The sequence below is a fragment of the Trachurus japonicus genome, chromosome 7 (assembly GCF_045865225.1).
Source record: "Trachurus japonicus isolate A0001 chromosome 7, Traja_1.0".
Classification (NCBI taxonomy): domain Eukaryota; kingdom Metazoa; phylum Chordata; class Actinopteri; order Carangiformes; family Carangidae; genus Trachurus; species Trachurus japonicus.
The window spans coordinates 28,670,485-28,792,380 of NC_140913.1; the positions used below are offsets into that span (position 1 = coordinate 28,670,485).

General features: G+C 43.4%; 1 protein-coding gene across 2 annotated transcripts; it reads left to right on the top strand.

The window, feature by feature from the left end:
- Window positions 1–6,705: 6,705 nt before the first annotated feature.
- Window positions 6,706–116,830, top strand: hspg2 (heparan sulfate proteoglycan 2). Of its 2 annotated transcripts, XM_085782712.1 has the most exons (90): window positions 6,706–7,020; window positions 36,443–36,572; window positions 37,204–37,263; window positions 50,506–50,568; window positions 55,429–55,538; window positions 55,727–55,785; window positions 56,546–56,718; window positions 56,855–56,893; window positions 58,070–58,195; window positions 58,351–58,554; window positions 58,654–58,773; window positions 59,386–59,517; window positions 59,974–60,118; window positions 60,660–60,817; window positions 60,921–61,061; window positions 61,205–61,368; window positions 61,473–61,652; window positions 62,740–62,936; window positions 63,329–63,476; window positions 64,677–64,804; window positions 65,027–65,113; window positions 65,232–65,290; window positions 66,117–66,187; window positions 66,317–66,457; window positions 66,650–66,823; window positions 67,127–67,306; window positions 68,370–68,488; window positions 68,583–68,694; window positions 69,144–69,257; window positions 69,511–69,638; window positions 70,340–70,426; window positions 76,524–76,594; window positions 76,713–76,777; window positions 76,887–77,027; window positions 77,957–78,148; window positions 78,361–78,399; window positions 78,852–78,956; window positions 80,182–80,454; window positions 80,565–80,633; window positions 81,209–81,292; window positions 82,718–82,810; window positions 82,926–83,018; window positions 83,110–83,340; window positions 84,476–84,589; window positions 84,676–84,803; window positions 85,189–85,275; window positions 85,412–85,470; window positions 86,157–86,321; window positions 86,439–86,549; window positions 86,770–86,870; window positions 87,421–87,601; window positions 90,122–90,181; window positions 92,719–92,841; window positions 92,968–93,120; window positions 94,169–94,329; window positions 94,633–94,710; window positions 97,276–97,411; window positions 97,532–97,683; window positions 98,860–99,004; window positions 99,614–99,757; window positions 100,970–101,104; window positions 101,238–101,419; window positions 101,517–101,712; window positions 101,871–102,050; window positions 103,242–103,502; window positions 103,589–103,751; window positions 105,127–105,224; window positions 105,315–105,581; window positions 105,675–105,787; window positions 106,425–106,572; window positions 106,664–106,780; window positions 106,951–106,968; window positions 108,712–108,796; window positions 109,122–109,266; window positions 109,358–109,460; window positions 109,564–109,673; window positions 109,765–109,873; window positions 109,973–110,071; window positions 110,158–110,379; window positions 110,646–110,890; window positions 110,985–111,156; window positions 112,049–112,171; window positions 112,488–112,544; window positions 113,827–113,902; window positions 113,994–114,072; window positions 114,473–114,520; window positions 114,793–114,863; window positions 114,965–115,048; window positions 115,551–115,654; window positions 116,468–116,830. In XM_085782712.1, the coding sequence occupies exons 1-90, from the start codon at window positions 6,952–6,954 to the stop codon at window positions 116,638–116,640; spliced, it is 11,355 nt and encodes a 3,784-aa protein (XP_085638838.1). In that variant the 5' UTR covers window positions 6,706–6,951; the 3' UTR covers window positions 116,641–116,830. The 2 variants fall into 2 exon arrangements, with proteins under 2 accessions (XP_085638838.1, XP_085638839.1); XM_085782713.1 differs by lacking the exons at window positions 50,506–50,568; window positions 56,855–56,893; window positions 78,361–78,399; ... (2 more) ...; window positions 80,565–80,633; window positions 81,209–81,292.
- Window positions 116,831–121,896: the final 5,066 nt, after the last annotated feature.

Sequence of the window (121,896 nt, forward strand, 5' to 3'; positions counted from 1 at the left end):
CAGGGATTGAAAGTCTGTTGTTCCAGATTCTGTGACAGGAGTTGTGTTTAGAATAGTGCTGGGCCGTTAACGGCGTTAACGTGCTGCGTTAACGTGAGACTCTTATCGCGCGATAAGAAAATTATAGCCGTTAATCTATTCTCAAAGTTGTCTGGGGGCTGGGTCAACATGCACCTTGTACAAAGCAGGTCGTGGAGCTGTGCACCGTGGACGTGCACGAAAAAAACAAGAGTCACACCGAATTTCCCTCTGCTGTATTTTTTATTTCAATTAAATGACAGGTAGACCGCTCGGTTCATTGTAAAACATTAATTTATTGACGTAACGTGGTGATTTCTGTACAGAGCCCTGAGGCTGCGCTGCTCTTCTGTCCAGTAAGTTTCACCTTTCATTCAAACTGCGGCTTCCACAGTTGTTAGGTTTCATCAATGAGACCAACATTTATATATTTAAAAAGAATTAAACCACCGGCGGAAAACCTCTAAAAACCTGCGGGTAAGTTACTCTGCTCGTTTTCTCCCCGAGGGATGCCGACGGCGACGCAGGCTGACCGCCACGTCAGCTGACCGGTGTCACCGGAGGCAGCTGCGTCTGTGACGAGCTGCTGCTGCTGCTGCTCCCGGTCTGCTGCTCTCACAACGTCGGAGCAAACAGGCGTTATTTGGATAAACTAACCACAAAGTGGGGATCTACACGGTTAGATTCCATCTGAAAAAATATTAAAACGTAATAAAGTGACATATTAACAGCTCCACAGCGGGAATTAAAACAGCTGCTTTACCACTGTCGCTTGGAGCGAATCACACATGTACAGTAGCCTACATAGTAGGAGTCGTTACATCCGCGCATGTTGGAAAAAGAAGAGCGTCAGGTGCTGCACAGCGTCAGGTAGCCTATAACTTCATATGAACGCAGCTCAAAGCGACCCGGTGCCTCTCGCGGTGACCAAGCTCAGATAAATACATTGGATCAGCTGTAGCACTGAGTGTCCTCCCGCATAAAGCCGCAATATACCGCTCCTATAAAAAAAATAAAAAAAAGATGCACGTCGCGGCGGAGCTGACCAGATGAACAGCTGACATGTGGTCAAGACGTACAGAGACCTGTCACAGTGTCACCTGTGCATTGATATAAACTTCAACCTCTGACTGTCTGCTTCCCAGATGATCACACAGGGAGATCATGAAGCTGCTTGTGTGATGAGTGTGTTACAGAGTTCTGTATCAATGTTTAGGTTTATTCGTCAGTGCTATGTTGTCATGATAATTAATATATGCTGAGAAACAAGCTTGTAAATCAAACAAATCCTACAGGAAAGACCAATTTATGTTTAATGAATCAAATATTGTTTTGGTCATAGTAATTGATAATAAATAGGCTATGTTTAATTCTTTTTTTTTTGGAGGGGGGGGCGCACAGCTGTTTATTTTTCAATAAGGGGGGCTCACTCTCTCACACTTTGAAAACCCCTGGGTTAGAGCCTATTATGTTATATATACAAATATGAATTTATCGGTATCGGCAATGAGAACCAGGAAATTATGGGTTATTGGTAGAAATTTTTCATATCGTGCATCACTTGAATGCCTTCATCAGAATTCAAATGAGCCATTTTAATCTAGATTAATCTAGATTAACTCCAAGATTGCAGTGAGATTAATCTAGATTAAAAAAATTAATCTATGCCCAGCACTAGTTTAGAAGCTTCACAACTGTATGGATGTATAATAGACTGTTATCACAGGACACAAGTTACTACTCTATGTCTGTGAAATAGTAGTTGGTCCATTGAGCTGCTCAAGTTCTACATTACTGTATATTACTGGTGCATGCTCATAGTCTGTAGGGGACAAGTGCAAACCCCAGTCACATCCCTGTCGTCCCGTTTTCACTCAGGCCCCTCATTAAAAAGACTTTTGGATTAAATTACGAAACAGTTTGTGTCCTGCTGCTGGATGCTAGATTGGACTGGACAAAAGAGTGACACATTTAAGTTCTGCTGTCTGTTCTTCTCCATGTGTTTGGCGTTTGAACGTGTGTGTGTGTGTGTGTTTGCAGATTGTAGATTGCATTCACATGAGTGTTTATTTTAGTTAATGATAATGACCCAGGCTGTCAGATGCAGGTCAGAGCTATAGATAGCCTGGAGTTGCTGTGTATGTCTTCATAATGCTTGTTGTGACTGTGACAGAGGAGACGCTCAGTCTGGCGCCGGGTACATCCAGACACTTCACAGACTATATTCATAAAGGACGTTGTGTCCCACTCCTGTGAACATGATCGGTAACACCTCAAGGGATTCTCATCTAATTTGGCACAAACATTGGGTTGGACTCAAAGATGAAATTATTACATTTTGGGGGCAAAAGGTGAAATGTCAAGGTTGCAGTGACCTCATAAATCATGGTTTTGACCTTGTGAACGCTACATCTCAGTGAATGCCTTGAGGGGTTTTCTTCAAATTTGGCATAAATGTCCACCTGGACTCAACAATGTGCTGATTTAGATTTGGTAGGTCAAATGTCAAAGTCACAGTGACCTCACTAAAGCCATTTAAGGCTGATGATGAATGTGGAATTTCAAGATTTTGGTGGTCAAGGTGGTGGTGACCTCACAAAATCAATACCTCAAAAAATGACTGAAATTGGTGGTTGAAGGTCAAAAGTCACCATGACACATTTTGTGTTTTTGACCATATAACTGACATAACCCTTTATATCCAAAAGGTCAAATATCAACTTCACCATGACATCACATTGTTCTGCAGAAACACTTCTGGCCATTATTCAGCGCTGTAACTCAGGAAAAGGGAGAGATTGTGACCATGCTTCCTGCTTGGCGGAGGCGCACGACGGTCAGACGGTCATTCTAATTATTTTATGCTTTGACACATCTGATTATTGACTTCGCTTGTTTCCAGGGCAGTGATGAAGTCAGCCAAAATAATCAGCCAGCAAATACCTCGTTCATTTCACTTCCTCCTTCCTTCCTCTTTTTCAACACTGTAGGTCCTTACAGTGATTTCTTGTTGTATTAATTATATTTTCTTATATTTTTTATATAATTTTATAAATGTTTTAATGGTTTTAGATATATTTTTCCACAATATTAAACTTTTTTTTAGTCACTTTCAGTTCTTGTAGTATCTATTTCTAAGAGGAGATAATGAACATAATGCTCAGTTGAAGACACATCCTTTTGATGACTGACTACTTCAAGCATCTTTAATATCTTGTTAACATCGTGAGTAATATCTTGAGATATTGAGTGAGAATGAGTGTAGGAGGGAGTGAGGAAAGACATGACCCATATATCAGAGTTGAATGAAACAAATGGGAAATTCCTGTGTGTTCTCCTCTCCAGTAAAAGTCAAACGTCCCCACTGAGAGCGGAAGTATCTCCTCCTCGGGCCGACATGGAGTTCGTCGTCACAGCTGTTTTCTGCAGCTGCACGGTCCAGTTCCATTTGGCAACACACACATACACACGCTGTGCTGCAGTTTGCTCTAATGTAATCATGTAATACACAAGAGACGGACGGCCTCACATCTTCACCACCACCACCATGCCTCATGCTCTACATCTAATAGTGTGTACAGAGTGCAAACAGCAGCAGCAGCAACAACACAGATCAGATTTGGCTCCAGATTGAACACCGCCCCCTTAAACGGAGTGTTTTGAAGGAGCCGCTGCAGCCTGATTGAGTTGTCGTCTCTCAGTAATGACATAAAGGCATTAAATCAGCCTGAAGCTGAACTCCTGGGTGTGGATATTTTGCTTTTACACTTCCCCTCCAGTAGAACATCCATTTCTCAGCTGTGTTAGCACTTCAGAGAAAAATTAGATTCACTTCTGTGTTACGTTATCGTTGTTAACATTGATTCAGTGGCTTTAGGCGCATGTAGTAGAAGCTGTAAAGATCTTTGAAGTCCAGACACCAGCGTGTAGCTGCGGTTAGTGAGTCACAGGGTGTTTGGGTCAGACAAGGCGACGCACAAGTCGAGGACACCGAAGTATCCTCAACAGTTTGTTGAAGGTTACGTTGGTTTCTAAAGCTATAATAATGGGCTGAGACTGTTTTTGTACCGAACATGTTTGACATGTTTTTTCCAGTAGTTACTTTTCTCTTTCTGCAAGGGAGGAGTCCCTGAACACATCAGCTGTGGTCAGTGAGATACTTCCAGTCTGCATCACAGTCACAGAGCAGAACTGAGGCGTCTCTCTTTAAGAGTCTGAAGAAGAGCACAATTACTTTAAAGGTCCAGTGTGTAATAATTGTCAAGGTTTATTGGCAAAATCTGATTAAACTACCCATGAATATATTTGTATAAGTGTGTAATCGCTATAAAATAAAATTTGTTTGGTTTTCGTAGCCTTATAATTCAGTACATATAGCAAGGATCTTGCTTTTAGAGAGTGTCGCCATCTCGCCAAACAGCAGACATATCGTGAAATGGTTTAGATCTTCAGCTCATCGCTCTCCTGAAATACTCCCAGTCGTGGTAAACAAGTTTTTTTGTCTTCGGAGGCCACCGTCACTTTGCCGATGGGAGGGGTGAGCGCGAACGAGCGAGTGAGTGCTGCATCCTAGAATCTGAACGCTGGATGTCACGGTTTTACCTCCATTTTACACACTGGACCTTTAAGGTTTTTATTATTCATGTGTGATGTTATCCACACACACTTGTCCCCTTACATTTTTTATTATTATTAACTCACTGGGGTGTTTGAGCTTCATTGTGCAGGATGAAGTGAGTGCAGAGTCTGACAGTGGATGATCATCATCATCTTCATCAGGTGGTTAAATTCAACACACATATTGTCATAAAGACTTCACAGTTAATCTGGAGGCTGGTCTTGGTCCAGTGTACAACATGCATAAATGTAATGTGGAAACTGGTGCACATAGACCTTTTGTAACATTATGGAATATTTAATACAGGGAAAGAAAATCACAAACAATCATTCAAAGTTACTTAGTAATTGGTCTGTAAAAGCAGAAGTTTTATAAGCATGATAAACTCCTCTGTTCATCTTCCTAGAGCAGCTCATCTCCTTTTCTATTCATGGTTCATGTTTTAATGGGCAGCAGCTGTTCTCTCACCACTCTCAGTGATACACTATGGTCTTTACACTATAGTTACATGAATGCCCACAAACATGACAACTTACTGACTTCGACCCCCGACAGCAACAACTACTTCCCATGTGCTTGTGTGTTATATTTAAACCGGGGCCTCTAATGGGACAGTAACACGGGACTCTTGAATTTTGTCTCTATTTTTACTTGATGCTTTGACTTGGTCCTTTGTCTCCTCACACTGAACAGAGAAGTCGCCTCAGTCTCTGCTGTAGTTCCTCCTCTGCCTCCAGCAGAGGGCGCTTAATGTTCAAGTATACAGTGTTAAACAAGCCTGCAACAGTCATTCTGTTTTCTTACCTATTAAACTATTAATCTCAAACGTTTTAGTGATCACAAACAGTATATGATCACAGCCCATTGCTTTTAGTTTATAAAATGTATACAATGCTAAGTGAGGGGAATAGTTCTAGAGAACACTGAGGCACCGTGAAAAACATGTCCTGAGGGTGTAAAAAGTTCACTACAGGTGTGGAGCAGGTTTAGGCTATTGCTCAGAGATGACTAATCTCTTTAGATTGAATCTGTTTTTTTCCATTTAACTCGGTTTCATACTTAATAAAACATCAGATTTTGTCATATATATATATATATATATATATATATATATATATATATATAGTAAAAAGCTGATAATCCTGTGATGATTTAAATATTTCTGCAATAAAAACCGTGTGGGAAAGGTTGTTATAGGAATATGCATTTGCTCCCACACTGTAGACAGTTGATATGTAAAGAGTATTATAGTTAAACTCCATCACTTCTGCGCTGAAAACATGGAGCATCTCAACTCTGTGCTACTTTATCCTTTTTATATGTGCACTGGACATCTGGTTATAGTCTGACTGTGCAGTTTTTTAAATTTATTTATTATTATTTTCATTACAAACAAAAACACAAGTTTATTACATCTGAACTACCAAACAGAATAAAGTATTAAAAGCATCTTCACCTGCACCAGCAGGGACTTTAAAATACTACATCTGCAGCACCTTATCTAATAAGATTAGGCAAAAGTGCTATTATCACATTAGGGTGTTATTTCTCTCACCAGTGGAAAGTAAACACTAGGACTATATGACTTTCTTTCACTTCAGCTTCCAATGCACTATATGTAATATAATGTAATGTAATGTAATAAGAGTGCAGCAGCAGCCTTGTCCTCAGGAGTGGACACACATGGTCTCCTAGGTGGCGTCCCAACACACAGGGATTAACTGTCTTCTCTTTCAACACTCCCTGAATTCCACTCCGCCTTTTCGGCAGCTCTCTCTCTCTCTCTCTCTCTCTCTCTCTCTCTCTCTCTCTCTCTCTCTCTCTCTCTCTCTCTCTCTCTCTCTCTCTGTGCACAGGACTTCCCAGTGACTTTGCGAGGCTGCATTTAGCCCCACAACCGAGTCCCAAGTTTCAGCAGCGCACGGGCAGAAGAAACAAGTCTGGATCCGCTGCGAGTCGATATTTTTGCGTCTCCTTCAATAGAAAAAACACAAGAACACGCGCAACAAATAGAAAGGAAAACGCGCGCGGGAAAGGATCCGTGGTTTGGTTTTGGTGTTTTTTTTTTGTTTTTTTCCTCCTTTTTACCTGTTGATGAAGTCCCACCGGGTGTGGGACGCAGAGGAGCAGTCGGGTTTCTCCAGCACGCACAGAAGAAAAGTGTGAAAAAGGTGCAGGCGACACAGCGCTACGGTGGCCAGGAGGAGTGAAGGAAGGAAGGAACCTCGGGGTTTTTCCGTTTTTCTTTTTTTTTCTTTTCTCTTTTTTTTTGGTTTCCCCCAGCATTTTGCAGCCTGTGCTGGGGTTGGTGGAAAATGGGCACTCCGACCACTTCGATCTGTGGACTTACCCTCGCCTTGATACTCACATGCCAGCTGGTCACTGTAAGTCTGCTCTAACTTTTCTTTTTTTACTTTCCTCTGTCTTTTCACTCTCTCTCCTGAGGAATTCACATTCCCTTCACACACACACATACACACACACACTGAGCTGAGCTGAACTATAAAACCCTTTTATTCCCAGAGGTCAAGTCAAAGTTGCAAACCACTGCCTTTATGTCCTATTAAAGGAAGAAGAAGTAAAAAATACACACACACAACACACAGGCATGTGTTGATGTGGCTATTTATGTTCAGTAAATATGTCCAGTGTGGTGTCTGCTGGTGTAGGGCTGCTCACTTTGCAGGTGGGCTGTGGAGGAGATTCCAGTTCCCCACAGTCATCATCATATCAGACAGTGTGAACCGTAAAGATGCTTTTTAAAGTAGTAATATGACAAACTAGAAGCTCCTGTTCTATGTTTGTCCATAGAAACAAGCTATTCATAGTCTCTTCCCTGAGGTCCTCCGCTCCTAAACCTCCTCAAACTTTGTCAGGCTGCACTCTGGCATTAGACTTTACCTCCACTCACTGTCTGCCTGTTGGGACATGAAGGGAGGCTGACTCCATATCTCCAGCCTTTAGATCTAGATCTTTGTCGTCTTTATGAATGAATGACTCTGAAACTCCAATCAGGATCAAAGTTGGGTTCATATGCACATTTATTTTTTAAAAGAGAAATCAAACTTTGACTCCACTTGTCCGGAGCTTTTCTCCACCATCCAGAGGCTTTTTTTAAGTTGCATCCTCTGGTTTTATTCAATCAGTTTTTCTGTCTCACTTCTCGGAATGAACTTCTTCTTCCTTTCAGCACTGATTATTTTCTAAATTATTTACTAAATAATCCTCTTGTCTGTAAATAGTCCCAGAAAACTTCCTGGGGTTCATGATTGTGACTTGAAATTGCTCTTTTTTTTTTTTGTTATCCCAAAACCCAAATATATATTCTATTTAAAGATAGAACGAGCTGCAAATCCTCCTATCTGAGAAGCTGGAGTTGGAGAATGTTTGGTATTTTGTGCCTGATAAATGACTCTGTTGATTAATAGTTGATTAACTTATCAGTTTATGAGCACCCCCCCATGTAATGTCGGGTGTAGAACTATTTCATGATGTGTGACTCTTACAGTAAGTTGTCTTTACTTTGCTATATCTGTAATGTGAATCATATAGAGGATGACCAAAGCTCTGCTGCTGAGAATAGACCACCCCCCCACTCCAACACCTCCACCCCCTGCGCCCCCCACCCTCTAGAAACCCTGTCTGGTGGCTCACCTTTATGCCCTCCAATAAACAGAGCTGTCACGGTTGAGATATCTGTGACTCCTCAGTGTTGATTTGATCTGAAGCCGATGGGATGGACGACACACACAGATTCCCTTTTTTTTTTCACCTGCTGGATGTATAGATTATATGAGCAGCGGTATCTCTGACGTTTAAAAAAAAAAAAAAATCCATAGCTTCCATGACTTCAAAGTGTATTTACCATCATGCTATCGAACGCTCTCATCATCATCTATCACTTTGTGTCAGTGTCACACAAAGTCCAGACAAAACTTTCATTACCTGCATCTTCAAAGCAGCACAGACTTTATACTACATCTTCAGAGTGATCGATCCCCCCGTCCCCCGCGGCCACCCTCCGTCCCCTCCCTGGGGGGCTGTTATAGCCTGTTGTTGCTCTGACACTGGAACTGTAAGAGGAGACGGCCTCTACACTTTCACCACAGCTCTTGATTGACTACCAGGGCCCGACAATACCAACATAATTCAATTATGCGGAACCACAAGCATCTGTTTCTTGCATTATGACTTTGAACTGCAGCAGGGCCCCGACGGCCCACTGCCTCTTGATTCAATTAAGCACGCGTACTGGTGTTACTACGGGCCCTCCGTCCTCCCCGCAGGAATGTCAGGGTCATGCGCATCAACTCCAGACAATCAAAGTCAATAAAAAACTCTGGATTGGGTACGAGCTCGCCGCTGCCGCCGCAAATGAGCGCCCACGTCCTCCTCCTGCTGTGATTCCACCGGCAGCGCTGGCTGCAGTGTGAGGAATCATCCAGGTCGAGCAGTGGCGGCGTTAGTGGTTTAATACTCGCTCAGTATAAACAGTTTCTGAGTCATGCATAAAAAGGATTGATAAGATCAGTGCTCTTTGATTCTGCTGGTGTTTAATCGTGTAAAACCAAAGGGAGGCCACTTTGTGTGGGTGTGTGACATCAGATCAGCTGCACAGTGTGTGAGCATGTAGATGTCTCCCAGTATAGACTGGGGCAAGTGTCTCCTTGGCTTGGTTGGTAGGGGTCTGACTGGTGTTGGGGGAAGGGGGGAGGAGGGGAGGGCCGGCCTGGATTCCTATGACTTTAGCCTGTAGAGCGTGTGACACTGGCGTAAATTGTTCTCCCGTCTCAGCTGTGCGAAGCTCAGCCCCATCATTCCTCTTGCTGCTAAATTACTGTACACACACCTAATACACACACACATATACACACACACGGTGGTTTAATCTAAACAGTTTGTTTATATTGTTCTGGGTTAGTCAGGTATTGCCCGGGCGAGGCGGCCGCTCTCTGATTGGTGCTTCACGGCCTCGTCAGATACCTGGGGTTTAATTTCCATTCAGAGTCGATGAAGACTCTGTGGAGCTGCAAAGCACAGCAGAGCAAACAGCAGCTCCACTCCATAGTTTGAACAGGGAGGGGAGGTCTGCTGCCCCCCACCACCACCCCTCACCACCCCTCAAGACCCATTCACATAATTGCTTGAAGACTGGGTTCAGTAAACATTGCATTGTTGAATTATAGCCCCAGCGAGGGAGGTTAGGAGGAGGAGGAGGAGGAGGAGGTGGTGGGGGGCATCCTGGGATGATGGGACAATGTACCCCCACACCACCCCCCCCCCCCCCCCCCCCCTCCTTGGCACATATGGAGTCCAGGCCGCTCAGACTGGCATTTGTTGACTCTGCAGTGAGGTGTGACTTTGGGCCGGTCCAGAGGTCAGAGAGGTGAGGACTCTGAACCTGACTCTGTGGACTTCCTCATGATTTAGTCACAGGCCCAAGATTAACTCCCACAATGCACTTCCCTCATTTAAAACAAAAAACAAAAAACTGTCTTTTACTCACTGTGTTTACAGTAACAACAGCTCCATTGAATGCAGATGCTGGAAATATTCCTTACCCCCCCTGCAGAGAAATGAGCTGCTTTTGATTTAGCCTGTAGTTTGGTGTGTGTGTCTGACTCTGACCATACATCACTGATGGTGCTGTAGTAGTATTTCATGTCGTGTTTCCTCCTTGTTTTGTCATTGGTTTCAATCCATTTAAAGGTCCAGTGTGTAATATTTGTCAAGGTTTATTGACAAAATCTGAACAGACTACCCAAGTGTATAATATAAAATAAAATCCTTTTGGTTTTCGTTGCCATATATATATATATATACATAGAGCAAAGGGCTTTAGATCACCATCTTGCACCACCATGTTTGTTCACGAGTTTAAGCCAATGAAGAAGAAGGAGTAGAAACGGCAGGCATATCGTAAATTGGTTTAGATCTTCACCTCATCGCTCCATGCTCCCAGTTGTCCCAGTTGTGGTAAACAAGTTTTGTCCTCGGAGGCCGCCGTCACTTTGCCGACGAGAGGGGTGGACTAAAATCTGAATGCTGGATATCACGGTTTTACCTCCATTTTAAACACTGGACCTTTAACTAAAGTGTTACAATGAACTGGCATCCATCTAGCATTGTCATTAATGTTACATTACTGTACCACACAGATGCTGTGCAGACCTTCTAGATAAATATGGATTTACATCTTCATTACAACATTACTATAAGCTTGAATATACTTTTTCTTTTTCTTAATCATCTGAGTCAGTTAGTTTTTTTGCAGGTAATCCCAGTTCACGTTAGAATAAAATCAAATCATGCATTTTCTTGAAAGAACCACGTTTTCCTCAATCGCAGAGATCCGTGTGATATCTGCGCTGCGATGCAAGTTAGGAATTACAGATTACAGAGGAGCATCAAAGCTTTTACAGATGCATGGAGTATATTTGGGTTTTCCCCCCCTTCTGTCTGGGAAACAACCCCCCACACAACCACACACACACACACACACACACACACAAACCAACGTCTCCTCATCCTGAACTCTGCTTTGTAGTCTTGGGTAGCGTTGCGCTGTCATGCCCAAAGTTGCGTCTGCGTCGGACATGAAGAGTCGACTCCAAACACAGCTGCGCCTCAGCTGGTGCAGCAGCAGCAGCAGCGATGCCGTGCATGTGCTGACATGAGCGCACATTCTCCTGAGTACCGCCTATTGTAACCGGAGTCCCACTCTTTCCATTCGCACTTCTTCACACATTTACATTGTCCACATTTAACATGAAGCGAGTAGCTACCCCCCCTCTCTCTCTTTCTTTCTCTCTCTGCGGATGGCTTTTGTTTCAAACCACAGCTCATCACACTTTAAAAGTTATGTATCCTCTTCCTCAGATCAGAGTGAAGCTTCTGTCAGGCTCTGAAATGAAATCCTTAAAGGTTTATGTGGGGGAAAGTTTAAGGTGGCCCGTTAAAAGGCATCATTCCCGTGCTATGGAGCTACAGGTGCAATAAAAAACGGCCCAGAGTGGTCATGGAGAGGTCACAGGATTTCCTGAGGACACACCAGTCTAAACCATGAGCAATAAAAAAAGCAGCTAATGGTCAGGGAGCAGTTTGAGAGCAACAAATCACACACAACTGCTTTTCTCTTTGAGAAAAAGGGTTAACACAACGGAGCAAACTCCAGTCCTTTACGTTTCTGTTACACAAGTGACAAGCAGCTCTTTAACTTGATGTACTTTAACGCCAATGGTCACGCCGCTCCTCCTGGAAATATTGAGCCTTAAATCTAACACGAGTCATCGAGCCTGATAAAAAAGAACAAAAGGCCGTAATGGACTGGTACAGACTCTGACTCACTCCTCCATCTTAAATAGCCTGCTTCAGTCCTCTAACATTGTGTTTTCCCGGGACCGTACCCCAGGCTCGCTCCTATTAGAGATTCATTGAAATGCTAAGTTAACTGTATTGCACTTTTCCCTTTTGAAGGTGCTCTATAGCTGCCTGCACCCTATTGAATCTGCCATTGTCTCTGCCAGCGCCACTGATGTGAAGTCACTTGGGTATTCTCCTTTTTTTTTTCCTCAAGGGAGCTGCTGCATTGTCTCCGATGGTCCCTCCCAGCTCATACAGCTCCTCTAATGGGGGTTGCTGCCCTTTTTCACCATAGGCGTTTTTGTGTTTTGTGAGCAGAATAGATTTCTCTTTTTTTCCCCGGGTACTTAAAGTTTGCTAAAGGAGTGCTATCAGTCTTGTATGTTTTTTTCCTCCATTGTCTTTTAAACGCAGGTTTCGACCCTGACATCCTGTGAAGTGTTTATTAAAAAAATCCCACCCTGGTGTCTTATCAGCGCTGATGATTTCTCACTCCCTGAGACAGATTAGTATTGTGCCCTCCTTCCTCCACTTCCTCCTACTGTACAAGTCTGTACCTGTGAAATAAAAAGCCCGACATCTCTGCGAGACTTTATTGTTGTAAGATGCAACTTTTGCCCTAAGCTGCTGTTAAGCCCCCGTAATGTTCGCAGAGGGAGGTCGGAAACGTGGTATTTGCAGACTTTTAGTGTGCAGAGGCTCAGAGAAAATTAAATACAGAAGGGGGGGAAAGAAATAAGTAAACACGCCCAAGTCCCCATCTTCCCCTTCTTGCACACATTTAATTCAGATTAGCCTGTTTTAGGAAGTTTTAGGAAGTCATACAAGTCTGCAGCTGCTCTGCAGGAGTCTAATCAGCCAATGACTTCACAAATCGTTTTGAACAGCAGAGCTGATTGAGTTTTTTGTTTCAAATATCAAACTACAGCAAATCTGAAGACTGCGGAAAACTAAAAAACCTGCTTTACTCAAGAAATCAACTCAATTATTGTTTATGTAATAATATAACGATTATATGCAGTTAACCGAATCTCATAATAACAGGAAACTTTGCTTTCCTGCGATCCAGATTTGAAACAGTATTACATTTTCCAAACCCATCAGTGACTCATTAATATAATAGCCTTGTTTGCTGTTACATTACAAGTGAAAACACAATGTTTGGAAGAAGAAGAAAAAAACAGCACTAATTATTTTGACTGCAGCACAAGAGCGAAGCTGTTTCTGTTATTTCCATGTCTTGAACACGGATCATCAAGCAGTGATGATATTGACTTGTATAATGATATCATGTACGTAGTCGTTCGAGGGCACCGGCCGTTTAAATCCCACTTTCATCCATTGTTACAACATTCATCATGTCACTTCTGGTTTACAGAAGAGCTCACGTCTTTGGGCCCCTCACTGGGGCCCGCCGAGGCCCTCAGGAGGGACGGCAGGCGAGCGGCACCTAGTCTGGTCTGTGTTATCATGTCAGCTGTCGTCCCACAAGACATAACAACTCCTTCTTTTGTTATACTCCACATCTGCACACGCACATTCGCACATGTACCCACTTTTCCTTGGAAGAACTTCCCCTGGGTCGTTTTTTACCCGCCGTCCTCTTCTCCGTCTCTGTCTCTTCGGTCCTCATAGCTCTCACCCTGCCCATTGTAAACAAGTGGTAAACCAGTATTTACATTACACTTGTTGAAGATGACTCACTTCTTACCCTTCTAACCACCTTTTTGCTTCAGTAGTGAAGAGATTTGCTCCCTGATGAGATATCTTTAGAGGCTTCGGGAGGCACATTGGTTTGTGGGTTAAGAGGTTGCCAGCAGCCCATTGTTTTGGTGCAGTGGTTTGTGATGGTCTGAAACTTTTGTCCCTTGCTGAGTCGCCATCCTGTTGGGGAAATGAAACCTGGAATTATCTGCAGGACAAGAGAACCCCACATGCCCCGAAGCAAAGTTTATTCAGGCTTTCCTGTGCACAGTTCAGATGCCCTGCTCTATAAATGCTGAAAGACGCAACCCAGCGCATTTGTTGTTTTTCTAAAACCCTGTACACATTTTTTCCCCCCAACTTTAAATCTATTTTCTCTCTGAAGTGTGTTTATGTTTGAAAATCCCCCTAATCTTTACTCATATCGCAACCAGCAAGTCTTATTTAAACATCTCCCCTGCATCTCAGCTGCTGTTTTTTTTTATTCCTCTGTGAAATTGACTTCATTTTGAGTCTCACAGAGTGTAGCTGCAAAAGTACACAGAAGTTTTTATTACTTTGGCACTCTAAAGCTTAAAGATTAATGAATTCCCCTGGACCTAATTAGTTATGTCAAAGTATAAGCCCTTGTTTGTATTTTTCTCTCTAAGCTTGAATGTGATTCTTGAATTTCCATCACAGTGTGTTTCAGCGCTTGGTGGGAAGTATTTTCCGTCCAGGTTTGCTGCTTCTGAAGATGCATGTTCCACGACATGAGCCAAACTGTGTCGTAATGGAAAAAGGTCTTTGATTAAAACACACAAAACGCCCATTCACATACTATATTTTTTAATTAAAAGTGAACTAATCACAACAGATTTAGACCTGATCTCAGACTGTGTAAGCTGTAAAAACACAAATCTTACAGAAAACATCCAGGCTGCTTATTCTGAGTTGATATAGCTATGACATAAAAGTTAGCCTGGTACAGCAAATTAAAAGACGTGGCCTGTTGTCACTATTGTCACTATTGTCACTATAGTTTACTATGACAATGTCTATTTGAAGTTGTAAGCCATTAAAAATTGTTTCTTATTTTGTCATTTTGAAATGTGAAGTATGATAATGAAACGTGAGAGGCCAGGGTATTAGGTATGTAATTCCAATATGCCACTATTATTTTAAGTCAACAATAAAGGGACAACGAGGAGTTTTGGAAAAGCGAAGTGTTTCACACTACATTTATGAGCCTCCGCGCGCACTGTGAAATTCTTTGACCGGCGCAAGACAGACTCATGTTTTCATTCATCAAGAATTAAATTCAGAGGTTTGAAGACGATCAGATACCGTCGTAGTTCCGACCATAAACGGTGATTCGGCGGCGTTATTCTCATGACTCGCCGGGCAGCGCCCATGAAAGCGAAAGTAAGGATACGCTGGTCGGCTCGCCCAGCATTTCCGCCACCACTAATAACAAAATAACGATAGAGACAAAATGATATATTTATCAAAAATGGGCCCATTAACAAGTGTGGGTAACGTAGATTCATCCACATTAATATGAGACTTTTCTATTGTCGCAGAATTTTTCGTTCTGCCGATGGAGAAGCTCCTCATTGTCCCTTTAAGGCCTTGTAGTCAGGCCAGTAGTCGACCATTTGTTGTTGTTAGGCAACATGACGTCCATAGCAGTGGTGTGGCTCAGGTTAAAGGTGAGAGCGATGGAGGTAAGATCAGTTTTTGGTGTCTACACGAAAACGCTGGGGTGGCGTTTTGAGATTTTCCCACTCTGGGACCTGCCCACTCCCATCCAAAAAATGTTGTTTCAGTCGAAACGATAAAAATGCGGATTCACTGAAACCCGTATCCTTGTGGACGGGCTCTAAGTTTGCTATGATTAAAAGTAAGCCAGTTAGCCAGACATGCTAATGATTACAGCTCACGTTGGAGCACACACAGACACAGTTGTCCTCTAATTTACACTTGTGCTTGTGTGCTTTTGGTTTCTTAGAAGCTTTTAAAAAAAGACACCACCTCCAAACTTGCTCTCGCTGCAGCCACATGCACACTCCCCTCAGTGTGTTGGACTAATCTTAAGCTTGACAGGCCTGCTACAGTTGCTAAGCTATGAGTGGCCTGTGGCTACATGAGGAAGCTATTTCCAAACCACCACACAACATTTACACTTTTTTTTTTTTAAACTGGATGTGTCTTTCAGCTGATATGGTTTCCATGACAGTCTCGCTACCGAGATATGTGTGTTTTTTGTTAACCAGGCTTCCCACCAGACAGCTGCTTCTTTGTGAGAAATGAAAGTTAAAGGCACTGATAAGAGAGGAATGTGTGTTTCCCTTGATTGAAATCACGCTTTTCCCCTTCTGATTATTTTAAAATATGCTCTTCTTATATTATTATTTTATATTTCATTTAATCTTAGTGCTGCAAACTAAATACCAAGAACCTAAAGCCCCACGCTGACTTAAGTAGCTTAGCATCCAGAAGCTCGACAGTGTGCGACTCTACCCTGGTACCTGGCAGGACTATTGAAGCTGAAGGTTGGCCTTGTAGCACAGTGGGTAAGGCAAAGGGAATTTCTGTGGTTTTAGACTAAAGTGGCTGTGTATAATTTTCTCTCCACCCAAACCATCTGTTGATTCCACAGGATGAGGAGTCATCGACATACTTAGCTTAAAACCCCTGTTGATGCGCTCTCGAATGTTTTTGTGTAATGTTTGATCAGAGGCGATGCAAGAGACACATGATGGAGAGGAGGAAATCTGTTGAAAAGCCTCTTTTAATTGGTCTGTTTCTGTCACATGTTTTACCATAGAAGTGTTTAATTTCAGTTGGGGGCGTGAGTCAGCCGACATCCTCAGTTGGGGTATAAAGTTTACAGTAAGTAGCTGGTGACCACCAACAGTGTCTTTACAACACCACACCACTCCGGGACGGGAGTTATGGGAACAGCAGCTGTTAAATGTTGCACAGACTTTTTCTTTCTCTTACACCAGTGCACAGCTGGCGTGATATGTGATTTAATGTGACATCCAGAAGTCAATTTCAGATTTTCTTTTCTTCATCGCTCTTTGTTTTTTTTTTTTACAACCATGCATTGGTTGGAGCTAATCTAAATGACAGATCCTTTGGTCGTCCGTCCTTGATGTCCTTCCAGTCGTCATCAGAAACAGTGAAGGCCTCACTTTTCTGTTAGTCTTCACGCAGGCTGCACCATCAGCCAAGTCAGGCAATTATTGCTTTAAAAGGGGTAATTAAATGGTTCTTCCACTGAACTGTGTGATTTATGTGGACTGCGAGCACATAGAGAAGACTCTTTCAGCTGTGCCAGGATGAAGAGGCCCTGTCTTTCCCCTCACCAGGCTCCACCTGCTGAGGCTCCTTTATGACCCTGTCATGGGTACAAGGGGTGGAGATGGTGGCACACGGGGGGCTAAAAGTTGGCACAAACTCCAGACTGAAGGCTGCAGTCAGATTCTCTGGCACAGACATCAGCCTTGCCTGTGGGCACATGGTTAACTTCTCTCTCGTCTGTTGTTTCATCAGGGCTTTCCCCATGCAGGAGTAATGGAAAACAAGATTTGAGGGAGATAATAGAAGAACAAGAACAGAGTTGTTTTTGTGCCTATTTGTTTTGTAAAACAGGCCGGCCAGACGGGCAGAGATTAGGGTCCGATCAGCCCTGGGTGCTGCGTCTCTTGAGGGCGAGTCAGCATTCTTGCTGCAGCCCAGAGGTGGAGCCACTCCTCCTGGTGTCCTACATCCACCTGAACCACAGTGAAGTTCACTGTCCTGCTGCAGACCTGTCTCTGGTAGCTGTAGACCCATCTTCAAAAGAGAAAAACTTCATTTTTCACTCCCCTGTTCAGAATCTACAGTGTTTAAACTGAATGTAAAATGTGTGTTGCTGTAAATTGACACAGATTGGCACTTCAAGCCGTTTTGCAGATTTGCGCACACACCATGAAAAATAAACAGTAACTAATGATACCATTGATTTCAAATAACATAATTTATTTCATGTCAAACATACACATGAAGCGGGTGGGGGCAGTAAGCATTGTCAGTCGTGGCTCATCCTGCCCTGATTCAGCCCCCGTGGGCAGAAATGCTTGGATCTGAGCTGAGGAATGTGTGTTTACTGACATAGAATAGTTTGAGGATCACCTGAAAAATGCAAGCAAAAGAACTTATTTTATTAAGACTTGGTTTTGTTTTTTTAAAATAAGTATTTATGTAAAATTGCAGCTATGTCATTGTCAGGAGTGACATTTACTGTAAAGGACTGTTATCAAAGTCGGAAGAAGTGATGTAACCTGACTGGTGAAAGCCAAGTCTTAAATTATCCCCTTTTTTTCCTGGGAAGGTCATGAACTGGCTTGTGCAGGCTTGTTCATTAGCACTGTGATAAATCACACACGGAGCAGACTGCAGTTAGTTTCACTGTCTCCTCTTGTACACCTAACGGGAGTTCACTACGTTGATTAACCACCGCAACCAGTTGTATTTTCACACGGACATGCAGGGCCTCTTGCCTATAATTACCTCTTATTATAGCAGGAAATGGATCCCTCACATCTGCTTCCAATGAATGGGCAGGTTAGTCCTTCTGCTTTCTTAAATTATTGCATAAACTCCTCACAAACAGATGTCTTTGTAGGTGCGAGCACGCCTTCAAATTAAGGCCTGTTGTTGAATTACGAGGACAGGTGAAATCCGTCTGTCAACTGCCGAGAGGAGGATACTCCCTGACTTTTGTTTATGGTTATCAGACGTCTGCCCTTGGGTTTGTTGTGTAGTTGATGCAAAGTCAAACACATCCTCCAAAAGTTTCTGAAGGAATTGAGACCAGAGTGTATTTAAAGTGAATAGTTTGGTTTGGTGACCTTTGTAGGTGTTTTTAAAAGTGCTCCCGTTTTAGAAAGAATCAAATCACTAAAAATCCTTCCAGTAAAAGGTGAGTTAGTGAAGAGTCCACATGGTCCTGATTACAATCTTTGGCCCCAGTGTTTAATCTAGAAACATGGGTTGAAACAGGATTGGCAGATGATGCAGAAGGCCTCAGTAATGACTGTTTTTATACTTCGCTGTATAAGAATTCCTTACATGATGAGTCAGGAATGCTTTCCTCAGGTATCACATTTACATTTAACAGAGATCTAAGACACCATCTAAAAAAAACAACCTACGAGTGATGATTGATGCCTGAGGCTTCGATAACTACAAACCTAGGTAGGTCTATGTATTAAGAGCTACCTGCCTAATGAACCCAGACGAACCTGCCACCAATTTCATTTCTTTTTGCAGATCCATTGAGAAGCCATTGAGGCCGACTTCCAGTTCCCTGAAAACTGGGGAACCAATCACAAACTGTCGAAGTGACGTCTGGTAGTTTTTGTACATGCAACATGTCGGCCACCGAAGAGCCGCTATTGTTCGATTTGGCTGATACTTGTAATTTTCCTTTTGTTACTAAGCATACAAAACATAGCATTAGCATTACATCACCCTGCAGACATCATCTGGATCATTGCTCTGATTGGTTTGATGTCTGTCCAGTTGCGTACAGAGGCAGTTTTTTGATCTACGTCCGTTGGTCACGCCTCTTGGAAGTCAGAGGTTAATGCACCTTCTCCAGACCGGTCTGACATTAACTAGGCTGGCAGGTTATGGTATGAGCTCTGCTAGGTGAGGTGTTCTCAGAGGAGTTGAGTCTATGAACGTCTTGAAGGTAGAGAGGAATCATCTCTTTGGTAGAATTTGGTCAGATGAGAAGTCTGGACGGTACCGCTGGACGACATTCCTCAGAGTACCCGAGAAGTGCTGAAACAAACCAAATGTGAAAACAGTAAACTGAATGGAATCAGAGCTCCTGTTCAGCTGGCCCACCTTTTTTAGGTTAAGTGCTGACTTTTATGTCCTGCTCCTGGCTAATTGTAATGGGAGCTTTTTACAAAGCGCAGGGTCGTTAAAAAAGCCTCCACTTCCAAGGTAACACGTCTGCAATGAATGGCCTTGGTAATGGTTTTTGGTTCCAATTAGCTACCCAATGGCGGGATTATTACTCATTAGCTCGCCTCAGACAAAAGAATATTATGGTGTGTTTCTATGTTAGCCACTTGGAGAAAACTTAATTTAATTGCAAACTTTTTTGTTGTTGTTGTTGTTGTTGTTAAGGTTACAGTTCACTCAGCAGCCTTGTTGCAGAATATGTGGATGCAGGGTTTTTGCTACAAATAGAAACTTAAAAGTGATAGTGCAAGTTATTTGACATGGGTTCTCATCCATAAGATGCATTCACATTAGCCATTTCCAGCTACAAACTGAATTCACTGATTGCTGCAGAACCATAAAACCTTTCGTTGTTTTTAGCAAAGTAACTGATGTGCCATATTTGCTGACTGTACAGTAAACTCACAATTATTCATAGTGACCCACTTTGTTTTTGCATTGTGGTGAATGTTATGTCTGTATCTCAGTATTGTTCAGCTCTGAACGTGCAGGCAGTATATTTTTGGGACTATCTTGTGTTGGGGGAAGGGTAAGTGGAAAGGAAGTGTTTAATTTAGCTTTGGGATTTTATCTGGTTCTCAAAGCGTAAGATCCAGCAGGCGTGGTCCTGTCTGGGGGAATTCCTCCCCCTCAGTTCATCAGTAAAAAGTCAAAGCTGTACTGCCACTGTAGTGCCCAGATTTCTGTTATTTTATACCTGTTTCCAGTTGTCAGTTGTGAGCCTATATGACGAGTTTGATATGCTTGGTTTGCTTCATTTTGCTGTCTTCAATCAATACGTGAATCATTGCAATTTGGAATTGAAACCATATCACAACCTATTAGATCTATGCGATAGGCTGGTGAATGATCCCTGTGGGGAAACAGTCTAGACAGGAAGATTCCCAAGTGGAGGTGAGTTAATAAACTGCAGGTTATTCTGCTGATGCAGTCGTTTTCTAAATGGAGAAAAAGTCACAGCTTTTAAGCATGACTCATACACCGAGACATTTTATCTGAAGTTAAGCAGGATGTTATTGCTGTTAAAAAGCAATAACGGGGCAGCGCGTTCATTTCGTCAAGCCGTTGCGTTTAATGGGACTGCAGGGGATATACGTTATAAAATTAAGAAATACCTGTGACATTGTTGATATAGTTGGATAGTTTGACTTGAAACTGTGCAAGACGTCAGACCTTTAAAAGTGTAAATGATGCAGGAAAAGTCGGAGACGTCTCGAGAGGCCTGTGCAAAGCCCCTTGTTGACCTTGGACAAAAGTAATGAGGGGACTACTGTTTATCTCCCATCCAACAGCTTTTCCCCCGACCCTCATTCATAACCATATCTTCATCCTGCACTCTCTGTTTGCTTATCCAAAGTCTGCTTGGAGACTGACTTAGGTTTTGGCTGGCTCTGATTTCCATACTTGTTTCTAAAGTTGGAGACTTTGCAGCAGTATAAGAACAGAAACTTCTTGTCTAAGTGTTGAGCTGTTGAAACAAAAGCTGCCAAAACCTTTTAAGAGTTTAAGGCCAAGTGTTTTTTCTTCATAAATTCTTCCCATTAACAACTGCCCCTGTCCGACCAAATTAGGATGAAATAGAGACGGCACATGATGTTTGAGCTCGTGAGGAGAAGAAGCTGAGTCTAATGGAAGCACTGTGAGTATTACAGGTAAACTAATCCCATCTATAGTGTTTGGTTTGTCTGACCAGCCAAAACAAAAGCGCTTCACACCTGGAGAAATCCAACCTTCGTATCACTCTGCTTCCCAAGATCGTGCTCCTTGAACCAGCCTCCAGAAGATAATCCGGTTCTTTGGAAGTGTCCCTGCCCCTTGATCCTTTGTTGAGGGGTGACAGAGGGAGTCTGATGCAGGGGTTTAAGGCTGTGACGGGAGAAGACGAGAGCCAATCAGAGCGAAGGCATGTCATGCCGACAAAGTGGGTACCTGATCCCCTCTCACATGCTGAACCCAATAATTGGCCTCAGGAATGTTCACGTTTCTGTGCTTTAGGGTATCGTTAAAGAAGTGACGCTCGCTGGGTTTGGTTTTCTTTTTCTTTTTCTTTTTTTTTTCTTGGGAGGGTTAAGAGTTTCCTTGATCCTTGGATTGAGGTTGGGGGAGGAGGGGGGGGTAAATGGCTTCCTTCACCAAACAGAGAAGACAACGTGCAGGAAAGCCCCTTGTTAGGCTGCAGCTTAAGGTCACATCTCTGCTAACCGGAGAGACTTCAAAACATTCTTGTCTATTTTTGGTCATTAAGAATTGCACACTGTCATAACAAAACTGCAAAATCGCTCACTTCCAAACGTCCAAAAACAACAAAAAGCACAAGGTGCAATGGAGAACGAAGAGCAAACTGCTGATGAGTGGCCGTGAGGTGCCACATTTCTGCTGTCCGGGCCTCATCACCAGTGTGATGTTTCTTGTGCTGCACAGATGTGGGTGTGCCAGTTTACTGGGCAGCAGTTGGCTGTGCTTTGCTACCACTCGGAGCGTTCTCTGAAAACATGGCTTTCTTCAGTGTTTATTGGTTCTTGTCCAGGCTTAACCACAAATGGGGAGGTGAGGCCAACCACAGCAGCAGACTGCCTACTGTGCTGCAGCTCTCTTAACGACAACTCTTGGAAAGTGCATGTATGGAGTTTTACATTAGGGGAGAAGCTTGTGCTCAAAAGCATCGTTGAAAATGCCGTCCAAATATAAGTCTGATTACATTAAACTGTTTTGAAGGTAATATCTAGAAGCTCTGGGGAACATGCAGTGATTTAGCAAATGTCTTTGCAGGTGATGCCCCCTCAGTGGACCTGATGCACCCCGATCTGTTCAGCAGGTCGGGGCCTCCGGACGAGGGTGTAATAACACCAGCAGCTCCTCCAGATATTTTTATCCCAGCAGGGTATTGCTCTCTTCTACCTCTGCTCTGTCCTCCTCCTGTCTGAATGCGTGGGAACTTGACATAGGGTGGATGTCACCTGCTTCGGAGCAATTCCTTCACTCTGTGGAAATGCAGTGTTAACAAGCATGCACACCACTTTCCATTATGGAAGTGACTCAAGTGAGAGCAGCGTTTTGTATCAAGCATGACGTAAGCCACCAGCAGCTGTGGAAACCTGCCTCTGGATCAGTATTTTTCAGTCCCTTCACTATCGTCGTCCCACCAGGCAACAGGCAGTGAACTCTCTCTCGCTCCGTCTTTCCCGGCCTTGTTCTGAATTAAATCCAACAAAACAAGTGCAGATGACTTGGAAAATATGCTGGCATTTGGAACAGAAAGGCAGTGATGCAAATTCAAAAGTGTCTTTGTGTTTGTTGCTCTGGAATCGGTTTATTGGTATGTTCTGCCAAAACATACTGTATGTAATGTGACAACAGCTGAGGGCATTTATAATACTGTTATTTATAATGACCCATAACTGTGACTGCTTCAAATGAGGGTTCAGCCATCGTACATTCCCATGTCTGTGCTGCGAGTAAATATAAAATCTGAGATCTGCAAGAGAAACACGAGCCAGTTTACCAGGGGTAAGAAAAGTTGAGGCACAGATGACTCAACTGTCCTTGAAAACTTCCTCCCTATTGATTCTCATTATAACGTTATGCATTATTTGCATTTATGTTTGCTGTAAGTGAGTAAACATTTATGCGACAGATCGATTTGACAAGTTTTGTTCACTGATTTAATGCATAATTGTGGAGCAGGGGGAACTTTCCGAGTGTTATTAGGATGCAAGAAAGAAAAAAAACCCTCAGTACAGCAGCCGTGAATGATGTTGTTTATGCCCGGAGACAAAAGGAGGAATCCATCATGTGTAATTTAGTATCAGATGATCCTCCAGTGCAAAAGTATTCATTGTCAATGACTTTGCATACGGTGTAAATCTGTTTCAGCTTTCCTCTTATAATTGTTGAGTTAGGGCAGTGAGCCTGTGATGCTCACATGGATTCACATTTTTATCTGGTTGTTTCAGATTGTTTAAAGATTAGAAGACCATTTTCATGCATGTCCGTGTGGGCTGGGATGAAAGTTTGACCTTCTTCTTCTTCTCGTTGCCCGTGGAAATTATGTGCTGTTCCGAGGCCAGATCGGATTTTTTTCCCTCCCACTCTCCCGGTCTCTTGTCTAACTCCCACTTTTCGGCGCTCTCGTTGGTGCACAGGTTCACAGAAACAGCTGTCAGGTAATTTCCAACGGGGAGGACTGAGGCGGATCTTAAAAGACCAGGATAACCTCTGAATACCATCTCTCCTCCTTCCTCCCTTTGATTCTTTTTTGTCAACATCAGACCGCAGAGTCGTGTTTGCAGAACATCTGGAGAGGAGCGCAGCCGTGTCTTCTGCTACAACCTTATTATGTTTATATTAATGGCCCGTACAGCTGAGGAAGAATATTTTTACTCTCACAGTCCGTCACCTCTTTTTAAATCTTGGCAGTGCGAACAGAGTGTTATTGAAATAGCAGAGGAGAAGAGAAGGAAAAAAAAACACACACACACAAAAAAAAAGCAAAGCCACTTTGATGTGCAGTCGGCGCCCAACAAAGAGTTCAGTTTAGTTAACAGCAGGTTTTGTTGTGATGTTATAAGCTCAGAGTGCATCTTGGGTTACCAAACAAAGACGGTTTAAAAAAAAAAAAAGTCAAACATGTTGGGAGTGCTTCGCGTTCCAGCAGCCTCACCATGGTATCCTGCCAAAACCCCAGTTAATTGTGAAATCGCCATCCCGAATAGCATGACCTTGGGAACTGGTGCAAAGTGGCTTTACCAACATGAAATTTATTCCCTCCGGCCGGGACGCCTGTTGGGTATTCTCCTCCTCCTGGCCAAAGAGAACTGGAGGCCATTCTTCTCGCACAAAGTCGGCCTTCATGAGCAGCGCTGTATTATTGGAAAGATGAAAATGTTTCACCTCGATGAAAAGCTTTACATACAGTACCACACTGCTGCTGCCGCTGCTGCTCCGAAAGGCTCGGTTTGTTCCATATAAACGGTTGCATAAGCCGCATACTTGCAAAGATTTGGTCGACTTAGCCCACTTTTCCCACACAGTGTAATGATGAACTAATCGAGAATGATACTCATGGGGGGGTTGGGAGTGTTGAGATGACAGACTGAGCGAGTTCTGGCCTGTGATTATGTGGGACAATGCGAGCGTGGCCAAGTCAACAGGTGGTGTCAGATTAGTTGGTCCTGAGGCGAGAATGAGTGAGAGAGGAAGAGAGGGGAGAGGAGGAGGAGAGGAGGAGGGGGGAGAGAGGGTAAATCTAACACTACCACCACCATGAGAGAAGAGAAACCAGAGTATAATCACAGAGCCATCAAACAGCTGCTGCTACTTCCTCTCTAAAGCTGAGCTGGCCCACAGACCTTTGGATCATCTCAGAGGAATCTGTCCTTCTGTAAAAAAAGACTCATCATTATTTAGTCATACAGTCAGAGTGTGGCTGTAGGGACGGGGAAGTCTCTGTCTGTCTGTTGATACATGACCAGAAAATTAATCTGGATGAATACTCCTGATCCCCAGAGGAGAAACCCTAACCACTTGAGAAGTCAAGTTGACATTTTGTGGTTTTTACTGTAATTTGTCGACAGCTGTTGGTTGAGTTATGTACAGACAGAATGAGGTGCAGAGATTCCTGATCCCCAGAGGATGAATCATAATATTTTTGGTAATCCCCTGATTTTGGTTTTAAGTGAAACGACTACAGGATATATGAAACCATGAAATCTGCTTCAGACATTCAGTACGTTTACATAGCACTTGAAAAAAAGGAGTTTTTGCCTTAATCCGACTATAACTGGACAACTGAAGTGTATGCAAACGCGTTAGTACCAGTGGACCGACCCAACCCAAAAGCTACAGCCTATTTTCAGCCCAAAACCCAGCCCGGACCGGCGCATCCGGTCAGGAACTGAAGTTGAGAACTCTTAAGTTATTTATTTCCATTTTTTACTCGGTGACAGAAAAGAGTCAAATCGAGCTATGAGCATAGCTCAGTTTAGCTGTGCATGTAGGCTAAACGTACTGATTGATAACCCCATTAGGATGAACCTCAATAACCAGTCATCATTAAACTTTTACTGTGTAGCTTCAAAACGAAGCCACGGCTGTCATGTGTTATGCTAATTAGGAAATGTTAGGATGCTGACATGCTAAGTTAAGATGTTGAACATGGTAAACATTATACCTGCCAAGCACCAGTATCATCGGTGGGAACAGATTAGCATTCAGAATTAGCATTTAGCTCAGACTCACAGAGCTGCCTGTAGATGCTGAGATAGTAATCAATATACTGTATATTTTGTCATTAGATTTTTTTGATATGATTGGAGTATGTGCATCTGAATATGAAGTTTTGAAGAATTATGAGTTTTTTTGCTTCAGTGCTGGGAGCTCTGTCTGTCCAGTTGTGTGTTTTGATTCCCTCTGCAGAAAGTAAATAACTCTCCTTGTAGAAGGAAATCCACAGTTCTTTATGCATCAGTTTCCTGCAGCCGAAGCTCAAGTCGGTCTTTGTCCTGAGGTGCTGCTGTGCTCGCAGCGTCAGCTCAGAGTTAGGACACCTCAGATCCCTGATCCCTCTGCGTTCTCCAGTGGGAGGGAAAGAAGACATCTTAAATGACACAGCAGCGCGTTCAAAGAGACTCTTTCTGTTATAAATAAACAGGCCCGGGCCGGCCAAGGCGGAGCTGCTGCTGCTGCTCTTCCCCTTGGCCTCAGCACCTCGGCCCACTGTCAGCTGTCGTCTGGGGAGGGGGGGGGGACTGGAGCTGGAGCTGGAGCTGGCCCCCTTGGTCCCCTCCACCCGGCAGGTCACTCTCTCAGAAATGTTACCGGAAACACACGCTATTTATAGACGGCATGAATTACTCCCACGCTGTTTATGTTTGATGTCACATATAGTTCAGGTGAGATAGGATATCACTGTGTTTTATTTATTTTTTTGGTCTATACTAGTTTTTTTTTGTATTTTACTGGAAGTTACACATATTATCTGTTCTCTGAGACCAAGTTTGGGCACAGAAAGTAACTGGAATATGTTTCTCCAGTAGTTTTAACAGCTAAACCTACAATCCAATAAATGGCCTTCCCCACAAACCACAGAGCCTTATTAAAAACAGAATAGGTTCACTCCTAGCTGATAACTGTTAGCAGCCTGTTAACAAGCTCTATTAGCAGTGTGTGTGCGTGTTCTTAATACCTGCATGTGTGAATAAAGGGTGTGGCTTCCGGGCTTTTGTTCATTGACAGTCGGGGGCCTTCAGGTTGCACCGCTGCAGGAACGGTGGAGGTGCTGGTTCCTGGTGGTCTGTTGATGCAGGGGTCCCTGCTGGGGGGCTCCTGCTGGGGTTATAATTGAAAAAGACAGGGCTTTCTGAAGGTGTCAACTGGGCCTTCACGCCTTGGGACGTTTTGGGCTGGAATGCGTTAAAGCTCTCTCCTCCCACCCACAGTGAAAACGCAATACAGTACAGCTTTAAAAAGATATACTTTCTAAAGTAGCCTGAAGAATAATAACTCCTCTGCTCTCTCGCTCTGTTTTTTTTTTTTACTTTCAAATTCCCAAAATCTCAGGAGGAACACAAACAACAAACGAGGAGGCTTGTCAGGCTTTATGTACACAACTGCTCTTAGCACAAGTCTTGTGATCGTGCTATCACTGAGGCTGAAAAAAGCCCCATCACAGATAGTATTTTGGTTATTGCGTTAGGCCCCGGTGGCGGAGGGGGGGGGTGTCTGGTTTCACACCGTGCTTTACGATCTCTACTCTGTCTGGTCGTGGTGTCGCCAGGCTGTGACCTTTGGCCTAAAATACATGGTGGCGGTGGTGACTCACCCCAGTTTGCAATTTCAATTTGAGCCGTTTGGAGCTGATTCAGACACACGTAGAGCAAGTTGTGGTGAATCCAGTAGAGGGTTATAAATGCAGCCATCTGATGTCAGCTGCAGAAATGCATGCTTGTGATTTTAAGACATTCAAAAAAGTAACCCATCAATGATGTCACCAGCACAGCAAGGCTGGCAACAGTAAAACCTAAGGCTCGTCTGAAATTAGGCGTGATTTGCAAGCATGTACACGTGCAACTGTTTCAGCCTCCTGCTTCTTTGATCTCAGCAAAGCAAAGAAGAAAAAAAAAGTCATCGACAGATTTTTTTTCTAACTTTAATTCTAGCTCTGCAGACATCCTCTCCCCCCGACCTCCTCAGTGTTGCTGCACAAGTCCAAACAGGCTGGATGCTTATTTTGTGATGCATCCCCCAAAACAATGAATGTTCGTGTAAAGAGCGGTGTGTGTGTGTGTGTGTGTGTGTGTGTGTGTGTGGTGACTACAGCTGCAAGCGGTGCTCACTCACCACAGAGAGAACATTTTCAGTCTGGTCGTACCTCACACATGAAGAGATGACACAGATATGAAAACAACCAAACGCTATCTTATATTTTCTTGCTGAATATGATTTGATCATATCAAAATGTCAAAGGTCTGATTTCTCTTCCATGCATTTCTAGGATGTTTGCATCCTGAAAGAAATAAGCGATTTGCATCTTCCACGTTTTCAACTCATCAGATGTCAGAACTACTGGTCTTCGGGAGCAGTGCTGCTGCTGCTGCTGCTGCAGATGTGGGAAGAAAAACTTGAATAAATCCTTGTGTGGCTCCAGAGGAAGCAGGCGAGGCGAGTGATGTCATTTGAAGTAGCGTTGGTTTGGGCTGAAGACTACAAGTTTATAAATGAGAGAAAATATCTGGGAGTGTAGTTAGAAAAAAAAAAAAGAAGCTTCCCAGATGTCTTGCAGCCAGCTCTGTGGCTTCAACAAGCTGGTACAGTTGCATTGTGGGAAGCGTAGGCGCAGGAGGAATGTGTTATTCTCTATATCATAAATTTGACAGTGTTAATGTTCTGCAGTGCCAACCCCGGTGGAAAAAAAACTCTCTGTGCAGCCCATTGCTCTCTGCTGCATCACCTCGCAAATACCAACATATATCTGAAAGGGCATCATGCGTGCAGGGGAAGCGCCAGCTCCAGTGCGTATTTCCAGTGGGAGACCGAGCTTATTGTAAAATGCATGGCATGGCTGTTGTGTGGGAGAGAGAATAAATGACCTGGGGGAAGATGGCCAGGCGAGGCACTCCAAGCATTTGTTGAAAAAATGCAGCCTTATCCTTCACTTTTTTTTCTTTTTTTTTTTTACACTCGGGGCCCCTTCCCTCCTCCTGCAAAAGTCTCTTTTCTGAGAAAATCCGGTGTGTTTGTTGCACCCACATTATTCGTCATGGAACACTTTTTGCGCATGTTGTCAAAGAGTGTTTGTCTGTTGAATGAAGAGCCTCCTCTCCTCCACTTCCTCCCCGGGCCCTCCGATCACTTCGGATTAAAAACCCCTGTGGAAATGTCAAAAGAGCTGCAGAGAGGTGGAGGGGCCTCACTCATCGGGCCCCCTTTATGCAGCAGGGGCCCAGGCGGAGGTTTTAGTGTCAGAAGTGGCAGTTTTGTCAGTTCAGTCACCTCACTCCACGCAACATGTGGAAAACTTGTCTTCTGTTTCTCAAAGCTGCTCTGTCGCCACGCAGGGGTCGTGTCCAGACGCCTGTGTTTCTTACACCTGGGGAAAAAAATAGGAACATTTCTCCTCAGCGGATCCCTCCTTCCGTTTTTTTCCACCTCTTATATTGTTCTTTCAACAACACAAGTGTGTCGCAGAAAAACCTGAATATAGGTGTGTTTCTACCAAGAAAGTTCCTGGTAAAGACTCACTGGTTCCTCTAGGCCGGTGTCAATGTCAATGTAAATTTATTCATATAGCACATTTCATATGGCGAGCATAAACTCAATGTGCTTCAGGATAAAAGCAAGATGCAATACATGTGAGTACATATTAAAACAAAAGCCAGTGTGTTAAGACAGACAAACAAACAAGCAACAAAAAGCTAATTAAAAGCTTGTGAGAACAGATATGTTTTGTGTCTCTACTGCAGAGTAGGACCCGCCGGACTTTTTAGGCAACATAATGTGCAAAGTGCTTTGTTGTACAAACATTGTGCAGCTTTTTTAATAATACTAGGTTTTTAAAATGCTGCTTATTTTGGGGCTTTCTCTTGGCGTCACATCCCACTCCAAGTATGCCCAATCAGCATCAAGTAAACCTCAAGACTCATTTAGCCCCCCTAAAAGTTCTGAGAGATGGTCCTTTGGGGCGATCCCTGCAGTGGAGACACGCGCCAACGGCCCCTGAAGTTCCTACGGTGGAAACACCTCCCTAATGTGCAGCTTGAAGTATAATGCAGCTTTATCCTGGTGTGAAGCTGCGAGGTGATTGAAATCTCTCCGTGTGCATGCACACCCATCATTTATTTCTGCCTTATCAAGGTGCTGTAATGGAGCTGATTTATTGAAACCCATGCTATTACTCCCGCACTCACTCCACAGATAGCAGGCGGGGTCAAGCAGAGGGAGAGCTGGAGCTGGAGCTGGAGCTGCTCAGCTCAGCTCGGCTCGGTGCTGCTGCTGCTGCTGGTGGTGCCTGGCGGTGCTTGGTGGGCTCCTTGTTTGCAGCCGACTCTACCTAAAGAGAAGAGTATGTGTCGAGCTTTCATCCACTTAATGCCCTCTGCAGTTTACATTCCATTCCTGTTTAGTACACGCCGCTACTTCAAGTCTAAGCAGATATTGTTGGTGTTAGAGAGGGAGAGTGAAAAGAGAGCGAGAGAGAGATGGAAGGTCAAGGGGGGTTGGGGAATTCATCTGTTGGAGGTTTTTTTTTTTTCCTCTGAGTGCCTGCCCATTACGTGCATGAAAGGTCGCTCGCCATTTGAATCAATTGATTTGGCATGAGCAATACGGTGTGCTGCCTTTTTTTGGCTTTCACCCTTTTTTTTTCTTTTATGTGGGCCTATCACACACTCTGCGAACAGGTGGTGAGATGCTTTAAAGAGATAGTTCAACATTTTGGCAAATTGGCCCATTGCCATAATCGCTATAGTTATAGCAGTAGGTTTGTTACCTTTATTTGTCGGTGTAAGCTATTTTTAGAACGGAGGAGCAGAGTCGCATCAGCAGTTTTGCATGAATTTACCTCTAAAACGACTCTGTCTCGTAACGTTCTGTTATTATCTCATAGTGTGGTGAATGTGCAGGTCACAACTTGTCCACCAGTTGTTGGACTGTGTATTTGATGAGTTTGATGAGGGAAACCAAGAAATCCCATTAGGCTCTGTAGCGTAGCTCTGAGCAGCTCGCTGCTCTGCTCGACCGTACCTAAAAATAGCTTGCACCGACAAATAAAGGTAACAAACCTACTGCTATAACTATAGCGATTATGGCAATGGGCCAATTTGCCAAAATGTTGAACTATCCCTTTAAGTGGTGATAAACCTGTGCTGCTGCTGCTGCTGCTGCTTTAGCTGCAGGAAATGAGTGAGGCCCCCCCACACACACACGTCCAGGTTGAACTGGCTCCAGTGTCCCGGTTCCTCTCCGTCCACACTGTCCGATGTTTCTCACAGATCCTCCTGCAGCTGCATCAGTGGGTTTATTAACCGAGTGGGCGAATCACGTCCCCTCCTCCCCAGAAGAATTCTTCTCACGCTGCTTCTGACAGGCTCTGGCTGTCACTCACATGTAACTGGGACGGGAATGTCGAAGTGGGGGTGTATACGATGGTGTCCGTCTGTTTGTGCACAGTGTGGGTGGGTGGGTGGATGTTTGCAGCCGTTACCACACAGTCAGTGAATCTGTGGTTTGGGGGTGTTTTTTATTGCGTTACCAGTAAATCTGTGAACAAGTTCCAGTTGTTGTGGTTTCATCGACTTCCAGTAACTCGCTTTACTCAGCTACCTCGATCCTGATTAGTGAAGGATCACTTTACTTCTCGGAGTCATGCACTTCTCATATTCAGAAATCTGATGGTAATCCAACTGATAAAACAGATTGATGGTGTTTTGGTCCCTGTCCATGTTACATTCATCACGGTTTGTTAGAAGATAAAGTCTGTGAGAGGTTGAAAAGTTGTTTTTGATACTTTTACAACTAAATCTTTAATGTGGCAACGCAGTTGCAAGAAACAAAAAGTCTTGAAAGTCTTTGAACGTTACAGTAGTTCCTGATGTTTGAGAATCTGTTACCGAAACTACCAAACTCTTCTGAATCTAATTTCCTGACAAAGTTGTTTATGAACTCTGTTCAGTAGCTGAATCAAATTTTTCTCTGCCCTCGTGTGATTCTGTCGTTTACAGATGGATTTATGATCATTGGGTAATAATTTAACTGAGTTTGATGAGGTAATTGGCCTAATTGGCTCATTATGTGATCCATTATGGATCATCTGGACCACACAAAGGCTCTTCAAATGTGGTGCCAGCATTAACCATCTGAAAATCAATGAGGCAAAGACAAAAGATTGAACTGTTCTTTTTAAATTTGTACCTCGCTGCAGCTTCTCTGGAAACACAGCTCGCAGTGGCTCAGAGGAACCAGCAACCTCCGTCTTAGTAAGCACATTTTTAGAGTTAGCGTAAAGGCCCGGTTTGGTCAGTTAAATTGTAGGTTGAAAAATAAACTCTCCAGGATTGTCCCAGTGACTGGTGGTTGGTAAACCCCAGAAGTGGTCACGGGAAGAAGGAGCAAGCACTAAAGCAAAGTAGTGATCTCAGTATCCTACTAGACAGAGCTCCCACTCTGCTCGGCCTGTTGGAGCGTTTTTAAGGACAGGAAGTTATAGAGCGTCTTTGGCAGCAAAAAATGTCATTTTCTTGAGTTCTCAAGTGTTACAGATGAGAGTTAAGCTACAGACAGGAACTGGTTTTTAAGGTGGGACTTAACCTTGTCCTTGACTGCTTCATCGGTCATGTGACTTCATTTTTTCTGATCATTTTATTCCAGACAGTAAACATCTATTCATTAAAATACATCCAAGTAATGTTTTAGGAAACTATCTCATCTTATTTTTCATTACATATTAGAATTTAATACTCATAACTAATAAAAGATCTTCAGTAGGCTGAGTTGATTGACACAGACGGACCGGGATAGTCATAAAGTTTTGTGAGACTGATTTATCGACGATCACTGAAAAACATCAGATTGAACCAGCCTGGCCTTTCAAATTAAAAGCACCACCATGGCATAAGTTCTCCAAACTTAATTACCATGCTACGACGTTCACCGTGATTGATGACAAACGTCAAACAGATCGTCAAAGTGTTTTTAATAAGACACAGACATGAATGAAAATTAATGGCACTCTGAGAAAGTGAGTGATGCAAGAAGTTGGATTGTGTAATGATGAACTAATCTCAACATATAGAAGGAATAACCTAACAAGTAAACATGGAAAAGTGAATGCCACACTCCATCTATGTTTAGATTTAAATCCCCTCGTTCAAACTTTTAACTTTGTTTTCTCCCCTCGAGTCAGATTAGAGGGGGAAAAGAAAAAAAAATACACAAGACATTTGTTCTTGTGGTCTTCAAAATAAAAGCAGTGAATAATCAGGAGGCTTTGAACGGCTGCACTTAGCTCGTTATCCATTTTGCGGAAAACGAAGGAGCATGAAAATCTGATTAGCTGTTAATAGCCCAGTGAAAAAATGTACATGTCGAAGAGCCAGGACTTGTTTGGGAGAGAGGAGCTGACAGCGGGTCTCCAGCTGCAGGGCTCAACGACAGCTGACGATACGCTGTCTTGAAAAGGATGCTGGCTCGGCCATCAATCTTTTTCCAAAATGTTCTGCTTCCTGTTCTCTTGCTTATCTACTGTTCCTGAACCAAAATGATGTCGCTGTTCCAAACAAAAACAGCTGCGCAAACTGAAAGACTCATTCTGAAGGTTTCTGTAACATATCACCTGTCTCTCATTATCGATGGATTCTGTTGTTCCCCCTCTATCTATCTTTTTTTTTTTTTTGGAGCTGCCATCGCTCCATCTTGCAGGACAAACACTGTGCATTGTGTGCAGAGTAATTCATAAGTAAACAGTTGAATTCCTCTTGGCTGGAATGTGTGTGTCGGTGTGTGTTGCATGTGTGCACAACACCGATGCGTATGTGCCGTGCCTGCTCGTTTTTTTTTTTTTTCCTCTCCCCCCCCCCAGTGTATACCTGGTAGCCATATGACCCGCTGGAAATTGCAACAAGTCACTGAAGCGTAGAGTGAGAAGAACCTCTGAGCTTCTGAGGCCGGCGTCCTCGTAGGTTCATGGTGGAGTTCAAAGAATTACAGAGCGGGTCAAGACCTTTATCTCGAGGGAGCGATAACTTCAACAGAACAGACGTGTCTCAACTCCTGGGGAGAGTAAAGGTCGTGCGAGCTTTGCGAACTGGAACGTGGTAGCACAGTGAGAAAAGCTAATTCATATGTAGTTTCCAAACCCCCTCAAACAAGTGCAGCTTCTTCACATGTCGGCTTTAAAATCAGGTGCGAATAATATGGCGCTCATCATCCATCAAAAGGTTAATTATCTGTATACGTTTGTGGAGGTCATTATTTTTGCCCAGATGGCATTCGGCGTGGTCAGATGATACCTCATCCCAAGGGAGTGGGAAGCAGGAGATGATCACACCGATGGTTGGCTGGTCGGCACGACTGAAAAGAATCTGGTTAGTCAGCAGTTTCCTTTTGAAAATGGCCCGGGATTGTTGTTGTAAGGGTGTTCAGTCAGGGGAGGAGAGGATTTAGAGGGGATAGATCGAGTTATTTATTAGCTGGAGCCATTTAAATGGGAAAACTACCATGACAGAGATCGGTGGAAATAGGAACTGGCGGGCCATGCCAACTGGAAATGCCAGGCGTGGCACCCGGCCAGGGCCGTAACTAAACTTTTACAGCCGGAGTTCCTGGTCCAGTGTCTGGACAGTGCCGAGATGAGACGAGGTGAGAGCAGAGACGATAAAAAACCAGCACTGTGCTCCACTTGGGCTGGCACTGTGAACTTTATCAAGATGATCAGATAGGAGAATGGCTGGCTGAGCTCTGTGTCTCCTCATGGAGAGAGTGTGTGTGTGTGTGTGTGTGAGGGTCAATGAGGAGGCAGATCTGTCTTTGTCTTTATGTCACACTGAGTAGTTTTTGCCTCAGGCTGCTGAAGAATACAGTCTCTACAAACCCCCCCTCCCTTTTTTAACCCCACACTCCCACCATTGATCTGATGGTGATGTCTGCACGTACTATGTCTGGACAAGAACTTCTAGTTTTAGTTTAACCCTCACACATGACGTTTTCAAAGTGATTTGAAACTCTCTCCCAGTTTGTGTTTGACCTTAATAGACTATGTGAAACAGAGGGGTTACTAGGATGTCATCTTTGGGGGGGCATTTGGATTATTTGGGGTGGCCAACAACAAATATGTTGGAGGCAGGGGCGACTTTAAAGAAACACACAGCTTGCAAAATGTACAAACTTGACTGTGAAGCCAATACAGCTAATGAAAACCAGACAAATGAACGGACAAGAATCAATGGTATTGACAGTTTGAATTGGATCACTGAGGGTGTTACAATTCCCTAAACTGTGTCTGTACCACATGTGTGAATAAGTGCTGTGATTTGGGGATAATGTAAAGGAGGAGCACACCCACAAAATGGCCAATAGGAAAGCAGAACATTTCTTGATGACAAATGACAAAATTACAGAAAACTATGAATGCTCAGAAGAGCTATAATTTTCATTGGATGGGCAGATGATTCCTGTGGGTGGGTAATGCCCACCCCAGCCCACCCCTGGACACGCCCCTGGTGTAAAATTGGAGATGGATTTGATTAAATATTTATCAGAGCCGAGCGTTATAGTGGGATGAGATGGCGTTGCATTTCTTTCCATATATTCATCACTTTTTTGGCATTTGACAAAACATGGTCGGATCTGCTGATACAACTTTACATGATAAATATATTAATAAAGTCGATAAAGATGAAAAAATAATGGTCAGAGTCAGATCATTAAGGTAAAGTTGTGTGGGGGAAAAAAGATACCTCTATACCTGATATATAAAGGCAAAATCTAAAGTATTTAAAACCCCCTAAAGTGTCTGATTAAAGAATAAAGTCCGTCAGGATCCAGTGCTTTTTGATTGATACCAGGAAAGTGTTTCCTGCTCTGTTTATCTGTAGCCTGAGGCCGAGTGCTGCATCTCCAGTCTTCAGTTACACTCCTGCTATTGTTCCATTCCATTCATGAATGAAGGATTTTGAAGCAACCTGCCCTTCAAGGTGTTGCATTTATCTCAGGTGTTTTTACTGCTGCTGCTGCTCCAGGTGACATCATGTTTCCGTGACAGATTCCTTCCTGAGGAGCTCGTCGTAAAGAACAGGTCGTGGTATGCTGGTCGGGGGGGGGCAAAGTTTAAAGCATACTTTAGACAGATTTGTGTCAATCTGCTCTGAATGTCAGCTGCTTTCCCAGGATTTGTGTGTGAGAGTGTGTCATCACGGCCAGCTGCGAATATCTGTTGCCAACTTTCGATTTAGATTAGAAATAGAATATACACAAACAGGAAATGCTAATAGTTTCTTGTGTTGTGTGTGTGTTGTGTGAAAAAAAAAAAAAAAAAAAAACTCCAGACCTCGACATGCAAACTCCTGAGAAGCCCTGTAAGAGATAGTGAATGGTAAAAGTAAACACATCACAATGCCCTATTTCCCGTCTGGGCCTTTGTTTTCCCTCCACCCTTCCAGGGTCCATGTATAGCGCTGGGTGTAACCGCTCTGTGTGTGTGCAGAGACTTCAACCCCTATAAATCTCCTTTGTGTTTTTCCGCAGGTGACTCAGGCCTCCAAGGTGTGGGGGGAGGTCCCTCTGCCAGAGGACCTGGAGGCGGAGAAAGACGTCAAGGCGTCTCAGAGCTTGCTGGACGACGATGAGGACTTTGCTGCCGATGAAGCTTCAGGAGGTACGAGACCCCCCACCACCCCTACCCCACCTCAAACAAAAAACAAAAAACACAGCAACAGCTGCCGTCAATCCTCGGCGGTTCTGTTTTTCATGATGCATTCCTCAGCCTGTTAACCCGGCCCCCCAAAAAACTTGCAACAAATTATGTGAATGAACACACATTTGCAGGATTCATCATTTGCAGATTTTTATTGTTACATAAGTGAACAAAGCTCGTTGTCCTGTCCTTGAACCTGCACACTCACCCAATCTCTTCTTCCTCTGCTTCTTCTTTAATTCTATTCATAGGTAAATCTGTATTTTCTTTGGGTACTGTAGCCCTTTAAAGGGATAGTTCAACATTTTGGTGAATGTGCAGGTCACAACCTATCCACCAGAGTGTTTTGGAGTTGTTGGATTGTGTATTTGATGAGTTTGATTAGGGACAGTGGACCTGTACCGTTCACCTCCATTGTGTTCACTGAGCAGCTCACGTCTCGTAATGAACCTACTGCTATGACTATAGGGATTATGGCAATAGGTGAATTTGCCAAAATGTTAAACTATTCCTTTAACAACGTGGCTTTTACCTGGTAGAAATGTAAATAAAGTGTGTTCGTAAAAATTAAAATCTTCCTCTCCTCCACCAGACCTGCCCAGCGGAGAGGATGACGGCAGCACACCGTGGCCCCCGGCCCCCGACAGAACAAGTAAGCGCCCAGAAAATCGAGTGAATCTAACGGTTCTGTGTGACAGCTTTTATTTATGTGTGGAAGATCATTCAGCCCTCTAAAGCTCCCCCATCTGTGACTCTAGTGGCTGCACGAAGCAGCAGCAGCAGTGTGTGTGTGTGTGTGTGTGTGTGTGTGTGTGTGTGTGTGTGTGTGTGTATTTGTGCAAGATGTCTGTCTGTGCCTGAATGATGATGCCTTCACATCCTGCTGCACCCTCTCCTCCTCACTCCTCGCCAACTTGCCAGCGCCCGGTCATAACACAGGGGCTTCGGCTTTTGTCTTCCGAGACATAAACATCTCCTCTCCTCTTTCATCCTTTTAACCGGTGGCAGAGGTGACAGCGCTGTAAGATACATGAAAGCTCGATGAACAATAAAAAGCTGCAGCAGAGCATCTCTGTTTTGCATTCCATTCACAAGTGCACTTTGGACTTTTTTTTTTTTTTTCACTTTTTATGTGGACTTGAAAAGTATTTATACGCAGAGACCCCACTATATCACATGGCAGCGTGGCAGCGGAAAGTAAATAACGTATTAAACTTTGCATGATGGGTCCCACTCTTTAATCATTCCTGCGGTTCGCTGCTGCTCGTTACGCTTCTGTTGTTGGTGCATTTTTCTTGTTTATGCCATCTCTTAAATTTCTCCTCATTGCAGACGGCAAAATAAAAAACAAGTTTTAACAGTTGACTTTTTCGATGAATACTGTATATCTGCACGGTGCTCGACCTCAGCCACTCAGAAGAAGGACTTAAAAAACATCAACTGGAAATGCGTCATTAGGATGATAAAATCAAACTCCTGGACTCGCATGCACCTGGTTCCTTGGTCCAACCCTGTGTCTCAGCTCAGATACATAGTACACTAACTTGTAGTATACTTGTATGTTCATGTACTTACTAATGTATTGCGCAAATTTGGACAGGGTAGTGTTGCCTCAAATGGAATACGATCGTTGTGCACTTACCAGAAATGACGATCGCAACATTTGCCCATTGAATAGAGTTCCTGGAAGCTATCACCAGCTGATGAACCGTAGCTGCTGCATTTATAGTAGCTTGTTATGGCGTATGTTTGTTGTTCATGTGTGTTAAATTGTGTACTATGTAGAAGATTTCAGCATTAGATGTGTGATCAGAGGCTTAACAAGTTGTAAAGTTTTCCCAGTCATGCACCCACCAACCATAAATTCAAACATTAGCTCACTATCCTGCAATCTTTTTAGTGTTGTGTCTTAACATTGTGATGTTATTCTTGCTGTTGTGTTGTGTTGTATTGTGTTTTAAGCGTGTGAAACTTTGTTATTGTTGTTGTTTGAAAGGCTGCTTTTGTGATGTTTTTGTATTTGTGTGTGCTTGTCTGTGTTAGATTCATGTTATCTGTTCCTGCTCAGGGACTACAGATGAAATTGAGCTAGTAGCCGTGCACTGTCACGTCTCATAAACAAATAAATAACATATTAAATAAATAGTAAATATACGTGTAATGCAACAACTAGCGTTAGCGCTGTGGGTAACTTTAAGCTGGTGATAGTCAGCCACAGACACCACACATCTTATGAACAGTAATTCAGTTCAGATGGCCAAATTAACCCAATAATGGCTTCTATTCTGTCCTACACATTTGTACAGTACGACGTAGTCCATAGACTAGAATAGAGTGCAACCACCATCCAGGTACAAACAGTACACTGCATTTTGACATATTTGTCAGTGTGAACGCGTGTGTGAATTGAGACACAGCACAAGTTTGGCCAACATCTGGCCTGTTATTTTCCAGTGTTGTGTGAGTGCGTTTGACAGCTGGATAATTTTCTTACTGTGCAACAAGAATTAGTCCAGATGTGGAAGTCGTATCGTGACAATCATTCTCTACATAGTCCAGATTCAGTCCAGGGACCGGGGGTGTGCGCTGAGTCAGATTACTGGAGGCCAGATACTGGTTTCCCTTTAGTGTCATTATTTTTTCTACATTTTTTAGACTAACGTGAAAAAAATGTGAATAATTATATTCCCTGTAGGATTTTTTTTTTTTTTGCACTTTAATTGACTTGGTGTTGAAAACAGGAGTGGGCTGCACATACAGTTTTTTCTGCCACTCACTTTAATGGAAAGCAGCGAGTGCCGTGTCTAAAGTCTTGTCCTCGCTGTGTGTCAGACTTTATGATATCAGGTTGAGACATGTCGGAGCGTGGAGAAGAGAGCGGGGCTTTATGAAGGGTTGGGGTTAACAGAAAGAGTCTGTATGAAAGCTGCGGTTCGTTTGTTCATTCATCAGCATGTGTCATCCATCTGTGCTGAAAACGCAGCTCTGAAAGTCTTTTTTTTTGTTGTTTGTTTCTGTCTTTGCCAAAGTTGCACAAACTTATTATTTTTCCATTCGTTGTGTAAAGTTTCTATGCAAACATGGCACATTTGTGTCAGTAGCAGTGGTGGCTGTATATTCATTGTTACTTTTTCTACATGGGTCTTTGCAGGAGATTGACAACCACAGATTTGACCATGTTTCTCCGTCATCTTATATCACAGACAGCCCAGAATAGACCTTTAGTCTCCATAGGATCCTTCTGCAGTTTTTGTTTTTTGAGGAAGCACAGTAGAGCTACTGACATAACTTCTGTGGCTATTTCATAACTATGCATGTCCCACCTCTATTTATTACATAATTACTATTATTACTCAGCTTCTCGTTCTAAAGTTAATATCCTATCAGATCAGATCGCTTCCCTCCTGATCCAGGACAAAGGCCTGGTAGCTGCTGCTCCGTCTTACTTTCGTCCTTGGTGCCAGACGCTGGCACTCGACCGGTTGGCTGACTGAGCTGATGACATCATGGCAAAGTAATTGTTTTGGTTGCTATTGCGAGCTGACATCAGAGCTGAGGCATATAGCATGTGCCTCGCTCGCACACCGAAATAGCAACTGTTGTGAGGCCTCGCTGCATTTGTGTTGGTTGGTTAAAAAGAAAAGCCAGAGGAGACGTGATGTGATGTGTTGGTGTGAGCTGGTTGGTGTTGACAGAATGTGATTGTGATGAATTAGGTCAGGGAGGTTTAACCTGAGGTCTGATTTCTGTTTTTAGCAGCGCCACCACCAAGTGAAAAGTAAATACAGCAAGTTTGCAGATCGTTTCAGTTGCTGAATGTTTTTATTTCAGCCTCCTGCAGCTAATCTGAGGTTGTTTATTGCGACGCTGGCACCTCAGTCCTTCAGGTCACAGTCAGCTGGGCAGACACACGTGCAGCAGTGGCGGCTGCTGGACTTTCAAAGAGGGGAAGCTGATTTTCGGCCTACATCATAAAATTTGTCCCTTTTTATTTAGCCTATACGGAAATTCTGTCCATATCAAGAAAGCGATCTGCGACAGTATGAATGAATGATCGAACTAACGATTAAACTTGAACAAAAAAACGTGAGGATTATGTCAAACTGAAACAAGGAAATGCTTTAATAGTGTTTTATTTACAGCGTTAGATATGTTCAATGGAAATGTCGACTTCCACAGTCGGGCTGAACTAAGCAACAATCCTCTGGTGCCAGTGTAGGCCTATGTTTCTAAATAGCTGTCAATCAAAAAGGGATTCAGCCTCTAGACAGATCCTCCAAGCATCCAGGCCCCGCCCACTGCTCAATTCACTTCCTGAGACACTGACAACATCGCAGCATTTATCCAATGACCATCTAGTTTCTCTGCCGCCCCATTGAAGTCCATTGGACGCTGAGCTTGAACAGGTTTAATGCACTGAGACGCTGCAGGAACGTATGAGAAGAAAATCGAATCGGTCGACCGAGGGATAAGAAGCTGAATCTGAACAAACCTAAACCTGTCTGTTCTAACGCATAGTCAATGAAATGTAAACACAGCAGTTCATATTTGGCCATTTATTTTTCAGACCAATGGCTCCAGATGTACACAAAAGTATAAAAACTACATAATTTAAAGCCGGCCTTGCTGTGTTGACAGCACAAGGTAGGAGAAATATATTCTGTCAGATTTCGTAGCGTGACACGAGCCGACAACCATCGCCCCATTACTTTGGTTTAATGCTTCTGTTTCCATAAACTTCCCTTCCTTCTGACAATGCTCCTTTAATGTGGCAATTAAACAGGAGGCTGAGATCGAGCAGGTCTTTTCTTTAATATATCGTCTTATCTCCAGAGGCGGAGGTGGGGGCGGGACATTTGCATTCTTCTCAGTTTGATCACAGCGCTGCTGCTCCTACTCCTACGATTGGAAGCGGCGGCGGCAGTGAGCGCTATTTCCATATATAGATCTGAGCATGATAGCAATGGGAAGGAAATTCGGTTTCCTGTGCTGAATGCTGAGTACTTTTGCCGAGTGTCTCTGTCCTGTTGGCTGTCCGAACCATTCAGCCAAGCCTCTGCCTTCCTTCCCTCGCTCCTCTGTAAAGTCAAAGATGTCGGTGCCACAATTTCCTTCATCATGCCCTGTATCCTGTTGTTACTATTCGCAGCAGGTTAAAGGAATTCCCATTTCCCAGTGTCCCAGCATCATATGCTGATGATGTGAAAAAGGAAAAAGAACAAACATCTGGTGTCTAAACACTTGCTGAGATCAGGCTATTTTGAACCTCTTTTGTCCATTGTTGTTCTTTGTTCCCGTCTAATCTCAGTCTGGGATCTCCTCTGGAGATACGGAGGTTGCATCCCATGTCCTCCTGACCTCTCGTCTCGACCTCCACACTAAGAGCCCCGAAGAGATTTCTGGGAGACAAAATCTAGTTTATCTCATCTCTCCAGTGCAACGTGCACATCGGCCACTTTGTTTAGAAATCAGAAAAGACACAGAGATTACCACGTCCCTCGTTGCACTGGTGACGGAGGCTGGCGAGGGTCAAGTCTCTCCCAGTTACTAATTTTGGATGGAAAGCTTGAGAATTCAAATCTCCAGACTGATGTCCTGCTGACCCACGAGTGAACCTCGGCCAGTGTGTTTAACTTCATTTGTAGAACATACAGGGCTGAAAGTAAAAAAAAAAAAAACACAGTAAGGAAGGTTATTTTTAATGGGATTGGGAATCTTTTTATTTTCACTGAGAAATATTGAAGTTTTTGTGTGAAACGTTTGTGATATTGTGCCATATTTTCATGTATTAAAAACTGGTGATTGGAATTTTCACATAATAATGTGATTAATTGTTCAGACATGTTCAGTATCATATCAGCTGAAAAATGGCGAGAAATGACAATTTTTTGCTGTCGCATTTAAAGCTGAAATGATAGATTTTTTTCCTTTTTTTTGTCCAATACTGCATTTGCATCACTTTTCAAGTTCATATGGCGAACACATAGGAAAACAGCAACACCAGTGTGAACTCATGGCAACCAGTTAGCCAAAGCCCAATTCATCAGCACCTTTATGGAAGTTGTATTCAAGGGACAATGAGGAGTTTTGGAAAGCCACTTTGTTTAGAAATCAGAAAAGACAGAGATTGCCACGTCCCTCATTGCACTGGTGACGGTGGCTGGCGAGGGTCAAGTCTCTCCCAGTTACTAATTTTGGATGGAAAGCTTGAGAATTCAAATCTCCAGACTGATGTCCTGCTGACCCACGAGTGAACCTCGGCCAGTGTGTTTAGCTAATATTCATTCGTAGAACATACTGTAAATCAGGGCTGAAAGTAAAAAAAAAACATAATAAAAGTTATTTTGAGTGGGAATGGGAATCTTTTTTATTTTCACTGAGAAATATTTAGGTTTTTGTGTGAAACATTTGTGATGTTGTGCCATATTTTCATGTATTAAAAACTGGTGTTTTGAATTTTCACATGATAATTTGATTAACTTTCAGTTCAGTATGAAAAATGGCAATACATGTTTTTGCTGTTGCATTTAAAGCTGCAGTGATAGAAGTTCATATGGTGAACACATTGGAAAACAGCGACACCAGTGTAAACTCCTGTCTGATGTTAGCATGCTAACCAGTTAGCCACAGCCCAGTTCATCAGCGCCTTTATGGGAGTTGTATTAAAAAAATTCCTCTGAACATGAGTCATGGTTTAGAAAAGGCAGCAGAAAAAAGTGCTAATGCACATTTGGCCCGAACCTGAACTAGACTAAATGTTTAAATTGTGATCATATGCAACAGAGAAGAGACGATTAATGAAGCCTCATAGTTTTATAAACTGTCACTGATTTACTCTGTGCTGTGTGACATGTTGACTTGAGATTATTAAACATGCAGCTTAGAGACTTTACTAACTTTATAACCACACAGACTCTCAGACAGACAGGTTGCTGCATTCCTGTGAAGCCTCAGCTGTTTTTTTTTTTTTTTTTACTTCTTAATCACATCAATTACTAGCGGCTGCTTGCTGACAAAACACAATCCAGGTTCAGATTCTTCCGTTATCTCTGGAGGAGAACAGATGTTGCGGCGTAAGTGGACAATACATCAGGGTAATGTAGCCTGTCTGTCAGATGGGCCCGGGCAGGGGGACAGAGGATGGGGGGGGGGGGGGCATGGCCACGGCTTGGGCCACGGCTTGGGCCACCCATGTGTGTATGAGTGGCACTGCCCCTGTGTGTGTGTGTGTGTGTGTGTGTGTGTGTACTAAGTTGCACAGAAGGACAAACTCTGGCAGCTGCAGTTATTTTGGATGAGGTCTTTGTTGTTGCACTGCTGGGGGGCCCTCAAGGTGGTCACACACATACTGACGCAGTTCTTCTCCCATTTGTGGGCAAAGGCGGTTGTAACACAGCAGACAAAACACACAAACGTTTTAAAGGACACGTCTGGTTTCACCTGCGTGAACCTCGTCTCCATTCACAAACAGTGTGTGAGTCGGTGTGTGTGTGTCTGTGTGTGACCATGCGAGCTCAGGGGTGGCCACCGTTCTGAAACGCCACCTCTGAATGGTCGTCTAGTCACTGACCGACTGCAGCCTCATTACTGCTGCCTGCCCCATGATGCTGCACTCTGTTGTACCAATAACAAGTGTGTTGCCGTGGAGAGCTGGCCGCTGCCGCTCCTCTTTAGGAAAGAGATATTGTGGCTTTGGTAGGGAGGGAGGGTTGAATGATGTCTTTTTCCTCACGCTGGCGGCTTCTAACTGATGCATCTTGTTTGTTTTGATGCTCCTCATAATAACGCACGCTGCACTGAGAGGAGATAGAGTACCTTTAAATCGAAGCTACATGTAAGATAATAGTTTAGTTCTGTTCCAAAACAAACACGACATCAGATCTTGTTGTTATTGGCAGGAGATTTAATTGTCCCGTGGTTTTTCCCCCAGATCTGAGAGTTTATTTGGACAAAGCTGGGTTGATCAGTGGCTTCCTGGTTGAACACTAGAGAGTATCCATATCAAATAATACCTCTCGTGGGATTTGTTAAACTCTTTAACGGTTTTATTTTCTGCTGGGATAATTCACCCAGTATATTCCGACTGAATGCATCACAAACCTTGCTGTTTTTTTTCTTCTTCTTCTTTTTTTACTCTCTCGGTTTCTTACATTTCTTTTTACTCTGATGTTTTTTCCTGTGCAGTTTTACAGTGATTGCTTTGTTTCAGTCGGTGATCACGGTCCGATCTACACACGTCGGCCTCTCACTCCGACAAGGATCTCAACATATCTGCAGGCTTTGAAGTAGCGGATGCTTCATTAGCTTTAATTAGTTTGGGTCACTATTCTCGAGGGAGACCTTAGATCATTTGGGTGGTGTGTGTGTGTGTATGTGTGGGTGTGGGGGGGGGGCGGGGGGGGGGGGGGGGGGGGGTTGTTCTGTCATCTGTTTCCTGCTGGACTTTGTAGACTTTAAATCGTTTCACAGAAACTCCTGCCGACTCTGCACTTTCCTAACCTCATTTACCTGCTGCTCACCTGGCTGCAGCAGTTACAGGCAAATCGAAAAGCAAATAACACCGACTCCTTCCCCAATCCACTCTCCTCTGAAAGACATGCCTCAGCTACAATAATAGGAGAATGAGAAGGAATAAGTTGCTTTTTTTTTGTTTCTTTGAATGTGCAGCTGTAAAACAGCTGGATCCAACACACTCACTTGATTATGAGGGAGCTGTTGTTCAAAAGTGTCTGTTGAAGTTTATGGAGTGGATTCATACAGAATCTGGATCAGAGCAGAGAAGCCTGTCTGACCAGCACAGCTCACGTGGAAGGAAAAATGTATTATTCAGTATTATTCCAGAAAAATGCTGAGTTTTGTTGTGATTGTCGCGGCAAATATCCTTGATTATGCGGTCTTTTCTTAAAAAATATGACGGAAGGTGCAGCGTTGTATTGATGCAATTTTATGCGATGAAATTGCAGTAACGTGATTTCGATGACGCGTGAAGTTCAGATTGGGGGCAAGAAGCAGAGAACAGTGATTGGAAATGACAAACACAATGAGTACACAAAAAGTGACAGTTTAGATCCCCAATATGTCAGTTTGTCCAAGTAACACCTTTTTGGAAACTTACTCCGACGTTTTCGGAAATATGAAGACCATCGGCTGGTCAAACTCTGTCGTCATCCCGGGGAGAAAGTGAGCCGATGAATTTCCCTGCTTAATGACTGTAGGAGCCAATATTGTGTTAAAGACAGTTAAGATTTTTGTTGTAGATTATGGTGTGTTTTATACTTTGGTATTTTTGTGTGATGCCATTACTGCCTTTTCTGCCTAGTTTCCGCACCTGGACTAGGCACTGTAACACATTGGAGGGCATATGGAGGTTATTTTCTATCATAAATCAAGAGCATATTATGTTGATTTGAGAGCATTACTTTTTGATTTGACGTTCAGAAAACTCTGCTCTCATATTCAAATTTACTCTGCTTGCGCTCAAACTATGTGCTCGATGTTTAAACCTGTGCTCTCGGATTCAAAGTTGCCCTGCTCGTGCTCAAACTGTGTGCTCGCACTTGGTCACAGCTGCCTGCGCAGAGTGTTTCCTCTTGCGCGGAGGAAAGTCCTGCTCTCGGATCTCTGCTCTGCTCACGGAGTTTCTGTCAACTGTCAACCAATAGAAGACCGGCTACTGTTGACCAATCAGATCATCCCTACTTCTATGCTTCTTTGTGGGTGCGTTCACTGTAATTCAAGGAGCGTCACATACGGGCGGGCACTCTTTCTACCGGGTTTATCTATTTCCGCCCCACAGGCTGTTAAATGTGGCGGCTCCCTTTATGTTTTGACAACTTTTGGAATAAAATATCAGTTAATTAATACACAAGCGCCCGTGCTTTTCATTACAATAGGTAGCTATATAAACATAAACTAGCAGTAGTAGCGGATGGGTGCCTTATGTATGTTTTTTTTTTTTTATCCACGTTCATCGGTATATATGTCTTATAGTCTAAATGCCAAGAGTCACTTGTAAGTGCTGTGATGGAACAGTGGTTAAGGCAGATGACAGTAGCTCTTATTGTTGATCATGGGACCGCTGGTTCGAATCCCGGCCCTGCCGGCACCCTCATGTTATGCTATTTGATTTTTATGATTTTTTTTTTTTCATTGAAACGCTTAACAAGAGATGGTGGGTTACCATGCGTGATTAAAAACATGATGAAATGAAAATTAAAAAAATATGCCATGATGATAATAATTTTGGTGCGTGACACCCGGGGGTCAAAGCCAGGGGGCGCACTACTTTGGATCAGTGCAACGCAAGTGTGTGTTTTGAAAGCGAGGCTGATTTATGCATGGCCACATTAGGCTTAGCATTAGCTTCCCTGACACTACAAATTGTAGCCTATATTGAAACGATATGGAAGCATAGACTGTAAAAAGATGAAAGAGGTACAATATAGTAGGTATCTGGCAACATGAAACAATAAACTTACTTGAGTACTTCGGTCGGCCATGGTGACTGTCTCCCCGCTCACTCAGTCTCTTTCTTCTTGGGAAAGCACTGATTATTACTATTATCATCATGGCATATTTGGCATACCCACCATCTCTTGTTAAGCGTTTCAATGAAAAAAAAAAATCATAAAAATCAAATAGCATAACATGAGGGTGCCGGCAGGGCCGGGATTCGAACCAGCGGTCCCATGATCAACAAAAAGAGCTACTGTCATCTGCCTTAACCACTGTTCCATCACAGCACTTACAAGTGACTCTTGGCATTTAGACTATAAAACATATATACCGATGAAAGTGGATAAAAAAAAAAAACATACATAAGGCACCCATCCGCTACTACTGCTAGTTTATGTTTATATAGCTACCTATTGTAATGAAAAGCACGGGCGCTCGTGTATTAATTAACTGATATTTTATTCCAAAAGTTGTCAAAACATAAAGGGAGCCGCCACATTGTGGGGCGGAAATAGGCGGAAATAGATAAACCTGGTAGAAAGAGTGCCCGCCCGTATGTGACGCTCCTTGAATTACAGTGAACGCACCCACAAAGAAGCATAGAAGTAGGGATGATCTGATTGGTCAACAGTAGCCGGTCTTCTATTGGTTGACAGTTGACAGAAACTCCGTGAGCAGAGCAGAGATCCGAGAGCAGGACTTTCCTCCGCGCAAGAGGAAACACTCTGCGCAGGCAGCTGTGACCAAGTGCGAGCACACAGTTTGAGCACGAGCAGGGCAAACTTGAATGCGAAAGCAAAGTTTGAGCACGAGCAGGGCAACTTTGAATCCGAGAGCACAGGTTTAAACATCGAGCACATAGTTTGAGCGCGAGCAGAGTAAATTTGAATATGAGAGCAGAGTTTTCTGAACGTCAAATCAAAAAGTAATGCTCTCAAATCAACATAATATGCTCTTGATTTATGATAGAAAATAACCTCCATAAGGGCAGTTTAGAGGTGGATTAGCAGCAGTGCTCGGGACAGAGCAAAAAGGTTTTTTGACTGTTATATTTTACGTTATGTTACTGTGTTAGGATCTTGTTACAGCTGTTGAAGCGTCACCTGTGGACCTTTTGTGGAATATCTTCATGTGTGAGGAATCTAAGAGAAGCTTGGATGTATACTGATGGAGATATTATACCTGGATGTACAGCAACGTGAAATAAAACTGCAAAATGACGACGTGAGGAATAAAAAATGGTAACGAGTCAAGCCAATTGGACCTACTTGTAATAACTTGAGTGTCTTTGAAAGTAAATTTAATGTTTGCCACTACAATGATTGTAGCCGAGCAGTGTCCAACTCTGCTCCCTCTGAGTTTTTTAATCCACGTCTGCCGCCATTTTGGGGGAGCTTTTTTTTTTTTTTAATTGTCCCCTTGTGTGTGATTATTTTCAGAACTCAAAAGTAGTTCTTGTATTTTTCTCGATTTGACCAGTTGTTACAGTCGTAGACTTCATAAAACTCATTCAACCAACCCTGTCTCCAATACAGTTATGATGAATCAAACCCTCACCCACTGGATGCAAACTGTTAGGATAGCGTTTAGTTTCTTCCGTGATCTCGGGTCTACAGCTGCTCTGGGCGAGTTTGATACGTCAAACGGAGCAAAACCATATCGGAACAGAGCGCAGGAATTCCGGGTTGGTATAGCTTTTCTTCCTATCGGCAAATCACATCCTGACCGTGATCTGCAGTCGTGAACTTTCCACGTGATGTCTCCTTTATTGTAGCAGCTGGCAAAAAGTAAAATTTGATGGGGGAAAAAAAGCGATTCAACCCCCTACAACCACGTTTCTCTAAAGGGACCGGTTAATTTATGAGATAATAAAAGTTCCTTTTTTGGAACATAAGTCTAGAAAATCTGTTGTATCTACAGAAGCGTCTCTGTGTTGAAACCCACCCATGTCTCGGAGCGAGCGAGCTGACATTTCAGAGCGTGTCCCATGGTGTAGCCATCCAAGGCAGTGGAAGAATGAATGAGTCACCACAAAACAGAACATGGTCGTTGTTGCCGGTGCCAGGGCAGAGGGCATTACTTTTGGTTTAAAAAAAAAAAAGGTTTTAATGGCACTTAGTTCTTTCCATTTAGGAGGGAAAACAGGAAACAGCTCCTCCCTATGTCTGTGCAAAAGTCCCAGGGTGGATGTGTCTGTGTGTGTGTGTGTGTCGGACAACAGAGATGTGAAGTGTGTGTTTAGTTTTGTAGGATATCCTCTTTGTTTGGTTGCGCCAAAGACGACTCACTTCTAAAGAGGCGCCCTCTGACCTTCTCTCCTTCACACTGCCGTGCAAACACACTTCCTTGCGCGCCTGCAGACAGACACTTGTTGAACTCATTAGTCAACAAAAAAAAAAGAAAATCCCAGCCCCCGTTGTCCCGTTAAACATGAACATCCAGCGCATGTGGATGGATGGAAATGATTAGAGAGGAGCTGCTGATGATGTGAAATCGATGCTGACGTTTCTTAAGCTTCTTACTCAACTGTGATGACAAGTCTTGTTTTCATTCCTTGCTGTTATTTCATGTGTATTTCACTTTAAAGGGATAGTACAACATTTTGGCAAATTGACCCATTGCCATAATCCCTATAGTTTTAGCAGTAGGTTCATTACCTTTAATTGTATAGAACGGCGGAGAAGAGCCGTGAGCTGCTCAGAGCTACGCTACGGAGGCTAATATTTCTTGGTTTTCCTCATCAAAACTCATCAAATACACAATCCAACAACTCCAAAACGCTCTGGTGGACAAGTTGTGACCTGCACATTCACCACGCTATGAGATAATAATGAAACGTTATGAGACAGAGTCGTTTTAGAGGTAAATTCATGCGTTGCCTTCAGGGACAGTTTTTGGAGTTGTTGGATTGTGTATTTGATGAGTTTGATCAGAGAAACCAAGAAATCCCATGAGCCTCTGTAGCGTAGCTCTGAGCAGCTCGCGTCTCTGCTCCGCCGTTCTAAAAACAGCTTGCACCGACAATTAAAGGTAACGAACCTACTGCTATGACTATAGGGATTATGGCAACGGGCCAATTTGCCAAAATGCTGAACTATCCCTTTCACTCCTCCTGATTTTCTATTTCTGTAAAGACAACTCTCCTTTTTTCCCCCACTTTTCTGATTGTCACTTTCTATTTTTCTCTCCTCACTTCCAATCATTTCCTTTCTAACTTTTCCTGTAACTTTAACCCCTCTCCTCTGCACCTGCCTGGCTAACTTGACCCTCTTCCTCCTCCTCCCTTTGGTCCCTTGTGTCGCTTTTTCTTGTCTGATCCTTGACCTCTGGCTCCTGTTTGTGCCCCGTCGACCCCTGCACCACGTCTCCTCTCCCCCCACTGTCTCTTGCTCTTTGCTTCTTGCCTCCACCCCACCCACCCCTCATCGCTTGCCATTAGAGCTCTGGTTGGACTCTTCATATATGAGGAACATACAGAGCCCATCAGTCGAACCTGAAGAGAGTAAGTCCTCGTGCAACTTCTGTCCTTTTTTTCTTTCCTTTTCTTAATGCCGCCGGTTTCTCCCTCTTGTTTTTTTGGCACACTCTCCTGTCACCTGCTCCTCTCAGTTATGCAGCCCCCGTTTCCAAACACACTCTCAGATAACATACCAAGGAAGGACTCGGCTTGGGCATGTACAGTGTTCGAGTCCAGCGTGTCTTGTTTTTTTTTTTCCAAGTGTCCCGCAGGCGTCTCCCTGTGTTTTCTCGATGCCGGGAGGAGGGAAAAAATGATGGGGTTGTTCCATGGAGTAATGGGGTTCATGATGCTTTCTGAAAATATCTCTGTAAAGTTATCTTGGAATTACATAATAACACATCATTGTGGACAGGCAGCACTTCCACAATTTAATTTGAACTCATGCAGATGGCCCATCCCAGTGATACAAACCAGCTGTTGGACTGAATCACAACAACATTAGTATAGAGACGTGATTTTTATTTTTTTATAATGCTTGGTACTGCAAGCTGTGGGAGCTTTGTAGTTTAGTAGTGCCATTTATTCCCAAGAGCTCCCCAGAGGCCAGTGAGTGGACTTGGAGTCGGAGCATTTTGGCCGGCCACCAGCAGAAGGGTTAAGTAGCAGGGGTCCTGTCTACATGAGTTAAGCTGAGAGAGAGAGGCAGCTGGCATCCGAATGTATACGACTGAGAAGACACAGAGATTGAGCAAGAGATGGAGATGAGAGAGAAAGAGAGAGGGAGAGAGAGGAAAAAGTGCAGGGAAGGCAGAAACGTCTATTATTAAAGATCTTCAGTGGGATCGGTGGTGCAGTCAGTCAGACAGTGCGGTTGGGCCTGGCTCTTACAGATTCCCGCTCTGCCTCCATGCCTCGTTCCCCGTCTCTGTGGCCGGCGCTGGGCCGGCGCTGGGCCGGCGGCGTAGGCAGCGCTGCCTTGGGAGCTGAAGGTCAAGCCCAACGCGGCCGGGCTTTAAAGGCCAGGCAGGGCTCACTGCTCAATCAAGTCTTTGTCTTGTGCATAGGCCTCCATGTGTTCAGAGGAGGAGGAGGGGGGCGTGGGGGGTCGGGTTGGGGTGGCAGGGGCAGGGGGGGGGTCGACCCTCGGCACAAAGCCGCCACAGTTCTGGTGAACAGCTTTAATAGCTAAATAAGTTTTTGAATTAAGAGCGTGGAATGCTGTTTTTCCAGATTCTCTTTCTTTTCATCCCGTCCGTCATCTCCGCACTGTGACAGTTTCACCACCATTGATGGTAGCGTTGCTAGACAAGGGGATTCCCCCCCTACTCCCACTCCTTCCCTCCCTCCCTCCCTCACCCTCTCCCCCCCTGCTGCTGGTGGAAACAGTAAGTGATGTAAAGCAGAATGGGTCTCGGAGTAAAAGAGCGGCTCGTTAGCAGCAGGGCACGACTCTGCTCTCTAATCAAAGGATCTCAGGCGGCGGCGGTCCCACACACACACTCAAACACATACACACACACACACACACACTCGCCAGCTTGTAACGTCCGAAGCGGCGAGCTCAGAGAGAGTTGGGGCTACAAGCTGCTGCTGACCCGGCGGCGAGTACCCACTCAAGTGATTAGATTATATGCGGGTCAAATGAGGCGCTTTGATGGGAAACTTTGATGTTGCCCGTCTTTTAGTTCCTTATTCAGGCCGAACAATTATTCCTGTAAGTCTGAACAGTAACAGGCTGCAGAGCAAATACTCCGTGTTGGGCCGTGTCGGTGCCTGTAACTTCTGCTGTTACATGTTCGCCTCGCTGTGTGTTTTCATAGGCAGCGCTCAGTTTACTTTGTCATAAATGAGGCTTTTCCTCACTAGGAGCTTGACGTCTTGTAGAGCCAACGCTGTGTGTGTATGTGTGTGTGTGTGTGTGTGTGTGTGTGAGGAGACGGGATTCAGCAGCGTTAAGAGAGGACAGCTGTTTACAGACCCGGCTCAGGCAGCAGAGGCTCCCTACAGGCCTCTAACACAGTGAACACACAGCCTGAGTGTGAGACACAAAATCTTTAACTTTTAATTAAATAGCCCCTGCTAGGCATGATAAATGCATGTTGTCAGTATCCAAACGTTCACGGATATTTAATTAACCAGGAAGCAGAAAAAAGTAGTAGGAACAGTATTCTGTGTAGTTTCTGCATGTTGTGTTGCATGTGAGTGCAGATTTATTGTATTTTTGTTGTTGTTTTTTTTGCATGTATGTTTGTAGCTAGAGGCTCAGCACATACCTACTTATAACGCCACTCTTTGCTTTGGGCATTGCAAGTAAGTAGCATCTCACTGCAAGAAACAGTACAAATATTGACTTCCTGCCTAAACCCACACTGCCAGTCTGAAATCAGAGGCTGGCAGGCCCGCTCTAACAAAGTGTTGGCAGGAGTGTGAGAGTGGGGCGCCCCGCGGGCCCGGGCTATTTTAAGTTTCATGGGTTTAAGCCTGTGACATTGGAATTATAATAATACAGCTGACATTTCTGATGATAATTAGCTACTCATATAGCTCATGGAGATCTGTCATACAGCCGATTACTGTATATACATAGAATTTGACAATATTGATAATATTTACTATTTTTACCCCATATGGAAAAAAAAAATGACTGCAGCCTAGTTAATCTGTTTTTGTCACAGTTAATCCTAAAGCTCAAAAGGCAACAGGACTTTAGAAACAGCAGCAGATCCTTTGAAACGACATGCTGATGAGCTGTGGAGTTGAAAATGGACTTGACTATTTACATCTCCTCTCTCTGGAGCACAGGTCGGTCGGTGTCAGCCAATCAGAAGAATGGAGGCTCTGAGCCTCTCTGCTGATAGGGTTTCTCTCCAGATCTGACAAGCTAGGATAGGATGGGCTCAGGTGGGCGGGGCTTCGGGCTTTGTTGTGACATCACAAAGTTTCAGGAAGTCGGGACAACTCGTTGTAAAGCAGTTTTTGAATACATTTTCAGTGAACTCATTACTTTGACACTATATTATATGACCCAGACCTGCTTAATAATGCAGAAAATGTATGGAAATCTCACTTCATACAATTTGGGACCTTTATTGTGTCGATTGCTCATTTTTTAAATTATTACCATTGTATAAAGTGGAGTTGGTCAATTCCTTACATGCCATAAAACACATAAAGCATGAAAATTACTCCTTGTGGTCTGTTGTGACCCACTTGTGTGGCAGATGGGTGTGTTTTTGCAGGACAGCATGAGAGCTAGAAGAGAAGGGACCAAGGAGAGAAGTGATTTATTCCACTTTGCAAAGAGAAATCGAATTTTGTCTTTTCTCCTCGCGCTACATTTCCTCGGAGTGATTGCAGGGCAGGGTTCAGCCACATCGTAGCAGAGCTCAGTGCCTCACTCAAGGACACTTTAGTGGACGGCGCTGTAGAAGTGAAACCAACCATCTGCTTGGCAGAGTTTGAAAATAAATCAGATCACCAGAGAAAAAGCAGAAACAGGATTTATACTGGTGGGATTACCAAACGTCAAGCTAAAACATGGGCAACTAATTGCAGCTTGTGTGTGTGTTTCATGTCTGGAGATGTTCAACCAACTGACCTACATGTTTACTGACCAGTCAGTTAACACAGCCTCCCTGTAGGCCATTGATATAATCCCCACTGCTGTTCTTCTTCTTCTACTTCTTCCTCTACTACTACTAGGGTTGCAAAATTACGGGAATTTTCAAAGTTGGAAACTTTCCATGGGAATTAATGGGAATATATGGGAATTAACGGGAATATATGGGAATAAATCCGAATTTTTACTTTTTGATTGGGTGAGGGCGGAGGAGTAATATTTTACTCAACATTCATGTTTTTGTTGTTCAATAAAAGAATTGATTGTTCATACAAGAATTAAAACTTGATAAAGTTCTATAAATCTGTTGAAATGTCATGTTTTTTAATTGCATTATTTTGCATGTATGTCTGCTTATTATGATAAAACAAAATATTTACATTTATGTTTGGATATGATATAGTTTGTTTAAATTACCCCCAATTTCCAGTTAATTCCCAATAATTCCCATGGAAAGTTTCCAATTTGGAATATTTCCAAAATTCCCCAGCAATTTTCCCATGGAAAGTTTCTGGAAATTTTCCGCCCCTTTGCAACCGTAACAACTACTAATACTACCATGATAACTTCCACTTCTTCTATCACTTCTACTTCATCTACCTCTTCGTCTTCTGCAGCTGCTTGTCTGTAGCGATGCTGACTCACCCTCCAGCTCTCTGATATCATCGGCCTTCAGTCCAGAGGTCTGACTCTGCTGTGGCTCTGCTGCTTTGACTGATCACTTAATACTGTGTGTGTGTGTCTGAATGTTTTTATTGATTACGTCTTCACTTTTCACCGTGCAACAAAGCAGCTTTATCAGCAGCTGTTTGAACATGTTGCGTTGCGTACACGTCTCCATGTAGGACGGAGGAAGACGAGGAGGAGGAGGAGGAGGAGGAGGAAGACATGCCTTGATGCTGTAATTTCATGGTCATATATTTGAGGGCCTGTGTCAGCGTGTGCCTCTTGTTAGCTCCTCTGCGCGGTGCGGCGCTGCAGTTGTCGGTCTCGGTGCAGACCCGACCACAATTGAGATATGGAAATAGACGCCATAATTTGTATGTGGCTCTCATTTAAGCCACAGTCATGCTTTTCAGTTTTTACTCTCAGCTATAAGCAACCAAAGGCTTTCCTAAGGGAATTAATTTCCAAACACTATCCCGTATCAGATCGCTGCCTTTTTAATAGATTTAGCAACTCCAATCTGGCTTCACAGTATAACGCTGAGCCTGTGGTCGTTGTGTCTGTTATTGTGTGGTCTCTCTAGCTGACAGATTATCCTCCCTTCTCTGTGTTTCTAGTTTATTACAGAGCTCTCGTCAACTTCACCGACTCCCTGGTCTACAGCCCTGAGCTGGAGGACATCTTCTCCTCGGCCTTTCATGAGATCTCTGAAGCGGTGGTGGACACGGTACGTCCTTTCCCTTTTGTAGGATAAACTCCACTGAATCGTGCTTGTGTGTGAGCTCTAAAGTTACCTTATAAGGTTCAGGCAAGTAATTTATGACTGTGCTGATATAAGCGTGTGTGTGTGTGTGTGTGTGTTGAAAATGATGCTTGTTTATTCCAACTTATGCGAGTCTGGTTTTCTCTCCACAGCTGGAGTCCGAATACAACAGGATTCCAGGTGTCCAGACAGTCAACGTGGTCCTCATTAAGTAAGTACACGAATCCTTTAAATCACACTATGAGACGCCACAAGTAGAGACCCTGCAACTGCCTCCGCCTGGTGATATTTCTCTTTTCTCTTTTGCCAAGCTGCACAAGGCCAATGTGCAGAGAAACTTAAAGGGATAGTTCACATTTTGGCAAAGTCGCCATTTCCATAATCCCTATAGTCATAGGTTTATTACCTTTAATTGTTGTTGTAAGCTGTTTTTCGATCGGCGGGGCAGAGACGTGAGCTGCTCAGCTAACACTACAAAGGCTAATGGGATTTCTTGGTTTCCCCCATCAAACTCATCAAATACACAAAACGCTCTGGTGGACAAGTTGTGACCTGCACATTCACCATGCTATGAGATAATAATGTAACTTTACGAGACAGAGTTGTTTTCGAGGCAAATGCGTAACCGGAACTACATCCCAGACACGGCTGCTGGGCGGAGTGATATCAAAAGCGCAAGTAGTTCTGAGTATTTGCTTCATGTGTAATTTTACATAATTATACGTTATTATTTCATAGCGTGGAGGTCCACGAGAGCGTTTTGGAGTTGTTGGATTGTGTATTTAGTTTGATGAGGGAAACGAAAAACAGCTTGCACCGTCAATTAAACATAACAAACCTACCCCTAAGACTCTAGGGATAATGGCAATGGGCGAATTTGCCAAAATGTTGAACTATCCCTTTAACCTCTGCAACTTTACCTCTGAGTCTGCTGCACAGCCTCATCACCAGGCCTTTGTTGCTCTCTGCAGGAAGATAATAAGAGACGACGGCGTGGACGTGTTTGTGGAGATGGACGTGGGCTCAGAGAACAACAGCGACGACGAACTGATCCGCAGCGTGCTCTACAACGTGGTGAAGGAGGGCGCCATCGCTTCCTACGTCACCTCGGTCCAGGGCTTTCAGTTCAGGCGGCTCGGGGAAGGTAAGACCTCAGCAGATAAGGGACCCACGGACCCGTAACACACCGACTCCAGAAGTTTGTTTGCAGCACATACTGTATTTGAGGTCCAGCAGAGCGGTATAGGCAGTGTCCTTAACGTTTTCCCTCTGGTTTCTAGCTCAACCTTTGCCTCCTGTGAAGCCTTTAGCGGTGCCAGGTTTGTACTACCGTGCCAGGGTAACTGCTGCTGCATGGTCACTGAGCCGACTGTACTGTAGAAACTGTACCACTCTTTAGAGGGAACAGTCGAGCATTTCCTAGAATTTTTTTTTTTTTTTTACCATGACTCCTTTGCGTCATGTGCTAGCAGTTGGTTGTGTGGTCTGGGGAATGTTTTTGCATGGAAGCACCAGTGTAAAGTTAGACGCTCCTCCTGAGTGTGGCCCCCTGAAGCCCAGTAGAAGTGCACAGTGGATAAGGAGGAGGTCCTTTGCATGGCATGGAGTCCGAGTCCGAGTCCGAGTAGAAAAGCTGCTGTTCACGTAAACCAACTTTTTGGTTTGGAGTCAGCTTTGTACACACACAGGCATGAGATCAGTGTAGTGGTGATTTTATATGACATGGTTTCCATCTGTGTCACTACTGTGTCTGTGTGTCTTGTATAGTCTATTGGTCTAGTAGTCCGTATGTCTGATTTATATCTTGTAATTAGTTCCTGTTATTAGTAATTAGTGTTTCCCATAGTTAGTTTAGTCTAGTCTGTGTCCAGCCCAGTGTGTGTGTGTGGTCTAATATAAATCTCATATACATGTGGACATCATGTCTATGAATCTGTGGAACTCGTCTGTGTATTTATCTAGTCCCTCTAGTCTCTGTGTCTAGTTTGCCTCCTCTAGTCTGTCTGGTTTTGTCAGGCTTAAGTCCAGTCTTGTGCACCCTGCTTAGTCTGCTAGTCCAGGATCTAGTCTTTGTCTAGTTTTTATAGTCTGTACTAGTCCTGTTCTGTGTCTTATATAGATTGTTCTTGTCTTTTCTAGCCTGTAGGACAAGTTTAGTCTAATGCATCCAGCTCTAGTTTGTCTCATCTGTCTGTGTGTTAACCTGTCAGGTTATGTTAGTTAAAGCACAGCATGAGTTTGACACCCAATAGAAAAAGAGTGCAAAAGAAAAAATTATAAAAATGTAATGTATCTGAAGTATCTCACAGATCTCAGCTGATGTTACAAGCTCCCTGAGTTGCACCGTCACTGTCGATCCAGGATGTTGTTGTTGTTTTCCATCGCACGTTTTGACGTCAGTGTTGTACTGGCTGCACTGAAGCTGTATTGGCTCTGCACGTCTTTGAACCATTAAAAACCATCCTCCCCCCCCCCTCCATCTGCATCTCTCTTAGTCTCCCCCAGCATCAGACCATGCATGCGAGATGAACACAGGTGTGGTGATGGGACATGTATCCTGTTGGAATACCTGTGTGACAACAGACCAGACTGCAGAGACATGAGCGATGAGACCAACTGTGGTGAGTGGCTTCAGCTCGACTGGCTGTGGGAGGGGGGGGTCTAACGTGCTGCTCGTGGCATGGCTGGATGATGATGATGATGATGATGATGAGTGACGGCTCCAAGTCTCCTCTCTGTGCACTTTGTTGAGTCTAATCAGACGTTTCGGTTTTAGATATAAAACCACCTGTACCTCCGGTCTTCACCACTCCTCCCACTACCACCACCACCACCGCTAAGAAGGTCCCGCGGCCCCCCAGCCCACCTGGACCCTGCAGAGCCGATCAGGCCACGTGCCAGAGCGGGGAGTGCATCCCCCGAGACTACATCTGCGACGGAGAGAGGGACTGCTCGGACGGGAGCGACGAGTTCAGATGTGGTAAGTGTGGTCGTGTTGTCGTGTGGTCGTCTGCGTGTGCAGGCGCTCGGACGGCAACGTAACGTAACGCTCTGATCACCGTCCTCCGTCTTCCTCCAGGAACTCCATCTCCCTGTGAACCCAACGAGTTCAAGTGTAAGAACGGACGCTGCGCCCTCAAGCTGTGGCGTTGTGATGGAGACAATGACTGCGAGGATAATTCTGATGAAACTGACTGCCGTAAGTCTCCATTTGTTTTGAACCAGATCAACGTTTGTGTCGTACCACCATTGTGGCCCATCTTGTATGGGTTTACAAGACGCATTTACTAAGAACATCAAAAACTAGACAATCCTTCATGTTGTCACATACATAAACAACTTAAAGGGACAGTTCAACATTTTGGCAAATTGGCTCATTGCCATAATCCCTAAAGACGTAGCAGTAGGTTTGTTACCTTTAATTGTCGGTGCAAGCTATTTTTAGAACAGCGCCGCAGAGCCGCCAGCTGCTCAGAGCTACGCTACAGAGGCTAATGGGATTTCTTGGTTTCCCTCATCAAACTCATCAAATACACAATCCAACAACTCCAAAACGCTCTGGTGCCTCTGTAGCGTAGCTCTGAGCAGCTCACAGCTCTGCTCCGCCGTTCTAACAGCTTGCACAAAATGCATTTCTTTGAGATCACACAAAGTATAAATTCTATCCTCTTCCACTGTGCTCACATATCTGCCTGCCTCGATACGAAGACCAAGTAAACCGGCTCTGATTTGAGCACACACTTTTCTTTTTAGACAAATTATACAAAACATAATTTTCTGGCCTCAAATTCATGTTTTATTCTAACTTCAGCCACCAAGGGTCCTGGCGACAGATGCGCACCTGAGCAGTTCGAGTGCCTGAGCGATCGCACCTGCATCCCAGCCAGTTACCAGTGTGATGAAGAGCCGGACTGCCCCGACCGCTCCGACGAGTACGGCTGCAGTAAGTCTCTCACACACCCACAGCTCTCTGTTCTCACAGTCTTTCTTTCTTTCTTTCTTTCTTTCTTTCTTTCTTTCTTTCTCTCTGTCACTGACTTTGCTGCCTCTCTTCTCCCTCTTCGCTCCTCTGACTCTCTACATAGTCGCCCTCTGACTTCCCGTGCACGCTGTGACTAATTTGCTGTGAACCGAGTTCTTTTCACACATGTGTTGACGGAGACACAGAGCTTTTTGTGAACCGACCATTCCTCAGAACTGAAAGGGAATTGTCCGTCCATGACAGAGAATTATATTTTCCTCTGGCTGCTTTTTTTTTTTTACGAGCTTCACTGGATCGCCAAATTCCAGTCACATGCCGGCCCCCTTTTTCTTTTCTTTTTCTTTTTTCTGTTTTGTACATCTGTATTCATTATGTGGTTTAAACAGTTGTCATCTTCTCGACACCTCTTCTTCCCAGCCCCTCCCTCTGTGACAAGCCCACCGGAAGAGTCCATCCAGGCGGCGCGGGGGGCGACGGTGACGTTCACCTGTCAGGCGGTTGGCGTGCCAACGCCCATCATCACCTGGAGGCTCAACTGGGGTCACATCCCCGTCAGCGGCAGGTGGGGCTGATGGGAAATCCTCCTTCCGTTCTGGTTTCAGGGCTGAACTTCAACCGTTCAAAGAGTTTGAAGATTAATGGAGTTGATTTTGTTGATGCTACTTTTCGTAAAAACATGTGTCTCCTTGTTTGGGTGAGCTGAATAAAAAACATCTGCATCCAGTCTTCTCCAGAATATTTGTACCAGACCATGAATATTTGAAAATGGACCATGAATTTATTTCCTTTTTTTTTTTCACTCGACATTAGAGAATAACTGTCGACAGCTTTCCTAGATCAGTGCTCAACTCTTGACTGGAGCTACAAACTGATTTTAATTACCAAGATATTTGTGGTTCACTCCGACTCCAAGAGCTCTTGTGTCATTCTAGTGTGTGTACATTTATGTGTGTGTGTGTGTGTGCGTTTGGCAATTAGAGCTGATCGTTATGTAGCAATATCTGTAAGCAATATTTCATCATAATGTTAAAGTATCCCAGCTGAAACACACATACTCATTTATGTTAAAATGACACTGTTGTGCTGTATTCCTGCATTTCTAGGATCTCCATGAGCAGTGAGAACGGCCGCGGCACACTGACCATCCGTGACGTGAAGGAGGCCGATCAAGGAGCCTACACCTGCGAGGCCATCAACGCCAAAGGCCTGGTGTTCGGTATCCCCGATGGAGTGCTAACGCTCACATCGAATCCCAACCCAGGTGCTGACAAAACTTCATTTTTTTACTGTAGAGACAAAACTAAAGATAAATTCTGGTTGAAAAGACGAGTCTTTCTTTTAATGCTGTGTCTTTTTCTCTGCAGGAAACTGTCCTGATGGTCACTTCAGCGTGGACGGCCGCTGCGTTCCCTGCTTCTGTGCTGGAATCTCCAAAAACTGCAAGAAGACCGGCCGCTACCGCAACCAGATCAGCCTGCGCTTCACCGACGAGGAAGACTTCAAAGGCACTGAAACTGTTGAAGCTTATAAAACTGATAGAGACACGGCTGTCAAATAAAATATTTACTCTTGTCCTAACATTGAATAACTGTGAATCCAAACATGAAACTCTCAGCCTGAGTGAACCTGTTGTCGTTCTGCCCTGCAGGAGTGAATGTCACCTACCCGTCCCGGCCGGGGACTCCTCCTCTCTCCTCCACTCAGCTCCTCATTAACCCCGAGATGGAGGAGTTCCAGCTCGTCGACCTGTCGCGCCGTTTCCTCAACCTGGACTCCTTCTGGACTTTGCCTCGTCAGTTCCTGGGCAACAAGGTAAAGAGCGTGTTATTCTTCGCATGTTTTATTTCACTTCTCTAGATGATCACATCACAAATGACCATGAAAATCATTCCGCCTGTTCTTTTTTTTTTTTTTAGATCGACTCCTACGGAGGATCCCTGAACTACAAGGTGCGCTACACGCTGGCCCGCGGCCTGTCTGAGCCTGTGGAGAAGCCAGATGTGCTGCTGGTTGGAAACGGACGCAGGCTGGTGTACCGCAGAGGCAGCAACACGCCGGCCCAGGTGGTCAACCAGAAGGAGATCAAGTTTACCGAGGTAGGTCTACGAGGACAAAACATTGTGGTGGTGACACATAAGCTGTGTCGCAATTCAGGGGCTGCATCCTTTGGAGGACGCAGCCTACCTGGTCTACGGATGTAACAGCTTCACCTCCAATGGCCGATGCGGAGACAGGCACAGACGGTCCAGTCTTCGGAGCATTTCCTGATTACGTCCAAACATCTTAATGTTAAACATTTGAAACTTTTTTAGTTCTGACGACCACGCCTCCACACCGGCCGCAAAATGGAGCATGCTAGGTGGCTAATAATTAACTGCGCACAAAGAACCCTGGGATACGGAAGGACACGAGGGATATTTGTGGTGTCTCCTCAAATTGGGACAGGCCTTGTTGCAACGCTGTGACGTAATTGGACACATCTTATTTATTTACAATATTTAGAGGACAGTGCACATTAATGAACATTTCTGTAAATGTGCTAGTGTTAGCCAAAGGCTGATTTACAACCGTAGTCCTCCAGCATGATGTTAAAAAGACCTCAGGCCATTAAAATACACAAAACAAGGACACAAAGGTCATAATACATAAAACAAGGACACAAAGGTACCATAGACATCCATAGAAACACAACATATCCATAGAGAACAGATATTGAATTCGTCAGGCAGTAACACTAAATGAGGGACATCCATACAACACTACAGAAACAATAACAAAAAGTAGACAGTAATACAAAACAAAACCAGTACATAACAGTGCTACAGTGCAAGATTATTGAACAAGAGGCTGTAGATAGTATGTAAATGAACCAATGCAAATCCATGATCATTGGCATAATGTATAATATAAATATGATGAGTGAAGTGCTGCAGTGCTCATAACAGTTGTCACTATAAAAGCTGAATTACCATCATTTTAATTAAATTAGAATATTAGTTTGGGAGAGATGATCTGTCAGAAGTGGATGAATGGGATGGACCTTTAAATGCATCCTCTAAAGGATGCAGCCCCCGAATTACGACACAGCTATTAGTTCTGCCAAAGATATTGTTAAGAAATGCATGTGAGCAAACTTGGAATATCTGTACCGATCAATAAACCCGACGTTTTTTTGTGTTACAGGATAAATGGCAGCACTCCAACGGGCGCCCTGTGAGCCGGGAGGAGCTGCTGATGACGCTGGCCAACCTGGACAGCATCAGCATCCGCACCATCTACGACGACCACATGGTCAGCGTGGCCATCAGCGACATCGTCATGGATACCACCACCGTGGAGTTCAGCACCCGGGGTCACGCCAAGGATGTTGAAGAGTGCAGGTAGGGGAAAAAAAAAACACGAAAACAAAAACACCCCGAGGTGAAGGATTCCAGCTTTGATACGAGTTTCCTGTTCAAGGTGTCAATCAGCGGGTTTACAGTCCTGTTGGGACGTGTGCATTGTACGTTGCATGTTTAGATTGAGGAGTGTTCATATAGGTGGTCCTGACTCCTGTTGTGAAATTACAGCTTGGTAATCGTGCACCAGCATTTAATTCCCCTGCTTCAGTTCCGGCAAGAACTTGTGTTGCATGTGTGTGTTTTCTAGCTGCGCCTCAGTCAGCTGCTTTTTGTTTACATGATTAAGACAGTAATTTGTGGCTCAGTTTGCGGTATTGTAATTTGACTCTCTCTCTCTCTGGAAACTAACTGCTCTGGTTGTCATTCTCCAGATGTCCTCCTGGATACTCGGGCCTCTCCTGTGAGATGTGCTCCTCTGGTTTTGAGCGCGTGCCCGGCGGCTCTTACCTCGGCACCTGCGCCGGTTGTAACTGCAACGGACACGCCAGCGCCTGTGATCCCATCAGCGGACACTGTCTGGTAATTACTGCAACATCTGTTCTGTCACATGGGAAATGGAAGTCACTGATGAAGCACACACTATAATAAGAAACTTATTTTAGTTTAATAAACAAATTTATATCGAACTGTGCAGCAATACACAGTCCATGATCAGAAATGCGTGAAGCAACACCACATCCAGCGTAACCTTATAAGAAAAAGAAAAAAAATTAAAATTGAAAAGAAATTTAATAAAATAAAATAAAAATCTAAATAAATTGAAGAAATATATAATAATAAATAAATCACAAATATACATATATAAATGACAAATGGCTCAAAAAAATAATAAATATAGGATAAAAAATCAATTACATGGTCGTCCAAATAGGTAATAAGAAACAGGTTTTTTCTTTTTTTTTGTCCATTTCTGAAACTAGTGATTAGTTCCACTGGCGTCAATACGATTTCTTGCCGGACGCGACGCCTCTGAAAAAACGGACGCTTCGGTAGGCGGGAACACAGACCGGCGAGTTAACGGACAGTGGACAAACAGACCCCCGCCCCCCCGAGCTGTTCTCTATCTCGCTCCCCATTGGACAGTGACCCTGCGTCGGACGCATTCATTTGCATAAAGTTGAGCTCCGGTCAACTTTTGGACGCGCCGCAACTGCTCGAACGGACGCGCCGCGTACCCAGAATGCTTTGCGGGCGCGTCATTAACGGTTCGACGCGTCCCATAGAAATGAACAGGCAGCCGCGTCGCGGCGGACGAAACGAACGCCAGTGGATCCCAGGCGTAAGGCTTATGAACAAGAGCAGCCTCTAGAAAACTCACTAATTATCACATTCTTTGTTTATTGCCCTTCATTCACAAATAGAAGAGTAAAATTAAAATACTGTGTCTGAATGATGAAGTCGCTGTGAAACACCAGCACCAGTTTTTTTTTTTTGTTTTTTTATATATTTCTGTTTGTGCACAGATGAGATCTGAGATAAAATGTGCAAATAATAATCATATTTGTAATCTTCGTCCCGGCTGTCTCTGCCCCCCAGCTTCTACACTATTGTCTCTTTTTTTGTAGCTTCACATTCAGAAAAGGAAAACAAGAGTTGTAAATCTTTTTAATCCAACTTGTGGCAAGAAAGTGTTTTTCTTTATCTTTTTTGCCAAATTGTCTAATTCTTCTGAGGGGAATCCGTGTCAGAGAATGACAGAGTGTGATCTCCGCTCCACAGAGCTGCCAGCACAACACAGAGGGGCCTCAGTGTGACAAGTGTCGCCCCGGCTACTTCGGTGACCCCAGCAGGGGCCGCCCCGATGACTGCAAGCCCTGCCCCTGCCCCTACTCCGAGACCTCACGCCGGTAAGGTCACACATCCACCCAGACCACACACACACACATACACACACACATACCACACACATGGTGTCATTGGGAGTCGGGCCGCTTTGCCCGTCAGTTTCTTATTTCCAAAGCTGAGCTCATTCAGATATTTGAGGTCTGATTTATTCATTCAAAATACCTCTCGCTTAAAAAAAGGCTGTCGTAAATCTTCATCTTGATCTCTTTGGTTGGGGTTTGTAGTTTCTCTGACACCTGTTTCGTGGACGTTGACCAGCAGCCAACGTGTGACGCCTGCAGGCCCGGCTACACGGGCAGACGCTGTGAAAAGTGAGGAAACTGATGTGATTTATAAGGAATGATATGACTCTCTAATGATCGGTGGTTAATATTTATTGCAGCGCCAAACAAAACAAGCTCCTTTTCTTTTCTTTCTCTTGTATTCCAGGTGTGCTTCTGGTTACCAGGGCAACCCGCTCCTGCCGAATGGAAAATGTGTTCCTAACCGTGAGTATAAAAATAATAATATATTTATTTATAGAGCACTTTCCATCAAGTGCTTTACAGAGGTTAAAAACAGCAAAAAAGCACAAGCAATCACAAAAGATATAAAAACAGTTAAATAAATAAATAAAATAAAAACAATTTAGACAAACAATTTTAAGCAATAGAGAAAAGATGTGTTTTCATCTTAGATTTAAAGAGGAACTATGCAAGTCCGGTCACTTTTCTGCTGTTTTGCTAACCCTCCTACCGGCCATATGTATTTGTTTACAACAAAACCGGCGAGAAAGAAAATCAATAGAGCGGTAGATAACGTTATATATCATGTACGATGTTCAACGTGTATATTTCTGTAGTTTAATCCATCATAAACAAGAGATTACAGGTTATAGGGTTTGCAAAGAGACGCTAGGTGGAAGGCAGAGCCTCCATTCTCCCTCGTAACAAGTTAAGCCATTTATCAAACCACCATAATTACTCCAAAGCTGTTTAATCAAGGTAAAAATGTAGCATAGATAAGATACAAATCCTGCGTAGTTCTCTTAAAAGAACTGAGCATGCCAATCTAATGTCTATAATGTAATCTATACGTTCAACAACCGCTGCACCTGTGTTACTTTACCTTCGCTGATCCAATCAATGTGACCACAAGGAGGTCTTGACCCTGTGTAATGATTACCATTATTACCGCCTCCCGACCTTGGTGTTACAGACAGTAGGCTGGTGTATGTGGTCATGGCTCAGGTATGCAGGGAGGCTGGAGCGCTCCCAGGTTCACTTTCCTTTCCTCCCCTTATGTCATCTTCTTTCCATGGCTCTGTCCCTGCAGAAAGCTCCAACTCCAACAAGTGTGATAACAGAGGAACCGTCAGCACCAGCAGCCGGCCCTGCAGCTGCAAGGTAACCATGCAGCGTGATGGTGACGATATCATAACCAGATTTTTTTTTTTGCTGCTGTCATCTTGTGTGAAAAAATGATCTTGACAGACAGATGGATTACACATGTGCACATCTGTGTGTGTGTTGCAGAACAACGTGGCAGGAGCTCTGTGTGACGAGTGTAAGGCCGGCTTCTTCCACCTCTCCGAGTCCAACCCCGAGGGCTGTCTACGCTGTTTCTGCATGGGCGTCACCAAACAGTGCGCCAGCTCCAGTTGGAGTCGGGATCAGGTGGGTTTTTCAGATCTGAAAAAGGGAGGGGTGAATATTTTTGGTTATCGAGGTTTGTGACTCAGTGTTTGCTCAGCTCTGCTTTTATCAGCAAATCCCATTCAGAGGCTAAACGGTGAGATGCAACGTGCAAACGGTGCGCACGGGCAATCTGATCTCCGCTCTCTCTCTCTCTGTGTGTGTGTGTCTCAGGTGCGAGGCGGGGTGAACGGGCAGCTCTTCTACCTCTCCAACAGCGCCAACACTAAAACCACCACGGAGGGCGTCTCCCAGAGGGGTTCCTCTGAAGTCGTCTTCCGCCCCACCTCCAGCATCCCCAACGACATCTACTACTGGGTCCTGCCCGAGAGCTTCAGAGGAGATAAGGTGAGAGGAGACAAAGTGAAATAGCAGGAAACTGGGGATAAGAGAGAAGAAGATAACTCTCAAGTGTCAGTCAGGCGAGATGTCTCTGCCCTCTCTGTGTCTCAACATGTTGTCCAATGAAAGGCTGCGTTCACCCACACAGCGAGCCTCCTTTAAACCTTCCTGCTTGGATTCACAGTCGACCTCAACATGGGTGTCTTGTGATCTCCCCACCACCTACAGTATCATAGGGGTGAAATACCTTTCCACTACTTCCAGCTTTTTGTTGAGATGTGCTGCTCTTCTCACCATGTGTCTAACCAGGTGACGGCCTATGGCGGCGAGCTCCGCTACACGGTGCAGTTCACGCCGCTTCAGCGCTCGCTGGTGATCGACGGGAAGCCAGATGTGGTTCTCCAGGGCAACGGCATCTTCCTGGAGCACTACTCCCAGACCAGGCCCCTTCCACGTGTCCGTCAAACCGTCGCTGTGACATTTAGAGAAGTGGGTTTCTTTTCTTTTTTTCTTTTGGAAAAAAAACATGTACAATATTGAACATAACACACCATTTAGAGAGGAACTACGCAAGTCCGGTCACTTTTCTGCTGTTTTGCTAACTCTCCTCCCAGCCATGTGTATTTGTTTACAACGAAGCTGGCGAGAAAGAAAATCAATAGTGTTAAATAACGTTTTATATCATATACGTACAATGTATTTGTGTAGTTTAATCTGTCATAAACAAGAGATTACAGGTTATGTAAGAGACGCTAGTTGGAAGGTAGAGAGCCTCCATTCTTCCTCATAACAAGTTAAGCCATTTATTAAACCATCACAATTACTCCAAAGCTGTTTAATTATGGAAGAAATGTAGCATAGTTAAGCTACAAATCCTGCGTAGTTCCTCTTTAATGCAGAGCTCATTTACATTTACAGATCGCATGCAAAACATATAACGCAAAAGAGTACGTCAGACAGAAGCAACACAAATGCATTATGCAGATTAGAAGAAGTATTAGAGAGTCAGTGATGATAAGACTGAGAAAAATCTTCAGTTTAATATTAAAGCTGCAAAAATCGAGCTGCAGTTTTTACTGTTATCTGGGAGGGCGCTCCACTGCTCTTATACAAAAAGTTGATGAAATGTTTTGGAACAATCAGCTGAAGATCTCAAAGGAATTTTAAATCGAAAGCAACTGGACTTGGTTATTTGTCTAGGAAGAGTCCCAGCCTGGTCAGAGGCGAGCATGAACTGATGAAGCCTCTTGGATGAGAGGTGAAACGTCTTCATAGACAAATAACCAAGTCCAGTTGCTTTCGATTTAAAATTCCTTTCCTGGACAAATGAGAATATGCACAGGCTTATCAGCTGAAGATGTTCTAGTGGATTTTACGGATCCTTCTGAGAGGAAATTAACAAAGTCTCACAGTGGAGGTCGGACCAAACCATTTAAGATGCGTGCGTGCATTACTTACTGAAATTCTCCCAACTCAGAAGATGATGTTTCTCCAGTATCTGACCAGATGCTCCTACAATATTAACTGACTAAGTTTCCTATCTGGCTGATAGTCTGCGTGGCGTCGCAGTGACGGGCAGCCGTGCACTCGTGAGCACCTGTTGATGGCTCTGGCTGACGTCACTGTCTTCATGATCAGAGCTACCTATGCAGACAACATGGAGGAGAGCAGGTACGGTGGCAGCTTTCACACCTGGCACATTCACATTCACACGTATCTAAAAGTGCATTTAGTTGAATTATGTGTTTTTTGTGTTAAACAATAGCATTGCAGACATCAAGATGGACGTGGCCGTTCCTCACTCCACCGGTAACGAACGTGCTCTGGAGGTGGAGGAGTGCGCCTGCCCTCAGGGATACAGAGGACCCTCCTGCCAGGTGCTGATTCACAACAAAAAATGTCTGTTTACTTAATTTTGTGCAGCCTGCAAGCCTTCATTGAACCCCATGCCCTTTATCAAGAGGATTGGTGAAGTTTGCACAGCTGCACAAGTTATGTGGCTGGAGCTGGTAATGCAAGGTGAAAATCCTCCATAGGGCAGATTTCAGTTCAGAAACTTCAGATTTGGCCCCTGAACGCTGATTTTCTTTCCCCCAAGGCCAAGTATCAGCTTGACTGACTGCCCGTGTTTAGTTTAGTTTAGTTTACTTTAGTAGAGTTGTGCCGTAGCTTGTTAGGAGCGGCGTGGTGTCTTGCTTTCCATTACAGTCCATGATGATAATTGCAGTCTGTCTCTCTGCTGCACAGCTTTGGAACAAAGACGTATTCCTCTCTGTCGTTACTTGTCTCTCACCCCGAGGTGTTTTTCCTCTTTTCCGTGTTGCAGGAGTGCGATGACGGTTACACCCGGACCAGCTCCGGCCTCTACCTGGGCACCTGCGAGAGGTGCGACTGCAACGGTCACGCCAGCAGCTGCGACCCAGAGACTGGCAGGTGTCTGGTAGGTTCTCAAGCTACTCTTCCTCCCTCTTCCTCCCCCTCACTCTCTCTCTCTCTCTCTTTCTTGCTCCTTTGCCAGCGTCGAACAAGCTTTGATCTCTGTTGTGGAATGCACTAATGGTTTTGTGGCGATTTTCAACTTGTGGAAACACACAGTCAACTGTTCCATGGATCTCACCTCTCCTCCTCCTCCTCCTTCTTCTTCTTCTCCTTCTTCTCCTCCTTAATATGTGTGTGTGTGTCCTGACCAACAGCAATGTCTCCACAACACCGCTGGGCCAAGGTGCGAACGCTGTCAGCCTGGTTTCTACGGAAACCCTGTAACAGGCGGTGCTCAGGCCTGCCAGCCCTGCCCCTGTCCTGGAACCACATCCAGCAACCAGTGAGTTCATGTCTGCAAATCTTCTATTAAAGTCACTCTGAATCAGAAGTTGTACTAATGATACATTTATTTATAGAGCAAAAGCACAAAGAAATTTCCAAATAAAAATGAGAAAAAAAGACCCAATCAAACAATAAAAAACGGTAACACTTTACTTGAATAGGTATTCATAAGATTGACATAGCACTGTCATAACAGCTGTCATAAACATCAATGAATACTTATGACAGCTGTCGTTAAGTGTCATTCGGTAAGTTATGTCACTTTTAATGCAAAGTTGACATTATTTGAGATGTTTTTGTTCTGACAACTTGACATAAAGACTATTTAAACTGTCATTGCAGTAATTGCCAAACTTTAAAAATGATGTCAAGTTCTCATAACAAGGACATCTCAAACAATGTCAACTTTGCATCAAAAGTGACATAACTTACCGAATGACACTTAACGACAGCTGTCATAAGTATTCATTGATGTTTATGACAGCTGTTATGTCATGGTTATGACAGTGTTATGTCAATCTTATGAATACCTATTCAAGTAAAGTGTTACCAAAACTTCATCAAACAAAATAAATATGCATACAAGAAATTAAGTGGACAAGAAGGCAGAACGTACATGCACAAACACATCCTAAATGCATCACAACAACCAGACATACGACTGTGTATGAATCCTGATCGGGCCTCTTGTTGCCGTAGATTCTCCCCGACCTGTTACCTGGAGTCCGACGGGCAGCCGACCTGTGACAGCTGTCCACCTGGATACAGTGGCCGCCGCTGTGAAAGGTAAAAACACCTTCCACCTTTTCTTTTTCCTTCTGTTTCTATTTTTCCCCCTCTTCACCGCTCTGTCTTCCTGTCAGGCTGGTCTGGACACTGCGCAGTGTTTGTAGGTGGGTTGGGGAGGTGGGGATGGGTGGGGGATGGTTGGCAGCAAGGTCAGCGGATGGCAGTGGGTGAGGAGGAGGAGGAGGGGGAGGGGGGAGGCTGGCACTGGCACTGGCACCCACTACTGGTTTCACGCACAGGAAAGGGAAACTGGCATGTCTGTGGTTCGCATCTCTCTTTGTTTTGTTTTTTCCGAGGCAGTTGTGATTGAGTGGTGTCAGAGGAGGGATGGGAGTTGCTAACCGGTGCCACCCATTCTGAAGTACATGTGAAGGTTTTTGTGTGTCCTGTTTTTTTTTGTTTTTTTTCCCCCAGATCTGCTCTCAGATGTTGTTTTCTCCTGCGGTACCATTGAAGGAGAATTCCGGCCATTTTTGACCTCTAAATCGTTTTCCTGATGGTCACCCAGTGTTGGGGGGAGCAAAAAACGGCGCTAAAATTGATGCAGGCAAACCGGAGTTACACCATGGCTACCCGGCTCTCTGGATAGCGACAACGCTAACCCATGGGGGCAATTCTTTCAACTACAACAAACACTCAAAAATCAATCCAATATCTATGGTACATGACTCGAATCCTTACAAGACACCAAACTCATGTAGTGTACAGTATAAACAGTATAAACTTTGTGTTTTTGCATGTAATCACTCACCTCAGGTAGCCGAACTCTGAAACGTCCTGGAAAGACATTACTATCCGATCGCAGAGCGCCTGCTCTCCCCGCCACAGAAACAAACACTTTTTCCTTGTTGTGATGATTTCTTTACAAAAATAAACGGTCGAGCAGTGCAGTGGTAATGTCCGTAATATCTCTGATTTATTTTTTGTAAAGAAATCATCACAACAAGGAAAAAGTGTTTGTTTCTGTGGCGGGGAGAACAAGCGCTCTGCGATCGGATAGTAATGTCTTTCCAGGATGTATCAGAGTTCGGCTATCTGTGATGAGTGATTATGCAAAAACACAAAGTTTATACTGTTTATACTGTACACTATATGAGTTCAGTGGTGTCTGGTAAGGATTCGAGTCATGTACCATAGATATTTAATTGTTTTCTGAGTGTTTGTTGTGGTTGAAAGAATTGCCCCCATAGGTTAGCGTTGTCGCTAACCCGAGAGCCGGGTAGCCATGGTGTAACTCTGGTTTGCCTGCATCAATATTAGTGCCGTTTTTTGCTCCCCCCAAGACTGAGTGACCATCAGGACAACGATTTAGGGGTCAAAAATGACCGGAATTCTCCTTTACGACTCAATGAGGGGCCTCTGGTGGCACTGAGAATATCATCACTATGATTGTATTGTTTGGTTGTAGAGATAACAGAGCTGAATGTCCTCAGGAAACCTTTCAGGAGTTTAGTCGGCTTTATATCTCACTCTTGCTTTCCTCTGCCTTTTTGCTTTCACTCCAAAAGCTCCTCTCAGCTCAGATCGCTTCCTGCTTCAGCTTTTGCGCTTTGCTGCTAGTGAATTTTTTCAAGGTGTTGGCTCGTTGTGATTTCTGTCTGCGTGCAGACCAAAAAAAATTTGTTTTTCTGGGTCTCTACGACATAAATGTAGACGTGGCATTTATGAGGACTCCTGTCTCTGGCTAATGAATCTTTGCCGCTCCGAGGGGCAAAGATGAACGAGGTGACTTGGGTGCGAGACACAACTTGATAAATGATTCATTATTTTTTTTAACGTCTCTGCCTGCATCATGCCTGATTCTGCTGTTTTGATGTTAAGAGAAGAGAAGCCCTCGGCTGACAGTTGTGGGGACCTGTTCCTGGAGAAGCAGATAGAGGGCTTCCTACCTGTGGCATGTGGAGCTGAAGCTGTGTTCAATTTCAGCTGGGAGAAAGAGATAACGCCGTACGGCAGCGGGGATGATGATGAAGACAGTGTTACCACCTTAGGAACCACCGTCATCCCGACTAGATCTTTGCTGTCCACCGCAGCTAACCGTCGCACTAGCCAGCCCATTAAAGCCGTCTCGGCCCCACCCAGCAGATCCACGTCCAGACTCTCGCCTCGCTTCACGCCCAGCCCGGAGACGAGACACTCCAGCTTCCAGCATCTGCTCCGGGTTCACCTGAACACCTTCAACCAGCGCCTGAGCATGCTGGAGCGCAACACTCTGGATATGAAGGACAGCATTCGTAGCATGGAGGACCAGCAGAGCGAACTCAACTCCCAGCTGAAGGAGCTCGTCGCCATCCACGCGGCCGGAGAGAAGAACAAGAAGGTGAACGAGCTGGAGAAGAGCTACACGGACATGGAGACCCGTCTGAGCAGGCTGGAGGGAAGGCTGGAGATCCTGATCGACGGCTTCACCGCCCTGGCTCAGGAGATGAATAAGATGAAACGTACAAGACGTTTGCCCCAAGAGAGGAGGCTTCTGCCGCCGATCACGACGGTCATCGCCGTACCAAAGCACTCAACTACTCGGCCTCCAGTGTCCACAGTCAGAGTCATACCGACAGAAACACCGCTCACCAGGAAAGCCACAGTGCCAAAAAGCATACCTACCCCAGGCCTCCCCGCAATCAAACACACCTCTGCTTCAACTCAGAGCGATAGGAAACTCAAACTAACAACAACCACTGCCAAGCCAAATAAGAATACTACAAAGCCTCGATCAGTCACCAGGTCATCCAAAAGGCAAGCCTCAACGAGTCCTACAACAAAGTTAAAAACAACCTTGAGTAAACCGAGGACGGCATCTAAAATTAAACCTAAAACTACGCCGAAGCCTGAACCGAAGAGGCCAGAGGGCAGGAAGCTCGCTGTGACGGCTAAACGGGCTTCACGGCCAAGTCAAACAAAACCGAAGCCAAGAGTCAAGGAGGAGGCAACGGTCACTAAGTTCCAACTGGAGCCGCCATCACACAAACCAAACCCTGCAAGAAAAAACCACCAGCTGCGTAAACAATCGGACCAGGCCAACAAGAGGGATCCTGCACCGCCTGTTAAAAACAACGGGAGCAAAAAGGTGTCGAGATCGGACACTCCGTCGACGGTTCAGGAGAGCGGTAAGCCTTCGGAAGACGATCCGAAAAAACCGTCAACAAAGCCACAGAAGAGTAATTCAAACCAGAATGAGAAAAAGACGCAGAACAACTCTAAGAAGTTGGTCTCTAACGAAAAAAAGAAATCTGTTCGAGACACGGTAACAACGAGAAAACCTGCAACGACCACCACAACAAAAAAGTCTAAAACGACAGCGAAACGGGCGACGACTCCTAAAACAAAGGTCACGACTGCAAAGAAGAAGGTTACAACAACCTTGAAAAGGACATCAACTCCCGCTAAAACCAAGGCTACGACTACTACGACTACTACGACTACTACGACTACTACTACGGCAAAGAAGCTAGCTAAAAAGCCACAGCAAAAGAAGAAGAAGACTAACTCCAATTCTGCTGTTGTGGACCTACTGAGGCTGTTACAAGGAGAACACACGTCCGGAAAGCACAAAAAAGATCACGACGGTTCTCTTCATGTTGTTCTGGGAAGGCTGGCCATTCCTATCAAAATCATCCCTGATGACTAGGGGTTGACTTTAACTATGTTATTTTTTTACATTTTTCTTCAATTGTTTTTTTTTTAAATCATTTTTTATATCTCTAGGTTCTGATCTTGATATTTATACTGCTACCACAACAATGGAAGTTTATGAAGGGGCTAATTTAATGCCACTGTTTTATTGCAGAGGGACCTTCCAGATGTTTAACGTCATGCTAAACGTGTTCAGTGTTTTTGGTTTTTTTTGGTACTATTGGCTTCAGAGGTGTATTTAATGTTGTTATCAAAACCTTTGCACAAAATCTTGCTATGAAGAGATAGCTTAGCATTAGTACCTCTCATGTTGTAAACATTTGTCCATGTTGTTATGGCCAGACTACCTCAAGTTTTAACCCCGCCCCGTCGCTTCTTAAATTGTTTGTACGTTATGCCTGTGTCCTCCATTAACAGTATTTGTTTCAAATGGTACAGTAAAAAAACAAAAAAAAACGTACATGTCACACTCTACAAGTTTAGGCTAGTTTCACCTTTCAGTGTAAAAGTCTGACTGGAGATTCAAGGTTCGCTCGGAACAAAAGTGTTAATATTCAGTCTAAAGGCTAGGTGCTATTTTATTGTGTTATGAAGATTAGTTATCGTGTAAAGTTTAAAGGATAAATAATTAGTACGTTGTAGAGAAGACTCACAATCCCCAACCTTTCTAGCGGCCTTGGAATAAAAAATCTTATTTTGTTATTCATAGATTAATTGATAGATTTATTATATTAGTATGTCTAATTTTAGCTGTACCAGTGATGTTACTCAAGGGATGGGAAGGATCTGTTGTCCACATCTTTGGTTCAGACTGAATTATCTCACTAACTATTGAATGGATTGCTATATGAAATATGTTATGCTATGATATTCATGGTCGCCAGAGCATAAAGCCTGTTGACTTTTATCATGCTCTGACTCTGTTAGGTTTTGTTGAAATATCTCAATGACTTTTGGTAGATGTTCTTGCTCCCCTGAGGATAACCATCAGGTCAGAATTAAAATAAAAGATTTGGTGTGTTTGTGGCTAATATCAGACGGGATCATCCTCTGTGGAGCATGAAAACTATCTGCAAGTGGTACCTTATATACCTTTGATATACTTGTGATATTTATGGCCCAATTAATAAATGTTAGATGCATCTGAAACCAATTGGATTCATCTGGGGACCATGAATATCCATAGTCACTTCCATACCAATCTGGCCAGTTGTTGTTGTTGTTGTTGTTGTTGTTGTTAAGACAGAAGCGTTGGACGTATCAACAGACTGACTGCATCGTATATGATCATATCCTCATTATTTAAAGAAGTGTTAGAATTACATAGACCTAGCTTTCAAAATCATATCTTTAATTTTTTTTAGGAGTGTAATAAAAATGTAAATTGTAGTGAAATTGTGTCATTTTATTGTGATGTACGACTAGGTTTGTCATGTCATCTAATATCCTTTATAGTGAGCTCTGTGTCCTTGGTACTTTAGTATTTTCAAGATCATATCTATTTTCAAATGTAATCACATTTTTACGAATCTTTTCGATCTATAAAACAACACACGGACTGGAAGGACTGTAGTAACCGCATGCCTTAGAAACTACAGTGTGTCTAAAGGAGATAGTTTAAATAGGATTTCCCAAAGCAAGTTCATATCATGGAAGTCCTCTTTGTTGGCCGTTGCCCTGCGGACCTGGACAGGTGAGGTAAGACCGACTCAGGGCAGCCTTCACTCTTACCTGTTACCTGTTCCCTGTGGTTGCTGGATTTCGCCTTTGCTCTGGTGGCAGTGGCGTTGTTTGCTTGGGTTAGAAGTCATTATCGCTTTTGCTGTGTCAGAAAATCAAGAGACGACTCTCCTCTTTAGCGGCTTCGCATCTTTATCTGCGGCTCGATGTCTCAGCTCCGCTCACTGCTGCTTCGTTCTGTGTTTGTAGCTCTGTGTTTGTGAAGCTTTTTATTTTATTTTATTTTTTTTTTTTAAACCTGGTGATAATTTCTTATTCTGTGTGAATGTAAATGTTTCTATGTGACGGCTTTTCAGCTGGTACTGCACTCGTGTAAGAGATGGAATCAACATCGGAGACATGTTGAGAGTTTTATTGGCGGCTGTGCTTCCTCCATCTCAAGTGCAAACATCTTTTTCTATGGGAATCTTTGTATAGTTACCAAATATCTGGGTGTCTGTGTTAATATTAGACCAGTCTTCGGTGTAGATGTGTGTGCCCTTCCTGGATGGAACGAGGGTTTTTTTTAAATCTTCCTTGCCTGAATGACTCAGTTCTTTGTTCATGAATTGAGGTCTCCTCTGGGTCAAAACGACTCCCTAAACAACGCAAATCATCAGATGTATCACTTCTTGCAGACTTCCCAGCTTCCTGCCAACATTGTTCTTGTGGTAAAAAAAAAAAGTTGTATCCTCCTTGGAAACGTTTACTCAGAGACCTTGTCTTATTATTTTTATTTCAGATGTGCCGCAGGATACACTGGCAACCCTCAGCTGGGACAGAGATGCACCGTTGGCAACAATGAAGTCAATGGTACTTTTTGTCTCCTGGTTCATGAAAATAACTCATTCTTTTATCTTAATAAAAGTTGCAAATATTCCTGTTTCAGTTGCTGGCTGGTACACTCTGTAACCCATGTGCTCTCTCACAGGTAACTGTTACAACTGTGACCAAAGAGGGAGTGAAATCTGCACGGGTGGTGCGTGCCGCTGCAAGGTGACCACACAAAGACACTTTGTAGTCACTCATGTCTCTCATGTTGTGTATCCAAGCATGAACCTTTTCGCCTTGTATCTCATTCTCCGGATGCCGCTGCTTGTTACAGATGAACGTCGAAGGCTCATCTTGTTCCAGCTGCAAGGCCGGGACCTTCCACCTCAGCCAGGAGAACAAAGATGGCTGCCTGTCCTGTTTCTGCATGGGCGTCACTCAGCAGTGCTCCAGCTCCACATACTACAGAGACCTGGTGAGGGTTAGAAGTAAATGAACACATGAAGACGTCCTGAAACGGCTCTCAGAGTGCTTTGCAGTTCCACATGATTACATGTTTCCACAAAATACACAAAGCTAGAGGGGGGGATTCTCACCGATATGGATTGGTTGCCAATTGCATTGAATGTGCTGGGGCTGATGCTCCATAGTGAACATTAACTTCTCTCAAGTCATTGTCAATAAAGCACTTTACTAATGTTTAATGCTAAATTTAACTTTTTTTTAAACTCTGAAATTTGCAGCTGTGTTTATTTATTCGTGGTACCTATTCACTGTATTATCCACTGTATTTGTATCATTGCATTTATTGTATTCAGTATATTTTATCCTATTCTAAAGCCTGACCAGGGACAAAGACTGCAAATGAGCTGAAGCCATACGTCTTACATGCATCACATTTTCCCGTTTTTTGTGGCAGTGTTGTATGTATCGTCCCTGTTAAATAGACATTAAAATAAATTAATTAATAGAGACAGACACAGGAACAGGAACAGAACAGGAAATTCAAATTCAAATTCAAGAAAATTTGTAACATCCCCAAGTGCAGGATGAGTCATCAAACATCTGAGATTGTTTTACAGGATGAAAAAATACATCGATTTTCGTGTAAAATTAGTCAGATAAGAACTTTCTGACATGAATTTGGCAAATATCAACACATAAATGAACAATTAACATGTAGATAAAATGTTAAAGCTGGGAAAAGATATTTGTGACTTGATGGGGTCTTTCAAGAATGCATTTAATCCTCTCATCAACCAAACTAAATGCAGCAACAATGCACCTGCTCTGAGAGAGGAGGTGTCAGATTGTTTTGGCGTCTTAAAGAGTGCACAACCTGTTCTTTACAATGCAATTTACCCGTGCTTAATTCTATTTTATTTTCCAAATGTGCTCTTCCAGGTGTCTTCAGTCTTTTCTCCAGGAAAGTTCCAGGGATTCGCTCTGGTGAACCGCCAGCGCACCAACCGCATCTCCACCGGTTTCACTGTGGAGGTTTCCAACGATTTCTCTCAGCTGTCCTACAGCAACTTTGACTACCTGGGGCAGGAGCCTCACTACTGGCAGCTCCCAGGCGCCTTCCAGGGAGACAAGGTCAGTGTTGTACAGCAGCTAAGTCGGCGGAAGCAGCCAAACCGCATCGTGGTGTCAGAAACCTGTAGACCTAGACCACTTCTTATTCTGTTGTTCTCTCTGATCTTTCTTTTCAAGCCGATTTGTGCAGATTTCTTTTTCTTTTTCTCTGTGAAACTTTTCTTTTCTTTTACAAGCATTCTTCTTGTGTCTTTACCTTTCGCTCTTTATAGAAAGACTCTTTCTTTACTCGCACAAGACGAGGAGAACAGGTACAGTGCTGTCAGTCAGTGGCTGTGGCTGTGGTGCTCTGTCTGTAGTTTTCTGTGCAGTGTTGTCTGGCATGTGGCATTTTTAATTTACTGAATGCTATATATTTCCCATGTGGTGCATATTACGGATAATTGATTTATGGTTTCAATTATTTCTTCATGTGGAGTGAGTTTATTGTGAGGAGCATGATATTGTGTTTGCGGTGTCTCCTCAATTTGACCACTCATGTCGACACAGTTCATTCACACACACACACACACATACAAACACACAGATTGCTTTCTGCTCCACATCACATGAGCCCTGTAAATGGATTGATCATTAATGGTCCATTAAAGAGCTTCATACAGTTTAACTTTGCTCGAATAACGCTGCCACAACACTCCCGAATGCCATCAGCTCAGTGATAAGGAAAGTGATCAAAGCCAGCTTGCTTTATCCACATCAATAGAGTGACTCGAACTCGCCAGAGGAGCAGCTGAGGAAGGATGCGTCCATTTGGAGCCTGATGGCCTCCGAACGTAAAGGCGCCCACAGATCCAAAAGAGCTAGACAGGTATTGGGTTTTGAACGGCACCGTTAGAGATCGTTGTTGTTGTTGTGAAGGATGAGCAGCACGTCTAATCAGAGTAACAGCAGCACAGTGTTTCTTGCGGAGAGTCCTTGTGGTTCATAGATGTAGCAGCATGGAGGTTTACACTGGTCTGATAAACAGGTGCATGTTGTCAGATGTGACTTTGTTTGCATGGGAAGTGAATTAGAAATATCTGAGATTGAGTTGTTGTTGTTGAGTGAAGTGATTTATCAGTTTGACTGGAAATATTTCCAAAACATTAATTTGATTCACAGTAAAAGTCGCATGAAAACATGGTTTAAAGGGATAGTTCAACATTTTGAAAAATTGGTCCATTGCCATAATCACTATAGTCTTAGGAGTAGGTTTGTTACTTTTATTTGTCCGTGCAAGCTTTTTTTAGAACGGCGGAGCAGAGTCGTGAGCTGCTCAGAGCTACGCTATGGAGTCTAATGGGATTTCTTGGTTTCCCCCATCAAACTCATCAAATACACAATCCAACAACTCCAAAACGCTCTGGTGGACAAGTTGTGACCTGCACATTCACCACGCTATGAGATAATAACAGAACGTTACCAGACAGAGTTGTTTTAGAGGTAAATGCTGTAACTGAGACTGTTTGCTGAAAAACTGTCCCTGAAGGCAACGTGCATCAGCGGTTTTGCATGAATTTACCTCTAAAACAACACTGTCTCGTAATGTCCCGTTATTATCTCATAGCGTGGTGAATGTGCAGGTCACAACTTGTCCACCAGAGCGTTTTGGAGTTGTTGGATTGTGTATTTGATGAGTTTAATGAGGGAAACCAAGAAATCCCATTAGCCTCCGCAGTGTAGCTCTGAGCAGCTCGCGGCTCTGCTCCGCCGTTCTAAAAATAGCTTGCACCGACAATTAAAGGTAACGAACCTACTGCTATGACTATAGGGATTATGGCATTGGGCCAATTTGCCAAAATGTTGAACTATCCCTTTAAAGTAACCTGGTTCCTCTGAGTAATCTGATTACTTCGGTGCATGAGTTGCCGCTCCTCCAGGCGCCTCACAGACTTGGACTGAAAAGCATGAGTCAGCACGTTCACCTTTCTCACAGCAACGTTGAAAAACTAAAATCTTTAAACCCCACCACCGTCCTTTTTTTTTTTTAACGGTTCCCATGGTTACTGTATCTCCGGTGCCCCCCCCTTCCCCCCACTCTCCTGCCTCCCTAGGGTGATGTCAGAAAGCTGGATGATGAGGTCTGGGCGCTCTTCTCTAACTTCTCCAATGGACGAGCGGGTTCTCCTCCTTTCTTCCCCTCCTCTTCCTCCTCTTCCCGTTCCTCTCGGGTCCCCACTTCCTCCTCCTCCTCCTCCTCTTCTTCCTCGTCCTCCCGATGGTCTTTGCGTAACCTGAGCCCCCCCTCTCCTCCGTCCGATATCTCCTCTTCAGTTAGGCCAACCAGACCGCAGCCCTACTCCCCCGGCCACGCCCCTCATCTGCAGGTATACCGACTGTCGGGCGTTTACGACGGGTGTGTGTGGATTGTTTTGTTGTTTCTCGCTCATAACTGGTGGTGACGTCTTGTGTTTCTCTTTGGCGTCTGATTCAACAGAGCAAGAACAAACTGAGCAAGACTTCTTCTACTTCTTCTTCATCTAGCGTTTCTTCGGACAGCAGCAAGGTAGACAGTCACAGCAGCATGGACCAGTGATTGAGTCACAGCTTTCAAAGTTAATTAACAACAGACTGTCTCTCTGTTTGTTTAGGGTGGTTAATGTTTTGTTCAGAAACTTGTACAAGCTTAAGATAAGATCTAGTGAAGCAGCAGCAGAACAGGTTTAATTCATAGTTAGGGGCCGTTCACATAATCCCAGTGATGGACTGGGTGGTATTTTTCCATTGTTAAGCAAATAGCTCCCACCCACTCTTAACTGCTGTCGCTGTAATTGACCACTTGAGAGTAGCATTGGTTTTTTTTCTACAGTGCTCTGTCATTAAGTTGTTGCTGCTGCGTTAAAACAGTAGAAGTTGTTGTTGTTAAAGTTGTCAGACAGAAGCACGGCACAACTTGTAACGCTGTTATCAAACTGTCAGCCGGGGTTTCTAGGAGCACTTGTACCAGAGAGCGTGTACTTAGAGGAGTTTGTCAGGTTTCACTCTTCTTTTTCTGCTGCTGCTTTTTTCTCTGCCGGCCTGTGTTTTAGTCTCGCTGCCTCTCTTTCTCTCTTTTTCCTCCTCTGCCTCTCTCTCTCTCAGTACGCTCTGGTCTACAAAGGTTTCAGCTTGCAGCAGGATGATCTGCTCTACTGGCAGCTCCCAGCGCAGTTCACGGGGGATAAGGTAACAACTGTGCCCATGATCCTGCAGCTCGGTGTCCCCAGGTCGACCCCTGGAGATCACAAGCTAACAGATGAATTACTGCACCTTTAACTCACTCCCGCTCATCAGTCTTCATTGTCACACTTCTGTCTCCTTAGTCCCTCACCTGTACCTGTCCACACTCCTGTCCTCCTCATTAGGGCCTGACTGATAAGGATTTTCATAGCATGTTCACAGTTCTGCAGTCAGGAAGTGTCAAAGCAACAACCACCATCTGTTGAACAGCTTCTTCCCCACAGTGATTAGACTCCTTAACAAAAGGATGTGAACTGCATGAACAGATTTTAGAGCACCTATTTAATTATCATTTTTATTCTCTTTTATTCCTGACCATTTATATCTGTTGTTTTTATTTATCCATATTTTACTTATTTATTGTTTAAATTAACTTCACTGATCTCCAAATGGTGGATGTATGAAACACAATTTTGTTCGCATAAGAATGACAAATAAAACCTATGTATCTATTTTTCTATCTGCCGATAAATTTTTGCATTTACTTCTTCTTTTTTTTGATCAAATAGCTGCTTTTGATCCCATAAATATAGTTCAAACACTTGTAACAAAGAAATAAATTGAAGGCAGAACATTTTACTATTTTCAAATACTTTTATTGCCATATGAACAATTCTAACATAACATCACAAGCCTCTAGCGATTTAGCTTTTAAAAAAGTTTTTCTATCAGCCAACTTTTGGCCAATTAACGATTATTCTCTAAGAGCTCTAATCAGCCGATTAACCGGTCAGGCCCCTACTCCTCAGTCCACTTAACTTCCTGTACCACATTCCTCCCCTTTAATAAAACAAAATATAATTGCATATAATCAATATTCACTATGCTTTCTTTAATAAAACATCTCAAAGAAAAACTAGCTGTCAGACTATGGGACAAAAGCTGTTTGTCTCTAATTTGTGTCCGCTGCCTTTAAAACCTTTTTGACTTGTCTGTAATTTTAAACTTCAGTCAAGGAGGGTTCAATATAATTTTGTGTCATTAAAAGGCCACTCCAGTCGTTTTACATTCTGCTTCCATAAAGTTTAAGGCGGCTCAGAAGAGCAGCTACGCAGATTTTATCACATTAGCTACTGTGTTTGCATGACAAGTAAATTAAAATGCATTCTCCACATTGAAATACAGACATTTATAATGAAATCTCAGCAGAATGTTGACATGATAATAAACTTTAGGGCTGAACAGTCTGTCATCATTTCTGTCAGTGAAATGCTCAGATGACCATTCTGCCTTAAATTGTAATTATAATGTCTGCCAAAATAATTGTAATATAATTTTTTTTCTTTTATCATTCAGCCCTCTCTCTCAGGTGTTGACATACTGTGTTTCATCATGTCAACTGAGCCTCTTCCTTTGCTGACCCCACTGTAGGTCGGCTCTTACGGAGGAAAACTCAAATACACCATCTCCTACGTGGCCAGTTCCAGGGGAACGCTGCTGGACGACCCTGACGTCCAGATCATTGTGAGTGTGTTCCTGCGTTTGCTTTTCCTCATGTTGCTTTGTTTGTGTGTGTGTGTGTGTGTGTGTGTTTGTATTTGCAGCGTTTTTCTCACCTGTCGTTGTTTTTCTCCTGCAGGGGAACGACATCACCCTGGTGGCCCGTCAGCCCTGGCCGGTGAGGCAGCAGGGCAACAGAGAGTCTCGCCGCTTTGAGATCGTCTTCAGAGAGGTGAGCGGCTCAGACCCACATGGGAACAGGAAGTGTTGTCATAGAAGCACATTGTACGAGCGTTAACGACCGCCGTCGTCTTGTTTTGTAGGAAAACTGGCGCCGTCCCGATGGCATGCCGGCGACCCGCGAGCACCTGATGATGGTTTTGGCCGATCTGGACGACATCCTCATCCGCGCGTCCTACTCCACCGAGATGCTCTCCTCCAGCATCTCTGACGTCAGCATGGAGGTGGCCGTGCCCAACTACAGCGGCCTGGCGCAGGCGCTGGAGGTGGAGCAGTGTCGCTGCCCGCCGGGATACCAGGGGCTCTCCTGCCAGGTAACTCCTCAACCCCCCCCGCCCCCCAGGATGAATCTGCTTCATTAAAACGCTCCCCCACGCTCTCTCATAAAAACGTCATAAAAACAATAGAGACTGCACATCCTAAAATCTACAGGCTGGGTGCCATTGCTGTGTGATTTTTGTTCACATATTTTCCTGTGACATACTTGCCTTATATCATATTACATATGTGTATGATGGTTTCTTCCCTGATGTGATTTTTTGTAACATGGTTTTGTGAGCATATTCATTTTTTGGTAACACTTTATAATAAGTACACACTATTAAGCATTAGTTAAGCATACTGAATTATTCATTTATAACGCATGAATACTCATGAGTATGTAGTTTATGAATACAGATAGTGTCTGTTTATCAATGATGAGTAAAACATTTTTAACTGTGTTTATAAACTACATACTAATGAGCATCCATCTGTTATAAATTATGAGTTCAGTATTCCATGCTTAATAGTGTGTATTTATAAAGTGTTACCCAATTTTTGTATAATATGCATATGCACTGCAAAAATTCAAAATCGTACCAAGTATATTTGTCTTATTTCTAGTCAAAACAAATCTCATTATACTTAAAATCAGACTCATCACATTAATAAGTGGCTTGTTTTTAGACACTTTACTTCTTTCAAGCATATTTTCCCTTGAAATACCGGTAAGTAGAACAATTTGATAGTGGAGCAAGTTTTTCTTGTTTATTACAAGCTCAAAAAATTTGCTTTCACTGGCAGATTTGTCTTCTTATTTCATATGAAAAGTGAAAATCAGTAGATTTTTAGGTGATGAGTCTTATTTTAAGTGGAAAGAGATTGTTTTGACTAGAAATGAGACATTTTGACAAGAAATAAGACAAATATTCTTGGAAAGATTTTGATTTTTTTTGCAGTGTGTACATAAGTATATTTATTATTGATTTATGAGGAAATATTCATAGGACTGTTTTTGGACTTTATATTTTTCTGAACACATTAGAGGTGTGTTCATTCACCTGCTTCGTGTTTTCACCCGAAACGTCACTCACTAGGTGATATTAAATGATTCCCTTGGAGCTGCTGCTGGTGTGCAGACTTAGTGTTTTTCCTGTTCCTCTAACATCAGAATCCCGTCTGTTTCAGGACTGTGCCCCTGGATACACTCGCACCGGAGGAGGTTTATACCTGGGTCACTGTGAGCTGTGTGAATGTAACGGCCACTCTGACTCCTGCCACCCAGAGACCGGCATCTGCACGGTACAAAGCATGAGCTCATTGTGTTATAAACCCAATGACCAGACGGGCAGACAGATATCTAAACCATGATGTGTTCCTCCTTCCAGAGCTGCCTGCATAACACTCAGGGTGAACTCTGCGAGCAGTGCGCCCCCGGCTTCTTCGGCGACCCGACTGTTGGCACTCCGGAGGATTGCCAGCCCTGCGCCTGCCCCCACACTGACCCCGACAACCAGTGAGTCCTGGCACAGATAACAAGAACCCGCATTCCACCTCCATTTATAGCTCAAGACAAGTCTGTGTCCGGCTCACTTCACTTCGTTCACACCAAATTCCATTGTCTTGTAAATTCTGGAGTTTGGTCCGTTTCCATTATTTAACCTGTTTTCCGCCGACTTGCACCAAATATTAATCTGATTCCCTGTTCACACGTTTGAACAAATCAGGATCAGTGACAATAAGAAAAAAAAAACCTTGCAGAATATTAAAGGATCTCAGCTGCTTCCTGTGCAAACCCATTTGTTTTTAGCTAATCAGACGTCATATTTCATTTCCTCTGCAACAATCTGCTTTGCAAAAGGAGGATGTGTTCCGTATTTAGCATCTTGTCTGTGTAACAGGTTCTCTCCCACCTGTGAGAGCCTTGGAAACGGAGGCTACCAGTGCACGGCCTGCCAGCCCGGCTACACCGGCCAGTACTGTGAGCGGTGAGATGACCCAACACCTTCTCTTAATGCTGCTGAAATTATTTCTGCATGTGATCATTTTTGATAAAACTGCACTGAAGCACTCTGTGGTAAAATCTGCTTTCTGTTTTTGTGACTGTGTTTCTGCCTTCACCAGTTGTGCTCCTGGATACGTTGGAAACCCACAGGAGAGGGAGAAGTGTCGTCCATATGATGGTAAAGCTCCGTAAAATGAAAAATGTTCTCATTAGTGTCAGTTTTGCTTTGTGAAATTTATTTAGAACCTTTATTTAATCTCAGAGATATATTGAGGAAGCAACCTCATTTACAATATAGCCGAGACAAAACACAAAACATTTGAAACATACAATGAGCATATCAGAAATACCAAAAAGTAAAAGTGACAAAGATCAATTGAAAACAGAGAAGTCTAATTAAAAGCAGGAGCAGTTGGAGGTAAAAAAAAAAAAAAAAAGATGCAATTATGGAGTGTTCCAGGTTGCAGGTGCACAGTAAGAAAAACTGGATTTTCCAGGTTCAGTATGTTCACAGAAGGAACCTTCAGTGTGAGCCAGTTATTTGAGCGTGTATGATAGAGACTTGCATTAAAAAATACTAAAGAGTTAATATAGGATGGTAAAAGACCAGTGAGAGCTTTAAAAATAAAAGAAAATAGAAAAGAAAAATTATCCTGCTGCCAATTCATTCATGATGCAGTAATGTATCCTTTTATAGTTTATTAGATTCATTTATCTAATCAAAATAAACAGCATACTTGAGATCCTCCATGCACAGGTTCACCATGTCCACGTCCATTTGACAGTGACAGTCAGTCATGAAATGTGACTCTGGCCACTATCTGTGATCCCTGATGGGTTTCTTGTGACCTTTGCCCTTTGCAGCTGCAGCCTCCCTGGTGGTGAAGGTTTATCCAGAGAGGGTCCTGGCGTCCCAGGGCGGCCCCGTCACCCTGCGCTGCCAGGTGTCCGGATCACCTCCACACTATTTCTACTGGTCCAGAGAGGACGGACGGCCCATCTCCGGCACTGCAGACAGACGCAGACAAGGTGAGGCGAACTGTAGAAGATTTTTGGTTTGATTTAACTTATCCATATTGCCTATAACTGTATTGGACACTATGCTACGTGTGCATACAACACCCTTGTCCTCCCCTGTGTGTGCAGGAGCAGAGCTGTACTTCCCCAACGTCCAGCCCAGTGACGCCGGCGTCTACGTCTGCACCTGCAGAGACCAACGCAGCACCAACAGGAGCCGCGCTGAGATAGTTGTCACAAGTATGTATGAGTCTCACTTCCATATTAGCGAAGAGGGTTTTTATCCTCAAGCTGCTTATTGGCTCATGGTAAATAAATAGATTATATGCAGATGTTTAGCAGACTGTGATGAAGCTGGGATAAGATACAAGTCTGAAGAAGGTTATTTTAGCTTTTTAAGCTTTTGCTTATTCACAAATGGCATTTTCCAACTCTGTTTGTTGTCTCTGCATTCCTGCAGGCGTCCAGACTAAACCCATTGAGGTGACGATTGAGGAGCCCAAATCTCAGACTATCAGGGTGGGGTCTACAGTCAGCTTCATCTGTACTGCAAAGAGCAAGGTAAGACTAGTCAATGATAGGATGACCAAATGCCTCTTTTGCTCAGACATGTCCTCTTGTTGCGTTTTACGTAATTCCCGAGAAGCTGCATCTCTGTGCGGCTCTGCGACACGTACCTGCATACAGAGGAAGCAGACATTGGAGCAGCACTGCCTCTTCTCACAAAATGCCAAAGCGCAAGTGTAGCTATTTTTTTATAGGCCTACCTGACAGCCATGTTTAGAGGATCGGGGACAGTTGTAACACTTCTTGCATTTTTCTCAACAAATCAGAAACCCTTTACACTAGAATATCCAATTTAATATATTTAAAAACCTTAATGTGTGAACTACAAAAATTATGTATGAAAGTGGTTTTAAGTAATATTTTCAGGTTGCAAAATTCATCTAAATAAAGTGACTGCAATGTAGCTGTAACACATGCCAGGTTCGGTTTTGACAAAGACGAACAACCTGTTTCCTCCTGTTTCCTGAAACTGAGTGTTACTTCCCTCCCCACGAATGCATCCCATGACTTCTCTGCCTCCCTCCTCCTCCTCCTCCTCCCACAGTCCCCGGCCTACACCCTGGTGTGGACCCGCAGGGGTAACGGGAAGCTTCCCAACCGGGCCATGGACTTCAACGGCATCCTGACCATCCAGAACGTCCAGCCCGAGGACGCCGGCGTCTACGTCTGCACGGGCTCCAACATGTTCGCCATGGACGAGGGCAGCGCCATCCTCTACGTGCCAGGTCCGTGATCCTTGGCACTGCATTCAGTTACCCCATCACCACCCCCACCCCACTCTGGCTCCTGTAGTTTACCACCATAAACTTGAGTCCCCCTCCCGATCTCACCCCCTAAACCTTTCCCCTCCCCCCTCTCCCCGTCCAGCTTGAAATGGTGCATGCTTTTCTGTGTGACTGCACTGTAAACACTCAGCTCTGGGTTAACAGCATAATAAGCTTGCAGCTCTAACTCCCAACGCTTTTTTGACGCAGCAGCATATAAACGTCCATGTCCTGTCGTCATCACTGCTCTTCTCACTGCTTTTATTTAACTCGCTCTGATCGGTGGTTCGATTAATTCTGTGCTTTTACGTGGAAAGAAAATACAGCTTGTGGGTCTATTTGCAAACTAAAAAACTGCAGGCTACAAATCTGCCCAGATAACATATGGGATATGGAGTTTTTAAGATTTAACAAATGGGCGCACATGGAGCCATCATCATCACACATCCTCTCTAGACTTATAATATAATCTTTTGGATCAGTGATTTGTGGGGAAACGCTTTCAGTTCTTTTTTTTTTCTTTTTTTTCTCACATTGGTTGAATTAATCAGTGGTGGTTTGGTTGCTTCTCAGTTATTTTTTTTAACGAGGTTTTACTAGCAGGGTGCTGGATTCTGGTGTCTCATCTTATTTGTTTTAAATACTCTGGGCTCCTGGGTCCCGCTCCCCTCCCACCTCCCCTCTCCTCCCTCCCTCCGATACCTGAGCTGTAGTGTGTAATAACGATGATGATGAGGAGGGGATGTGGACGCCACCATGGCGACGCTTAGTGACTCTGCAGCTGACAATTCAAAGAGGACTTCATTCATTTAATTCTGGAGGAGGAGGATGTCGCTCCTGACGTCTCTGCTGTGTGTTAATCTTCTGATCATGAACGAACGATGGAACAAAAAAACGGTGCTAATAGCTATGGTGAAACCTGTATTCAGAACTGCTGTTGTTGTTGTTGTACGACTGTAATTTCACTCCTTCCTTTAGCGTCGACACACGTCGTTCGCTGTTTGTGTTGATTTTGTTACTTGTCCGATTTTTAGTAGGTACAAATATTTAAGAGCTGACTCTAATCCTAATGTTTCCATGAAATCAAATATATCAGAAATGTTAGATTTTTGTTTTGTTTGTCTGTTTGTTTGTTCTTAAGGGAATTGGCCATGTGAATGCAATGAGTTTGCATGATGTGTGTGTTTACATTTAGGCAATCAAATGTTTTTTTTATAAGAAAATATTTTTATATACGTATATCTTTCACCTCAACAATCGCAGGTCACATGTTCAGACTTTTTCTTTTATTTGTTTGTTTTTTTAATTTGTTTATTCTCATTGACTCAAAGGCTACATGATTGCAAATATAACCAAAGGTGCTTCTGTAAAGATTTTTAAAGTTTTTTTCTTTTTACACACGTCACATTGTAATGTATTTATCTTAACTGTGAAAAATATTTTGTGAAAAAGAGAAAACTGATTAAAGTAATGACACAGTACTGACACTCACACTGATTTGCAAACTTTATGAATGGGGATTTTATAAGAAATAATAGAAAATAATCATATTATTATTGGATCAGTTGAGGATAAATCAACCACCACAAGCTGTATGTGAGCTGAAATAGTAATAATAATAAAACTAGTGTTGCTAGTGTGTTTTTAAAAACTGCTTCTTGCCACTAACCTGCATGCTTCATGTGTGACTGAGCTGCACATCTTCATCTCTCCCTCGTGCTGCCTGTACAGTCGTCATGCACTTTTGAGTGTGTGTTTGTGTGCATTTTGTCTATCTTGATTTTCACTCCACAGCATAAGAAGAAGCATTTTGCCGCGTTGTTTTGTTTTACAGTTGGTGTTGAGTGTGACTTAAAGGGATAGTTCAACATTTTGGCCCATTGCCATAATCCGTATAGTCTTATTAGTAGGTTCATTACCTTTAATTGTCGGTGCAAGCTTTTTTAGAACAGCAGAGCAGAGCCGCAAGCTGCTCAGAGCTACGCTACGGAGGCTCATGGGATTTCTTGGTTTCCCCAGCAGGGCCAATTTGCCAAAATGTTGAACTGTCCCTTTAACTATTAAATGTTATTGAACGGTATCTTGATATGTTAATAATCAAACATCAGGTAAGTGTGCAAATTGGACTCATGTAACTATGAATTAAATGGCACCAACTATCAAGAGCAAAGAAAAAAATCTATGAAGAGCTGAAAAATAATAATTCCTGATAAATCGGTGCTCATTAAATTCAATTTCATGATGTTTTTTTTGAGCATGTTTACATCATGTGTGACATTGTTTTGTGGTGTTAACTGGAGAGAAGCCGTGGCCCTTGGCCCTACGTCCGGAGACGGATCTGACAGTGTCTCTCTGTGGGGGAGGGGGGAGATGGAAGGTAAACTGCTGTTTCCATGGAGAACTGACCTGTCAGTTTACCTGTTTACCCCTCCCTCCCTCCTTTCCTTCCTCCCTCCCTCCCTCCCCCCCCAACACCTCCAGAGGCCTCACAGACTCAGATGTTTTACACAGCCTATGAAATGTTTGAAGGACACAGAAAGCGTAAGTTGGACATTGCGGGCACGGTTTCCTCTCTGCTGCCGGGTTTCCCTGGAGCGGCGACCCGGCCTCTCTCACTCTCTTTCTTTCTCTCTCTCACACACTCTCGGTGTCGTGCATGCACTTCACCTTCCTCAGCATGGATATACAGGTGCTGGTTCCGGTAGCGTCCATGTACAATCAACCAAGCGGCTCTGACAAACAGGATCTCTGTGCACTCTGTCCTTTCACACACCAATGTCCTTGAGCATCTTTAGGTGAATCCAAATCTAAAGATGAATTCTTATTTCAGCACATTATTAAAGGGATAGTTCAACATTTTGGCAAATTGGCCCATTGCCATAATCCCTATAGTCATAGCAGTAGGTTTGTTACCTTGAATGGTGGAGCAGAGCCGTGAGCTGCTCAGAGCTACGCTACGGAGGCCGATGGGATTTCTTGGTTTCCCTCATCAAACTCATCAAATACACAATCCAACAACTCCAAAACGCTTTCGTGGACAAGTTGTGACCTGCACATTCACCGCGCTATGAGATAATAACATTACGAGACAGAGTTGTTTTTGGGGTAAACGCAGAGACTGCTTGCTGAAAAACTGTCCCTGAAGGCAACGCGCATCAGCGGTTTTGCATGAATTTACCTCTAAAACAACTCTGTCTGGTAACGTTCCATTATTATCTCATAACGTAGTGAATGTGCAGGTCACAACTTGAATGTTTTGGAGTTGTTGGATTGTGTATTTGATGAGTTTGATGAGGGAAAGCAAGAAATCCCATTAGCCTCCGTAGCATAGCTCTGAGCAGCTCGCGGTTCTGCTCTGCCGTTCTAAAAAAAAGCTTGCACGGACAAATAAAGGTAACAAACCTACTACTATGACTATAGCAATTATGGCAATGGGCCAATTTGCCAAATGTTGAACTATCCCTTTAACAGTTATAACCCTCCTGTCCTTGTTAATTAGAATATTAAAGCTTATTAGATTGTACATGATCATTACCGGCTCCCACCTGGTACTTTGGGTTCATCGGGGTCCATCACTGCAGGAAAAAGTGCATGTTCATCCTGGGCAGCTCCGTCTGAATGTTGAAGCCACTTCCTGTCATTACAAATAATCAGTCCTGTACAGATTACATCTCCCAGAGCTCTTATAGGAGGTGATGAACCATTTAATTAATCAGGAGAACTCATAATAAGTGGATAAAAACATCATACAAGCCTATTTCATGATGATTTTTTGGGGATGATCTATATTAGAAATTCACTTAAAGTTAATGGGATTTACATTATCCACCAACTTTGTTTTATGTGAGGAGATTTAGTTCCTCTTTAACCCATAAAAAGAGACTATTTTTCTTTTTTTTTTAATCTTGCCCAATGATTAATTCTGGAAGTTTTCCCATTATTATTATTAATAATAATCGTTGCCTGGTTACAGTTGATGATTTGTGTGACAGTGTCTCCACATTCAGAGACGAGAGATGTCCCTCCTCCTTCTCTTTCCTCCTCTTTGCACTCTTTTCTCTTTTCTTCCTCTCCTCAGGAAACATGCCGTCATCTGGGCTTCAAACATCATACTGTGTCTTAATACATCCCATCACACCCTTATGACATCATTAGCTGACTGTGAGGGGCAGCGAGCCTGGGCACAAGTGTGTGTGTATGTGTGTGAGGCAGCGTTTCAGTGCATTACGCAGATGGAAGAACACAGTAAATATGATGTCAATAGATGAAAAATCAAGATGTTTTTCAGATGGTGTGAAGATGTTATAGACTTTGAACATCATAGATATGAGAAAATATGTAATGGCAGTCTATTAGCTTCAGCTATACTCAAGTAATCAAACTGAGCAACTGCAGTTGGTTTGTTGTGTAGAGGTTGTTTGTAGTTGTTTTGAGCTCCTTTTGAGTTGTTATTTCTCAAAACCTGGACAGATAATATCTATTTGATAGCTGAGGTAGTGAATCTGACCCATGGCAGAGGTTTAACACAGTTATTTGTGAGTCTATTGTAGAGAGGAGAGTGAGTCTGGTCCCAGACCCTGGAGCAGCACGGTGTAACTGAGGTCAGAGAGTCACGGCTCGGCTCGGCCCGGGTCAGAACGGTCCCAGAAGTTTTTTGGTTCCCTGCTTGCTTGGATAGCTTCATACTCCTCCCTTAACCCGCTGAAAGGGGCCTTTCTTTTGCTCTGTCAGCCTGGGATCATACGGGATTGAATATGAAGTCTAGCAGCCAGCCAAACTGGCGCAGACAGCGGTATGCCCAGAGGGCCATGCCAAGGCGTGCCTGCCACATCTCATCTGTTTTGTCTGCTCTGAGGATGTGGACTGCCAAGGGGTGACGGTGGGGACACAGGCTCAGGACATCACACAGTCTGGTCAATCCATTACTCGCAGCTTATATATACGATGCCCCCACACAGCCTTTAGAGTCACGATGCGGTTCCCTTCCACTCCCATCACTTCGGCCATGCTTCACTTTATCACTGTGAGAGGTCTCTGCTGCTTCCAGCTGTGTCTGACTGCTGTGTCTGCTTCTGTAGCCGGAGAGGCGGCCCAGCCTGTGGCCACCATCACTCCCACGGTGCTCAACGTCCAGCAAGGCCAGCGGGCAGAGTTTCGCTGCGCGGTGACCGGGAACCCAACCCCCGCCATTGAATGGATCGGTACGACCAGCACTTAAATACATATTTGTTTGAGATCAAGGATATTTATCAGTTTTAGCTTGTCACATTGAATGAAGAAAGATTGAAGAGGCTGCAGTCCAGGTGTAACTGTGTTTGTTATTGCAGGAGGTCCAGGGAACAGAATGAGTCCCAGAGCGGTGATTCGAGGCGGAGCGCTGATCTTCAGCACAGTGGAGGCAGCTGATGAGGGAGAGTACACCTGCAAGGCCCTGAACACCCACGGAGAGCACACGGCCCGCTGCTCCCTCTTTGTGCAAAGTATGATGATCTGTGTGTTGAAATAAATGTGTTCACACACTCACATTGTGAGGACACACACACTTTTGGAGGACACTAGTCCACACAATGTGCATTGTTAGGTTTTAGGGGTCAGGACTGGGTTTAAAGTAAGTGTTAGACTATTTATTGATCCCACTCATGGGAAATGTAGGCATTACAGCAGCATACAACAATAAGGTTAAAGAAACCCAAAACAAATATGCATATAGAGACTTTCTGTACAGTTTTGCACAAAAATAGAATAAGGCAGTACTGTGCAAATGTTTTAGGCACTAAAGTGAAGTGAAGATGCTTTCATGAATAGTCTTTATTTATGGATTAACTTCATCCAAAGATCAGTCAACAGGAGAAACCCAAGTCAGATCATAATCTGGTTTGGTCTTTAAAACAGATCCAGTTCTCCTCCACACACCTGCACACAGTTTATTTCCAGGTTCTTGACTGGCAGGGTGTTGAAGCAACTTTCCATAGTGTTTGTGTGGATTGGTCTCTTCATGTTATCCCAGACTGACTCCATAATGTTCCCATTAGGACTTTTTTTTTTTTTTTTTTTTGAAATATGTTTATTGATTTTCATAAAGAAAAAAAAGAGAGAGAAAATAAGTAGAGGAAAAAGAGAAGAGAAGAAAAAAGGAAAGGACCCAGCATATCAAGCATTACAACAATATTTCATGGTCATAAAATGAGTATCTACTACAGACAGAATAGAAGAGCTTAAAAAACTAAAATAATAATAAAATAAATAGGTTGATAGACATATACAAGGTCATACTCTTGTTTGCACTGTGAGGGTTTGTACAATAGCCAGTGTCTATGGGCTCAGATCAGGACTTTTGACACTGGCTGTAATCTTTAGGTCATTGTGGTGCTGCAGAATAAATGTGTGGTCGATCAGAGGCCTCTCTGATGGTGGATAAGAATCTAAACTTCTGAAAGGCCTCAGACTGTGCAGCTTTTGAAATATGAGACATGTGGTGTGTCTGATATGTTTTGTCTTTGGTTGATCATGATGCTTTGTCCCGGTCAGAGTCTAACCCTAGCGGCCTGGGCACGCAGCCCCAAGTCCAAGTCAGTCCCCAAAACGTTGAAGTCCACGAGGGCGACACCTTGAGGTTGTACTGCCGTGCGTCCGGATCGCCCACCCCGAAGCTCACCTGGCTGAAGAATGGAGGACAGATCCCTCCACAGGTGAGACTCTTCCTCCTCCTCCTCCTCCTCCTCATCCTCCCTCTCTGCTGCTGCTGTCTCCGAAACCTGAGCGGCGACTTTTAACACGGATTGATTTTCTCATTTTGCTGTGATATCTCTTATCTTGCACCTCGAGGGCGTGTGCGGTGGTGCCGATGCTTATTTCATCATACTTTGTCAGTTTTTTTATGACTGTTTTCAGCATTTTGAACACTTACCTTTATTTTTCCCTCCCTTCTGTTTGTCTCCTCCTCCTCCCCCCCTTTTTTTTTTTGTTCCCACCCTGTTTTGACGTTTACTCAGGCCATTCCCTCACACGGTTTCCATCAGTTTAAAAGCAACAGTGTCGATGTGTTACAGAGACGTATTGAGGAGCTGCAGGTCTGTCCATCTGTCCGATGTCTTGTCTGTCCTTGTCTCGTAGAATCATCACACCCATCGTCCTCTGCTACTGACCTCGTCCTCACACGTTGTCCACTAAGTGCATGATCAAACGTGTCCGTGATTCACGCCTGTTGATTTACATCAGCTGCTCACTAAAGTCCCCTGGTGCCAAACTAAAAACTAAAAATGATCTAAACTGGGTCTGGTTTGCGTCTTGGTGTACTTGCATGCAGTTTTTTTTTTTTCTGGGGTTTTATTTATAATTATTTTTTACAAATGTGTTTTTCATAGTCTTTCGTTTTTTTTTGTTCTGTCCACATCAAAACCATCCCTGACATGTTTGGGCTCTCAGCACCCTGTCGACCTCCATCATTCCACTCAGTGTATTAACAGCACTAAGTATACAGTAGGTACTGTAGGTATTTCAGACATATTTTGCTCTGTGCCAGGCGCACCCTGCCGCTGCCCCCCCTCCCCCCCCCAAGGGGAGAGGAGAGGAGAGGAGGAGGGTGGGTGTTTTGTGTGTTAGTCTGGTTTCTGCACGGCCCTCCTCGGCTCGGCGAGGGCTCCGGGGCCTGTTTAGTTCTGCCTCAGAGAGCCACTGCGTTGTGTCAGCCTTTCCCAGGGGGAGCCGGGCTCTGCCGTGCGACCACGCAGAAATTCTGTATGCTCTAGCAAACGGCTTGCTTTGAAAACTCGTCAATGGGTTCAGACACACATTGAGCCAAGGCCCGCCTCAGCCACTGCTCGGTTTAGCCTCTCCCTCACGGTTGAATGGGCCGGAGCTAAGCAGCTTTGTCCGTAGATGCCCCAGCACCCCCCGGATACAGTAATCCCTCCCCAGACCCTCCCCTCCTGATTCCCCTCCCCTCTGAGGTGTTTCCAAACTTTATGAAAGCTAATTTTCAGCCTTGTTGGGCCTCTTGACTGCCATGTGGAGTAGTGTACAAACAAGTCAACTTGTTGACAGAAAGACGTGAGAGCTCTTAAATATGTGTGGAGACTGATGCAGGATTTTCCTCTTTCTCATTTGTGGATTTTTTTTTAATTATTATTATTCCAAGGGCTCTGGTTCATAATTATTCAGATTTACCCCCCAAAAATGTCTTCCTTTTTATGCTAATTAAGTATCCTCTGAATCCAATCAATGTGTCACAAACACTAACTCCTTCATGATCATCAACCATTATAGTTTTAAGATAGTAATGTAGCACATGTAATAATCACCAATCTTTATACATTAACAAATTATAACCCCACCAATCATCATAGAGATGTCGGCACTGCTACTGTGCCGCAGAAATCATAAATAAAAATTCATTTAGAGAAAAAAAAAAAACTGTAGCAATAACAGCTCCTGTCTTGTCTGTTAGATCTATGCTGTGGTGCTTTTGTGTCGCTGTTAGCTAGTGATGTCACAATGTCTCATTTATGTTGTTTCAAGGGACGTGAGGCAGGTAAGTGATGATGTGCTTTGTCTTCAGAATAATCATCTGTGTTGGATTTTGGTGGATTTACAGTGGTGGACAAAATTATTCGAACGCTTGGCATATTCAAGAGGTTTTAGTTGTTCCTGTTGAATTGGCCATTAATCATCATTATGCTATAAACCATAGAATATAGAGCCATCAGTTCAGTTCAGTTCAGTTCAGTTCAGTTCAGTTCATCATAAGAAGATTTAGGTAATTTTCCTTACAAAAAACATGGCTTCATCATCAGGCTGATGGAGCCATGAAGGTTTTTAGATCGGCGGGGCAGAAACGCTCAGCTAACGCAACAGAGGTGCACGGTACTTTCGCCTTTCCCTCATCAAACTCATCAAATACACAATCCAACAACTCCAAAACGCTCTGGTGGACAAGTTGTGACCTGCACATTCACCACGCTATGAGATAATAATGTAACATTATGAGACAGAGTTGTTTTCAAGGCAAATGCGTAGCCAGAACTACATTTCAGACACGGCCGCTGGGCAGAGCGATTTCAAAAGCGCAAGTAGTTCCGAGTATTTGCTTCATATGTTGTAATGTTACATAATTATACATTATTATTTCATAGCATGGTGAATGTGCAGGTCACAACTTGTCCACAAGAGTGTTTTGGAGTTGTTAAATTGTATATTTGATGAGTTTTTAGGGAAAGGCGAAAGTACCATTCGTCTCCATTGTGTTCGCTGAGCAGCTCGCGTCTCTGCTCTGCCGATCTAAAAACAGCTTGCACCAACATTAAAGGAAATAAACCTACCCCTAAGACTATAGGAATTAGGGCAATGGTTTGCCCATTGCCAAAATTTTGAACTATCCCTTTTAAAAACAGTAGGACCTACTTAATCTGATTTGTGCTCAGAGAAACCATCTGCATATTTCATGAACATGATGAAATTAAATCATGTTTTGGAGGGTCTTTTGTTCAGGTCTTTTCAGATCTGTCAGCTGTTCTAATAATTTTGGCCTCTGCTGTGTTTTATAAAGTCATGTTTTTAAATGTCACGTGCTGTGTGTCATGGCAGCAAACAGGTCAGGTGTCTAACCTGCTCTCATTGTTAATGTGTCCTCTCTTCAGGCCCGGATGGAGCGCACCGACATCGGCACGCTGCTCATCCCCAACATCAAGATGTCCGACTCCGGCACCTACATGTGCGTCGGCAGCAACAGCATCGGCTCAAACAGCGCTCCCATCAAAGTGACGGTGCTCAAAGGTGAGGCAACATACTGTATCTGATTCACAGGTTTCCAGGATTATTATTTGGTATTGTTTGATTGTATCCAAGGGAACATTTCATGTTCCATCGTAGTAACATGGATGTGTGTTTTCACAGCGGACCACAGCTCTTCAGTGGTCAGCATCCAGCCCTCCATAGCTGATGTCCAGGAAGGCCAGAATCTGGAGCTCAACTGTGTTGCCCCTGGAAATCCTCCTCCCCAGGTCAGCTGGACCAGAGCCACTGGCCGCCTCTCCTCCAACCACCAGGTAACCACATAGATATGGAAGATACAGAAATATTGTGTGTACTTTACTGTGCATCAGTGTTTCCCCTTAGGGATGTCACAATTACTTGTTTTCACAATTAATCATGGTATTAAACGCCACAATTAATTAATCGTAAAGATTCCTAAAAACCATCACTTCCTAAAAAAGATTATGTATCGGCAGATGTGCACCAAAATAAAGGTAAATGCTCAGATACTGGTCCATTTAACGTAACATTGAATTGGTAGGAATTGTTAGCATGCCATTTGTATTTAAAGAAATAACTAAACTAAACAAAAAATCATCAAAATAAATGTAAACATTTGGTATAGATGACAATTTAGGTATAGATGACACTTCCCCTGAGGGATTAATAATTGGTCATATATTCATAGATACTTGAAATATTTTGTGTAAACAATGAGTAATGTAATTATATTTTGACTATATTTGATTTTACACATTCCTAGTGTTGTCAAATTAATTAATGCATTATAATCGTGATAATCATAACCGTTATTATTTGTCTGACAATAATCGTACCAAGAAAATGTATAATCTTGACATCCCTATTTCCCCTATTTGAACAGTATTTGGTGAAGGAAATGTCTTTCTATATCCATATCTTTATATACTATATATTCTATTTCTATCTTTATGTCTTTTCCAAATCCACTGAAACCTTTACCCACCAGAATCACGACACAAAAATGTTGCGCTCACTCCACCACACCTGTCTGACAACTTTAGCCACTGGATATTAAAAACAACAGCTTTTAAATGATGCATGAATATTTTATGCATCATTATAGATTCAACAACCCAACAGTGTATGAGGTAGTTAAAATTATCTCCACCTCAACCAGCTGTTACAGCAAAATCCTGCTTATGTGTCAGTCCTTATCACTGAGTACTTTACTTTTTTTATCGTTTTATGTACTTCAGTAAGTGAGTCAAATTATGACTGCAGTGTTTACAAAAAAATACCTTTTATACAGTTTATTCATTTTTCCTGTTAATGTTGTATTGATGTTCTTTATTAGTAGCAATGCTAGTATCATATGGCAGCAGTAGCAGCAGTAATTGGGGGTAATTTGGGAAATGTTATGAGAAATACAAGCTGGAACATGTTCAGTATTGTAAGCTGAACTGAACTGTTTCCTTTCCTTCCTGCAGGTTCTGGGGAACCAGCTGCGGATCTTGTCGGCGTCTCCAGAGGATTCGGGAGAGTACATCTGCCGAGTGCAGGGCAGCACTGGAAACCCCGGCCCCCACGTCCACCAGGCCTCCGTCTCTGTGTCCGTCACATCATCCTCTTCACGTAAGTCCTTCCACACAGATGGCATGTTGGACCGTCCCACTGTGTGTGACTCACTTTAATCTGTTTTTTGTCACATTGCAACACAATAAACCCAACACAAGAGCCCATTTTCTACTGTTTCCAAGTGTTTAATCCTGCTGCACTCCGCTGTGCTCGAGGTGGGGCCATTTGCTCAGATTTTTTGACAGCCGTTTCTTTCTCACCAAGGAAATTAGGCCTGATGGCAGCATCAGTCACCGGCTGGGAGAAACACATTAAGGGTTAGGGCATTACATGGCAGCGTGTTGTTCTCAGCCTCACACTGCCTCACTTCATGAATGAACTTTCCAGTCGGGCTTTCCAGTGTGACCTCAGATTGAGTGATTTTCCCTCACTACTGTCCCCATGATCTCATTCCTCATTCGCTCCTTCCTGGACCTCAGCACCGAGTTTGAGTCCTTAAACTGCTGCCAAACGAAGGGAAGGGCCCCCGTGGCTGGACACTGGATTGTAATCTGCTCACTTTTCGAGTGTCTGTGAATAATAAAAGTCAGCGTAAACGAAGTGAGATCATGACATAATAACAAATCTGCCCAAAGGAAAAACTTGCTGCTCCGCGTTCTTCCGCAGGTCTCCAGAGTCCGATCATCGCCATCGAGCCCCACAGTGCTGCAGTGCGCGTGGGGGACTCGGCCAGCTTCAGGTGCAGGGTGTACAGCGGAGCCCAGCCTGTCAGACTGGAGTGGAAACTGGCCAGCAACCAGGCGCTGCCAGGTAATAACCACACACACACACACACACACACACACACACACACGGCTGCCTCTGAGGTATACGCCTGCTTAATGAGTTCTGATTTTATGAAGTCATTATTTACAAGCAATTACAGTCCACCCATTAAGCACTCCTCTGTTACTTCTTTTAATGACCGCAATGACTAATTGAGAACTCGCTCTCATCTCTTTCTCCTAGACTTACACTGACATTTTTGCATTAACTAAAAATTTCGCATGACATTAACTCAAAGGGCACGCAGAGTGCAGAACTCTGCCAAGGCCAGTGTCAAGAAACTTCTCCAGAGAAAAAGAAAAAAAAAAAAGTTAAATTCATAGCAGATGATCTGATCCCATATTTAATGGTTTCTTTCCTGGTTTATGCTCCGTTCCTCCACAAATCAGTTCAGTATGTTTTGCATAATCCAGGTGTAAACATACGTTTCTCTGCAGAAGTTTTTAATGACATGATGGCTTTTATTCTGTACTTTATGGTAAATAATAGGACTCAACACATACAGCCCATGGGCCAAAACCAGCCCACGAGATGAATGAATGCCATGTGTAATTATATAATAGACAGAAGTAGTGTTGAATTTGCATTTTTCTCAAGAAGTTTCAGTTTTTTAAAAGGATTAGTTCATTAACTGTTAACATCTTTATAATGTACTTGTACTTCTTGGCATTAAACAAAGGGAACAATTTAGAGTTCCCATTATTTATAGTTTATAATGCTAAATTTATTTCACTGGTCCAGCCCACTTGAAATCAAACCGCACTGTATGTGGCCCCTGAACTAAAATGAGTTCAACACCCCTGGTATATAATTAAGAAAGACAGTCATGCTGTATCCACTCACTTTTTCATGTAATTACCAAAATTAAATTGACAGCATTCGACTTCTCATTGCAAATTCTCAATACATGTCCTCAGTCTATAACCCTGTTCTTGATTCTCCTCAAGAGTTCAGAAGGACCTCAGACTGAGGACTACTTAGCACGTCTTATAGAGTAATGTGCATTTTCATAAAAAGAGACAAATTAAAGCTTCAAAAACCCTGGATCATACACTTCCCATGAGTTTAGATCATCAAGCTCACCACCAGGACTGAATAGTATCAATTCCTAATGAATAAACTAAGCTCTTCTTAACTTTTCAGAAGTCGCCTGCAGCTCTAATAATGCTTAATTGCTCCTCATTCTCGTTTCTGCAGATAACGTCAAAGTCGGCTCTGACGGTTCTGTCATCACCATCAGCAGCGCTCGCCCCGTCAACCACGGCGCCTACCGCTGCGTGGCCAGCAACCCGTTCGGCATCACTCACACCATCGTGTCTTTGATCGTCAAAGGTGAGTCACATGCACATCATCACACTCCTGCAGAGGAGAGAGAGAGAGAGAGAGAGAGTCCTCACAGAGGGTTCCCTCTAGTGGCCGATCAGACACACAGCCGCACTAGTGTTGTTGCATCTGTGTCTCTCAGAGATTCCTGTGGCCACCGTCACGCCCGTCGGTCCGGTCCAGGTCAGGGTGGGTGAGCCCATCAACCTGGAGTGCCAGGCGTCAGGAGAACCGCGTCCCTCGGTGTCGTGGCACCGGCTGGACAGCAACCGCAAGACGATGCTGAGCAGCCCCGTTCCCATGGAGTCCAATGCAGTCATGCAGGTACTGAGACACCTGAAGACAATATCAACATGTTTTTTTTGTTGGTTTTTTTTGCGTCTTAATGCTGAAATATAATTCCTTTTTTCCTCTCGTGCAGATTCTAGTGGCTCGTCCAGAAGACAGCGGCACGTATGTGTGCACGGCTCGCAACAACGAGGGCTCCACGGAGACCAAGGTGGAGGTGATTGTTGAGGGAGGCTCTCAAGTTCCATCAGTGCCCCGACCCGCCGTTCCTGAGCCGGAGATGATCGTGGTGGAGGGACAAACGGCGACACTGCGCTGCGAGGCTCACGGTAATGAACAGAGGGGGGACAAAAATCTAATATCACTTGAACGGCTTCTATTTTATCTTCTGGTGTCACTTTTTTATGTTGCAGCAAACAACAAGAAATGAGCCGAGCTGAGGATTTATGTTCTGCTCTGCACTGTTTGTTTGTTTGTTTTTTTTAAGGTTTCCCGTCACCAACCATCACCTGGTCTAAGCTGCGCTCTCCTCTGCCGTGGAGACACAAGGTGGTGAACAACAGCTTGGTGCTGCCCAATGTGGGCCGACAGGACTCTGGACAATACATCTGCAGTGCCACCAACAACATGGGCACCAATGACATCACCATCACGTTGGATGTAGAAAGTGAGTGTTATTAAGTTGTTGTTTTTTTTATTCTGTAATTCCTACATCCACTGAATTTTTTTCATTTATTTAATGGAAACAGGCAATAACATACACGATTTATAAACTGACAATACACTGACCAAAAACAGAACTCAAAGGACAGAACAAACCTGACAACATAATAAAACAGGACCAAAACAGGACAGAAAAGTACAAGTACTAGGGCCACATTGAGAAAAAAAAAACACAGACTTCGAGAATAAAGTTGTAAATTTATGAGAATAACATTACAAGAATAAAGTCGTAAATTTACAAGAATAAAGTCATACATTTCATACGAGAAAAAAGTCATAACATTACGAGAATAAAGTCGTAAATTTACGACTTTATTCTCGAAGTTTGTGATTTTTTAATTTGTCATTGTGGCCCTAATACTCAAAACACAAAAAAAAGGGATGTGAAATTACTGAAATTAAATTAACACTAACTACTTAATATACATTTACTCAAACGTAAGTTTTTTCCCATTTTTTGTTATGCATTTCTACCCAATCTTGATTTGTTGCGATATTTTTTTCCAAAAGAAATTGGCGTCTAACTTTATTTCTAAAAATCCAAATTCAAGAATTTTTTTGTTTGGGTCTTCGTAATAAATATTCTTTTCCCAAAAGAATGATCGTGTTTACAATCTGCGGGCATTTTGCATCCAGTACTCCCAACAAAATATTTAGTGGTGTAAATTCAAAAAAAAAAAAAAAAATATTTAGTGGTGTAAATTCAAAAAAAAAAAATGTATGGGCGGCACGGTGGTGCAGTGGTTAGCACTGTCGCCTCACAGCAAGAGGGTTCTGGGTTCGAACCCGCCGGCCGGCTAGGGCCCTTCTGTGTGGAGTTTGCATGTTCTCCCCGTGCATGCGTGGGTTCTCTCCGGGTACTCCGGCTTCCTCCCACAGACCAAAGACATGCAGGTTAGGTTAATTGGCGACTCTAAATTGCCCATAGGTGTGAATGAGAGTGTGAATGGTTGTCTGTCTATATATGTTAGCCCTGCGATAGACTGGCGACCTGTCCAGGGTGTACCCCGCCTCTCGCCCAAAGTCAGCTGACATAGGCTCCAGCTCACCCGTGACCCTAGTGCAGGATAAGCGGTATAGAAAATGAAATGAATGAAATTCAAAATGTATCTTTTCTCTCCTCTCCTATGTTTAGCTCTTCCTTATGCAACGTCCGTGCCCGACGACGTGGCTGTGCGGGTCGGGGAGGTGATCAGGTTGCAGTGCCTGGCCCACGGCACCGCTCCTCTGACCTACACTTGGACCAAGCTGGATGGATACATGTCCCCGAGGGCTCAGGTGAACGGAGGCGACCTCCAGATCAACCTGGCCACCGCTGACGATGCAGGAAGCTACAAGTGCGTGGCCAGCAACAAAGTGGGCAACAGCGAGGTGGTCGCCAAAGTCACAGTCAGATGTGAGTGTGATGATGAGACCGGGTTGATCATGTTGTGAAGACGGTTCATGTGTGATGTAATAGTGATGTTCTTGCCCCCTCTGTAGCCCCTCTGGCAGTGCGCGTGTCACCCCAGGTGGAGGTGAAGGCTCAGGGCAGCGCCGTGGAGTTCACCTGCTCAGCAGCAGGTGGCGTGGAAACCAAAATCGAGTGGCTGAAGGAAGGAGGCCCCCTGCCGCCAAACCACCACGTCAAGGACGGAGTACTCAGGTGACAGTACAAGACAGAAACAGCCCTGACTGTCTGAGTATGTGGGATATTAAAGGATCTGCTGTTATGTCCTTACAGCTGAACTTAATACGGAGCATGATTTGCTCTATTTAGGTTTGTCGAGGATAAGCAATCCAGCTTTCTTGCCTCATCTGAGATTCTCAAGCCTAAAGCTGTTCACTTTTACTGAAGGCGTAAATAATTAAAAATGAGTCGCATATATTTTATATCTTCTCAAAATATCCACAATCTATTTTTCAAAAAGGGGTAACTGATATGAGCGAAGTAGTTTTTAGCAAACACCACTCAAATAAGAATGAGGGACTATTTTCAGCTGTGGATTTGCAAATATTTAGCAACAGGACAGTTGAACATTCGATTCGACTTAAAATAAACTACATAGTCCATGTTCATCTAAGTGAGGGAACTCGTGAGGCTCACTTATGTGTTTATAATAGCTGCTCCACAACAATAGAAATCTATGATACAGAGGAATGAAGTATATCAAGCTGTGGCTACACAAACAGCACTAAATATAGTTAATACAATGCATTTGTTGTTGTTTTTTTACATGGAACATTAAATGCCAATATACTTAAAAGGATAGTTTAACATTTTGGCGAATTGGCAATAGGCGAATTTGCCATAATCCCTATAGTCATAGGAGTAGGTTCATTACCTTTAATTGTCGGTGCAAGCTGTTTTTAGATTGTAGAGGGCAGATGTGAGCAGATGTGAGCTGCTCAGCTAATGCAACGGAAGCATACAGTACTTTCGCCTTTCCCTCGTCAACTCATCAAATACACAATCCAACAACTCCAAAACGCTCTGGTGGACAAGTTGTGACCTGCACATTCACCACGCTGTGAAATAATCATGTAGCATTACGAGATGGAGTTGTTTTCAAGGCAAATGTGCAGCCGGGACTACATTCCAGACACGGCTGCTGGGCAGAGTGATTTCAAAAACGCAACAGTATTTGCTTCATGTGTCGTAATGTTACATAATTACACATGATTATTTCATAGCGTGGTGAATGTGCAGATCACAACTTGTCCACCAGAGCGTTTTGGAGTTGTTGGATTGTGTATTTGATGAGTTGACGAGGGAAAGGCAACAGTACCGTGCACTTCTGTTGCCTTAGCAGAGCAGCTTGCGTCTCTGCCCCGCTGATCTAAACACTGACAATTAAAGGCAATGAATCTACCCCTCTAACTGTAGGGATTATGGCAATAGGTGAATTTGCCAAAATGTTGAACTATTCCTTTAAAAATTATCAGAGAAATTCAAATCTATGGATGATATAATTTTAATGTGTAATATGTGAAGTGATATCTGAACAGTGGCATGTTTCCATGTGTTAATGTCTCCGTAGGATTGAGAACCTTGAGCAGAGCAACGAGGGAGTTTATATCTGCAGAGCGAGCAGTGTGTACGGTCAGGCCCAGGACACGGCCAGACTGACCATCCAAGGTCTGTAGCTCTGACTGCTAATACACCAGTCTACAGACTAATTAAACAAAACCCAAATACAACTTAGTCATCCCTCATTTTTCCCCTCAGCCCTGCCGAAGGTGATGATCAACGTGCGTACATCGGTGCAGACCGTGATGATCGGGAACTCTGTGGAGTTTGAGTGCCAGGCCGTCGGCGACCCGGAGCCCACGGTCAGATGGAGCAAAGTGGGCGGGACTTTGCCAAATCACATCATGGTGAAGGGCGGCATGCTGCGGATCGATCAGGTGACGGAGGCCGACGCCGGGCAGTACCGCTGCACCGCCACCAACGACGTGGGCTCGGTAGAGTCTCAGGTGGTCCTCAATGTCCAGTGTGAGTGATCCTGCAACACATGCACACATACACACACGCACACACTTGTGTTTTATCACCATATTCATTGAAATCCTTTCTCTCTGTGCACAGCGCTTCCTCAAATTGCTGCACTGCCAGAATCCAAAGAGGTGACAGTTGGCTCTGATGCAGTGTTGCCCTGCGTGGCCTCAGGATATCCTGTACCTGACATCAAATGGTCCAAGGTAAACTTATGTCTTCCTCATACCGTTTCCTATATATCATCTCAATTTCTATTGACCCATCTGGCTTTGAAGAGCCTAAACATTTCCTCTTCATTCATGATGCTGATTGTTATCAAGACTGAAGACCCATCTTTACTCATCTTATTACAACCAGTCTTAGATCACTTTTCTTTCTTTAATATCCATTAACATCGTCATTTGTTCTTTTCTCTACTGTTTGGCACTTTAAACATGTCTGTTTAATATGTGCGCATGCATGCATATATATGTGTATGTATGCATGCATGCGTATGTGTGTGTATGTATATTTGTGTATATATTTTTTTATATATGTATATGTTTGTATATATACATGTATGTGTGTATATGTGTATATATATATATATATATATTTGTGTCGTGTTATTTCTGGTATGTTTGCCTCATGCACTATTTTATTGTAAATTGTAAAAGTGTTAAGACCATGTTGCATGGTGATTCTACACTTTAAATAAAGATTGATTGATTGATTGATTGATTGACTGATTGATTGATTGATTGATTGATTGATTGATTGATTGATTGATTGATTGATTGATTGATTGATTGATTGATTGATTGATTGATTGATTGATTGTGTTTCTGTTCCTTCACCCAGCTGGAAGGAGAGCTCCCTCCCAAGTGTGTCCAGGACGTCAACGTGCTGACGGTGCCTGGCGTCACCCACGAGGATTCTGGGACGTACGTCTGCACCGCCTCCAACAAACAGGGCAAAGTGGAAGCCTTCACTACACTTCAAGTTCACGGTTAGTGGAGAGCACCACAGGAACGGATGTCAGTTAGAAGTTTTCCTCATAGTTGTCGGAGTCTAACTTTGAGATTTTGTCGATTTTTCAGAGAGAGTGATGCCGTACTTTGCCCAGGAGCCTTTGTCCTACCTCACTCTGCCCACCATCAAAAACGCCTACAAGGCTTTCAGCATTAAGATCACCTTCAGACCTGATAACGTGGATGGTAAGGAAGCACAGCCTCAAATCATCCTGACGGTTTAATTGTACAGATTTTAATTTTATACTTTTTTAATTGTTGAGTCTTGCACCTGTTTCCTCATGTGTAATTTCACTGCGTCTTTTGTCCCCTCCCTCCTCCCCGCCCCCCCTCCCTCTCACCCACGTGGTGGGAAGGTCTGGTATTGTACGCTGGTGAGTCTCAGTGTTTGAGATCCACAGGAGCTTTCAAGGCTGATGTTGGCAAACCTGCTTTATTTTCTCTTTTTTTTTTTGGCTGCATCAGACTTTCACATACAGTAATGCATCCTGCTCAGAGCAGATTTATGGGCTGTGAAAGAGATGCAGTTTGGTGCATGGCCTCAGATTTACTGTACAGGGCTGTTCGGTCATGATCACAACACTTTAAAGAGTATTACAGTCATCGGCTTGGTTACAAATCTTCTCTTACTGTACTTTACTTCATCAGCCTCTGCCTCCAGAGCAGCACTGATGCTTAGTATCACAGTTTTTGTTGGCTAGAGCTACATACTGTAAGTGCAATGCTACACATCACATACATTTCTGAGAAAGCGCGAGGTAACAAATAGCTTTTGCAAGTAATTGGCTTTTTTTTAACTGACCCACAATTTGATTTGGGGAGACATGACAACAAAATTATTATTAGAAAAAAAAAACACTTGGAACATCAAAGGAAAATATGTGGCTGCCATTCTTGATGTTGACAGTTTTGATTTGCAAGATTGGATTTTTGTATCCAGTCAATCAGGTTACAACAAAACTGCACAAAAAGAAGAAAAAAAGCTACAAATTCATTGCAAAAGTGATTTGTTTAAATGTGCGGAGACTGACAGGACACGTGTAAGCTCGCTTGCACTTTGAAAATCAGTCGTGTTGCACATTTATGCAGACTTCTCTCTGACGATCAGAGTGTTATATCAACGTGTGCAGATCGAGGTGTAAGAGGGCATGTTCCCACTTCCCCATCGGCCTGTGTGGCTCATATAAGCATGTACATATCCAGCATGTGGAGAAAGAACAAAAAACAAAACAAAACAAGGACTGGTTCTGTCATTGTAACTGGTTGCACTTGGCAGCCTAATGGTACAGTAGAATAGCAGGTTATAACCTGGCTTTGATTGGCTGTTAACCTGCCTCACCAGAGCATGCTGCTTTACCATTAAACAGTTCAACCACTCCATTACAAACAATGTCCATCCTAACAAGTCACTTCCTCTGACACAAACATCTCCAGTGGGAGCAAATTATTATTTCATGACTGTTAGAAACACTGGAGATTAAGGATGTCACGATTACTTGTTTTCACAATTAATCGCGGTATTAAATGCCACAATTATTTAATCGTAAAGGTTCCTAAATACCGTCACTTTCCAAAAAAAGATTATGTCGGAACCATGTCGGCAGATCATCGCAACACGCACGGAATGAAAACAAAGTTATACACAGTTACTGGGTTAAATTACGTTAATGTCAATTTACCTAATGTAATGCTGAACTGGTAGGGATTTAAATGATAGCGCCTCATTTGTAAGAAAAAAAAGATAAAATAAATACTTCAAACATTTCCTCTGAAGGATTAATAATTGGTCCTATATTAATAGATACTTTAAATAATTTGTTTATATAATTAGCAATGCAATTGACTATATTTGATGCTACACATTCATAGTGTTGTAAAATTATTGAATATAATAATCTTGATAATTGTGATAATCGTGATTATTTCACCAAGAAAATCTATAGTTGTGACATCCCTACTGGAGATAAAAAGGAAAGTTGTTGCAGATCTGACTCAAAGTAAAGATCTCACTGACTTTTAATTTACTGGCAGATTTATTGACTTGTTAAGATGGATATTATTGTTTGCTGATCCAGGGCCAAACTGTTGAAGATCTCACTAACACTGTTTCGTCGTAGGTATGATCCTCTACAACGGCCAGAGGAGGACGACAGGAGCCGACTTCATCTCTCTGGGACTGGTTGGTGGTCGTTTGGAGTTCAGGTCGGTTCACAGCGAGCTTCAATGATCTTGTAAAGTAAACAAAGCATAATCAACCTCAAATCAAATCAAAATCAAATCAAATAAACTTTATTTGTCCCACCAGGGGAAATTTGTCTCGGGCAAGGGAGTTGTAACAGCTGCCACATGCAAAACATCCATACACAGTACATAATATACAATAAAACAGTAACAAAGGCAAACATATCCAAGAGAGGAGAAAGAAAGAAAGTGCAGGGTGCAATAAATCGAGTGAAATACTTCCAATAATACAAACCTTGTGGATGATAGTAGTTTTAAGAAAAAATCTCTTCCTGTTTTGTCCCAGGTTTGATGTGGGCTCCGGCATGGCCACCATACGCGACCCCAACCCCATCAAACTGGGAGAGTTTCACACTGTTGAGCTGTATCGTAACCACACCCTGGGCTACATCATCGTGGACGGCGGCGAGCCCATCAACGGCAGCTCACAGGTCCGTATGCAGCCCCCTCTACCCTCCCCCAGTCATTTATGTTTGATGAATCCAGCGATTCATGCAGTAAATGCTCATTTCCTGTCCTCAGGGCAAGTTCCAGGGTCTGGATCTGAATGAGGAGCTGTATGTGGGCGGATACCCCAACTACACACTCCTCGCCAAGACCGCTGGCATCAAGACCGGGTTTGTTGGTAAGACATCACTCAGACAGACAGAAATGTAGTCTAAAGGAAATTTTGTTTTTTTCCGTGTTACCTGACGTGTTGACGTTCATCATCATCTGGCGCTGTGCAGGTTGTATCCGTCAGCTCCTCATCCAGGGCGAGGAGGTCATCTTCAAAGACCTGGACCGCAGCTCCACCGGCGTCTCCAACTGCCCCACCTGCAAAGATCACCCGTGTCAGGTCTGTTGCATCCATTAAAATCTCAATGCACTTGTGTGTGCCTGTGTTAAATCCCATAATATAAATAAGATTTTCCTCGCCTGTGCTGCAGAACGGAGGATCGTGCGAGGACTCGGATGCCAGCTTGTACCGGTGCAGCTGCGCCCGAGGATTCACAGGAAGCAACTGTCAGCACCACTCGTCCCTGCACTGTCACCAAGGTAAAGGACAACGTCCACGGACAAATTAAAGTGTCGACAACAGAGATTTACAACGTGCCAATAAAATAAATGTTGTGTGACCTTTTCTCCTCACGACAGATGCCTGCGGACCAGACGCCACTTGCATCGGTCGGCCGAGCGGCCTGGGCTACGACTGCCGCTGCCATCTTGGAAAGTCCGGAAACAAATGCATGGACGGTAAGACGGGAAAACCATCATAAACCATCGCCCCCTGTAGGCACAGATGTATGACATGGTTTTTCTTCCTTCCTTGTGTTCACCAGGAGAGCTGGTGACCACGCCGCTCTTCGACGGGGAGGAGTCCTACATCGCGTACCCGCCCCTCACCAACATCCACGATGATCTGCGCGTGGAGCTGGAGTTCAAGCCCATCGACAGAGACGGCCTGATGTTCTTCTGTGGAGGGAAGAAAATGAAGGTGGAGGACTTTGTGGCCATCTCCATGGTGGACGGACATGTGGAGTTCAGATACGAGCTGGGCACAGGTACAGCGGAGGAGAAGGAGCAAATTCTCAAGTTTAAAGGGATAGTTCACCCAAAATTGAAATTTCACGCATTATCTACTCACCCTCATGTCGACTAAGGGCTGGGATAACTCTGAAACTTCTCCCAGCCCTTAGTCGACATGAGGGTGAGTAGATAATGAGTGAAATTTCAATTTTGGGTGAACTATCCCTTTAATTGATCTTGAGAAAGTGATTTTCATGCATGACGCAACTGAAAGCATAAAATCTCTGTTTTTGTTTTGCAGGCCAAGCGATTCTGCTCAGTCCTGAGCCCGTCTCTCTTGGCCAGTGGCACAGAGTTGTGGCCGAGCGGAACAAGAAGCAGGGCCACCTGAGGGTGGACCAGGGCCGAGTGGAGAAGAGGGCGTCTCCAGGAAAGGCCCAGGGCCTCAACATCCACACCCCCATGTACCTGGGAGGCGTCCCCTACATGGACATCCTGCCCAAGCCCGCCAACGTCAGCGAAATGTTCCAGGGATGTATCGGAGAGGTGAGATCATCTCTGCATTAAAAAGTGGATATAAAACAAAACTGAATAAAGATTTTCCTGTAGCCAGTAGCTGAAACTCGTCTCCTCTCCTCAGGTCTTCATCAACAACAAGAAGACGGATCTGTCCTACAGCTTCACAGAGAGCAGATCGATCAGCAGCTGTGTGGACAACAGCCCCTGCGACCGCCGGCCCTGTCTCAACGGTGGACACTGCATGTCCAACGCTGAGTACGAGTACCAGTGTCTCTGTAGGGACGGATTTGAAGGTTAGTGCTCGAAAAAGACAAAACAAATGTCAGATCTCTCCAGAAACTCCTGGTGGCACCTGCAGCTGTGATCTATAAAATAAATAACTTGTTGTATTTGCCTCCTTGATGATTGACCTGCTCTAAAAACAAAAAGCTTCTATTAGCAGCAGGAGATGTGACATGATGAAAAACAATCAGTGTTGGGGAGACTTTTACACTAGTTGAACCACATAGCTTAACATTTATATTTTGCACTGCATCGTTTTTGGGTCGTTTTTTGTACTTTAACTACTCAATTAACTACAATTTTGGCCAATAACATGAAATATTTTTATTAAAATAAGACCTATATAGTATTAATTTTAGTTTACTATTATTGTTTCCAGAACTCTCTTTGCCAACACTGCCTCTGATTGGCTGGGCCTGGCGTTCCTGCCATGGTTTTAAACATTGTTGTTCCAGACTCACCGATCTAGAATATGTCAACCTCTTTGTGTTTTTTATTACATTTTTTGTTCACTGATTTACATTTCTGATTTATAAGTGGGTATTGGGGTAGGATTTTCATTTTCTCTTAATATTATCAACATATCAATGGTGAACTTGCCGTATGTTGACTGCATGTGAATTTTTTATAGGCTATTATATTTAGTTTCATATACACCACATGATGATTTATTTAATGATATAATTAGTATTAGTATATAAGTAGTTGCTAAAGCTCCGTTTATTTTAGCTGTGGTTTTACAAACTACATTTCTCCAGGGGTAGAAATGTAGTTTGTTCAAACTACTGCCAGGCTGACCTACATGTAGCTTCCCCAACACTGAAAGATCTCTCCAGCCCCTATGAACTAACCCTGCCTTGAACTTGACCCTTGACCTTTCACCCCTGGTATGTGACACTGCAGGTGAGCGCTGCGAGGTGGTGAGAGACGTCTGCCAGAGCGACCTGCAGTGCCAGAATGGCGGCAGCTGTGTGGACGGTCAGTGTGTGTGCACGGCCGGGTTCACAGGACTCAACTGTGAGGAAAGTAAGTAAATATCGTTGATTATACGTGTGTCACAAATAAATAAAACACAAACTTATAACAGTTTACATAAAAACCGAAGCACATGTCTTCTCTCAGTGCACACACCTGTTCTAGACAGACACATTCATCTTCCAACAGAAAAGCTGCACTTAGAACCAGAAACAATCCCAGATGACTCACATTCTCCACAGTATGAAGCCCGTCTGACATCAAACACATCACTCCCAGTGTGGCAGTGCATGCTGGGAAGGTTTAACCCTGAGTGATTACTTGTGTCTCACCCCTACGCTCTCGTGGCTATATCCTGCACACACAGGCCAGGTGTCCAGCCTCCCAGCCGCCCTGTGGAGTTCGGACCGTAACGAGGCCAACGGTACAGTATCTCCACGTTCAGTCTGCCTGCCCTGACTCCACCGTGACTAACAGGGGGGCTCCAGGTGTACCGTTCCCCCCGAACTCCACCCGATCTGTCCATCGTCTAACACGTGTTCCCACATAAACACAAAAAAAACCAAACATTCATCTGTAACTCAACTGGAAACAGAGGCTCTCGTGCCCTTTGGAAAGTTGAGAGAGGGGAATTCTGCATCTGGACTAAAAAGGTTAAAGGATGTTGGAGCAGAACCGCAGATGGTTGATGAACTGATTTGAAGTGGAAACGCTAGAATGTGGAATTCCCCTCGTTTTCCTTTCTCCTGTCTGCAGGAGAGATACTCACAACATTCGGTCCTTTGTTTCCATCTACTTTAAAAACTGCCTGTTTATATACAACAACAACAACAAAAACAGAAACTGTCCCTTGGCCAGAATAATAAATCTACTCCATGTCCACACACTAACAACGTCAAGTGTCTGTCGAAAGCACAGTGTGGCGGCTGAGACGCATTTCATGCATATTTTGTTCTTCATGTGTTATTTGTGCATGGAACTTGTTTCTTTTTGTTTTTACTGAGTTCAGTCCCATCTCTGTGAAATAACCAGAGATGTTGACGAGTGTGAGGAGAATGACTCTGCATCATGCAGATTGGTTTTACTGAGGATTTTTTTGTCTTTAACCTTTATTTAAATCTTCAGGAGTCATTGTGTGTCGACGTCAAAAGCACAGGGAAAAATTAAAACACATGAAACTCATTCAGAACAACAACAACAACAACACAAAACACCAAACAAAGCAGTGGACCAGACATCATTAAAAGCAATTGCATTTAAAAGCAGAGACATTTCTGATCAACATAATGGAATTTAGGATTATAATATTTGATCACATGTAGGTATTTAACTGAAATTATGCAGCATATAGGAGAAAAATAACCCTATATTACACTTCCAAATAAAAATGTAATGATGAATCAGTAAGACACACCTTTTGTTCATGTCAGAACAGCCTTATTTGGTCTGATTGGACCATTTGCATACGGCTAACATTACCTACTGTACTGTTGGGGAAACTGAGACTCTAAACATGTCTTGCTTTGTGTAAACAGCTCCTGTTTCCTGTTTCTGTCTGTCAATGTTGGATTTAACCACGTCCTGTCTTACCAGGGTTTTTTTTTCCATGCCTTCGCCACTGGAGGGCGCCATAACTGTGAGGAAATTTACAGAACCAACCTGACTCTCCTTTAATTTCTGCGTGCGTGTTGTTGTTTTGTCTGCAGACTCACCGTACCAATATGCAGCTCATTTCCACAATAATGGATACATCGCCCTCCCGAAATCAGTTTTCCCAAGAAGGCAAGTGGAAATTGCCTTTTAACCTTGTTTAACTCATATATTAGTTATTTTCTATTTTATTTTTTACACTTTTTCCTCTCTTTTTTTTCAGCGGCCATGACTCACCAGAGACCATCGAGCTGGAGATCAACACCGGCTCCACTGAGGGTCTGATCCTGTGGCAGGGAGTGGTGAGTTCTGGTCCGGCTCATGTCAGGTTCAGACTGAGCTGCAGCTTAATCCACATCTTTAAACCTTCAACTCACATCCCTCCATCCTCCCACCTCCTAATCCTCATCCTCATCCTCACAGACTTTGTTACTTCACATCCACACTCTTAACCATCACCTCATCTGTGAAGAAGCATCACTCATCCATGTTCTGACTTACACACCAACAACAACACTGCACTGACACATACTATATACGTATATATATAAACTGTATGTTCGTCATCATCAAACTGTCTAATTCGTCCTTGTGCTGCTGAGGCTGTGACTTTGTCGGGCATGTTGGCTGCGAGCCTGGCTCCACCTGACACCACTAAATAAGTGCATGTTGCTTCTCTAACTCATCCTCCATTTTCTTCAGGAGACCAATGGCGCACGCAATTTGCGAAAGGTGCATGCTAGTAAAAAGGTATCAACTCAAAACACAAGACACACCTTTATTTTATTTTCTAGCAAGAACTATTATACTGCAGTGAAAATGAAAAGAGAAGGTATAATGTGTTTGTATTGCACAATGAGCATGACGGCTTCTTATTTTTGCATGGAACATCACAGTTAATACAGACTCTGACTGCATTAAATCATGTTTTAAATGTTAGTCAGCTGTCAAATGTTGCAGTTACATCAACATCAACACCTTCCTCCTCCTCCTCCTCTCACCAAACACATTTCCACTTCCAGGAGCTCGGACATCACGGCAGAGGCCAGGACTTCATCAGCCTCGGTCTGCAGAACGGACATCTTGTCTTCAGGTGACTTGGCCCCTTTTGATCCTGTGTGCACAATATTGATATCTAATATTGATTATTTTTTGTGTAGTAGACTTAATACTGATGGTTTGTGCGTCATGCAGTTACCAGCTGGGCAGCGGAGAGGCACAGATCCTGTCCCGACAGGCCATCAATGACGGGAAGTGGCACAAGATCACAGCAGTCAGGTAGGATATGGTCTGATATGATATGATTTATAGATGATGTTTCTCCCAATCTCAAATCCTTCTTTGGAAATCACTGTGCATTTCACATCTGTATCATTCTGCAATAAAAACACCATGGTAACAAAAGCAGACATTATGTTCATCAGGAATGATTTTCTGAATGGAAAACAGGAAAAACACATTCACTCATCTGAAATACCTGAACATGCTGCGTGTGCAAATGTATCATATTATATCAGCTCAGCACAACTGGAATCAATTCAATTTACACTTACACTAAGAAAGCAAACAGCCCAATGAGTTATTAATATGTATTATTAATTATTATGTTATATTAGTTTTATTTCAGTAGTTATTATATTATGTATTTTATACTCATACACTGTAGTGTTTCACATCAAGATGTCTGTGGTCTGTTATCAGCCATCTGTGTGTCTGTCTGTTCTTATATCAGTGTGTATTTAGTTTTTGAAATGAGTTTTTTCCTTTCTTTTGTTTGTAGGAGTGGAAGAGACGGATACATCCAGGTGGATGGAGGAGCAGCGCTACACGGGCAGTCTAAAGGCAAGAGCTCCATGGTCAACACCAAAGGCAGCATATACCTTGGTGAGTAGAGTGAACGCTCGGAGCTCAGACAAAAATAAGTTGTTAGGAATACATATAAAAATACTGAAATGTTATGTTTTTGAACAAATAATAAAGCTCAAATTATTTTCTTATTGTTGGAGCCTCATAACTTTTCAACATATTCAGTTATATTTTAATTTGCTTGATAATTGTGTTGTACAGTTTGCGATTGTTACATCTTCAGAACAATTGAAATAATTCCTTAGTACTGAAAGTGAAATTTGATCTCTGACTGTACTGAGTTATGGGATTTCATTTCATTTTATTATTCGTTCCAATTCTAAGATTGTAAAGGAGCAGGATGAAGAAAACTTATAATACCTACTCCTTTCTTAAAACAAAAGAATACTTACATCAGATGAAATGCCAGTTCACAGCCAGGGTGTAATGATACATTGATCTACATCAATATAATGATTCAGTGATCAATGAGTCAATAGCATTGATCCAAAATGAAAACATCGATCAGATATCGATACATATCATCACTTGTAAGAGGCGCCTTTATTTTGAAATTCCCCTGACAAGAATCTGCTGCAGTTTCATACTTTTAATTTGCGAAGACATCAAATGATAATTTCGTTGTTTTTTATGATCCGATGTGAACGGAAATGATTTCTTTAAATCAGCAGATTATATTGTCTGATATTGATCACTGATCCCTGAATTGAATCAAATTGAAATCGTGTTGTGAGAAACTTTGTAATAACGATTGTTGTCCAATACATTGTGATAAAACTTTACACCCCTAATGCTTGTGTATGTGTGTGTGTGTGTGTGTTCATGTGACAGGTGGAGCCCCAGACATGGCGGCCATGACCGTAGGGAAGTTCTCGTCAGGAATGACGGGCTGCGTGAGGAACCTGACGCTGATGAACGCCCGGCCGGGTCAGCAGCCGGCGCAGGCCATCGACCTGCAGTCACACGCAGCTCACGGCATCAACGTGCAGCCATGCTCTTCATAGACACACACACACCAACACACACAAACACACTGACAGATACACACAAGCAGAGACTATGGAGTGATGTCACATACACACATACACACAGCAGACTCACACAGAGAGACTTACACACATAGAGCCTGACAAACTTGGTGCTTTGCTGCTACCAAAACAAAACAGAACAAAACAAACAAAAAAAAAAACACAAGATGACACAACAGGATTCGTTTCTCTGTGTGCAGTAAAACCAAAAAAAAGAGAGAAAAATTGAAATGATATTAACAAGTCTTCTCTTCCTCAGTGTTGTATTCTCAATGAAGGACTATTAACACAGGAGAACCAGTACAGTTTACATACTTCCAGCAGTAGTGTTAGTCATGAGAAGAGTAAAGAGTAAAACATATTAGGCCTTCTACGATGGGTCAGATCCTATGGAGTTGGAGATGTTTTTACAGCACTGAATTTTTATTTATATACATATGAATATATATATTATATTTGTGGGGGAAAACATGCAAACTAACCATAACCTGCTCTTCACCTGAACTTTTCCTAGAGTTTATTCTGGGTTCTAATACTGTGTGTCCAGGGCTTTTTTGATAGGCCTAACTGTATTAATACTTGAAGATGTTTAGGCCTTCTTTCTTCACTTCTGTAGAGGAACTCTTTTTTTTTTTTTTCTCGTGCGAGCATGCTTACAGTCTTTTTTTCTTTTTTTGGGAGAGGAGCATACACACAACAACACAACAGTCACGGTCACCCACGCAGCTTCAGTACACACACACACAACTCAGGTCGTTAAAAACAAAAATGACACGTTACAATAACCGCAAACAGTAAACAGTTGCTGCTGCTGCTGCTTCTTCTTTTTCTGCTTCACCACAGCGCCGGCGTGTCTTCTCTGTCTGTACTCGTTCTCTTTTTTTTTTAATGAAAAAAGAAAGAAACCTTGGTGCTAACATCAGACATGAAGATACAGTTCTTTTTTTTTTTTAGTATTTGGTTCCTTTAGATTAAGAAAACACACAAAATCCAGTCTCCTGTAGTGTTACGTTTGTTCATATAGTATGCTGAGGTCGAGTTTATGAAGATACAACTTGGTTTTGTCGCCTCCACAGCCTTATATGATTATTATTATGAGTAGATCTCAAAACAAAGCAACAAAAAAGCAAAAGAAGGGCGTCATTTTTTTATGTGTGGTTGTTGAAGATATTGTTTTATGTGTAAAAAAAAAAAAAAAAAAGGTAGATTAATCTGTGTCAGCTGAGGATGAGTGTGCGTTTGCTGGTTATATATATATATGTCAGCCCTTTTACATTTTTATCACAGGTTAGTTCACTTTAAGCCCAAATATGGAGTCAGGTGTGTGTGTGTATGTGTATGTGTGTGTGTGTGTTAATGTGTATATGTGTGTGTGTGCATGTGTCATTATCCATATCCTCAGGAGGTTCAATCCAGAACTGCCTCAAGATGTTGTTACTTCATTTTCAGGTTTGGTAGCTTTTAGTGACGAAGCTCCGCAGCAGGAAACAGTTGTAATGATGAGGTCATAGGTCATGTAGGAGGATTTTTAAATCTCTGTTTTTAAAGCGCTGCGACCGATAGTGTAGCTCGAACCAAGCATGCTCGCCAACGCCACAACACAAAAACCAACAACAACGAACGGCACGATCACTTTTTAGGGTTCATAAACCTTTTTTTTATTTTATCTTCCTCCTCTCTCTCTCTCTCTCTCTCTCTCTTTCTCTTTCTCTTTTTTTTGTAAGCTTAAAATATTTGTATTAGTATCCTAAAAAAATGAGCACTATCCTTTCACTTAGAGTCGCTTCATTTTTTTATTTATTTTATTTCATGTTCTCCTTTTTTCTTCTTTTTTTTTGTTTTCGCGGCTTCGATTCTGATGTTTCTTAGAACAATCACAGAAGCTTTGTGCTATTTTTTCTTTTCCTCTGGTTATTGTGTATTGCCTCCCACATCCCCCCCTTTGTTTTTCCTCCTCCTCCATGTTTGAATATGCCCCCTCCTTTACCTGCCCCCATGCCCCCCCCCCCCCCTGCTACCCAACCACCCTCAGTTCTTTCAGAAATCACCCAACATGAATCCATGAAACAGATCCAGATGTGTAACAGCTGCCTGCAGGTCACATGGTTGGAAACTGGTCTCATTATGATTCACTCAACGACTGTTACAGATTAAAAAAAAAACAAAAGTCTTAGGCTCCTGATACAATGACTGGGTTTATTTATTTCCTCCGAGTGGTGTCATCATGAACATGTGGGCTGAGCAGAGCCGATCCCGTGCTCCATGTTGAGGACACTGAAGCAGAGTAGAAGTAGAGAGAGTGTGTGTGTCCCTCGTCGGACACCTTTTTGTGTATCTGCTCTTGAACTGGATTTTACACTGTACACTGATGCAAAGTTGTCAAGAAACTGCCACTGATTTCCTTTTTTTTTTTGTTTTGTTTGTTTTGTTTTCACGCCATTACAAAAACACAGAAGGTGCACTTTTTCTTTTTTTTCCTTTTTTTTTTGGTAACGATGGCAGTTTTTACTTTGATTATTATCTTTTTTTATTTTATTTTACTGTTTCACTTCCAAATGGCAGAAATAAGCGAATCACTCGCAAAAAAAAGTACAAAATGAATGAAACTTGTACCAGATGATGAATCTATTGTCCTCGTCAGGACGAACCTGACTGACTGACTGACTGTTCCATTTTCCAGTGTTGGAAAGACACTCCCCCTCGCCCCTTGGTGTTTCTTAATTAAAAACAAAATTCATGTGCTATTTGTAATCTCGTGAGTTTTCTTTTCTCACCTGCTGTTTCACTTTGTTGTTGTTGTGGTGGTGGTGGTGTTTCCTCTGTGAGTTTAGATTTTGAAGCACCACATCGCATCATTGTTCCCAAATCATCCATTGTGTCACTGCCAGCCTTAAACCCTGCTGCTCCCTGAAGACTTTCTATTTACAGAGTTAAGATCCAGTTTTGTCTCGTCGAGGTTACACCCAGGTTTTCTAAAATAACTCCTGTCCCAGGGGGAGAGCGCTCTCATCTTACAGAGTCTGCTGTATTTATTTAAGCTGCCATGGGAGTGGATAAATAAAACATGAGATGAGTACGATGAGGAGAAGACGCTGCTGTTGATGCTGATCATGTCCATGTGCATTATGCATGGTGATATCACAGTTTAGATTAATAACGTGTGTACATCAGACTGATGGATAATATGAGAAGCTGCTGTTGAAGTAAACTGAGCGTTTGTCCTGACAAAGTGTGAACAGGCAGCAGTTATGTAACGAGATTAGACCCCTATAGGCCCAAGGGGATAGGAAGGGGGGGTGGGGGGTATGGGAGGGGGGTACCTGTTCACTGTAATTAGTTTCCTGACGTTCATATTGTAAACATGAGGATTAATCTCTGTCTGGCTGTCACGGGGTGTTCACCACAGCGGGGGGGTTGAGGAGGGTTTATTATTATGATGGGAAAGTTTTCATGTTGTGATTATGGAAGGAAATGTACGGAAGCGTATTGCATTCACTTGAGTAATTTATTTTTCGGTTTGTTTTTTTAAAATAATTTTTTCTGTTTTTCTGACTAATATTTTTCTGTTTTTCTGGGGTAATTTTTTTCTCACTTAACGAGATTTCAAAATCCCGCAAGAAGCTCCCAAGTGACGTTTATAACTGCTGCAGTCAAGCCCATAGACAGTAAAAAGAAGGTCAAGCCTCCACTTCATCACAGATTTATTACATCTTAGATCCATGAGATACATCCATGGATGGATATGCTCCACAAAAAATACAGTCGAGCCATTGCTGGCATTGTACTGTAGATTTTCAAAGGAAAACCCCACTCATTTTTCTTATTTTCACTGTGTTCCCAGTAAATTCAGATTTATATTGAAAGGAAACTACCTGTTATTACAGAACAGCACCTCAGAGAGTGTCACGCTCAGAGCAGTCTGATGTAGCACCTTTATTTTGAAATCAGTCCTTACATTACAGATATATATATTATATATATATATATATATATATATATAAATATTTAGTCAGAAAAACAGAAAAAATATTTTTTTTAAAAACCCAAAATATAAATTACTCAGAAAACCAGGATTTTTAAAATTATTATTCAAGTGAATGCAATACGCTTCCGTAGGAAATGTCACAGCAAAAATACAGTAAGTTACAGTTTCTGTGTGTGTTAGATCAAAGCACAAGTCCAGCGTGTGTGTGTGTGTGTGTTCAGTTTCAGCTCCACAGATGTGTCGTCATGTGAAAAGGTGAGGTCGTCTTTTTCTTCTTCTTCTGGTGAAAAATAAAAGTTGCTTGTTCACGTCAAACAGCCACAGCTATGAATCAATAAACCGTCTCTCTTCATACACTGGTGTTTTCTTTCTCTGAAATCTCAAGTTTTATTCTATCCTCATTATTATTGCACATTTTAATGCATGTTCCATTAGTTTGTATCACAATTGAATTTGACATGTGTTTTGTATAACACACACATGTATATTCAGCTCAGTCATAAGAGAAGTACGGTGATGTGAGGTGGTGTGTGTGTGTGTGTGTGTGTGTGTGTGTGTGTGTGTGTGTGTGTGTGTGTGTGTGTGTGTGTGTGTGTGTGTGTGTGTGTGTGAGAGAGAGAGAGAGAGAGAGAGAGAGAGACCCGGGGGTCGACTGTTGTGTTTAAGTTTGAGGGCACATACTGTAGGGCAGGGAGGGTTAGCTATAACTATCAAATTGCATTATGGGAAGTCTGTGTCCGGTGTTTATTTCTTGACCCATATAAGGAAGTAAAAATAAGGTTGCCTCAGTTTTTGTTTGGTTAAAGCTACTGTATGTTCCCTTCTATAAAACCAACTTTATCTTTTATCCTTTGAAGAAATGTCAGTGTGATGGATTCATATCATTCACCATCTCTCTTTACAGTGAATTCCTCATTACATTCAGAGTAACAAGACTTTAAGGGCATTTTAAGTGGCATTTAGGAAAACTGCCAGAGTGTAAAACTAAAACATGTCACACTCACTCACTGACCTCTTTTTTTTCTGTTGACAGTAGAAATCAGATCCGATCAGGCATGAGGCCAACATTTAGTAGATAATTGAAAACAAATACGGTTTGAACACATTACACTGCTGCAACACTTGAATCTCTTCCTTTGTTTTATAAAGAAACTCAGTCAGTGTGATATCACAGCGAAGCCCCCGCAGTCACTCAAAGTGTCACTAGTGCATCACTTTCCTTGGGTGTGTGTTGCGTTGTGTGACAT

Excerpts from the sequence above, each read along its gene's own strand:
- hspg2 (XM_085782712.1), top strand. The coding sequence starts at position 6,952 with ATGGGCACTCCGACCACTTCGATCTGTGGACTTACCCTCGCCTTGATA. Across the intron at positions 58,196-58,350 it reads GAGCGATGAGACCAACTGTG|ATATAAAACCACCTGTACCT; the intron begins GTGAGTGGCTTC and ends TTTCGGTTTTAG. Across the intron at positions 83,019-83,109 it reads TTGAGATCGTCTTCAGAGAG|GAAAACTGGCGCCGTCCCGA; the intron begins GTGAGCGGCTCA and ends CTTGTTTTGTAG.